General features: G+C 41.8%; 2 protein-coding genes across 3 annotated transcripts; both read left to right on the top strand.

Moving 5' to 3' along the window:
* Positions 1-23,075: 23,075 nt before the first annotated feature.
* c13h1orf52 (chromosome 13 C1orf52 homolog) lies at positions 23,076-30,729 on the top strand. The gene is made up of 3 exons (XM_061737234.1): positions 23,076-23,463; positions 26,314-26,527; positions 29,635-30,729. Exons 1-3 carry the CDS (start codon positions 23,179-23,181, stop codon positions 29,787-29,789), a joined length of 654 nt encoding a protein of 217 aa, XP_061593218.1. The 5' UTR covers positions 23,076-23,178; the 3' UTR covers positions 29,790-30,729.
* A 19,810-nt stretch (positions 30,730-50,539) lies between these two features.
* Positions 50,540-111,940, top strand: syde2 (synapse defective 1, Rho GTPase, homolog 2 (C. elegans)). Of its 2 annotated transcripts, none has more exons than XM_061738669.1 (8): positions 50,540-50,841; positions 62,149-62,441; positions 64,378-64,750; positions 77,462-78,597; positions 88,664-88,790; positions 101,153-101,334; positions 102,536-102,767; positions 108,835-111,940. In XM_061738669.1, the coding sequence occupies exons 1-8, from the start codon at positions 50,724-50,726 to the stop codon at positions 109,515-109,517; spliced, it is 3,144 nt and encodes a 1,047-aa protein (XP_061594653.1). In that variant the 5' UTR covers positions 50,540-50,723; the 3' UTR covers positions 109,518-111,940. The 2 variants fall into 2 exon arrangements, with proteins under 2 accessions (XP_061594653.1, XP_061594652.1); XM_061738668.1 differs by lacking the exon at positions 50,540-50,841 and adding an exon at positions 51,692-52,614.
* The last annotated feature ends 32,239 nt before the right edge of the window (positions 111,941-144,179 follow it).

The following is a 144,179-nucleotide window of genomic DNA, read 5'->3' as shown; positions in this document are numbered from 1 at the left end:
AGCAGAACCAGAACATGATACACAATTGAATATTGGTAGTTTATTTCTTTTCAGATTAAGAGTTTAAGGTTGACATAAGACTTTAAGAGAGATTTGTGAACTTTATTTAAGAGGGCTATGGCCAAACAAGCAGTTCTAGTGTAGTGCATGTTTCATTTACTGTTCACTATTTTTAGGGACCAAGCACTTACAGTGCGAAGGCCCTATTGTATCTGTAGGCGTTTTTGTTTTTGTTATCCTCGTTTCTCTTCCGACGAAATGAGGGCCTTTTTGCCCCCCTAAACGTGCCCCAAAAGTCACCAAATTTTGCATGCAAGTCAGGCCTTTTTGCTAAATAAATTAGAAATTCAGCCTCTGAGCCATGTCTTTATAATTCCTGTTTCTAACCTCATTCTCTATGCGGGATTCTGAGTAGCCCCGCCCCTTAATCTGATTGGTCGATATTTGATAGTTCCTACTTTCTGCCATAACTTTTGAATGGTTTGGTATAGAGAGTCGTGGGTGGTGTCATCCGCCGTTCATCGCTGCTTGCAGCTTTAATTTAGGTCTTTTTTTTCCTTTTCTGCTGCTGCCTTTTCCTTGCGTTGGATTGGGTATTGCATTTAAATGAAGAGTCAGTCAATCTGTCGGGTTCTCCAGCTAGACTGGTTTCATGAATCAGCATGATATGAACTATCAATCTAGACTTTGTTGGAAATAAATGGATCAAATGCATCAAAAAAATTACCTGGATTGAATTGGAGTATAATTGAGTTTGACTGTCTTTGGTTGAACTCTTTAGGCTTTTTTTTCTTTTCTTAAGTCCTTTTAGATACATATTCAAGACTCATTTTCAATATTCACATAAGTTATAAAATGAACAATTTTCTTCCTGGAATATATGTGACCAGTCGAAGGGTTTCCAGAAGTTCTTTCCTGTGAGATGCTCAGATGTGTTACTTTATAATAAGAAAGTTTAGATTGTATGGAAGATGTAACTTAGGTGTCATACACCGATGGAAAAGAAGAAAAAAAAGAAGAAGGGTTGCATATATTCCTTAAAGCATTGAACCTGTCAGGCATCCTGAAGAGATCGTGTGAGAAGAAGACACCGCACGCACGTTTTGTGGTTCTGTAAGACGCCTCATCGCGTTTCTTGGACTAACATACAAGTGAAGCAGTTCTTCAGTCTAAAATAGACATAAAGAATAAAATGGATATTTTCTGGGAACACCCCCCCATCCAAAGCAGAATGCTACATTTGTGCAGGCGGTGCAGACGGGAGTCGAGGCCACCAGCATCATGACTTCCAGACCGCCGAGCTGACTGGCTCTGCTGGTCACAGGAGACCACGGAAACCCAAACATTAACGAGCCAAGACAGTGGCGACGTCAGACGTTGATATATTATGTAATGAGAGCTACAAAGAAACTGAATGAATGTCCCTCAAAGCAAAGTCTGATGGCTTTAAATAGTTTATTTACGGTACTTTCACCACTTTACAAACAATTTGCACTTCGGAGTCCGTCTAGTTTTATTGAGTGAAGCACAATGTTGTAAATTTGGGAGTGAAAATCCTTTCCTCGAGTTAAAGGAGCATGAGGCTCCTTTTAAGAAATGAGACTCTCTAGCGCCACCCTTCGCCACGACGGCCGTTGGGGGTACTGCAGCCAACAGTGAAGCCGGCACGGGAGAACGGGGAGAACTCGCATGCAGCGTCATGTGACTTCACATCCACAGGACAGCGCGGGAAATTCCGGTCATCATTGCAGCACATTTTGCAGCACACAGCCTGTTCAAGGCAACGGAGAGATACGCTAGAGGGCTCATTATTTTTGGTTTGGAACGCTTCATCTGACGTTATTACTAGAAAACTTAAAACGTATATGAATTTTTTTCATAAATCCTGCCTCAATCCTGCCTCATGCTCCTTTAAGGTAACATCATTTTGAAATGTTGCAGTTTTATTTCATTTTTCATTTCATTTAATCTATTGATTCATTCCAGTCATTTCAAAACCATTGTATAACAACGTTAACTTTAGTATTAATCTATGAATCTATATACAAATAGATATACATATACACACATGCATACACACACATTTTGAACATTCAGAATCCCTTGTAAATACATTTATATGAATAACTTAACTTATTTAATCCAACCCCTTCTCCAATATTCCATAATTACACTGATATCTATCCGGTTTTCTGAGTCTTATGAATTTATAAAAAAATAAATTAAAGAAAAACCACAAAAAAATAAACATACATATCTACATATAAAGTAATGCAGAAAGTGATCTAATATAATTTTTAACTTTGTAAATTGCCATTCAGACATTTACATGGAACTACACACTGATACATTCACACCCACATGTACATTGTTCCCTGAGAGCACCCAGATCCCCCCCTCATCCCACCATGCTGCATTCCATCACCACCCAAGTCCAGTCTCCTCCACCAGCCCCCACCCAGCACCCTAATATGACTCAGGAGGTCCCCGACCCGGTTGGCAGGCACAAGACACCACACCAACACAAGCACCCAGACCCCTGACAGCCCACCCAGGCACCACCCACCCACCTCTCCAGCCCCCGAGACCTCTCCACCACACAATGGAAGCACCCCTGCGACCCCTGGGGCAGGTTGGGCGGGTGCCAACACATCCCCTATTCCCTAATTATCAGAATGTGTGGTTCATTTAAAGGGGACCTATTATGAAAAACATGTTTTTCTTGCTTTAACATATATAAAGTGGTCTCCCCTCAGCCTGCCAACTCAGAGAAGGAGGAAAGCAACCAAATTCTGCAGATCAGCCGTTCCTCATCATGACTGTTTCCTACAGCGCTTTCAACCGGCTTTCAACGCGAGCGACGCATGCAGTTAGGACACGGTAACTCCGCCGGCCGGAACTTTTTTCGTAGCGGTGTAACGCGTTATTCAGGCAGCCAATCAGCACAGTGCCTCATCATCACAGCCTCCCCGCCCACTCAGAATCCCTCATAGAGAAAGAGGTTAGAGAATGGGATGATAAAGACATGGCTCAGAGGCTGAATTTCTAATTTATTACGCAAAAACAATCAAAAGCTTGTTTTTAAGACATCCAAGGCCTGTTTTAAATAGATATTAGATGCCATAACAGGTCCCCTTTAAATAATCAGTTGGACAGATTGATTTACATCAATTTATTTTTTAATTTTTTATTTTTTTTCAAGAGGAAAGTAAATGTGACCGACAGACCTAAAATGCATCAATACAATCTTCGGATCAGTTTTAATCATTCTTCTAGTGGTTTTTCCTTGCTGTTGGGAAGCCTTTTATCACCTTTTTTTTAATCAATGCTTGTGTAAGAATTGTAAAGTTGCAAAGAAATCTGACTTAAATGAACCGACTCAACAAGCATACACCCGCCAGGCAGAGCAGACATCCCGGAAGCGATGAAGAGCAACGGGAGGCATAACATTTCCATGTTGACAATGTAGGAGAAGCCCTCAGTCTGTGAGCCAGACTCATAATTTAGAAAGACAAAAGCCAAGTTTGACTGTTCAAAGGCAGGACACAACATATGGAGCTATACTGAAGACAAATCTCAGTTATCCTATCTCAGCAAGACCCCACTTAGAGGAAATCAACTTGACGTAATTGACAAAGTCCGAAAGTGAGGCTAAAAAAAACCCTTTTGTTCGCTGAGACAGCGATCTGTGAATAATTTCCTTTAAATGAGCCGCCTGTGGCCATGAAGGCATCCAGCTATTATCTGTGCTCGGCATGTTGCATAGTGCCTGCTGGTGGTTTAACACACTGACTGCATTCTCTTCTGGAGAACACACTGGAAAATAAACCCTAAATTGAAGGGAATGCACCTAAATGAAACAAGATGTCTTTAAAGATCTTATGGGCAACAAATGGGTTTGAAAGTTGAAAAGAACTGTCATGGTCTTGATGCCTGATGTTAGCATTGTTTCTCACACGTGGTTTTTCAAAGGTAACAGCAATATCTGGTGTCCTTGCAGATACTGCTTTCACACTGATCCCCCCCGCCCCTCCTTCCCCAAGACAAAGCAGAAATTGGTAAAAACAATGCAGGGAACGGGCAAGTTTTCCCATGAGCTGGGAGTATCCATCCATACATCCGTCCATTTTCTTCCGCTCATCCGTTACCGGGTCGCGGGGGCACCAGTCTTAGCAGAGATGCCCTGACTTCCCTAACCCCAGACTCTTCCTTCAGCTCTTCCGAGGGGAGTCCGAGACGTTCCCAGGCCAGCCGAGAGTCTCTCCAGCGTCTCCTGGGTCTTCCCCGGGGTCTCCTCCCATGCCTGGAACCCCTCCCTAGGGAGGCATCCAATACAGATGCCCAAGCCACCTCAGCTAGACTCCCCTCAATGTGAAGGAGCAGCGGAGCTCAGAGTCGAGCTGGGAGTAATTAAACCTTTTCGGCCTTTTTACTTTAATCGCTGCTGGCATCTGATCTGATTTAGATACAGAAAATGTAGCCAAAGTGGAAAAGTTCAACTAATTAAGTGGTGAATTTTATGTGTAGCACATCAGTCCAATTCACAGAGGCTGTTGTTCTAACTCGCCAGCTCCTTCATCCCTAATGTGCTGTCTGAACGACAGCTCAACATTTGGTTCTGTGGCTCTTACATTTCTTTTCTGCTTTTGGGGGATCCTGGAGGACTATCCTGCAGCCACAGTGGCTGCGCGAATGCCGTCATCGACTGGGAAACTGAGGCCAGCTCTACTGGATTCTGCGCATCCTGCAGAAAAGTAAAAAAAGAAAAGTTTTCTTTAAACGCCCATTAATTCAATGCCAAGTTTTCTTCAGTCCAGACTGAATATTGAGATTTCTGTGAATGCACAGCTGGAGAGTGGATGAGGACTGAAGAGGGGATCTATAGTGTGTCCTTATACCCTGATCGTTGTGTGAGCGCAGTGATACATATTTGCTCTTATGCAAATGCTAGTTGTCGGTCCAAGCAACCCACTGAAACACAAACCCGTCTTTCCTGTATAATTCACTATTCACAGAAGATAAACATAAATGTATGATGTACCATGTTATGGATCATAAAGGGGGGCCACAGATCCAATAAGGCTTTGACAAAACCACAAAGGCTCTCTGACATTGATTGTAGGAGCAGTTTAATTTATTGTTGGCATATTATGTTATTTTTGCTTGTTTTAGATCACACTATTATTTTGGACACATGGTGGCACTAACTGGATGCACGGGGTATACTGGGGATAAGGGAGAGGAGGAGGGAGGAATAGGGAGGGGAGGGGCATATAAGCGTTCAGGTGTGTTGGAATGCTTATACAAAAAAAAAAAAAAAAAAAAAAAACTTCTATACAGACAAAGTCTTCTATGTTAAACCCTTTCTGCATTAATAAATAAAAATACAACAAAACCTGCTAGGATCAACTGGACCTTCCATCTATTGGTTTTGCGTTAAGAAAAAAAGATCACTACAACTCCTCCTGTGCATGTAGAGGCAAGAGTGGGAAGTTTGGATGTGGAACTGTTAAAAAAAGTGAAAATTGCCACTACATTGATTATATCTTAATAACGTTCACATGTGTTATGGAACTAAATCCAGGGCGTCATGCTTTCATCCACATACCGGACTGTTTTGTTCAATATGCAGTAAAAGAAAACAAAACAAGTTTTTGACTTTAAAGGGGACCTATTATGAAAAACACGTTTTTTCTTGTTTTAACATATATAAAGTGGTCTCCCCTCACCCTGCCAGCACAGGGGAGACACAATACCATGAATTTATGCAAGCTCTCTGACCCCCGCCGGACAGAGTCCCCCAGTGTCACATGGTTTTTTTTGAGCCGATTAGAATCTGCTCCCGTCGTTACTCCATAGGTTCAGCCGCTGCTGAAACCACGCCCACAACCAGCTCTCTCCGCAGGCTGGAGCGGTCCTTCCTTCAGCCAGTCGGACGCGGCGCCGCGGCGGAGCAGATCCGGGTTAAATCATCCAGGTTCCCGGGTGGTTTGGGAGCTGGGTCCTCGGGGGTCTGTCCCAGGCTGGACCAGCTTCACTCTCCGAGATTTTCAGCCAAATCTGTCGGTTTGATCACCGGTAACGGGCGATGCGCCGCAGATGCGCCCCGGAGCCGATCTGTGCGCCCGCCGTGGGGTTGCAGCGCCCGTCGCACAGCATCCGCCGGGCAGATCCGGCTGAAATTCCGCTGGTCGGTCCCCGGGAGTCCCTGCCACCAGCCCAGGCGGGTTCCTCCGGTCCCGGCCGTTCGGAACCGGTCAGATTCCCTGGTTAAAGCCGCGGTGATGCGAGCTGCTCCAACCTACTTCCTGGTTTCCAAAGCGGGGTCCGTCCGACTAAATTGTCCAGGTTCCCAGCCGCTTTGGGAGCAGGGATTTCTGGGGTACGTCCCAGGCTGGACCAGCTTCACCCTCCGAGATTTTCAGCGAAATCTGTTAGTTTGATCACCGGTAACGGGGCCAGCGTTCAGCATCCGCCGGGCAGATCCGGCTGAAATAGTGCATAAATGTTATTTATATACAACTCATATTTTATTTTTTTAACAATAAAGTTGCCATTTGTGAAAATTCAGTGTTGTGACTTATTTACAGGCTCGGAGCAAGGTTTATTCTCCTCCCCTGCTACACGTCATTCAGGGAGCCAATCAGCACAGAGCCTCATTATCATACATCCCCCCCCCCCCCCCCCCCCTTAGAATGGAGCACAGAAAAAGCTGTTAGAAGCGTAAAACTAGTGACAGGGCCCACAGGCTGGATTTCTGATTTATGTAGAAAAAACAAGCTTTAGATTGTTTTTAAGACATTCAAGGCCTGTTTAAAATATACATTAAATGCCATAATATGTCCCCTTTAAGAAAACAATTTAATTAAGATTAATTAAGAAAATCCATCAAATTAATTTCCAAAACCAGTGATAAGTTTACACATCTACAGTACAGAAACGTGTAAGAGTCATTAATTTTCAATTTCAGTTCTTTTTCCTTAGAGAATTAAGTGGGCCCTAGCAATGGAAACAAAACCCGCATCTGCAGCATCATAGCGCCACCAGCCTTCCTCACTCAGTACATACTGTACATGTGTCAGGGTGCGGTTGGAGTAGGACCCAGATGCAGGAGGCCAGAAGGCAGGAGTTCCAAAAAGTAGTGATTTATGCGCTGCCGAGCAGGATACAAAAACCAGAATATATGAACGTGACAAAGTAAAACTACCAAAACCTGACGTGGAAAACACGGAGGGAGGGAACAGTACAGACCAGCAGGGAGCAGAGGAAAGACAAGACCAGATATACACGAGGGTTATCGAGACACAGGCGCACACGATCAGGGCCGATGGGAAACAGGAAAGTCAAACCAGAACTCAAACACAAAGACATGGGCTTCAAAATAAAACAGGAAGTATCAAACCATGACAACATGCACTAACAGAATGTCGAATTGTTGCCTTAATCCGACCAATATCAAATTTTTAAAAGCCATGTATACACCTTAGCCGGGCTGTAGTCGAACCGAACTGAAGCTCTTGAGATCGAGCTATTAGTGCCAGATAATGGTCTTAATTCAATCCAGAATATCAACATTAGTTGAAGAAGAAGAAGAAGACGAACAACAAAGAAGCAACTCAACGTCAACGCAAAAAGTGCGTGTGGCGCCACCTAGCATTGCTGAGTCGGACGCACATCAACCAATAATCGATTGTCTTCTCACACATGTATACTGGGATTTCTCAGATTCTCAGATTGATTTAGATGTGCGTGTAACTGCACTGACTGTTGGGTCGAGCATTCAGGTCTTGCCTTTCTTTTGTCACCATCTGAGTCCTTACGGACAGGAATGCTCCGGCTGCTCCGGCCCTGCCCGGAATGATGGCAGTGTTGTTTGTTTGCTTGCATGCATAAATCAATCTATGTTTAGATTTCTTGACAGGAAACTGTTGTGGATGTATGATTTATGGGTTTTGGGGTGTTTTGGCTGTTCTGTACGGGCAAAACCTCTTTAAACCAGATGATTGGGTGAGCATTACATGGAAGAGCAAGCTTCATGACATTTTGTCACTTGTTCCACTGTGGAATAATGTAAAGATGTTTTTCCTGCTGTTGTGAAAAGGTCCAAGAGAGAATGATAAGGTACAGCATGTCATGACAGCACCATTTTAAGGGGTTGTAACCATTGTTACAGTTACCCAAGTAAAGAAAGGCACCAGTCACCAGGTGTTTCATCTAAAATATTGGTCATGAAGATCAAATTAGAAAGATATGTAGAGGGAAAAGGCAAGAGAGAGAGACCCTACCATGACAAATTCAACTGTAATGTTAAGAACAATGTATTGGGACAAAACAAAGGGATTATTGTTCCTGAAATACTATACTTCCACTTTACAACTTGACTAAGTCAATGCGCTTTACAGATGTTTGAATAACAAATTATTGGCAGCTTGGGGACAACTTCCCATGATCCACATGTAAGATGTCCATCCATCCTTTTTCTATACCTGATTTATCCTGTGCAGGGTCATGGGGGTCTGCTGGAGCCTCTCCCAGCTCATCACAGGCGAAAGGCAGGGGAACATCCCGGACGGATCACGGTTCTACATACAGACAGACTACCATGCATACTCACACTCACACCTACGGGCAATTTCGAATCATCAATTCACCTACTATGCATGTTTTTGGACTGAAGGAGGAAGCCGGAGTATGTGCCAGTATGAAATATTGTGATTATATTGTGTTTTTGTCATATTCCCATCTTTAGCTGAAATAACCTTGTTTTACTCTGTACTGACTCTGTACATCACTTACACGTAAGTGGACTAATCTTGGCGCAAAATTGCTATTTATTCTAATTGAAGTCTGTTGCCTCTAGTGCTAACATTAATTGTCATTTTATGGTAAACTCTCACTCACATCATTGTGGTCCCTAACGAAAGTTTACACACCTTACCTTAATAATAATAATAATAACAATGATTACACGATTAATTCAAAATGGCCGACTTCCTGTTCGGTTTCGGCCATGGCGCCAAGAGACTTTTCTTTAAGTTGTGACATGATACCGGTGTGTACCGATTTTCGTGCATGTACGTCAAACCGTATTGTGGGGCTTGAGGCACAAAGTTTTCTAGGGGGCGCTGTTGAGCCATTAGGCCACGCCCATTAATGAAACCCATTAAATATCAAATTTTTTGTTTTTTGTTTTGTTTAGTGTAAATTTGAAATGTATTTTTAAACTTTTCTACAGGATTCTGTGGACCTTTTCTTCCTGACCCCTTTTCACAAACCAGTTTTCAGTCACTGATTGGCACATTAAAATTCGTCATCACTTTACACAGGATACAAATATAACGTCACCCTCTTCAAATAATTGGGGGGAAAGTATTTTTCCCCCCAAGTTTTTCAAAAAGGAATTGAACTGAATATTTGATTGAGTTGTTTTTCTGTTTTCCTAAAAACTTAAGAAAAAGATGACCTCGGCCATTATTTGAAGAGGGTGACGTCTTTTGGTTTTTCCGCCGCAGCGGATCATCCATGTCCATCTCACTCTGTTTTCTGCATCTCCATGTGCCTCACCACTAATCACATCCTCCTGCACATCCAGAAATCACGCTGATCCATGCTTGTGATTTCATGCTTTCATGCAAAGCCACGTTTTGTTCCTCTCATTTCTCTGTTATTTGTCATTTTATGATTTTGAGCATTCTGTTACATCAGTGCTTTTGTTTTGTCAAATGTTCGAGTCGAAGGCCTGAGAGTCGTTCATTAGAGACAAGGCAACTGGTATGAGAGGAACTGCCCGACAAGAATAACCTCCCTTTCAGATATTTCTGTTTTTCTTCCTCCTTTTAAACTTTGTTATAGTTTGGTACATTCGAAGCACCAATGAGCATCACCATTGTCTTCTAAACAGTTTGGGTCAGCAGTAGGTTACCAACCGTCCCTTGAAAAATGGAATCGTCCCGTCTTTATAAACTAAAGTATGCGTCCCATATTGAGCTGAAAAGGGACGCACTTTTTCCCGTATTACTGTGAAAGTCAAAAAATAGTCATAAAATCCCAATGGAAAATGGCATTGAGCTGTTGAGTTCATATGTTATTGTTTTCTGTTTTACTACAACTGTAGCCTACAGTCATGGCCTTTGAGGCACAAATATGTTTACAAGTTTTCTAGAGACTTTCTGTTATTGCACTTTTGTTATTGCAGCAAAAATGTGCAGTATTACAAAATGGATGTTCTGCTTGCTTTCTATTGTTTTATATTAATGTATACAATTTTAAGTTAAGCAGGACAGGTTTCTGTTTAAGAAAGATACTTATTTTATTCAGTTCATTTTGTTATTTTGTAATAAAGTGAATTGCTGGATAATAATTTGTTTTCCATGTCATTCCATGCCATGTTCCATGGCATTCAAAAATATGCATCTAATTCAATTTAGGTTCAAGTCAAATAGTTAAAAAATCATTTCCCTCACAAAAAAAGAAGCAAAAAAAATTCACCACGCCAGGAATGGTGAAGGCTGCTGATGAGGTGTCCCTTATTTATTTTTCAGGGATTTGGCAACCCTAGTCAGCAGTGGACGTTATGAAAATGTTGGTTTTTAAATGCTTTTCCTTTCCTGTCCTTGATCATGTTCCTTCAAACGGTTGGGGTCAACAGGACGCGGTCTGTACGTGAGACCGGGGTCAAACAGGCACCTGTTGCAAAGACGAGCAGCCGAGTAACTGACAGGCGTTAACACTCCTGTAACTACATAGCTAAGCTGTGTTAAATACGCTGCACTGCTTAAGGGTGCGGCGCTATCCTGCTGCCCAAATCCAATCGCATCCCAACTCAATCCCCCCCTTGATCAGCAGTCCCATCTTCTGCCCACCTGCTCCTCTTCGTTCCCCTCCTCCTCATCTAATTTCACACTAAACAACGTCACAGCGGGGTCTAATGGCTGGAACCTCCTTTCTCTTATCGCTTCGCAGTTGGAGCCACTGACTAGTTTGATGAACTTGGCTGGAAGGAATCTGCAGGCTGCTCCGCTTGAATGAGCAGAGCTAATGAGTCGGAAAATCCCACAGTCAAAGCTTCAGGGTTCACCATGGGCACCAGGGGAAACAGGTAGTTCAAGCGTACCTATAGGTGCAAAGGTGAGGAGTTCTTCGTGGAGAGCACTTTGCAAACTGCCAAGCATCAGGCAGGAGAAGAGAAACACTCCGAGGACTTCAAGGAGGAGAGGGCGTAGGAGGAGGAGGAGGGTGTGATTGGATATAGCAGGGATTACTGCTTTGATCTGTAAACCGTGACTTTTCCAGGGAGGCTGGGAGACCTCATTTCTCAGCCAGGTGCACACGCTCATCAAACTACCGCCAACCCCCCACCAAGATGCCCCAAAGGTGTGAAATGTGCCCCAAATCCTTTTTGTACATGCCCCATCACACAGAAGACCTACAGCAGGACAACACTGGCAAAAGGCTGGTATTTGACCGTCACAGAAGCAGAAACTGTCTGAGTAATGACTGAGAGAATAGTTTGACATTCTGGGAACACACCGACTCAGTATCTGGTTGAATGTTTGATGATAAGAATGATCATTCCTATCTGTCACCTGGAAGTCCAAACCAAAGATAATGTGTTTTCCCCCTTACAGTGGTTTTTTACTGAATTATGCAAGAGCTTCAGTCTCCATCACCTGTGAAGAATAACTACACCTAACCATTATTGTTGGCACAGCAGCCCATTGCTGAGTAAAATGAATGAAAGGGGTAATTTTGTGTCTACTCTATTTAACTATTTGTAGGATTACAACCAGTACTCAAGTTGTAAAAAAAAAATAGAAATACTGCAGGAATGACATAGCAGCAGTTAAATGCAGTCTTCTTTAAGCTTTAAATATCCACTGGGCTTACATCAAATACATCAAAACACAACAATAAAAAACCGTTTTCTGAACTTATCAATATGACTCTGTCCTTCACAGGATAAGTAAAATGGATCACTGCAAAAACTCAAAATCTTAACAAAAATATTTGTCTTATTTCTAGTTAAAATGTCTCATTTTAGTAAAAAAATCTCATTACACTTAAAACAACACTCATCACTGGAAAAAACAACAATTTTCCCCTGTTTGAAGTACATTTTCACTTAAAATAAGTAGAAAAATCTGCATGTGGAACAAGATTTTATTGCTTGTAATGAGAAGATAAATCTTGTCCCATTTGCAGATTTTTCCAACTTATTTCAAGTGAAAATTTACTTGAAACAGGTGAAAATTGTCATATAAGTTATTTTTCTGTTGTTATTTTTCTGGTGATGACTCTAAATGTTGAAATAGCAGTAAAACCACAATCATTGATGAAATGACATAAGGGATGGAAAGGGGGGATGGCAGTTTTACAGTGGGGATGATTTTGACCGTCTTTATTTCAGGGGGAATGCCATCCCCCCTCATCCCCCCTCAACTCCAGTACTGATTACAACTAGCATAAACATATTACAAAATATTACAACTAAAACACGTGAAATTAACACTTGTCTGCCCATATTTTCAGAGTTGAACATTTCTTTTGTTATTTTTTAAACATTTTCGAAATGATTTGAAATCAAAAACTTGACTTGACTCTATCACAACTTGCTGTAACTTCCTGCTGTTTTTCTGCAAATCACATCAAAAAACATTTTCACACGAGAATTAAAAAAAAACTTTGGCTCAGTCTGACCTGGACAACCGTCAACTGATTGGTCCGGTTACGCTTTGAGGAACAGTCATTTTTGTTGAGGTACAAAGTCAGAAAATCAGTTCCATATGAGTTAAAACGCTAGGGTCCCTACAGCCCATGGAAATCTAAACTTTTACCTTATACATATTGGTGATATGAATGCCCACGGTTGTCATGATCCTAGGATGTGGCTGTGGTTTTGGAAACAGCACAGATCACATCTCTCAACTTAATTTGTCTTAATTGCCTAACTAAAACATCAAGAATAGAAGGTAAAGTAATCTTTCACAGTTAAAGCCTGTGATAAGTGTAATAACAAACTCCTTACATACTCATATCATCTGAGCCGAGTACTTTGGTACCTGACCGTAGAATCACTTGTCTTTCCTGGATTTCCATCTGGGAGGTCAGATATCAGGCCCCTCTTCTGTTAAACTTTACCTTCAGCATAAGGTTTTCCTATTATGTTGTAGGTAGTGCAGTCTAGGTGACCTTGAACTCCCCCTAAAAGCCCAGACGGCTGGGAGACATTCAAACATCCATGTCATTAACTCTGTCTGTCTTCTGTCTGGACTTTTTCCATCTTCCTGTTTCCTTTCTTTAGCTATCGAGCGGCGTGTTTCTGATCTTCGGTTACTAACCCGACCAATCTGCTCAGTGTTTATTGTCTGTTGTTCCTCAGTGCTCATCTTTTCTCCCTCTGCTCCTTCCCCTCCTCAGACTAGACAGATGGTCACCCTCCTCGAGGCTGGTTCTGTGCCGAGTTTGTTCCCTAAAACTTCTCTCTAATCTCCTCCGAGGGAATAACCAGACTTCTCTCTGTTGTGTTAAGATCTTGGATGTACACAGTTAACATGAATGAGAGTAAAATTACATTATGTGGATGAAAATCTGAGAAATCTCTCTTGACTGTGCTGTGGTGGCTGTTTCTTAAGGCAAGCCTTTTAATGATGTCTTGAGGCATACATATATCCTCATAGTTGTGAAAATGTATCATATTTGTCTAGCAAGTAACATTCCCGAGATTTACAATAATGTGAAACAAATGTGATGCATTTCTTTTTTTTCACAAATGCACATAAAAAAGCCAGTTGGAACCATATACAGTATTGACAAAAAACAAGGAAGTGATAGTGGCCTACCATTGGCTAAAGCTGGGCATATACTGTGCGATTATCGGCTCGTTTTGAGCCGATCTGATGTCACGTCAAAAACTATTATTTGTAGTTTAAAGCGTTGCAAATTGACATTACAAATCATGTTTTAATAGCAGAAAAAAAAAAAGACCGCATTTCCCACGTCTGCCCAGCCAATTCCTTGTCCAATCACGACGTTGTTTAATCTTTTTTTATTTATTGCCACAGAGAATAGCACAAATTGCTAAAGGCTGATTTATGGTTCCACTTTACGGTGGGCGTCGCCGCGTACCCTACGCCGTAGGCTCTGCGTTGGTGTAATGCGGAACCATGAATCAGCCTTTAGTGTGCGCTCTGTGCGCTGTTCTGAACACTGTTCATTTTTGTGTCTAAAAATGATGCGCAGTGCCCACCCAATCAGAAACGGTACAGATATTTTGTGATTTTTTTTTATATATATAAAAAAAATAAAATTATAAAAAGATAAAGGATCCCCATAACCTTTGATCGGGTGGGCAGGACGCACGTTTGGGTGGTGGGCACAGCCCACCCCTGCCCTCGCCTGCCCTAAAACCGGCTTCGAGTTCCAGTACACAGAACGGGAGGATTATGAACGTGTAGTGTGAGCAGACGGGTCGCATCAGAGCATCGGGTCGTACAGTGTGAGACCGTAAATTGTGGGCTGTGAACTTTTGAACTCAGCGATCTAGTCGTGCAGCGTGAGATGGGGCTGAATCAAACGATTTAAAATATCGCACAGTGTATGCCCAGCTTTAGCCAACTGCCAATCAATCTTCTTAGAAATAAGCAGTGTTGGGGTAGTTACTCAAAAAAAGTAATCCATTACATATTACTAGTTACTTTTAAAAAAGTAATCCCTTACACTACTTAGTTACTGGTTGCTGAAAGTAACTAGTTACATTACTAGTTACATTACTTTTGGATTACTCCGCAATATCACCTGAGCTGCACCATAACTCGATTGCCAATGAACAACATGTACAGGACTGTCTCAGAAAATTAGAATATTGTGATTTTCTGTAATGCAATTACAAAAACAAAAATGTCATACATTCTGGATTCATTACAAATCAACTGAAATATTGCAAGCCTTTTATTATTTTAATATTGCTGATCATGGCTTACAACTTAAGAAAACTCAAATATCCTATCTCAAAAAATTAGAATATTCTTGGAATCTTAATCTTAAACTGTAAGCCATAATCAGCAATATTAAAATAATAAAAGGGTTGCAATATTTCAGTTGATTTGTAATGAATCCAGAATGGATGATATTTTTGTTTTTTTTAATTGCATAACAGAAAATAAAGAACTTTATCACAATATTCTAATTTTCTGAGACAGTCCTGTAGTTGGAACTTTATTACTGCAGTGCCCAGATCAGCACCAGAAGTCCCGTAAAATCCCGTAAAATCCCGTAAGATCACGTTAAAGGCTGATTTATGGTTCCGTGTTACACCAACGCAGAACTTACGGCGTAGGGTACGCAGCGACGCGCACCGTACGGGTGCGTCGCCGCGTACCTACGCCGTAGGTACTGCGTCGATTTAACGCGGAACCATAAATCAGCCTCAAGTCAGACAAGCGTTGCAGCGCAACGCATGAAGACGCATGAAAGGCAAGTTTGATTTTCTTTTCTGTTCTCCCGTTCTACATGTAGTTGAAAAGCTTAAAGTAACTAAAGTAACGTATTTTTTCTTGTCTTAGAGTAACTATAACGGGATTACCCAAATTACAACTGTAACCCGTTACATTACTGCGTTACTGGCGAATGTAATCTCGTTACAGTAACGCGTTACTTTGTAACGCGTTACACCCAACACTGGAAATAAGTATTACATCATATAAACTACTGGGGTGGTACAACATTTTTACCCCACACAGAGTTGTCATGGATGTGAAATCAAATAAAGGAGACCAAAGCGGTTGTTTTTTTTTAACCAGGCTGTAAATATGAAGTCAATGCTTCCGAGTTGAGGATAATTCAGAACTAAGATTCATTGCAGTTCCTTGACTGGACGCTGGAGGCTGGATTCAGGAGTGAGTCAATCTCCATCGACTCCCATGTTTAATATTTCCAACTTTAAAGGAGAAATAAATGTATTATAACAGCCACCGTTGATTCCTCATCGGTAATCGCCATGCTACCGCCCTTAGCGGTCAGGTCGGGTCAGCATGTTAAATGACATATTCTTTTCCAAACATCTGCCGGCAGCTTTGCAGATATTCCGTTGGGAATCTGCTGAAGGAGCTGGGAGCCAAAGCTAACTTTGATTGACATTCAGCGGGCGTGTTCCCGGCGGCTTCCTGAGCAAGGTGGCTCAACCCCATACGAAGAAAAAGAAGCTTCAAAACAATGGATGACGTATTCTTGTCCAATCCATGTTGCTCTGGGAACTGGGAATACATGTCAATCAAAGTTAACTTTGGCTACCAGCTCCTTTTGCTGATCCCCACCGAAATATCTCCGGAGCTGCCGTCAGACATTTACAGCAAATTATATCATTTAACATGTTCTCTGGAGTCCAATCAAAAGTTACTGTCACTTTTAATCAACGCTGGGTCAAAGAAAATTGCTTTTTTGCTTCCATAAGCGCCGGAGCATGAAGATTACAGGTGAGGAAGTGATTGAAGCGACTGTCAATCAATCATATTAGAAATACATTTATTGTTTTCTATAAAATCTGCTGGTGTGGAACAAAAAAATGCACTCCCTTCAGAGATGCTATCGGTGAGAAATCAAATAACTGAGACCAAAGCAGTTTTCTGAACCTGGCTGTAAATATGTTTATTGCTGCTCTAAAGTTTTTGCAGCCGGCGTCTATGGGTCAGTTGAGGAACTGTAACCAATCCTACTTCAGTCTGAGCCTCAACCTGGAAGTGAGAGACGGTTGGCGCTTGATCAACACTGCTCTTCAGAGACCGATGGGCCTCATGATTTACAGCCTTGTCTATTGTTCTTTCACACCCTATTGTTGGAACTAACCACTAAGCCGGAAGTCATCATTTCTGGCACGCAGCCCTCCTGTCTTGGTACAGTGAAACTCAAATTCGCTTCAAACATGACTCACCAGGCATCTTCTGAACAGTTCTAAGCATTTTAAGACCTGCCATCGGATCCTCTTAGAGAAACAAAATGTATTTGCACAGTGGGCTGCTGTTTACCCTCGATGCCTTCTCCTGTTTGCAGGTTTGAGTAGTGCACACAACTGAATGGGACCATCTGAATTGTGCATTTGAAAAGTAGACATTGCTGGCTTCGGCTCAAAGCATTCCTCTGTGACATGTGCAGAACATGCAGACACGGACGCTTTCCCATGCGGTGACCAGTGTGCTCCGCAGACAACTTTGAATTTAAATTGTAAAATCATAGAAACCTTCTGGCCAGTTTCTTTTTATCCATTTTACTTGCCATTTAAGTGTCTTATCCATGATTATACAAATTGATGAAGTGCTGAATGATTATTAGACTACAGACCAAGCCAAATCATCACTCTTTTTACTGAAAAAGCCAAATATTCGACACAACTTAAAGGGGACCTATTATGAAAAACACATTTTCTCTTGCTTTAACGTATATAAAGTGGTCTCCCCTCAGCCTGCCAACTCAGAGAAGGAGGAAAGCAACCAAATTCTGCAATGTCTGTACAGCCGCCCAGATGAGCCATGCAGTGTGATGTGGTTTCTACGAGCCACTCAGAATCCTGCATAGATAATGATGTTAGAGAATGGGATGATAAAGACATGGCTCAGAGGCTGAATTTCTAATTTATTTAGCAAAAAAAAATCAAAAGCTTGTTTTTAAAGACATTCAAGGCCTGTTTAAAATAGGTATTAGATGCCATAATAGATCCCCTTTAAGATATTTCAGCTCTGCTTTAAAAGACATAGACATATGTTATGAACATTTATTAAATCTAAAAAGGAAGCTGCACAGACGAGAGCCACATGATGCAAATGTGGAGCTCTCCAGCCTACAGACAGACCACCTGACAGTGCAGATTTAAATCTGGCGCAGCTCTGACGGCAATCCTCTGAAGGTTAATAGGACGCGAATGCAGCTCAGATGATGAATATGTGACGTTCAACTTTTTCCTCCTGTGTTTTGAAGTAGCTAAACACGGAGACAATAAATAAAAACTGCGGTTACCTCATACAGTAACATTTATCATTTCGACATCCGACCCAAGATTCAAAGCGGTGAAGAAAGACGAAGTGACGCTCACAATCATGACAGAATCGCTTACTCAGACTTGCATGTTTGTATGAATGAAACACCTCACAGTCGAGCAGAGGACGTGCATGCACACGTGTGTGTGTGTGTGTGTGTGTGTGTGTGTGTGTGTGTGTGTGTGTGTGTGTGTGTGTGTGTGGTGTCTGCATGGGCTTGTTCTGGAGGTTACAGGGTTTTAGAGGAGGGAGAGCAGAGAAAATCAAAGCATCAGGAAGAGCACAGGGTTGAATGTGCTGTTAAGTCCGAAGCCGTGCCCCAGCTGGACTCCGTGGAACATGTGATGGGGATGATCACCCCCAACACCCACCCCACTCACCCGCTGACTGTCCTTTTGACCCAGATCTCCCACACCTTCTCTCAACAAGACTCTTGTCTCCTTTCCTCTCTTCTCTTCTTTTTTTTTCCTCCTCTCCCCCTCTCACTTTTTCTCCCTTTCCCTGCCACATCGGTTGGATCCTGTTCCGGCCTCCAGCCACGAGCCCTGACAGGCCGCGGTGCAAACAGAGCCTGGAGTTAATGTAATGAGCCAAAGAATGCCACCTCTCCGGTTTGAAAATTGCACTGAGTGTTAAGTGACCAGTGAAAGCACAACTGGGGTGTCTGATACAAAAACGGGAATCCAGGTAAGGAATTAAAAGAAAAGAAATCTGAAGGGAGGGAAGAGAAAGGCAAACAGACACGTGTTGAAGGTGGAGAAAGGCAGTACACGTACAGTTTTCTGCACAAACGGGGATGCACTCAGCATGCATAAATGTAAAAAAAGCATGTTTTAACATGATCGTCTCGTCATGGCATCCAGCTAAAACAGATGCGCTTTCACTTTTTTTCCTTTCCGCTCCAGATAAAAAGAGGAACCATCTGCACCAAATATAGGTCTAAATTGAAGTATCTGCTCTTTGCATTAACCTTTTTTAAGGTCACAGCTCCAGCACCTATGTCATCCCTTTACATCAATAGCGCCTAATGTCAAAAGGTCAGTGGCATCCACCAGATGCTGCCACAACTCTGACAGTCTTTTTAAAGTCTCTGAATTCGAGTAAGTGTGATTGAAGAGCGCCAGCGGCAATCAAGACTACAAATATTTTAGAGATTTACTCTGCAAATTCCGTTTTCCGAAGCTGCAACCACTTATTAATGCAGATGGAGAGCAACATCTGTTTTTTATGGGCACATCACCCAAACCACAAAGCATCCTCCTGGAGTAGTTAATCAACAGCATGGTGACCCTGGGCTTATTTATCTGTAATGTAAACAGGATTACTACGACTGAAATCCCTCCGAATCCCTCAGTCTTTCATTTAAAAACACTTGCATGTGATGCAGCGAAACATTAAAGTAAATCCCCCAGAATACACGAATGCCTTTTGTCACATAATTACTTTTCATGGGGGGAAAAAGAAAGTCTTGGTCATGATTAAAAGGTTAAGGAGAAACTTAGAGAAGCCCCTTCCAGCGCTCTGTTTGTTAAGCTTGAGTAAACCACCCACTGCTGCAGTGAGATAGATGTGTTCTGGCCTGAGCTAAGCCTTGGAATTATAAAAAGACACATCCAAGATGTTATGGATAGGTAGATTAAACAGAGATGTGGAGAGGTGTGGCTTTTCAGCCCCGTGTGGAATTTCTCACATCGTGGTCAGGCAAGGTGGAGGGGGGAAAAACATGCAGAAAAGAAGAAGAAAAAAGAAGAAGGGCAGCTTGTGCCAGCTACAGAACAGCATCCCTCCTGCTGATCAGCTTTTTGTTTCACCTCTGTCCTAAAGATGATCAGAGGCAAGGAGCTTATTTCAAAAAAGAAGTCTGCAAACATGCATGCTTCAGAAAGCTTTCCAAAGAAATTCACACAACTCTAGTATGGGCTTGATTATGTCATTTTTATTTCTACTTCTTGCACAAAGATGAACACCGTCAATTTTTTGTCACAGAGCAATGCTCAAGTCTGAAAGTTTCATTCAGAACTTTTTTACTCAAGTTTATGGAAGCTTTCAGAAAGTATTAGTGTTCAATGAAGCTTCATTCTGTCAGACAAAAGACAGACTTGTGGGGAGTAGCTATCACAGCTAAAAATATAGCACCGATTTAGATTTGGACAGAAGATGTAAAAGTCCCTGTATAAGTTAAAACAAGTTCAGGAGTCTCCAAGTTCCTAAAGATTGTGGCTGTCTCCTCGGGCTAGGTCTTCCCATCAAAAACAAAAATTCAAAAAACTTCCTTTACATGGACTTTTACCAATAGGTTATGTTAGGACTTGACTTTCAGTAAATCTCTTTGCAGATCCAAACCCTGAAGCACCTAAAAATACAAACTAACTCATTCAAAGCATCTGCATTGTCGTTATTTAGCAAAGAGAGTGGGAAAGACAGTGAGGGAAGACAGGGGAAAGAAATTGCAAGCACTCTATCTGGTAGATTTATGTTCCCATGTCTATTATGAGCACTGCAGTAGGTGTTTGACCCGCGCACAAGGGCAGAGCCTGGCACCTCTCAGTCTAGCTGACTTCAGAAAACCCTAAACAGACTCGAGGTTCCCCAAATACCTCTTAATCATCAGAGGCAAGACTCAGAAGGAGGAGGGGGGGTCTTGACCTTTTAGAATTAGCAGGTGGTTGAAGTTATAGTTGGGTGGTTTGGGGGGATATGGTGAGCTTGAGTTACAGTTAATGATATACTCAACATTTTAAGCCGTTTCATTTTGCCCATTATAAAGCATTTTCAAGGAAGATCATTTAATGGTGCCATAACTAAGCCTTTATGCAGCTTTATGACTTAAGTGTTGCTGCTTTTAAATGACTTCTTCGTTTCTGCCGTGGGGGCAGCTCGTTGTTTCTTTGGTGTGCCTGCACTGCCCTCTAGTGGTCGGAAATAGAAGTGACTGGTTTTCCTTCAGAAACGGTCCCTTCTGTTTCTCTGCTCAGGTCGCCTGGCGGCAGTAACAAGAATGATCACTTTTTTTTGTTTGTTTATAATTGGATGCTAGTGCCTTAATTAGTTCCCCAAATCCCATGAACACCACAACCTTGCACAGGGATTCAAGATTTTACAGAAAAATTAAAGGTGTGTTTATTAAACAAAAACAAAACTGGCATGTTCAAAATTTTAATGATGGCATAAGTGAATAATTCAGTTTAAATCACTACAAAGGTAACAAATGTAATGTGATTTAATCTTTTTAAAAAAAATCTTAATATGATCATTTTAAATTTTATGCAAGAATATATTTTTAAAAAGTTCAGTCCTTTTACATGATGGGGAAAAAATAGCATTTCACAGACAATGGAGCCTTTTATAAATGAAAATGGAAAACGGTTTAACTTTCACTGAGGGACTGTGTGGGGAATATTTTCCACATCCTAAGAAATTTTATTTGGTTTTGACATTTTTTTCCATTTATAATTGTTAAGACTTTTAAAATCTGGGCAGGACAGTGGCTTGGTGGTTAGCACTGCGGCCTCACAGAAGGAGGTTCCTGGTTCCACTCCTGATTGGAGTCTTTCTCTGTGTGCGGTTTCCATGTCCTCCTCGTGCTTTCACAGGTTTTCTTTGGGTACTACAGCTTCCTCCTGCAGTCCAAAATCATGCATGTATGTTATTATAAAATGTCCATGGGTATGAATGGTTGTGTGTGTCTCCTGTGGTTGCAGGGTTGAGGTAGGAAGGGCTTCTGGCGTAGCACCAGAATAGATATCTAACAAAGGATTCAGGAATGTTGCTGACAGAAAAAACAATCAAATTGGACATGATTAACTCCCTGGATAAGAGGTGAACGTGGGTGAAATAATATCTTTTGGGATGAAATTATGGACTCTGCATCGTGGGGGGTGCATCATATTACAGGGGGAATCCTAATTTTTTATCAATGCAGAGTTCTGACTGATCTGACTGGCCTCTTTGTTCGTTAATATAATACTGTCAATGTGCAACCACAGCAACATCTAAAACATGCAGGACAGTGGGCCCTAAAGACTAGGTACTCCGGCTTCCTCCCACAGTCCAAAAACATGCATAGTAGGTTAACTGATGATTATAAATATCCCGTAGGTGTGAGTGTGTCTGGTTGTCTGTTTATCTAATTTTCTGAGACAGTCCTGTATAATATAATATAATATAATATAATATAATATAATATAATATAATATAATATAATATCATATCATATCATATCATATCATATCATATCATATCATATCATATCATATCATATCATATAATCTTGATCCATGCTGCAACACAAAAAAACCCCACAAAAATGACAAATCAAAGTCGAGTTCTTCAAGTGTGAATTAACTCAACTGAATTGTAGATTTTCCTGGAATAGTGATCAAACAGCACAATGAGAAAAACACTGAATTTAAAGTCTAACCTAAAAAATAGTACATATGGAGTCACGTAAAACATACAAATGACTTAAAGCTCAGGGTCTCATAATAAAAATATCTGCTTATATATACGTGATTTTTCCCCTGACCAAATTGGGCCCTAAGCGAAATGTTATTTGGAGGCCCCCACAAAATGCACTTAGTGTAATACAAAAACAATGTACAGGACTGTCTCAGAAAATTAGAATATTGTGATAAAGTTCTTTATTTTCTGTAATGCAATTAAAAAAACTAAAATGTCATACATTCTGGATTCATTACAAATCAACTGAAATATTGCAAGCCTTTTATTATTTTAATATTGCTGATTATGGTTTACAGTTTAAGATTAAGATTCCCAGAATATTCTATTTTTTTGAGATAGGATATTTGAGTTTTCTTAAGCTGTAAGCCATGATCAGCAATATTAAAATAATAAAAGGCTTGCAATATTTCAGTTGATTTGTAATGAACCCAGAATGTATGACATTTTTGTTTTTGTAATTGCATTACAGAAAATCACAATACTCTAATTTTCTGAGACAGTCCTGTATATTTACATTTTTAGTCAGCCTGCTCCTTTAATGAAACGACTTTGCGACAGTCACGCACGACACCATGTGACCGTTTACGACTGTTTTGGAGGCTGATTCAAAATGGAGTAGTCGCCTTTCTTCTCGGATTAATTTCTCTTTCTTTTTTTAAAGTTTGCTGCTTATTATCAAACCAATAACTTCATAATGACAGAGGAGAAGACCCCGGGCTCGCTGGGGTTCTTCTCGAGCTACGACGACCTGAGCGACAGCAGCAGCGACTCGGAGGGGGAGGCGGACGGCCGACCGAAGGGAGCCGGCGCAGCGCCCGCGGGGGAGCGCGGCTCCCAGGCGGCCAAGCGCTCCGCCGCCGCGGCCGCTCTGCCCAGACCCGACGAGGTGTTCGGCTCCGTGTCCAAGCCCACCTTCCTCTACAACCCCCTCAACAAGCAGATAGACTGGGACACTCTGACGGTCAAACCTCCAGAAGAGGTGAGGATTAAGAAGCAGACGTAGAACTAAACCACGATTTGGGATTTAAGCCTGAATTATGGTTCTGCGTTAAATCGACGCAGAGTTACGCCGTAGGGTACGGCGTAGCCTACGGCGTAGGGTCTGCGTTGGTGTAACGCGGAACCATAAATCAGCCTTTACAGTATGGCTGCTCATCTTCAAACATGCACATCTGCTGTTTTCATGCAGTTGGTGGTATAATCAGTACTCGAGTTGAGGGGGGATGAGGGGGGATGGCATCCCCCCCTGAAATAAAAACAGTCCAAATCATCCCCCCAGTAAAACTGCCATCCTGCCTTTCCATCCCTTATGTAATTTCATCAATGAATGTGGTTTTACTGCTATTTCAACATTTAGAGTCATCACCAGAAAAACAACTTATTTGACAATTTTCACCTGTTTCAAGTAAAGTTTTTCAATTGAAATAAATAGGAAAAATCTGCCAATGGGACAAAATGTATCTTCTCATTACAAGCAATACAATCTTGTTACACATACAGAATTTTCTACTTATTTCAAGTGAAAATCTACTTGAAACAGGTGAAAATTGTTGTTATTTCCAATGATGAGTCTTGTTTTAAGTGTAATAAGATTTCTTTTACTAAAATGAGACATTTTAACTAGAAATAAGACAAATATTCTTGTTAAGATTTTGAGTTTTTGCAGTGATCCCTTTTACTTATCCTGTGAAGTAAAGAGGCATATTGATAAGTTCAGAAAACTGTTTTTTATTGTTGTGTTTTGATGTATTTTATGTAATATTTAAAGCTTACAGAAGGCTGCATTTAACTGCTGCTATGTCATTCCTGCAGTATTTCTGCAGGTGTTTTGGTCAGTGCTATTATTTGTAATATATTATATTATTTGTAATCAGCACAAATTATCTGTCCCCATATGATAAAATCCACCATCCCCCCTGATTTCTTTTTTTTACAACTCGAGTACTGGGTATAATTCCAGATGTTCGTTGATTGTATGACTATTTTTGCACTGTTTGATTCAAATAATTTTTCTGCTCATCTTCAGATTCAGACAACTTTATTAATCCCTTTGGGAGGTTCCCTCGGGGAAATTGACATCTCCATCTCACTCACAAAGCACTGTCATTTACAAATCAAACACCCCAAAAGCCAAACACTCATATAAAGATAAAAATGTAAGAAAATTAAAAATAAAGATAAAAGTAAAAGGTAAAAATAAAAATAGAAAGTGCGGTGCCATAAAAACCAAATAATTCAAACGTGCACATCTACTGCAGTTGCAGTTGGTGGTATATTTACAGATGTTTGTTGATTGCAGTCATTCTTGCCCTGTTTGATTCAAATAATTAGTCTGCTGATCTTCAAACGTGCACATCTACTGTTATCATGCAGTTGGTGCTATAATTACAGATGTTTGTTGATTGTATGACCAGACACAGTAATTTTGTTTGATTCAAATAATTAGTCTGCTTTCTGTGGATTTAACATTGGTTTCCCTGAAGCACTACCTGGAAGATGCAGAAGAAAAAAAAATAGTTATTTTTTAATTTTAATTTAACCTTTATTTACTCAAGCAAGCAATTTAAGAACAAAATAAATTCGTATTTACAAATGCATCCTCAACAAAGATAATAAGCACGGTGAGGGGAGAAGGGAAGGGGAGTGCTAGAAATAAAAAACAACGTTATGACCAGCCACAGTAATTCTTGCCCTGTTTGATTCAAATAATTAGTCTGCTCGTCTTCAAACATGCACATCTACTGTTATCATGCAGTTGGTGGTATAATTACAGATGTTTGTTGATTTTATAACCAGATACAGTCATTCTTGCCCTGATTGATTCAAATAATTAGTCTGCTTTCTGAGGATTTAACATTGATTTCCCTGAAGCACTATGGACAGATACCTGGAAGATGCAGAAGAAAAAAAAAAGTTATTTTTTATTTTTATTTAACCTTTATTTACCCAGGCAAGCAATTTAAGAACACATTCTTATTTACAAATGCAGCCTGAACAAAGAGCATAAGCACATTGAGGGGAGAGGGGAGTACTAGAAATAAAAAACGACGTTATGTAAAATTGCATAAAATAAGTATATAAATATGTACAATAAATATAAATACAATAACATTGAAAAACCTTAAGACAAAGGGATGTGGCAAGTCGGCCTTGGATTGATGTATAATCAATCAGAGGTGAAGTATGTGAACCAGCCTAGTATCTACACAAGTTTTGTGATTATTGGAACTACCAAGCACCAATAATCATAACTTCTTGGTTGATGTAACAGAAACTGCAGTTCATTAACCGACCACTAGGGGCGACTTCCAAAAGCAAGTCCATGTTAAAATTAGCTGCAGAAATATAAGTATTTACAGCCTGCTTCAAAGGGCAGTTTTTGTTCTTGATAGCTAATATGGGGCGTAACTTTTTGATTGACAGTCGTATGCATCATACATCACGAAGCTTAGTGAAGCAATTACCAGTTTACCCTAACAGAGCGTCAACCACATGCAGTGTGACCCAGGAGAAGGAGGGAGGGGGATGTGTGACCTGCGAGGGCTTAGGTTCGGATAAAAGCGTCTGCTAAATGACAGTAGTAGTACACTGATACAAATATTGTGCTTGATCTACTTAAAAAGAATAAGTCAACTTAATTGTGTTAAGTTTACTTTATCAAAATTAAGTTGACTTTACTTGCAAATTAATTTTGTACATACTCTCATACAGAGATGAGTTGTGGCTAGAGTATGATACATGTATCAGGTCGTGTCTGGCCATTTCTTCTCATGTGGTATTAAAAGCATTTGAAGTGTTTGATGCAGCAGTTTTCTTGTTTTTCTTCTAGACTCCGAGAGAATTTAAGCCATGGAAGACGAATGCTGTACCTCCTCCTCAAAGTTACACTGCTGAGCCAGAGAAGAAGAAAGGACCTCCTCCAGGCATGGACATGGCCATAAAGTGGTCCAACGTGTACGAGGACAACGGGGACGACGCTCCGCAAGCGCACACTGGCAAAGCCCGGTTTTTACCCAAAGAGGAAGAAGAACCCTCTGACTCAGGTGAGCCCTGCATGGCAGCCAGAGGCTTTTTAATACAGATGTATTTATTGTGGCTAAACAACTTCAGTGCACCTTTTACTAGGGCTGGAGATCGATTCAAATGTCAAGAATCGGTTTCGATTCCGATTCTTAAGATTCAGAATTGATTATCAAGATTTGATTCAATCCGATTCCGATATTGATTTGGGTTAGTGTTATTAAAACTGTTTTTTGAGCTGTTGCATGAATTATATGACTGTAGTTATGCAAAATATTACTACTAGTATCATATTGAGATTCAACAGCAAGTATTGCAGCTAATGATGCTGTAAGGACCAATCAGCTCCCAGAATGCTGATAGAACTGCTTTCAGAAACATCATGTGGGTCAGAATTACCAAACAGATCCAGGGAGGAAACAGAGATGGATGAAATCGGTTTTATTTTTTCCCACATTCCGTTTTTATTTGTTCCATTTTCGGTCTATTTTGGTTTGTAATTTTTGAGCATTTGGTTTTTAGAATTTTTTGCAAATGTAACCCCAAGACAGTATATAAAGTAATGAAATATAGACAATTTATGCAAATATAACCTAACACTTTAATGTTTTCATACCTTTAAACATATTTAAAGGAAAAAACATGGCACCAGTTATTCTCGTGTCCAACAAAATATTTGGGGATAAACAAAAAAAATTGTAAAAAAAAAAATACATAAATAAATAAAAGAAAATTAGAAAAAAAATCAAACCGCCTCAGCTGGCTCCTCCTGGTGTGGAGGAGCTCATCTCATCGGGCTTTTCCACCAACTCAAAATCGTGGCTGGTGCTGGCGATAGAGCCAGTTCCAGACAGGTTCTACAAAGAACTGGTTCGCTTTTCCACTGGCTGGAGAGCACCGGAGAGCCAGGACCCTACGTCGTTTGTTACATCACCTGAGGGCAAGCAGGAAATACGTTAAAGGTGCTTGAAACCTACATATCTCAAAGAAAAGCCTTTAGTGGAAATGTCTAATTAAAAATACAACAACTGCCAAACATCGCAAAAACTGGTTTTCGATTATCCAGTTCAGCACACAAGTGTAATGTATCTTTTTACGCATTTGCACATCTGGCTATGACTTAGTCGGTGAATCTAAAGTAATCAGAATCTAGTTTCCAGCTGTTTTTGACCTCATTTATATGATTTGGTTGAGCTATAACGCTGCTTAATCATCATCCATTACTTCATTACATAAAGGTCTTGCCTCTGAATAATCATCTGCTGCTTCGTCTTCTGTTAACTATTTTCAAAATTTGAGCAGTTAAGCCCGGTTTATTCTTCTCCATCAATGCAACACCAAGGTTACGCCATTTCTTCAACACTCTTGTGTACATTTTTAAAGTTCTGCGGTGAGTGTGATGCGAAGTGCTGCAAAACAATTAACCGCCAGAGTGCTGGGGGGGTGTCGAGTTTCAGAGGAATCTCTTGTGAAATCACGTGAAACTCATTCCTGTTTCCTTTTATGAGAGGATGTTTCAGAGTTTGAGTTGATGGATATGGAAAAGCAAATGCTTTTATTGCAAATGTCGCTTTGCAAGTGAAAGAGAAGTCGTGCGACGAAGCGGTCTGTACGCCCCCTCGAACGATTCTAGCACAATGGAGAAAGCAAAAAAGCAAACTTCTGGAAATGATGCCATATAGTGAATCATTGATGCATAGTCAGTATAATTTAGGAGGCGCATGTTGGTTGGCGCAGAGGCTCTGCGGAGGAGCGTTCATATCGACGCAGCAATGCAGTCGATTCAGCTCTCTATTCACCAGAACAGACCGGCACAGAGAACATTCTGCCCATGTTAGTGAATAACCACCACCAACCTGTACAAGAAATTCCACCCTTTTCCAGCTGAGAACCATGTGGAGGTGGAGATTGTCATCCCTGCCACATCACACTGCTGTGAACCTCCTCAGTAGCAGATAAAGACCTCGGTTCAGTGACGCCAACAGGACCACATATTCTATTCTTGAACCTTATGTGCATGTCAGTGGCAAAACATATTGCAGCGCAGGCATAAGCCAAACACAAGCCAATCGAAAGAAACAGCCCCTCTTTCAACGCCTTCAAAAAATCCAGAAAAAAAAAAACAAAGAAAAGAGGAAAAAAAACTGTTGGTGAAGCCGTATATTAGTATCCAGGATGGGTTTTCCTTTCTTCCGCTTATTATTATTCCGCACATTTGTTCATTTGTTAATGCAGCTCGACCCGTAACTTGCACAACCAGAATAACCTCAGACAGAACCAGAAAGAACCATCCTGAAACACAAGCACCAGCAAGAGGCAACAAATGGGCAGCAAGCAGGCGTCCACACACACGAGCAGGGAGAGAATCACAACAGTCAAAGATCAAAAAAGGCGCAATCAATTTTAATGCTTTCCAAAGAGATTTATTTGACTTGAACATAGATTATTAAAAAAATGTAGTTTTTATTTTAAACATTATAAACAGACTTGCAAAGCAGGAAAAATGTCTATATCATCAACTGTTTTGTTTGATCAGGATATATATAGTAAAGCTAGGGTCTATGATTTTACATATTGTACATTTTTATCAAAATCATTTATAAGGTGGTTATGGCCCAATAGTGTTAGCTATGAAATATGATTAGCAAAAAGAACCAAAAGAAAATATTTCTTCTAGCTGCTGTAATCCTGCAAAGAAGTCAACCAATAGGCGCCATTCGGCCTGAACGGCGCCTATTGGTCAATCTGCTTGAATGTCAGTGATTGGACAGTCCTCACCCTACTCCCCGCCTCCCAAAGTAAGGCAACACGAAGGACATATGAGAGAGTATTTGCCGAAGCACCGCTTCGGCAAAGGCGCCGCTTGTTTTTGTTCCTGCTGGCTCCCGTACCAGAGGGGGTGTATCGGAGGCGGGAGCTTCATGTGAGGCAGAGCACAGGGGGGAGGGAGTTTGTGTGGGGAGTAGGTGTCTTTTTAAAAAAAAAAACTCAAGATCGTAGACCCTAGCTTTAAGTAGCGCTGCTGCATCACCACAAACATTAACACGTTCAAACTTAGTATTTGAAGTTATTTTTCTACTTTGCACATTTGCTGAGTGTTTTTGATCAAAACATGGTCTCTTCCTCTCAGACGACGAATCAAAGACACCCGCCGGGTCTTCAAAGAAACGCCGCGTGGAGACCTTCCAGCAGAAGGAGAAGAGGAAGAGAGAGTTGGGACAAGCCACCTCTGACAAGAACTTTGTGGAGGAGGAGAAAAGGATCCTCAGGCATCAGATTGACTGAAGCGCAGGCGGATCATGATTTCAGTATTTGTACATCAGCAGAGATGTCGGCATGTTGGCGCAGCAGGTCATTTTGTGAGTAACGGTGACATAATGTAATTTGTAATTGAATAGATTTTTTTTTTTGTTTTGTTTTGATTTCATAATCATTGTGTTTTATCTCAGAAACATTGGTTTGAAAAACAAAATATACTCTAAAAATGCACCTATGTTAAGTCACTTGACACAGCTTTATGAAATACAAACGTGTTTAAAGGCTTTTTTTTAATATCTATATGTATATACAATTCGGCGTTGCTCTTCTTTGTGTTTGTGGGACTTTGTAAAGAAGCCGGTGAAAAAACTGTCATCCAATAAGGCCATATATATATATATATATATATATATATATATATATATATATATATATATATATATATATATATACATACCATCACAATTGTATTAATTCAGTGCAACATTTGGCTATCATTTGTCCTTATTTTTCAGTGACTGTGTTTTAATTTCATGACTGTTCAACCTGTGATAAAATATGCTAATCATTTAAAAGCCACTTGTACTTCCTGCCGATGGCCACTAGATGTCGTACTTGAGGTTCACTAGAACTCCCTCCACCCGTGTTTGCTCCTAATTACAATAATTGTTGATTTTTGTCAAAAAGGAAGCGTTGATCTTCAATTCAGAAGTTTTTCTCTGACTTCTTTCCAAATACTTGAGAAAAGCAGATAAATGCTAGGAAAAGAAAGAGAATAATCCTCTTATTTAAGAAAGCGCTATTTGCTGTTCATACTGTTTGATGGTATTTTAATTTGTCTTTGCAGTTTTATGGATTTAGTGGAAGAGCTTGTATGAAGAATTTTGTTGTATTTTGTTGTTTTTTTTTAGTGAATGTTTCATTATAAATCACTGATGCAATAAATATGTTTTAGTGGAAAATGTTATTTTTGTATTTTTTTGAGTCACAAGTTAAAAATCACCTACAACTTGAACAACAAAGAAACCAAGCCTGCTGAAAACCGCATCTTATAAATTATTAACCCATTATTATTCAGATATGCACTATCCAATCCCATTTTCATTCTTAAGATTTTTGTAGCCACTGCAGGACATATAATGGTTTTAAAAGCATTGAAAAAGTTTCCACCGTGCAACAGTTAAGTGATCAGAGGAATTCCTGGCCGATCTGTCATTGTGGGCTGACATGAAGCGGTGGTAAATATGGTTTTGATAAAATTCCAGCCTCCGGGAATGTGCCTGGCCTTGTCTGAAATGTGTACCTGTTCCTGCAAAACAGCCGCAGTGGGACTGATTTTTATCAGCAGCCATATTTACGAACAAATAACTCGTCTCTCTGGACAGTGTGAGCAAACACCAGCAAGGTCTGTGTGAGAATCGATCACCCCACTGTGAAATTGGATTTTTACAATCTTCTTCTTATTTTTATTTTAAAAAGTGTCTGCATATATATATATTAACGGTTAGTGCCATGATTTGGCAAAAACCTTTTCCCAGTGAGATATTTGAATCTTGCAGCAGATCTTAGTTTTCGTAAGGGGCGTGGGTGGGGGCGAGAGTGACTGGAAATTTACAGATGTTTTGCAACGTCCTGCTCCTCGAAATGAGTTTTGGAGGTGTTGAACTGTTGTTGACTTTGATATGTTATCTGCTGCATTCTTTTAATGTAATCTCTGTGGAAAAAGAGATCGCGTTATCAGAAAAAAGTTGTTGTTTTCCATCCTGCTGGATGTTGCACACGGCTGGCCTTATCTTTTTTTTTGTTTTGTTTTTTTTAAACGGCATACAAGTACACTTTGTACAATCGGAATCAAATTCTCTTTGTAAATAAGATTATAACGACACACAAACACATAATTTTTGTGTCTTGCAGGATTAAAACAAAAAACAAACAAACAGAAAAATAGAATCAACTGATTTCAAGACATTTCCAGTAACCTTTTTCTTTGAAAGTGTCGACCCCAGTCACCTTTTACTACAACGGATCCACAGGAAGGTCACGACCTCGCGATGGCCGTTGAGCTGCTGAGCTGCTCGTCTTATTGTCGTTCAGTCAGCACCGTGTTGCAGCTTCCATCTAAATTTCCTTCTGACACCTAGAGCAATAACGCCGGCTATTTTTCTTTTCTTCTTTTATTCTAACGTCTTCGAACTTCATGGTTTCGGCCACAGTTGCTACTCTTTTGAATTCTTATTGTAGTCAAGTAATAAAAGTTGAAAAGAAGAAAAAGTGACGCTTCAACAAAGAAATCGTCATTCAAGGGATGTATCCCAAATCCAATGTGATCTCCAAATGGTGAAACTAAGGAGCAATGGTTCTCACATTTCCCTCCTTTAATCAGCTCACATAGAGGAAGTAGTTTTGGGGACAACTTCCTTCAGTGTTTTGAGGTAAACTAATTCAGTCCGGCAATACAAAACCATAGATGCGGCACACATGGGTGATTGACACAAGTAGTAATTCATAACATTTCTATGATCCTCTGCTGGCAAACATCTCATCATCCCAGAAAAAAAGGTATTTATCTTTTTTTTTTCATTTCTACACTCGCCGGCCACTTTATTAGGTAGACCTTGCTAGTACCGGGTTGGACCCCTTTTCCTTCAGAACTGCCTCATCCTTCGTGGCATAGATCCAACAAGGTATTGGAAACATTCCTCAGAGAGTTTGGTCCATGTTGACATGATAGCATCATGCAGTTGCTGCAGATTTGTCGGCTGCATATCCATGATGCCAATCTCTCGTTCCACCGTTTGAGGCCATTTGAGTACAGTACAATGCTCAATCGGTACTAATGGGCCCAAAGTGTGCCAGGAAAATATCCCCCACACCATTACACCACCACCACCTGCCTGAACTGTAGATACAAGGCAGGATGCATCTATGCTTTCATGTTATTGCCGCCAAATTCTGACCCTACCATCCAAATGTCGCAGCAGAAATCGAGATTCATCAGACCAGGCAACGTTTTTCCAATCTTCTGTTGTCCTGTTCTGGTGAGCCTGTGTGAATTGTAGCCTCAGTTTCCTGTTCTTAGCTGACAGGAGTGGCACCCGGTGTGGTTTTTTATGCTGCTGTAGCCCATCCGCCTCAAGGTTGCACGTCTTGTGCATTCAGAGATGCTCTTCTGCATACCTCGGTTGTAACGAGTGGTTATTTGAGTTACTGTTGCCTTTCTATCATCTCCAAACAGTCTGACCATTCTCCTCTGACCTCTGGCATCAACAAGGCATTTGCACCCACAGAAATGCCGCTCACCGGATATTTTCTATTTTTTAGATCGTTCTCTGTAAACTCTAGAGATGCTTGTGCGTGAAAATCCAAGTAGATCAGCAGTTTCTGAAATACTCAGACCAGCCCATCTGGCACCAAAAACCATGCCACGTCACCACATCACCTTTCTTCCCCCTCTGATGCTCGGTTTGAACCACAGCAGATCGTCTTGACCATAGACATTATATACATAGACGCCCCATCGAGTGGTCTTGCCCGCTGCTGCGATGCGTCAACGTCGCCGCCATATTGGATGTGGCAGGACTGCGCTGTAAACTGATACAAGTAAATGGACTTATTTTCATAAAGCGCCTTTCTACAAAGAAATTTACGTTTTACGTCTCATTTATTCATTCACACACGCACTAATATACTTGGGAAACAGTTAGGAACCAAATATAATATATTTAATTTTCTCAGATGGCAAAAATAAGAACTTTATTGATGCCACATATAGGTAATTCATGTTATATCAGCTATAGAGAAGGTAGTGCCGAAAAACAATATATATCCCCACAATATATACTGTATCTCACAAAAATAAGAATGTTATTTGTTGTCTGAAAAATGGTTCAAATGTTATTTTATTGTTTGAAAAATGGTTCAAATATGTTATTTTGTTAAAAAATAAGAAAAATTCAAGGCACTCTTCTTCAAATATAAAAAGCCTTTATTTGAAATGGCTATTTCATGTAGAAGATGACTTTTTAAAATCTTATACATGAAATAGCCATTTCAAATAAAGGCTTTTTATATTTTGAAGAAGAGTGCCTTGAATTTTTCTTATTTTTTGACATCCTTTTTCCCACCAAAGCGCACCTTCGTCACATGATTTAGATGAACCTTCTGAGCACTCTGGACTTTCTTTTTTATGTTATTTTGTTACTTGAAAATTTTAAAATATGTTTTGTTGATGCGAAAATATGTTTCTCTATTTTTCTTATTTTTGTGAGGGGGGATATATATTGTTTTTCGGCACTACCTTGTTCTCTATAGCTGATATAACATGAATTACCTATATGTGGGATCAATAAAGTTCTTATTTTTGCCATCTGAGAAAATTAAATATATTATATTTGGTGCCTAACTGTTTCCCAAGTATATTAGTGCGTGTGTGAATGAATAAAAGAGACTTAAAACGTAAATGTCTTTGTAGAAAGGCGCTTTATGAAAATAAGTCCATTTACTTGTATTAGTTTACAGCGCAGTCTTGCCACATCCAATATGGCGGCGACGTTGACGTATCGCAGCAGCGGACAAAACCACTCGATGGGGCGTCTACGTATATATGTCTATGGGTGTACCCAACAAAGTGGCAGGTGAGTGTATATTCAATATGGCTGGGCTAAAAGACAAAAAGAAATGTGGAAAAGTCACAACCTGACTGGATGCGATTAATCCTTTCTTTCCTTTCATCTTTTGCTTTTGAAGCAGCGGAGACTCATTTTTCTAAGGGTCGGTCCAGTTGTTTGGTCCGCACCGAGGTTCACACATGCTAAAAGGCACCACACCAACAACACAAACTGCTCCAGAATTCACTTTGACTGAACAAACATACCAAGTGTGAGTGCACTCATGTATACTGTAACAGAGTTCAGAAAAATTGATTGTATTTGAACAAATCTATGTAGCGTCTACGGCTTTTGTATTTATCCTTGAACTGAGCTCAAGACTTCCTTAGGAAGGCTCTGAGCGGAAACACAAAAGCCTATTTCCACTGTGATGCGAGGTGAATGAACGAGTGAAATGTGAGGACTTTTGTCCTCCTTATCTTTGAAATTGAGAAGCGCTGGCCTTTTTCTCACCTGTTGCAAAGTAGTATTAATCAGGCCTGCTTTCCTCGAGCGGGATTGTAATAATTGCAGAAGCAAAGAAGTGCAGCCGATCAAAATTCACTTTGTTTTGATATACATTGAAGTGATTGAGACTTTGACCTGATGGGAGTGAACAAAGTCAATACAGTGCATTCGTCGTAACAGACACTGTGAAAAAGGTTTCTGGGTGAAACGACAACCTAATCAAAAATCAGATAAAAATAGTTTATTGCTCTCCAAAAGGAAGTTCATTATTTCTGTCGTTTTCCTGATTTAAGTCTCTTCAAAGCTTCATGTCAGGTGTTTATCTCTCTCAGCAGGAATGATCGGTGTATATATAGCTGAATAGCTGTGTTGTGAAGAGGATGCTCAGAGTTGTCCATGATGTTCTTCAGTTTATGAAGTATCCTCCTTCGCACAATCAGCTCCAGAGGCTCCAGAACAGAGCCAGCCCTCTTTATCAGTTTGTTTCCTTGAGTCACTGGCTCTGACGCTGCTCCCCTGTTCAGGTGAACACAGAGGTATTTATACTCCTCCATCACCTCCACTTTTTCTCCCATGGCAGAAAAACAGTTTGACCTAATCCTGGCTCTCCTAAAACTACAGTCATCTTCTTTGTCTTTCTCACATTCAACATGAGATTTTGTCCTCACACCATGCCACAAAGCGGTCCACCAGTTCTCTGTTCTCAGTCTCTTGTCCACCGCTGATAAACCCCACAACTGCACAGTCATGACAGGACTCGGACCTGTACTGGAGGTCTGAGGTGTACAGCGTGAAGAGGAGTGGGGAGAGTACAGTCCCCTGTGGTGCTCCTGTGCTGGTGACCACCAGGTCGCACAACCTTTCAATCTCACAACCTGTGGTCTGTTTGTCAGGTCATCAGAAATGCAGGGGGTTGTGGAGGAATCCACCAGTGTCCTCTGGAGTTTCTCATGTAGTAATGCATGCTGGGAGGTGTTACACGCACTGGAGAAATCAAAGAACATGATCCTCACCAGAGGTGTCAAAAGTATTCACATTCATTATTCAGGTAGAAGTATAGATACTAGAGTTTAAAAATACTCCTGTAGAAGTTGAAGTATCAACTCAAGTTTTTTACTCAAGTAAAAGTATAAAAGTACTGGTTTCCAAACTACTTAAAGTATAAAAGTAAAAGTAATGTAAGGGGGGAAAAAGCCATTAAGGACAAAAGCCATTGAAAATGAATGCATCTTAGTATAATGCAAATATATTAAAGAACCATATATGTGTACTATTGAGCATTAACATGTGTTTCAGAGAGCAGAAGATATGATGACTAGTTGCCTATAAGTATTGGTGCAAAAAGTCAAACTTCAGAGGCATGTTATCATTTATCCTAACCTTTATTGGAATGTACATCCAAGTTTAGTTGCAGGAATCTGAGGGAACGGATGTAAGAACAAAACTGGACAAGAACATCTGAAACAACCACAACCAAATTCACTCTATCCGGATGGAACAATTTAACTGGATAGTTTTTTTTAAGGCCCGAAATGAAAGAGAGTAACGAGGCTGTTTTTAAAATGTAAGGAGTAAAAAGTACAGATAATTGCGTGAAAATGTAAGGAGTAAAAGTAAAAAGTCGTCTGAAAAATAATTACTCCAGTGAAGTATAGATAACCAAAATTTCTACTTAAGTAAGGTAACGAAGTATTTGTACTTCGTTACTTGACACCTCTGATCCTCACAGTGCTGCCTGCTTAGAGTGATATCCTCTAGTATCCCCATTTTTATTTCTGCCTTGAAGATACACATGTTTTTGTACTCTATGTGATATTTTGACTAAGTAATGTAACAGACATTTCATGAAGACCTCAAGAAACTGTGCCGACATCTCAGAAAAGGGTAGAATATGCATCCTTTGAGTACGTGTTAAGTTTCACAATCAATCAGGGTAGGGATTATAAATAAATCCAGATATACTTGTAGTTCCTCTGATATGTCAGCGGGGACACAGTGATATTCTTTTCAATCAATCAAGCCTATATATTTGAGTTTTGAAGTTTATTTAAATCCTCCACGATGTGGTTTCCACACCAGCAAACTGTGTGAGCCAGACGTTCAGTAGACGAGAGAACCTCTCTGAAAAACTGGGAGAATAACAGATTCCCCAATACCATTATTTGTGTTTTTATTTCAAATCAGAATTTCATGTTCAGGATATTTTAAATAAATGCTGTATTGTTGGAGTCAAGCCTTTATGTTTCGGGCTCAGAACTGGCCTGGTTCTGCTCTCTTCCTCTCATAGAGTGGAATTTTCCAAACCTCGGTCAGACGGAAACATGATATTGGAAGTTACAGTAACATTGCGGTGAAAGCCGCTGATTGCTACTGAATATTTCCAAACATTCGCTTTCCTTTGAGGTTGACACAGGAGCTCCATTCCTCCGTACCACCCAAGAGCGTCCGTGACGTACGTCAAGCTTTAAGCTCAGACAAAATAATCATTGTACAGTAGCCACAAAAAGTAATGAAGACAAATTCCTAAACGATTTACCCTTTACATCATACATACGCTATTTATGTTTAGTTTAAATATTAACGGTGAATTGCGGATTTGCCTGCAGCGGTGGAAACTTTCAGGAGCTTTCATTTGAATGCATTTGATGGTTAAGAACCACAAAAATGTCAACGTAAATGAAATATAATACACGGGAACTGGATTTTTGGAGTCTAGTTGTGATCATGTGGCTATAAAAGGAAAGGACTGTACTCGTTGGGTTCTCAGACGATAGAGAACAGTAGCGCGCGACATGAAGTCTGACCTTTTGTCACAATAAACATGTCAGAGGCGGTTTCTTGATAAGGATACGCGGAAGACACAAAGACAACACAGACTCGGCTCGGATATCTAAATCAGCCCGTAGAGCTGCAGTTAACCGGTCAGGAACGGGGGGAGATGGGATCCCTGTGAATTCTGTTACTTCCACCCCCGTTCTGTACTTCACCCGGTAAAGTTACTCAGGTTGGGTTGCAAGTTCAAGTGCAACATCTCTATCAAATAACTTGTCTGATTAATATTCTGCTAATTTCCCCTCGTGCAGACTGTCAAAGTTTGAACTTTACTTGTTGCAACATTTCACCTAAAAGCAAATCATATGACCTCCTTTTCCAGTAATAAAAAGCGTCATTACGTGCGACTGGAACCCGCTGTGCTTATCACAATAATGACCGTGATCGCTCCCTTTCCTGGCGTCGCTGACCATATACTGTACTTGATTTATCAGATGTTTGTTTTCCTTTTATTTCGGTTTATTGCTTCCGCTGAAATGGATTCAGGACATATGTAAAGATGTGTGTGTGTGTGCTTTTATTCCAGACGCTGCAGACACAGCTCCCCTTACTTGCTTTAGTTATTTATATCATATTTCTGGACAATTTCACAAAAATGAGCACTGAACCCATTATTTCTTAAGTATTGATGGAGAAGTTTCATTTATGAAGTGAGGAAAAAATCTGATGAGGGTTCTGGATATGTGAAGTCACTGAAAACGGATGTTTATTGATGACTGGTGCTTATCACAGTTGGCCGTTGTCCTGTTTATGATAGTGGGCTGATTTTCGTCTAAATGACAGTAAAATAAAGTAATTGTGCTCTAGCTGATAACAAAATACATTTTCTGGAGTTTTGAAATGACAATCACAGAAAAGTAAGTGAAGTCGTAGGCTAATTAAACAGTTCACACAACTGGAGTCTAATTTATCTAGTTAGCTTACAGTTAGAGGTGTAGTTTAGAGCTTCTTTGATTTGTAAAGGATACCTCAACATTTGAAGTATGATGCTTATAAGAAGTATTTGCTGATGTATTAAAAGTCTTGCAAAAACGTATCCCCCTAAAGACTTGTAAATAAGAGTAATTGATCTGCATCAGGATGGGAATGGGTGCAGTATTCTCAAAGGGCCTGATTTACTAAAGGTTTGCGTGCGTAAAAACGTGTGCAAACTTGACATCACCCGCAAACCAATGTGCCAGCTGATCTACTAACAGCGTGCAAAGAGGACTGCGCCTCTCAAATGAGCAAAATAGCACACGCTGTTCATTTAGTACTTTTGCCCTGATGAATAATCAATATGGGGCGTACCCGCCAGAAATCGCTAAATACTGGGAGGGGAAAATGCAAATAGGTTCATTTACCACACGCAATGAGATTTACCAAGCCTGAAAGTTTTTGCGGGGATTGTGATTGCATCTGTATTTAATACATTCAAAAGGAAGGTGCTAATCTGCCCAGCATTACGCAGGGATGCTTGTTGGTGCCTGATTTGAGGACTGGGGTGGGGATGGCTCAACTGTTAAATCGAGTATTATTCAGCAAAAGGTTGCCACAGGAGGCACATTAATTTTTTTATTTGTGATTGTGAATAAATCACGTGTTTTCATGGAGAAAAAAGTGTTTCTCATTGTGCGCCTGTTCTGCAGTTGTCATACCCCGGTGTTGTGCCGTATTCAGGACCCCTGCCGTGAAAAGCACCCCCTCGTCTGACAAAAATTATATTCTCATTCTGTGTCATGTTCTGTTTAGCGTCCAGTTTTGTGTTAATGATTCATGTTGAAATGCGCTCATGGATTCCACAATAGTCATACTTTCCCACAATCACAGTCACAGATAACAAAAATCGGGTAAATGGTTATTGATGTCATTAATTAATAGCCTGCTTACTGTGTTGTCTTCCATTATATTTGTAAATATATATAATATAAAAGTATGTGTTTGTGTGAGTGTGTATATATAAATATATTGAAGTGTCAGTGTGTTGTTTTTTTTCTTGGTCTACTTATCATTGAATATACGAGGGGGTGCTTTTCACGGCAGGGGTGCTGAATACGGCAAAACAATTTGCCTCTTCCACTAATATCTCTAACTCCAACTCGTCAAATTTCATTTTCACCCGCAAAACACACAACAACAGCACGTGCAAACTTTTTCAGTGCACACGCAATTTAGTACTCTTTATTTAGGATCTTAGTAAATCGGGCCCAAAGTGTTTCAACGTCCGTCAGTCCACAGATTGGAAAATTAAGGGGGTTTAGTTCCTCTTGGAAGTATGCGTTCAAAAAAAGATAGCTTTAAAGGCCCAAGACAGCCTCATCAATCGAATAGGCGAGTGTCCATGGGAGGAGACCGTTGGGGAATGTGCCGCTGTCCAAAAAAAAAAAGATGAAAGAAATAAAAGCAATGCTGTGTGCCTGAAGGGGACTTTGGAGATGTTGAGGGGAGCATCATTTGGGCTTGCTTCACTCCCTCAGGGTCTGAACCAATTACTGTGATTGAGAGGAAAATGGCTTTCCAAATGTCAGGGAGGGCTATCTGCAGGATGGAGCCTACTGGACGTTTGGTGACGCAGCCGGACAATGACCCCGATCATTACAATATATCCACCATTTGGACTGGTCTAGTCAAAGCCCAGACCCTATCCCTATGGCATCCCATGACCTCACCAGACATCCTACAAATGTGTCTGAGCTGAGCCAGCTCCGGAAAGTAGAAATAGTCACAAATTCCTCGTCAGCGTTGTGGAGATCTGATCCAGTTATTAAAAGGTGTTCAGTTGAAGTCATTGCTTCCAAAAGAAGTTTAAACAGCTATTAACTCTAATGTTTCCCTTCCTTTTGCAGCTAGGGTCCGTATTTACTGGGTTTGTTCATAATTGTCAGCTTAAAAGTGCACTTTTTCTTTCTTATTATGACTCATATCAGATTTTATGGCACATTCATGCAGAAAAGCTCAATTTCAAGTCATTTGCATTCTTTTTACTTCCTATATGGCTGTCAGCATTAAACTTTCAAACGTTCAGCTTATCAACTCATACAACACTTCATAATTACCACGATTTATTTTACTCATTTGATCTACAAAAGGTGAAAGTGATTCTTGCCAGAGGAAATCATGGGTAAATGTAAGAACATATTAATTTAATACATCTTTGAGATCTTTCATGAAAGCGTTTTAGTGCCTACAAGTTGTACAAATCCTGAGATTAATTAACTCGTGGGCACTAAGCTGATTAGCTTTTGACACAAACTGTATGGAGGAGGTCATATGTAAGGATGTTTTAGCTCTAAAAAGAGTCACAGCTACACTTTAGGAGACAGGGCCGTGCGTATACTGTACACGGGGCTCGTCAGGAACTCCTTCTTGACTTTTCTTTCGGTAGTAAAATACAAGTGAATGACAAGAATGTCACTGGAAGTTTGGAGCGGCAGACTCTTGGCAAAGCTGCTCTGTCAAGGATCCTCCAGGCTAATTTATACCCTGAGAAAGGCTTGTGTCCACAGGCATAAATTTAGTTGCGGTGTGCACTGGAAAAAAGAAAAGGGAAGGCCCATAAACAGGCCGGGACAGAGAGAGGGAACAATGGGCAGCCATCGGGAGGAGAGCCCCAACAGCTGCAAAGCCCTGAATCCCATCACACACTCACATGCTCGACGCAAAAAACGTGCACGCAACGTACACACGCGCACACTGAATCCTTTTCTTTTCCTCTTTCTCTCTCCCACTCGCACGCTCTCAGTGTTGTTTTTCTGGTACGCTCCCGGACCAAGCCATCTGAAAAGAGGCCAGCCAAGCAGATGTTCTGCTACTGCCCTCACAAAGACCACGAGTGACTGATGGAGGAATGAAAAAAGGAGACAAGCCTCCTCCGTTTCTTTTGCGGCCGGCCGTTTCTCACAACACGGACGTGAGCTGGAAGCGTGGTTGCCAAGTCGTAATTGATTGAGTCCTCTGTAGATTTTCTCGTCATCATTAAATACTGTAAACAAACCGATGTGTTTGTTTCTTTCCACTTTCCCTTTCCGTCTGTGGTGGCGTGTTTGCTTTATATCCTTTCCTAAGGCAACTGGAAACTGTAGTTTTTAATAAATGTTACACAAAATACAGCATTCATTGGGGACTATCTTTGACAGAACACTTCTATTGGATATTTGTTGTTGTTGGGGAGTTTTTGTAGCAGCAGGAGGATGCCTGAGGTGCAGACTTTAAATTAAATGCTGTGTATGGTCATAATGATGAACACAAGCCTCACTTCAGGGTACCAGGGTCCCTCAAGCATAGATTTTTTATTTGTTTATAGACCACAGCGGAGCTTTATAAATGTTATCAAACCCCTGGATCAGCTCCTGTTATGGTTTATTTACTACATCCTTGGATGATTTTCATCAAGGCATTACTAGTGAGTATTTTGCTCTTTTTTTTTGGTGGAGCTTGTTTTCTTGTGTAACCTGAATACCAATTAAAATGATGGTCAGCAACAGGCTTTTTCAGAAGCTATTTTTTAAAAGAAACAAATGAACTCTTCCAACAATTTTTACTTTTAGAGACAAAGAAAGTGATGTTCTTTATTTCATATTTTTTAAGCAAGTCACTGATGTCCCCATTATTGTGGACATAATGCTTGTCGTTATTATTATGTGACTAATTACAACAGCCAGCTGAAACACACTTCCCCTTGAGTGTATTTTTCTACAATACTCCTTCTTTGACAGAATAAAAATGTTCAACAGTTGTTCAATAAACCAGTATAACACATTTAGTTTGAGGTTTAATGTTCAGGAGGGCAGACAGGAAGGTTTTAAGTTTTATTCCACCTATCAAGTCCTGTTGATCCAGATGGGGCTGCGGTCCGGGCTTTCCTCTCCCCGGCGACCTCCTCCAGCTGAGGCATTCCCAAGTCAGTCTAGAGATATAATCTCTCCAGGGTGTCCCGCGCTTGCCCCAGGGTCTCCATCTGGACAGACATGCCTGAAACACCCCCCCCTCCTTGAACTGCATCCTAATTGTTGTCGAAGGGGATGAAGTTGAGTACCTAAATGATCCTAGGAGCTGTCTCCTCTACGATCACTTGGAGAGTGAGTACTCGCCCTACATGAACATGGGTTCAAAAAGGTCTTCTGTGATTTGGATCCTCCATTACTAAAAAACTATAGCTCTTAACGTTTTATTGGGAAAAAAATCTTTAGATGGCCGTTTTTGTTAGTGTAATGCCTACAATCGATGTGGGATGACCTCTGGAGTCCACCTAAAGTGATTGTTCCAGACTTAATACATCCTTAGGTCTATTACTAGATAACAAAGAGTATAAACTCCATTTAAGGATGAAAACGGCGTGAATCAAAGCCATTTTGAATAGAACAGATTTGTGTTTCCAACAAAATGGCAAATGATAAGACTTCTGGCAGCGGAGCTACGCCTGATTAAGTCGCTATTTAAAGCCTCAGACGAGACTCAGAAATGCCATTCTAGCGAAGAGATACTGCAGATAGGGTCACTGCAGACTAACCAACTCATTTTAACTAAGTATGTGTACAAAATGTGCTGGCACAGGCCTCTCCGTCCAGTTGCTGCCATCGTGTGAATCAAACCCTGTTCAAGTCCGATGTAGATATCACACAAACTACTGTCTAAAGATGCAAAGTACTTGTATGTTCTATGGAAGCAGAGTACTACTCAGAGGTGTCAAGTAACGAAGTACAAATACTTCGTTACCTTACTTAAATAGAAATGTTGGTTATCTATACTTCACTGGAGTTATTATTTTTCACAACTTTTTACTTTTACTCCTTACATTTTCATGCAATTATCTGTACTTTTTACTCCTTACATTTTAAAAACAGCCTCGTTACTCTATTTCATTTCGGCCTTTAAAAAAAAAACTATCCAGTTAAATTGCTCCATCCGGATAGAGTGAATTTGGTTGTGGTTGTTCCAGATGTTCTTGTCCAGTTTTGTTCTTACATCCGTTGCTCTCAGATTCCTGCAACTAAACTTGGATGTACATTCCAATAAAGGTTAGGATAAAAGATAACATGCCTCTGAAGTTTGACTTTTTGCACCATTATAATACTTATAGGCAACTAGTCATCATATCTCCTGCTCTCTGAAACACATGTTAATGCTCAATAGTACACATAAATGGTTCTTTAATATATTTGCATTATACTAAGATGCATTCATTTTCAATGGCTTTTGTCCTTAATGTCTTTTTCCCCCCTCACATTACTTTTACTTTTATACTTTAAGTAGTTTTGAAACCAGTACTTTTATACTTATACTTGAGTAAAAAACTTGAGTTGATACTTCAACTTCTACAGGAGTATTTTTAAACTCTAGTATCTATACTTCTACCTGAGTAATGAATGTGAATACTTTTGACACCTCTGGTACTACTTTTAAATAGCTATTCAATGTGGGGGCCACTGTGAAAGGGTTGAAATGAATGAGTTTTGGACAACAAATGATAGAAACTGAGAAATTTTACCGGCCACTTTCTATAATTATCCGCCGCAACATTTAAAAGGACGAGTTATAATTCATCGTGTCTTACGAGCCCGTCTCATGTTGCTGCAGGTATGCTGACTGTGTATTGACATTTTAAAGAATGCAAGACATCTTCAGAGTGAAAACTGCATTAGCAGCCCTGCTGCCCAGGATTTTGGAATTCTTCCCTTCGCATCAAGCGTCTCATCCCCCCACACCCCCCTCTTCTCCCTCCCGCTTTCCCTTTTTCCTCTTTTTCACACACAAACACGCACCATGCCGCCTGCAGGTTTTGACCTGTGAATAACTGCCCAGACAGGGTCTAGTCAGTCAGTCGGGGAGGCAGGACAAGGCGTCAGGGCCTACATGGCTCCTGCAGGGCAATAACAGATGCACAGATGCTTATCGTGTTTTACTGAGGGTGGTAGTGGTGGACGGGTGGGTGGGAGGGAGAGAGGGAGGGAGGTGAGCGCAGGGGCCCTGTCCATGAATGGCTCCGACAATAAATGCCCTTAATCAGGGGTAGACATTGTACCTTTGAAAAATAGAGGCACAGTTATGCCAGGAGACTCATAATGGATTCAGATCCAGTCGGAGCGTGTGTGAAGGTATTTGAGTGTGCGTGTGTGTGTGTTTTTCAGGGTGTGCACTCAAACACTCGCTGCAACTTTTCAGCAGCTCATCCTCTAGCACATTCCAAGCAGAGGCAACGGCAAACAAATAGCTTAGGGTTCAAGTGAAGCATGTTTCATTAGTTTCCTCCGCTGTCTGGGATGCTCTTAAGCCTCCGGTCGCGCTGCGAGCGGGGACAGGGGTTACATGCAAGGTCAAAAGAGAAAGGATAAGTAAAGATACACTGCAGATAAAAGTGTCACTGCGGTAATGGACAGAGATACATCACGAGGCCGGGTCATGCTTTTTCATGTTAGCGTTCTCACTGAAGCCGGTAAAAGATGCCTAAAACTGGAAGATAAACCCATTAAAAGACTAATTCCTCGTGACAGAAAAAAAAAATCATTTGGGAAGAATAAATGATGAAGTAGAGTGGGTAGTTAATCACCACACTTCTTGTTGCTGCCTGCTGAGACGGACATTTTTCTCCCCCTCTCTCTTAGCGGAGGGCTTTCCCTGCTGAGAGGAGGATTGTTCTCTCTGCTGTTTGCTGAAATGTATTCACGCTTACCAGCTCATTTGTTCTTTCAAAAGAAAAAATGTAATTCACTTTTCAGGGACAAGTAGCTCTTGGATTTCAGTGGAGTAACTTGATCTGCACTTCTCATGCCATTAACCACACCTCAGCTTTATTCTGTATGTAACGCTTAAAACGTCATAATTACATCTCTTAGGAAGATGAAGGTGAGACGGATGTCAACCCCCCCGAGCCTGGTCTTCCTAAGGGGCTCTTCCTGTTTAAAGAAAGGTTTTCCTTCCTACTGTTGCCCTGTGCATGCTCTGAACTGAAGTGTAAAGAATATTTGATGCAACCTGCTAGGACCTAAGCTGTAGCCTATTCATGATTATCTTTCACAAATTGGTGTTATATGAATATGAATTCTTTTTTAAATTGAATATAATTGATATTGAATTGAATAAGTAGCGGACTGTATTTGACTGAGTAGCTCAACAAAGAGCTACTCAGAATGAGAGCCATCTTCACCGTCTACAACAGGGGTCGGCAACCCAAAATGTTGAAAGAGCCATATTGGACCAAAAACACAAAAAACAAATATGTCTGGAGCCGCAAAAAAATGAAAAGTCTTGTATAGCGAAAGGCGAAATGTCGAGAAAAAGTCAAAATGTTGAGAAAAAAATGTCGAAATATTGAGAAAAAAGTCGAAATTACGAGAAAAAAGTCGAAATGTTGAGAAAAAAGTCGAAATGTCGAGAAAAAGGTAGAAATGTCGAGATTAACGTTGAGTACAATCTCGAGAAAAAAGTCGAAATGTTGAGAAAAAAGTTGAAATGTCGAGAAAAAAGCCGAAATGTCGAGAAAAAAGTCAAAATTTCAAGAAAATAGTCGAAATGTCGAGATTAATGTTGAAGTACAATTTTGAGAAAAAAGTCGAACTGTCGAGAAAAAAGTCGAAATGTCGAGGACAAAAGTCGAAATGTCGAGATTAAAAAGGAAAGGAAGAAAAAAAGAGAAAAAAGAAGAAAAAAATATGAACTTGTTTGTATTTTTCATTTTATTCCTCTCCTGGGTCTTCAGTCCTCAGATTGAGGTACTGGTTGGGGTTTAGACCAAGTGACAACAAACCCAAAGGCCTGCTGTCCGTGTCCTCATCTGGATCCTTGGACGAGATGCTGAACCTCACGTTTGCCTCAGGTGCCTTCTTTCTGCATAGACACGTAGTGTGCTGTATAAATACGAGCGTGGGTGAATGTGACTGCTGTTATCTAAAAAGGTACCATAAAAAATCACCATACTTCTCTGAACTAATGCTGCAGTCACGGAGGAGTAACTCGCCTTTGCCAAGGGCGCTGATGCAACCTCTTACAATCTCACAGCCTGGCTTTTGGACAGACAAGCACATTGCCAAGCCCGGCTTTATAGAGTCCTGCTCAAGTCATCACGGGCTGATGATTAACAGGAATTACAGGAAACACCAAAACAGTAAGTCGGACCTCCCATATGTTTTTTTAATTCTGTTTGTCCACACTTTATTGAGTCATTTTGTTGGCATGAGGACAAAAGTTATATAGGCCTATTGATGTTCACCACGAGTTGCAGGATGCATTTTATAGGATTACAATAAGAGGTAGGATTTCTTTTCAATGACGCCATTATATTATAGGTGCTTTTTTCGATTCGCCAGCAGAGCGCCAAACATCGTCATCTATTCAACCTGCCGGAGCCGGAGCTACACGGCCGCTAACGCCAGGACCAACAGGCTTTTTTTCCCCAGAGTCATCAGCACTTTAAATAAGTGTAAAATAAATAAAAACACACACCAATCCATAAGAACAATCCTGGTGAAATCATACGACAAGGAATACAGACACTGTAAATGTAATTCTACTCTGCCTTGCTTTTATTAGGGCCCAAGCACTTACACTGCGAAGGCCCTATTGTATCTGTAGGAATTGTTTTCCTCGTTTTTATTTTCCTCGTTTTTCTTCCGACGAAATGAGGGCCTTTTTGCCCCCCTAAACGTGCCCCAAAAGTCACCAAATTTTGCACGCAAGCCAGGCCTGGCGAAAAATTTGATATTTAATGATTTGCATTAATGGGCGTGGCCTAATGGCTCAACATCGCCCCCTAGAAAACTTTGTGCCTCAAGCCCCACAATACGGTTTGACGTACATGCACGAAAATTGGTACACACCTGTATCATGTCGCAACTTAAAGAAAAGTTTCTTGGCGCCATGGCCGAAACCGAAAAGGAAGTCGGACATTTTGAATTAATCGTGTAATTTTGGCGCAATTTATGCCATTTCTTCGGCCGTTAATGCGGCCCGAACCGTAACGTGCACCCAGGTGTGTTATACATCAGAATGTGCGTCTCGATCCTGCGACGATGTGCGTTACTTTTCTCAGTCAAAAGCGTTACCGTGGCGACGATAGACGCCAAAAGGCGCGCCCCCCCCCTTCATCTGATTGGTCCATATTTGATAGTTCCTACTTTCTGCCATAACTTTTGAATGGTTTGACATAGAGAGTCTTGAGTGGTGTCATCGGACTTAGTTTTGAGTCCTTGAACATAATTGGTGCAAATTAGCCCCGCCCCTTATTCTGATTGGTCGATATTTGATAGTCCCTATTTTCTGCCATAACTTTTGAATGGTTTGACATAGAGTCGTGGGTGGTGTCATCGGACTTAGTTTTCAGTCCTTGACCTTACCTGCATGAAGCTGGCCCCCCACCCCACGCAAAACTCAGTGAAAATTTTTTTCAATCGTTTGCTCGTTCATCGCTGCTTGCAGCTTTAATTTCTATTTTTAATTTATTCTATTCTATTTATGGCATTTTATTTATTGTGGCACAAAATGGAGAAGCGCTCCAAATTTCATTTAATGTCTGACATCTAATGACAATAAAGTCTTTCTTTCTAAACTGATAATAAAGGTGATTCTGGTGCTCATATCTTGTAAGTTAAAAACCATACACAGTTAAGTGGTATACAGTCAAGATTGCATGCAGTTTTCTTTGAAAAAGCCTGTGTTGGAGATCTGTGAACTTTGAACCAAGGAAATATTCCAAACATCTGAGCTGCAAACACGGGGAGAGGTGAGGCGCTAGAGAGGAGGGGAGAGCGGGGGAAGAGGGAGGGAGGAGAAGTGTGTGAGTGTCAGTGTGTGTGGAGCAGAGAGAGAGTGAGAGAGAGGGAGAGGGAGAGGGAGAGGGAGGGAGGAGAAGTGTGTGAGTGTGTGTGGCAGGGGCGAAAATCCCGGGGGGGACAGGGGGGACAAGTCCCCCCCATTAGTAAAGCTGTCCCCCCCTAGAATAATTTGAGACGGAATTAATAATTTTGGAACAATGCAGTAGTATAGTATATTATATAGTATAGTATACAGTAGTATATTGATGCACCAAAATGAAAATTTGTGGCCGAAACCGAAATCGAAAATAATAATAAACAGTAAAATCTCATTACACTTAAAACAAGAGTCATCACCAGAAAAATAACTTGTTATTTGACAATTTTCACCTGTTTCAAGTAAATTTTCACTTGAAATAAGTAGAAAAATCTGCCGGTGTGACAAGATTTATCTTATAAGCAAAACAATCTTGTTCCACTGGCAGATTTTTCTACTTATTTTAAGTGAAAATCTACTTGAAACAGGTGAAACTTGTTTTTTTTTTTCCAGTGATGAGTCTTGTTTTAAGTGTAATGAGATTTTTTTAACTAAAAATGAGACATTTTAACTAGAAATAAGACAAATATCCTTTTGGATTTTGGGTTTTTGCAGTGTATTATGTCAGATGGCGGGGACGGCAGTAGCTCAGGTGGCAGAGCGGGTCGTCCAATGATCGGAAGGTCGGCGGTTCGAATCCCGCTCTGTCCCAGTTTGCTGTCGTAGTGTCCTTGGGCAAGACACCTTACCCACCTTGCCCCGTGTGAATGTGTATGAATGTGTGTGAATGTTGGTGGTGGTCGGAGGGGCCGTTAGGCGCGATATGGCAGCCACGCTTCTGTCAGTCTGCCCCAGGGCAGCTGTGGCTACAAATGTAGTTTACCACCACCGGAGAGAATGTGTATGAATGAATAATGATTTCTGTAAAGCGCTCTGGGTGCCTAGAAGGGCGCTATATAAATCCAAGTCATTATTATTATTATTATGTGCTGTATTATTGCCACCTTCCACCTAATACCATTGTTTTGTATTACTCTAAGAAAGGTCTTCTGCCTGTTTGCGAGATAGAGTTGAAAATGTCAAAATGCTGTATTAAAGGAAGGCTAAAACTTTTATTCCTTGTCCCCCCCTGGATTTATTCTCTAAGATTTTACTGTTTATTGTACAACGGAGTATTAGGGCCAAACTAAGACAAAAAAAAAATTGGAAATTACGAGAATAAAGTCATAATATAATGAGAATAAAGTCGTAAAATTACGAGAATAAAGTCGTAATGTTGTGAGAATAAAGTCGTAATAGAATAAAGTCATAATATTATGAGAATAAAGTCGTAATATTATGAGAATAAAGTCGTAATATTACGAGAATAAAGTCGTAAAATTACGAGAATAAAGTCGTAACATTACGAGAATAAAGTCGTAACATTACGAGAATAAAGTCGTAATATTATCGAGAATAAAGTCGTAATATTACGAGAATAAAGTCGTAATTTATGAGAATAAAGTCGTAATATTATGAAAATAAAATGGTAATTTATGAGAATTCTAACAGGAAGAGCAGTCTTGTGTTAAAATTAGGAATATTGAGCAGCATCTTGTGAAGTTATATATATAATATATTTAATATTACGACTTTATTCTCGTAATATTAAGACTTTATTCTCAAAATATTACGACTTTATTCTCAAAATATTACGACTTTATTCTCGTAATATTATGACTTTATTCTCGTAATTTTACGACTTTATTCTCAAAATATTAAGACTTTATTCTCAAAATATTGCGACTTTATTCTCGTAATATTATGACTTTATTCTCGTAATTTTACGACTTTATTATCGTAATATTATGACTTTATTCTCGTAATTTTTTTTGTCTTAGTTTGGCCCTAATACTCCGTCGTAATTGTCCCCCCCAACTATGAAACGGGATTTTCGCCCCTGGTGTGTGGAGCAGAGAGAGAGTGAGAGAGAGGGAGACAGAGAGAGGGAGAGGGAGAGGGAGACAGAGAGAGAGAGGGAGAGGGAGGGAGGGAGGGAGAGGTGGTGCAGTGAGCAGAGTGAACGAGGAGGTTCCAGTGCCGGTGGCAGAAGCGGAGGTGACAGCGGAGAATGGAGAGCAGCGCGTCCGCGCGGCGAGCTTTGGCCGAGGACAACCCGCTCGCTGCTTCCCTGTCTCTGGAGCCAGTCTGCTGAGAGACACCGGCGGGGTGGGCTCGGGCTGGACTGGAGAGAGAGAGGCACACGCGGAAAGGAATGGCTGATCCTCTGCGGAGGACTTTACTAGCGAAACTCCGGGGGAAGAAATCCAAGAAGGGAGCGACGCTCGGCGGTGGATGCGGCTCCGCTGCCGCCGCCGCCGCGGCGCACGAAGGTAACGCAAAAGTTTCACAGACGCGCCGAGACTCGCCAGAGCCTCGGCCCCTGGTTCTGCTGCCGGCAGGTCCGGACCTCCTCATGGCGGGGAGAATGAGCACGTACGAGAACTGCTGCGTGGTGCAGCAGACGGGGGGACAGTCACAGGGGACGGGGACAGGGGGGGGCGCGTCGGGCGCGTCGGAGCCGTTGGAGGCGGCCGGCGCACGTCCGCAGCGGCCGGGCGGCGGGGACAGGGTGGTGGATAGGAGCGACCATGACGGGCTCCTGGGGGCCCCGCTGCAAGGAGGTGGTGGGAGGGCGCTCAGGGGGGAGGACGGGGGTCCCCGGGGGCCCCGGGCCCCTGGTCGGACCGGCGCGGGGCCCCCGGGAGCAGGAGCGCACGTCCGGAGGCTGCAGCAGTGCAGCGTCGCCGGGGACTCCATCGGGTTTGGTGGGGACAATCACGTCTCGCCCCGACCAGAGGCGCATTCGGGGGCCACCAGGGCCCCGGCTCCTGCTGCTGATAGTGAGAGGACAGAGGCCAGGGATGGAGGAGACCCCCGGTGCGCTCCTCGCTGCGCGTCAGCCAGCACGGAAGAGCAGGTTTTAATCAGAGATATCGAGAGCTATGGGCCTGACATAGGGGACATCAGGGGCCCGGGAGCAGCTTTGCAGAGCCCCACTTTTTTCCCTACAGAGTTACACATTGACCTTAAAATGGCATCCCTTACCAGCATCCCACCACTTAGGTATCCGTTAGACAGTGAAGATGAGGACTACTATGATAATGAAATTCTGCCCTTTTACGAAGCAGTTAGACACACGTCGGATGGTGACAGGGTGGAGGTTTCAGAGGGCCCGGGTCAGGACAGAGGGAAAGGTGAGGAAGGTAACAGCGCAGAGGAGACAGACAGACTTAGGAATCAGCTGCATGAGGCTTATTATCTCCTCATCAATGCCATGAATGATATCAACATGGACGTGCAACAGATTGGTGGTGGTTTGGGCGAGCAACAGGCCTGCTCTTCCAGCAGTAGCCAGTCCAGGGACAGCCTGTCCTCCAGGCTGTCCGTCAAAAACATGGACAGCGATTCCTGGTCCTCGGGAGGCGACCAGAGTCCTCAGCAGGTTTCTGATACAGACTCACTCCTGCTCTGCCTCGCCGGGAACCTGGAGTCAGAGGCCAGGCTCAGCAGTAAGAGCATGGCCGACCTGTCGTTGGCTGTAAGGCCCACTTTACTGCGATCTGCCAGTGATGGAGCTATCAGGTATCAGGGGAGACCTTTGGGCTGCGGTCAGGCAGCTGGGAGTCCAGACGTCTGCGATGAGAAAGAAGGTGGAGAAAGGAAACGGGGAGAAGCGGCAGGCGAGCTGTCGGAACCTCGGGTGCATCGTAGTGCCATCGACGGAGCGGAGGACCACAGTGAGCAGTTCAACGAGAGCAGCGGCTCCGTCAACAGCCTCACCGGTTCCTCGGACAGCAACGCGCATCTGGGTCAGGACGGCCGGCAGGAGCTGGCCGAAGTCCGAGCGCAGGTCAACAAAGGCCACGGCGTCACCGTCAACAAGATGCAAGAGTGGATGCACAAGGGTCGCCTCTTGTCGTCTGAGATGAAGCAACGGATCGAGGGCTCGTCCTCGGCCGGCGCCGGAGGCCCGAGCCAGGATCGTCCCTGTCCTCAGACGACCCCCGGCGGCTGTAAGCAAGCGGCCCCGACGTCCGGCCGAGGCGGTAAACCCGTCAAGGCCAAGTCGCCTACACTCAAGCCACCGCAACAGCAGCAGCCAGGTAGGGAGGCTACACGGCATGGTCTCGACTCCAGGGGATCCTCTAAATCAGAGAGCTCTCCCCCTTCTTCCTCCCATCTGATTATTACCATCCTCCTCCACCTGTTAGTAAAACTCCGTCTGGTGGCGGTCCGCCCTCCAATCCTCCTCCTCTGGATGCAAAGCAAAGGGACGAGACACCTCAGACCTCTTGCTTTCCTTTTAAGACTCTCTAACCGGTGGTGGGTTCTCTCCTTCACACTAATGTAGGTGCATTTTAACACACGACTCATAGCACATCTGGTCTTAGGTCACATCACTCACAGTGTAGTTCAGTAACAACTAACTCTCTCTCCCGGTAGAGCGTTCTTTTGCTGTGTTGGTGGCGGGCTTTGGGTGTGTGTGTAAAGAAATAATATCTGACTATAAATGATATGTCACATGATCTTCTGGTTGCCTTTTGATATTGTCCCTGTAATCAAGTGTAACAACCTGAAAACATCTGTATCATGAAACCATACGCAGTGACATGTTCTGAATGATTCTCCACAACATTGTTAGTATATTGTGGTGGATAAAGATGCACACAGCAGGCAATGAGTCAATGCAGAGTGAATTTGGTGCCTGTTTTGGAGCTGTCACCGAAGTCACGCTGCCGAGCATCTTATCTCAGCAGACTGGGCTTCCTCACATCGCTGTGTAAACGTGAAAGATGAAAATCGGGGGGGATTCTGATGGGTTTCTGACTGCAGTCAGACTAACATCAATACGCCTTACTGTGTATTTTCTTTTCATCCGGTCTAAATTAACAGCAGCAAGATTCAGAAACCATGTGGCAAAGTTTACTCTGACTTTCATTGCAGAGGATGTGGAAATGGATCAACAAACATCTCCGTCCGTTTTAATACCCTGGTGTTCCTGCGTTCGGGTGGTATAGTAGCGGTGCCAGCGTGTTCGTGAGTGCACCCAACGTAATGGTGTGTTTACCAGAGTGGGAAGACACTGCTGTGCAGCGTGTAGTTGGCGGTCGGTGTGTTTCACTGGTGGATGCGGAGCTCTGCGGCGTTGCCAGGCAGCGGGCCTCTCCGTTTGACTCCTGGCTACTGTCGGCTCATCGCAGCCGTTTCCTCCTCCCGGCTTTGATTCGGAATGAGGACAGAATTTGCTGGAGATTAGTTTCCATGCGTCCCCCAATTCTCATCCTCATATTTTCCCCCATTTCTTGCTTAGTTTTCCCTCCTTCCCCCCTGTCCCCGCTGAACTTTTCCACAGCTGCAGCCAGAGGAATCCAGAGCAGGAGAGACGCCACTGCGGTCATTTTTGGTGGTCCTGGTGTGTGTGTGTGTGTGTGTTTGTGTGTTTGAGAGTGGGGGGGGTTGAGGGGGTGCTGTCATGTTCCTCCCCAGTCATTTGCTCTTGACACCCCCGTGGTAGCTTGCATTTTTAAAGAGACATTTGATGGAATTTTTCAGATGCCATTCCCGTTGTTTAACGCGTTTGCGTCGTGTCACTTATTTCCTCACCATGACGGAACAAAATGAAGGGTGATTAAGTATTTATTAAGGTCAACCCCAGGCTTATCTTACCACTGTGGGCCTCTCGGCATCTTACAAAGAAGCATTTAAAAAGAGAAAAAAAAGAAGAAGAAAGAAAACAAAACAAAAGGCCGGAGCTTTCAGAGGCCCGAGTCATCTGCTCGGCTTGGGTCAAACCTCCTCGCTGAGCGTTTCGGTCGCTCATGATTGAAGCAGATATCTAGATATTTCCAGTCCCCTAAAAATAGACCCGCTCTTCCCTCCGGGTGTTGATTTTAATAATTCAATTTCACCGTAAAGTCATAGGAGAACATATTGGATTCATTACTGGGAGCTCATTTGTTTCTGCCCTGACTTATCCTTTAATCACGGTGTTTAAAGCCTTTCCTCCTCGCGTGTGTGTATCTGTGGCTTTGGGATACTGGGCACATCATTTCTCCACTCTGCGTATCCAGTTGGAGTGTTTTTTATTTGTGTGTGTGCGTGTGTGCTGGAACAGCCGGCATGCCGGCAGGCACGCATTACCCAGGTGTCGTATTTTGGCCAGACTTGGAGCGCGCAGGGGGGCGCGCACGTCAAACCTCGTGTTGAGTCTGAGCCATAGACAACACAAATAGAAGCGATCCTGTCTGTTCCAGAAATCTGGTACAAACTGAGAGGACATTGACCTGTCCTCATGTTCGGTCTAAAGGTTAAAAATACTGGAATACAAAAAAAAAAAGAAAGAAAAAAATCACTTTTTGAATGAGAGTAAGATGAAAATAATCATTCCGTCCTGATAAGTTTGAATAATATTTGAAACTACTGCCAGCAGCTACTTATCTCAGGATATCTTATCTTTGACTTACCTGAGCTTATCTTAACTTAAATTAGAGAAAAGAATGATATAAGGCTGAATGCCTTGTCTGGTTCTTGTTAAGTGGTTAGAAAATGGGTTTATAAATGGAGAGCAAGAAGGGAACATTTAAATGCCACATTATTGCTTACTGTAATCGATGCAGGAAGTGACGATATATGTACAGTTCCTTGAATGACCACTAGGGGCTGATGCCCAATGTGAGTCAACCAACTGCTTTTTAAAGGAGCATGAGGCAGGATTGAGGCAGGATTTATGAAAAAAATTCGTAAACGTTTTAAGTTTTCTAGTAATAATGTCAGATGAAGCGTTCCAAACCAAAACGAATGAGCCCTCTAGTGTATCTCTCCATTGCCTTGAACAGGCTGTGTGCTGCAAAATGTGCTGCAATTGTGACCGGAATTTCCCGCACTGTCCTACGGATGTGCCGTCACATGACGCTGCATGCGCGTTCTCCTCGTTCTCCCGTGCCGGCTTCGCTGTTGGCTGCAGTACCCCCGACGCCCGTCGTGGCGAAGGGTGGCGCTAATGAGTCTCATTTCTTAAAAGGAGCCTCATGCTCCTTTAAGTGACAGCAGCATTGTGACTGATGGTCTAAAATGGTTAGTTGTCATCTCTTTCGCTACTTAGCCCTCCAGATATGTGGGGAACCTGTGAGCTGTGACAGCGGAGAGAGAATAGTCACTATTCTTTTAAAGATAATGTCTTATTGTGCCGTTCAAAGAGCTCACAGACCACCAGGACCAGCTCTTGGTTGGGCTGGGGGAGTCCAGGGGTGACGGTGGTTCACCTGGAGGTCATAAACCCCTGGTGCCGGAGAGGGACGGCTACTGATTGGCAGCCAAAGTGGCATTTGGCCAGTGTTAGCCACCTAGCTGCACTGTGGCTATACTTGGCCCCGTGGCTGGTAACGGACGGCCACGGTAAATCTGGCAGTCCTAGTTTTGGCTCTGCTATGTTGTTTTTGTAGCAACGTCTGAAACAAGGATGGACGGACAGATTTGATCAGAATGAATTTAATTAACGTTAGTTAACATGAGCTAAAATAGCTAAAACAAATGATTGTGTGACTCTGATGAAGGCGGAAGTCATCGCCGAAACATGTCAGATATTTAAAAACCTAAATATTCATATCCGACGAAAAGAATCAGCAAGTTAAATTGTAAGCTAAAACAGCTAGGATGTGGAAACAGTGTAAAGGCATGTTCCAGTTTCCTGTCAGGCTGGTTCATACCACCCGTTTGCCCATTTTTGGGATTAGCCACAGTTGGGCAGAGTCGGCTCTCATGAAGATGTGCCATGTGTACTTGTGTTGTTGTGTACTTGTGAACGTCATCATCTTCTGCAGCCAAAGTCCTTGTTCCAGCACTCAAGTCCCTTTCTCGTTACATCTGGTCCAAATCCCTGGACGTGTACTTTATCTGTCCATTTTATCAAGGCTGGGTTCGGTGGAGACTTGTGCAGACTTGGAGTAATGCATCCCACAATGCATTTCACACCAACAAGCAAAAACAATAGAAGAGAGAAGTGGCTTTTGTTTGAAAGAATGTAGTTTTTAGATATTTTCATGTGAGAGTATAGTTGTTATAACCTAATAGTTAAAGCAGCACTATGTAACTTTTCCACCTTAATATAATATTTCCAGAGTCATTGTGATGGTACATCAGCTTCCAACAGGTTTAATGACACCTCTGTCATGGTCTGAGGGGTCTGTATCGCCTTCACTGGTACTATGTAACTTCGAGGAGCATGGTAGGAACCCTTCCACACTACTGGTAAAGCACTACCGCTTTTGTCCAAAGGAGCCGCCAAACTCAACAAAAGCTGAAAGTTACGTTGTGCTGCTTTAAGGTAAATTAAATTATAAAACGGGAGCATACTTTCACAAATTTCCTCCATTCCCAGTTTTGTCTTTTGACTTTCATCGAACTTTATAACATACAAAAACATAAAACCCATTTAAAAACATATTGAAGCTTTAGCAAATGCACAGCCCATTCTCAGGTGTATTAATGTTTAGTGCATTTCTTTTTGTACCAGATTAATGTGTAGACGTTTTTCAACAGCTGAGCTATGACGTTATCAAGTACACAAGTACACTCCTGTTCCAACTGCAGGAAGAGAGACGTGCCTGCCTGCGTGCTTCGATGTGCATTCTGCTGAGTCGTCCTCGTAGTACACAAGTCCAGACTAGGTGTACTCGCAGTGGAGAAGCGGACATGGCATTTCCCCCGACAGTCAGATAAACTCTTGAGAAACCCTCTGATGACATCACAGAGGGGTTGTCCAGTTTTTTTTTTTTTTGCACAGTCTGTACATTATGCTGTAACTGAGCTTCGGCGGGCACGAAGCTTATGTTTCAACAACAAGACGGTTAGTCTGGCATCGACGGTTACAAAATCTACCCAGCAGCAACCGTGAAGCTAAGTTACTACTATAGTGAATATGAGAACAGAAGATTTAGCATTTCCTTAGCGTTTCCTTTGAATTAACTGGCAGCTGACTGTAGCTTTTGGATATAGATGCTCTTCTTTTTAATGCTTAACCGCAACCAGAAATTCCCCAAATCGCTAAGCTAATCCTTTAAAAAACACATCAACACTGAGGGTTGTGTTTTTACAGTATTGCTCAACCTTTTTCTTTTTTCTTTTTTGATTATTAAAGGAACATTAATTCTCGCTGGCGCTGTGGTTTCAAGCTTGGGATGCAGGTGCAGGTGTAACGTAATCCTCCTGGACTGCTGTCAAATCCTCTCAAGGATTGTGGCATCTGCTTTTCTGGATGATGCCAGAAACCTCGTTACTTAGCTGCAGAGCTTTTTGTTTGTTCTTTTGTTTTTGTTTTTCTCCTCAATGCATGACAGGGGGCGGCGTTGCAATGATTTGTCTTGTCTTTTGCGCCTGGACAGATTTATGGACCTTCTGAAAACAGATGAGATGATTGAGGAGTAAGTTGAGGCGTCAGGGTTCATATCAGGATGATTTTACAAGAACTATGACTCACATGAGGGGGAGCACAAAGGTGAGGGATGATTTCAGACCGTTATGGTTCTGCAGACCCCAATGGAGCGTTTTTTTTCAGGCGCTGCAGGGATTTATTTCAATTTTTTTATAGTTCATTTTCTCTTTGTTTTGCTTATTCGGGCTACTACTCAAATCTTATGTTTAAGGCAACTATTAGACAGGACAAGCAGCGACAGAAAGAGCTGCAACATAGAAAGGGGTTTGGGTTGAGGCCAGTACTGAGGAGGAAGTGGCGGCAGCATCGTAGGCAGCGCTGCCAGGACGCCTCTGTGGGATGCAGGCGTTGACATGTGATGTAACCCCGAGCGATCCCAGAGCTGCCCTGGTGTAAAAAAGAAAAATCTACACTGAGAATCCTCATTAGCATATGAATGGGTGTCAACAGGAATGTATGGCACATGGCAAAAGATTCCCCCTTGAAGGGGCTCAAAAACTCTGTATACACAACAAAGTTCTGTCTGTGTGGAGAAGAAAAGTGGCTGGTATGTTGTTTTACTCTTATCAAAATAAAAAGGGGGCCTTTAGGACGAGGAGGGGACTGCAGGAAAGAAATGAAAAACCTATGGGAAAGTGGATCAAGTGCTTTGTCTTAGAGGAGAAAGAAGATTCAGCCACTCAAAGGATTTAGAGGAGAATATACTTACTTATGGGCTCAAATGGCGCAGGTCCATGGCAGCGGATCCAGAAATTTTTTCCTGATAGCTTTCACAACCCACAGCAGTCCTCCTCCTCATCCATCCATCCACCACCTCTCTCTCTCTCTTTTCTTTCTGCGTGTTCTCACAGAGAGGGACGCGGCCTTGTGTTTTGTGCCCCGGCCATCTGTTACCTTCAGGTCAGGGGTGTGAGTTGTCCGTGCACGGGGCGCATTGTCTCTCACGCCGTGATGGCACAGACGAGAGAGGCTGCTCCGGCTCCTGTATGGAAATTTTAAAATCGACCTCTCTTGCACGTAGCTTTGTGTTTGCATCTACAGAACAGTTGCTGGTGGAAGTTATTACCCCGTCTTTGCTTTTACTTCCTTTTCTGCGCTAATTTTCTGCATGAGGTAACATGCCACATGGGGGGTGGCGGGGTGTTGACTGGCAGTAAGTTGCGCTATCAAGTCATGTGCATCCCCTGCAGAAGATCGTGGGATTGATATCAAGTCCGATAACGTGAAAACTGCACATCAGCATTACATGAAGCCTCAAGGTGAAGACTTTAAAGTCGTGTTTGTGTTCACTCATGCCGCCCGTTTTATTTTGCCATCAGGCAACAAAAAGCAAAACATGGAAGCAGGGAGTGCCAAAAATAAATACCTCTAAGAATTTTTTTGAAATATAGCCTACTAGAGGGCCTCGATGACATAAAGAAAACTCTATAAAAGCGTTTATATTTTAGTACTTTCTGGCCACAGTAAACTTTTTATAGCTCTTAGAGGCAGTTCCCCTTTTTCCCTTTTTTTTACCCCCCTTTTAAAAAAAATCTGCATTGCAGTAACTGCAGTCGCTTGTAATTCAAACAGCTGTTTTCATGGAGTTTTAGTTCCTACACTCAGATTATGAGTCCTCCGCACCCGCTGTCAACAGGAAGTTTTCAATCTGTCCAAGTTTATTGAAGTCTGATAAAGATAATCTGTTTGTGGTTCTTTTCTCGAGTGTTGTTGGTGGTCTGATTCTGTGGTTGAAATAGTGACTATGTCTTTTCATGTTTTCCTTTTTTTTGCATTTCGTGATTCTGCTTTTGTCGCCTGTGAGCTCGTTGGCTTATTTACTTCAGGCGTTTTCAATTATCCCGTATTTGGGGAGGGCTGCTGTGATGAATGCTTTGGTTCAACACAAAAATGACATCATGTACGACTTTAGAGTTTTCTTTTGGAAGTAGGCATGATCTGAATAAATGCTTTTAAGTGCAACAGGGCCCTTTTGAATCTGACTTTTGGTTTGTGAAGGAAAAGCAAAAACGCCTAGATCTGATGACAGAACTGACCAACCAAACGGTGAAAACACTGACTTGTTTTAAAAGGCTAAAAAGAGAACGAGATCACCTGCTGTTCCTGCGGAGGAGTGCGACGGTGGAAGGAGACGGCAGCGAAGCTGTGGTCTGGAATGCTGTTCGTGTCAGAACATGCTTTCTCTTCCAGTTATGAAAGACCCCTTCAAGAAGACGGCATGCTGACAGCAGCGCCGTGTGCTGCCATCATGACTCTCTCTGGCCTAGTTGCACGTTACCGGGCCGAAGGGAATTACTCGGCAGAAGGGGCTGCGGTTGTGGAGTTGCCATTAGTCTCCATAACAGATCCTCTCAGCAGATATCCTACCTCTATTAATAATGATTTTTATATATATATATATATATATATATATATATATATATATATATATATATATATATATATATATATATATATATATATATATATATATATATATATATATGTATATATATATATATATATATATATATATATATATATATATATAAAGATATATATATCTTTATAGATGGGTCAGAACGTCTCATGATGTCTAAAAAAGTTATGAAAATACAAGGCTGCTGTGGATTTATGTCCAAAAAAACAAAACCCTTTCCCGTTCCACTTTACTTTCTCTCCTCACTGATTTTCAAGTATATCAAAAGGTAAAAACAAAACTGCTTAGCAACAATGTTTGAAGAACCCTTCAGGCCTGGATAAACAAAAATGAACCACGCCGATGAGCAGATCTTGGCGGCTCCAGTCCACACAGAAACTCACAGGGCTCAGGAGCCCACCAGAAACACGAGCCGGGCTTCTCTTTTCTCCTGACAGTCTGCATACCCTGAAGCTGCCAGGCTGCAGACCTTCAAAACAACCTTCAAAGAGCTCTAACCCAGATGAATGCAGCATGTGGCTGCTCAGATCATGCAAACATGAAAGATTACCTTCAAACTTTGTTGTGATGCTTTGTTATTTAAGTGAAACACGATGGATCGGCTGTGGTAGTTTGTAAAACCTGAGATGAGGAATGCCGTTTCCAGCAAGTGAAAGCTGAATTATGCAGCATCTTGTACAATCAGCAGGAACCAAAGGGAGTGGCATCCCACTAACAGAATGCATTCATCAACAACATTTGTGTTGTTGTTACGGTGGAAAAATGTTCAACTTTGCTTCTGTTGTGGGGCGAGAGACCAACAGCAGCGTTGTACTTTAGATGACATGAAATGTTCTGAGTCACGGTTGAGAAGATCTTTACTTCAGTTCAGTCTCCTCCAAACTTTTCTAATGGCTCAGTCGCACATTCAGATGGCACAGCGCCCCTGTTTGAGCATCGAGCTTTGCAAAGTGAAAATACCCACAGATCTATAATTTGCTAGATATCTTGGCGTGCGTGAAAATGCGTTTCCTTCAAGGAGAGGAGAAGTTGTCATTATAGCATGTGAAGAGGCCCATCTGAAAGCTGGTGAGGATCAAAACAGTCTTTTATTCCAGCCTGCCGTACAAGTCGGAGCAAGACGCTGCCCTCAACCACCACGCTTCCCCTGTCACACACATGGACGCACGCGCTTGTTTTTCTCGCCCGGCATCTGCTCTAGTACAGTTTGAATTCTCCATATCTTTTTAGAAGAGCTTTTTGGGGACACTAAATGGCCGCACACCTCTATTATTTGGCCTTTTCTTCCTTTGCCCACATCGCTTCTTTTCTCATCCTTTTCTCTCAGATCTACTTTCTCAACTGTAATGTCAGCAGTTTTTTCTCTACCTTTTAAAAAAAAATCGTCCACGAAATTCCTTTGAGCCCACATATTCCTGAACCTGAAACGAAATGAAGGTATACCGGAAGGGGAAAGTGTCGGTTGGATAAGACAAATGAGAAATGCAGCTTTTTTGTGACTTAAAAAAAATAGATTTTGGAGGAAAATTTGATCAAACTGGACGGCTTTATCCAGCTTATCCAGATGTGGGTTTTGTGATACAGATGTATTCTTCAGCTTGTCCCAACATGAAGAGCCTGAGATTAAATATCAGTTTCTGTAGCTCAGTGCACATCAGTGCTCACTTTAATGGTGATGATGACAATGATGGCTAATTGTTTTATATTTTCACATCAAACAGTTCTGTTGTCCCTTGGCGCCCTGCCCTCAACCCTCACAGTCTCTCCGTCTCTCTGCCGTTCCTTCAGTCTTCATTGAGAACGTCCAAACCGCGTGCCCTAACGGCCGGGAGGTGGGCAGGTCACACAACGAGCCCTCGTCATGGAGGCCGCAGCTCACCACCATCACCGTCTCCAAGAAGCGCAACTGGCTGCAGCAGAGCTCCCAGGGGAGGAACCCGAGCGCCAGGGACGGGATGCTGGGAGCTGAGGAGGACGCCGTCCTCGGCTCCCAGCAGCCGCCTCCCCCCAGTCCCTCCCCAGACCACCTGAGGCCCGCGACGGGCGCTCCGGCACGGCCAGCCAACCCGCAGCCGCCTCAGGTGAGCTTCTCCCGTGCAAGCGAGAGTTTAAGGGTGCAGTTGGGAGGATCTGATTTAATCGTCACGTGTAATTAAAGAAGCAGCCACTTACTAGGGCTGGGCGATATGGACCAAAAGTCATATCTCGATATTTTCTAGCTGAATGGCGATACTCGATATATATCGATATTTTTTCTGTGCCATAATTAGGGTTTCCCCCCAAAGCATTATAGCATAGCATCTCTGTTAGCTTCATTTTTTTCTGAGGCAAACCCTTAAAAAAAAACAGTCAGTTTTAATACAAAGCCTCGTGCCAAATGTCACACAGGTACCTTTATTAACAGAGGTCTGCACAATATCAAAATGTATAAAACAAATGAAATAAAAATAAACTGCCTGCATATATAGAATAGAAATGCTTCTTAAATAAAATAAAACAAATATCCCTTTCCTGCATAACAATTAAATTAAAATACACTGTGCAATTAATACAATGTAGATGGTAACAGGCAGACTTTTCCACTGAGGTTGACAGTTGTGCAAATAACAAAACATTTGTGCGAATCTCAAATAAAACATTCAAGTCAATTTGTCACAAAATAATCTATATCAAAATAAAAAAAAATATATATATATTTTTTTTTAATTGATATAAACGATATTGTCTCGTACCATATCGCATTTGAAAATATATCGATAAATATTAAAATCTCAATATATCGCCCAGCCCTACCACTTACCGTACTCACTTGAAGAATGAAAACAGAATAAATGGGATGGAAGTTCTTGCACTGTAAAGTTGCTTTCGTCAATGAAAATTATGACTAAATATCGTCAAACCTTTATCACCTAAGGAAATCGAGACGAGACAACGAAAATGCAGATCATGTGACGATAACGATTCATTAAATATATAATGCAATATCGTAGACGAATAAAAACTCTGTTGTAACAAAGATCCTCAATGTCCATGTTTTCAGTAGTTTCCTCTGGTTTAGTTCTGCTGGGTGACGTTAGTCCTCAATCCCAGTCGCTGCAGCGGGGAATCAGATCCAGAAGATGCAGCTGCAGCGTTAGAGGCTGATGCCGTTAACGCAGAGCTCTAGGTTCACGTCAATTAAAAACAAAGTTAAATAGAGGAAGGGACAGATGGCCGGCCGCGCGGGGATCTTCTCTGGGGCTGGGAGAAGAAGAAGAGACCATCTTTGGATACACTTTCCTACATAGACGTGGAAAAGAAAACCCAATGTGTCGTCGAAAAAGAAAAAGATGGGGAGAAATGTGGAAAAATAAATATGTTGTAAACTCAAATGAGAGTCTTCTGTATCTGGAATGAATGTATTCTTGAGTCAATAAGGCAACAATAATATAATAATAAGATAACCTTCTTTGAATTGTAAAATGGGTTTGGCTAAATACAATCTTTGGCTTAAACAAGACTAAAATAGTCGTGGACAATTCTGACTAAAATGCTCAGACTTTTAGTCGACTGAAACTTGATTATGAACGTGACTAAAACTAATAAAAACTAAAATGATAGCTTTAGTCTAGACTAAAACTGAAATTGAAACAGGCTGCCAAAAACAACCCTACCTGATAGTGAGCAGTTCCTGTGTGTCACGACCGGTGTGGTGAGGACCCAGATGCAGGAGAGCGAGAGGCAGGAGTTCAACAAAAAAGGGTTTATTCCACAAAAAGGCAAGGACCAAAAACCAAAGCGCTGCTTAGCAGGATCAATAACACAGAAACAGGGATCAAAAAACTGGAGGAAAAACTTGGCAGGACACATGGAGGAAAGCACAGTACGGAACCACAAGGAGCAAGGGAATGACAAGACCAGATATACACAGGGGATAACGAGACACAGGAGCAGACAATCAGGGCAGATGGGACACAGGCGGGGCAAAACAGAAACAAACTGGGGGAAATGTCAACCACTGACACTGTGTTGTTTTAGGCGAAGGTGACCCCTCACCCTCGGAGCGTGGACCCGGCCGAGGAGAACGACGCGGACGACGAGGGGGAGATTTGGTACAACCCCATCCCGGAGGACGACGAGCCCAAGGTTTCCCGCCGGCCCTCCGTCTGGCTGCTGGTCCCGCCCCGCGCCGAGCTGCAGAGACGGCCCAGCAGGGCGGGGGACGCGGCCCAGAGCGGCCGGACCCCCGACGGACCTGCCGGGCTGGAGGACGGCCTCGGCCTCGGCGGCGGACCGGGAGATGGGATTCAGGGGAATGCTGCACATTCCACAGAGACGGCACATCTGCACAGACAGATGCTCGCGTGCAAACCTCAGGAGGAGGGAGGGCCGTCCGTGAGCAGGCCGGCAGGTGAGTCTGAACGAGGAAAAGCAAGCACCGAAGCTTCTTCCTGCTTTTTGTCGACGTCGTCTTTCACTCTGGCCCATCTGTTTTATTGGACTGATGCTCCAGGGGGCAATTATTCTATTATGTCGCCGGCAGAACCTCACTGTAGATTTGTATCGTTTGGCAGACCTCGGGAACAATGTTCCCAATCAGCAGACTTGTTCAGCTCTACCCACAAGTATGTGAAATATTCACTGTTATAGTTGACGATAAACCCCCAAAAGACTTCCTCCTGAAAACAAAAAGCAGAGTCAACTTTATTCGTTTTGGATGAAGTCCAATATTACTCATTTTTCTTGGGGGGGTGGGTTTATCAGTACACTCTTTATCCAAGCCACTTTTAGCTTAGGAAAAAAGTGAAATACACATAAGGGATGGGAGAGGATGGGAGAATCTGGAGGATCAGGGGAAGATGGGAGAATCGGGACGATCCAGGAGAGGATCAGTCAACTTCCTCGAGCAGGAAAGCAAAAGTACTCCGACTAACAGCTCCAGTGTTTTATTCTTGTGTTCTTCTTGATGGGAGCAGACAGAGGTCACGCCTGTCTAATCATATCCCTCCATATCAGTGTCCCTCATTAGTTCAGCTCAGACAGACATCAGACAGGAGGAATTCAGAACCGGCATTCCTGAGAGGAAACAATATCTGTTAACTTGCGACTGCAGCTCACGCCGACGACTGGGATCTTTCTAAAGGAATCGCTCCAAAGTTTGTTATTTATGTTTTTGCTGGATGAATCCTGCCCTTTTTTGTCCACTTTGTTTTTCTTTTTTCTCCCGACGGTCCTGATAAAGCAGCGAGAGAGGAGATCCACACTTTGTTCTATTTTTTTATTTTTACTCCTAACTTCCGAGTTTTTGTTGCCGCTCATGTAGCAACGTGGTACTTTGAACTATTTGGCCCGTCTTCGGCTGAGTCTATAATTACAACACTTCTCACAGCCATTTTCGGGGTTGTTTGAGCACAAAGCCAGTCCCAAATAGTTTGCTTAATACTTGAGCTCGTACGTTCACGGCGGTGCATTTACAGCAGGAATGAAGGCTGGGGAATGAAGAAATAGCTTCCCTCCTGCAAAACCTTGAGTCTTTACGATTCAAAAACGCATTTAGTGAGCCGTTAAACTCCTTCCGACTGCAGTTTTAATCTTTACTTCTAATGGCATTATGTTACCCTCCAAATGTTTCCTAGACGAAGAGGACGCGCTTTTTAATGGGCGGCTGATACACTCCTCCATCCTCATTGACTGGCTTCCAACTCTTGGCTCTCTGTGGCATCACGTGTGGTTCAACAAAAGAGCCCGACCTGAGAGAGAGGGAGCGAGAAAGAGACTTTCCATGTGGGATTAGGATTAAACCAGTCCCAAAAGAGTCTCTGTACCGGCCCAGGACAGGCACTAATCACGCATCAAGCTAATTAAACTCATACTATTTCAAGGTGCACCTTCTTAAGAGCCTGTGGACCTGTTTTGCCGTCTGGATGACTTGGCTGGTTGTGGTCGGGTGTTTCCTGCTGGCTAAGCAGATGACTGAGTATGACTGGAGGCCTTTAGAGGGGTTTGTTCAGCAGGTTTGACATCCAGGACGTTTCTTTCTCAGCTATCCTGAGCCCAAAAGTCCTCCAAAGTGTGCGGCTATTTCACGAGCGATTAGCTTTCTCCGAACCGGCTGTTATTTGTGGATGCGTGAGAGGTTTATGCGCCGTAATAAAAGTCGGTTGACATTGGCGGTCAGTAGCAGGTCTTGTGAAGTTGCAGTTTACTCAAGTGAGAGGAGGGAGGTGCAGTGTTTCTTTTTTGATTTGTTTTTGTTTTTTTCTCTCTTCCCTCCGCCCTCCTGGTCCGGAACTGCCTCCCTCCCTGTCGCATGTTGACACTGCAATTGATTGCTGTGGGTTCGGTGACGCCATCCCACACTTCAGTGCTACAGAAAGGAGCAACATGCCCGGTTTGCATGTTATCAACACTCATTACTGGATGGGAGTTGTGGATCCAGTGGGCACTGTGGTTTCCTTTTTTTTTTTTTTTTTTTGCTTTTTCTTCCTCTTTCTGCCTTTATTTAAAGTTATAAAGCACCTCTGCTTGCAGAATTTCCTGTGAGCGTTTTGGCTGCTGTTAGCAGCGTTTGTATTAACTGCAGAATGACTCCTCCTCCTCTCCGGGCTGCCGGGGGAGCGTTGGGGGATGGCGGATGGCGGTGAAAGAGACAGCAGCCGGCTGCGATGTGGCAGTCGCCCCCTCAGAGTCGACAACGTCCCCTCCGTTATGAGATCAGTCAAGGTCCGAGCGGCCTCAGAAAGTTGACTTTTTGCCTCCGTTTTGCTGATTTGTCATATAAAGTGACAAACTCCTTTCATGGATCTGTGAGCTGTTTGCTCACCGACAGCAAAACAAGTTATGGATTAGTTTAGATTTTATATGAGTGTGCTATTTTGATTGTTTGAAAATGCATCAGAATTAATTTGTGTAAAGGACACATTCAGTAATTACTTGCCGCTATTCCACGTAGGGCTGTGCGATTAATCGATTTTAAATCTAAATCGGATTTATTAATCAAGACGATGTTAAAAAAAGGAAAATCGGAAAATTGATTTTCCTTTTTTGCAGCTGGCTGCATTACAGACAGAGCTCGTCTAGTCATCTTTGTTTGGTCAAGAAAATTGTAAATGTTGTCACTTTACTAAACTCAAGGAGGATTTACAGTATCTTTCAATTGCACTTCATTCCCAATAGGGAAATTTGTTTGCTATTTTTCTTTAAAAATAAAGATAAAATATTTGAAACAATTTATTCCATTGTCTTTTGTAGTTTTACCAAAAAAATCGAAATCCAAAATCGGGTTTTCAGAGAAAAAAATTGGGATTTTATTTTTGTCCAAAATCGCCCAGCCCTAATTCCACGTTTTACCATCGCTCATATTTACAGGTTCTTTACATCTGAAGCCGTCAGAGCACCTGGTGACTGATTTATGATGCTAAGTCTTTAACAGGACTAACTGTCTCTCCCTGTTTCCATTCCCTATGTCACGATAACATAAGACGACCCTTCCTGTGTTGCCTATTTCATCATAAATATCCAAGTATGGGCCATGGGCTGCTCTTGTTGTGAGTATTGACGGTTGTTTCCATGACATTCAGTTGCCGACTTGTACAGACTTATAGTACGTCATGGTTGCGGCACCTCCAGGGAGATGCCTGTAAAAAAAGTACTTTTTATATACTTACAAAGTTTAAATGCCCGTGGAGAGAGAGCTGCATGATATTTGGAAAATATGTGATGCTGTCATAGAGCATAAAGAAATGCTTCATTACACAGAGTTAAGAGTCTTTCAGCTTTGCAGCTGATATTTACTGATGACTGATTATTATTAAAGAAAGTGTTATTTGTGTTCCAGCAAAAGCAACAATTGTTATTTTGCCAAAGAATCGATTAAATGGTGCAAGGATACAGGAAGGACATCTAATGCTCCCATAAAAGATTCTTTCCTGTCCTTTTTTTAGCCGCCACTTCTTCTTTACCCACGCTTTTGTCGCTCCTCTTTTTTCACAGCGCTCACGGCACTCTCTTCGTCTAAATTCACATCTAAATCAGCATCCGGAGCAGAAAGCATCCATCCATCCATCTGATATGTCAGTTTTATTACAGACATTCAGAGTGTAAATTAATGGCACTTTTTTGCAGTAGTTTTGTTTGTTTTGGGGATACTGATATTGCGATAACGACCCTGTCTGCACTACTGCTTTGGCAGAATGACACTTATAGGTCGTGTCAGAGGCTTAAAATAACCGTTTATTAGAGGGATGAATCTGTTTTATGTTTATTTAGGGTGCCACATGACGGGACCGCCTCGCCATATTCTGAAAGAACACCACCACCAATTACGGGTTAACAACTCTTAATCCAAACTTTGGCAGAGTCTTAAAAGTGCCGCAGCGGCTTCGCGTTTCATCCTTCCTGCGCTCTGTTCGCTGATTCGGCTTGAAAACGAGCTCATACAGAGTCCACTTCATCTCCAGGACAAAAACATTTGACAGGGCTCTCGTTGATTGAGCATGAATAAGAGCGCCTGCTGAATTAATGACACTGTGTGGATGTAGATGACTCCGTGACCATAGATTTGCTCTGTCCAGCTGGCTGCCTCTTTTCCCTCACCGGATACACTCCAGACTCCTCGTGTGCTGCCTATTGACTGACTTTGTGTCCATTTGAATGCTCTATTTGTATGGATGATAATGATTGATGGACTTTGTGGGGGCTGAGCTGAGCTCAGCAGCGCGTTTCCCGGTCTCTTGTTCCATTTCAAGCTTGTTTGGGGACTCTTGAGCTATTTCTGGGGGTTGTTTTGGTCACATTGGTGGAGGCGTTTCAGAAACCCCCCCCTTCCTGGGCTGATAAAGTTACAGAGAGTTCATGCCTCTGGATTCAAACCCGGGAAGCTAATCTGGGCTGATGATTGCGTGGTCGGGTCTGGAAGGAGTCAACAACTCTGAGCAGCAGCGCCGTGCGAGCGGGACGTCAAAACCAGAACGGATTCCTCAGCTCGGCGTTAGATGTGAAGTTCAGGTCACACAGCTTTCCCACTGATTATTTTTCCCCCCCAGGTTTGTTCGACACTTCATCACCAGAACAGCTGAAGAAAGCTGTTCCCGGTTAGGAATTTTATCTATTCACACTGAGGCTTAAGCTTTCCATATCGTTACATGACATAAGGATGTTAGGAGAGTGTAATGATGATATAGGAGTCTATCACAGCTGTCTAACGCCGATCATCCATATTCCACCAAAATGCTTGCTGAGCCATGGCCTCAGATTCGGAGGTGCTTACTCTCATCCCCGCAGCTTCACACTTGGCTACGAAGCCCTCCAGTGACAGCTGCAGATCCTCCCAGACGACTCCAGCAGGACCACAGCATCCACAGGGATGAGGTCCAGCTCTGTCCCCGAGCCGTCAGCAGCTATCACTGAAAGACGTGCAATAACGCAGCTTCGTAAAGACTCTGTAAAGTTCATGGAAAAGTGAAAAGCTGCACCAGCTCTGAACTGGCTCCAGCACTGGTCCGAAGGTCGACTTGAAAAGGTCTCAACAAGATGTCTTCATACGTCCAAACAGCCAAGAATCCAAAACCTAAACTTATTAGTAGGGATGGGCGGTATGGACTAAAAGATGTATCGCGATAATTTCTGGCATTTATCCTGATAACGATAAAAATGACGATAAAAAAAATACCAATTCAACTCCACCTTTTTAACTATAAATCTATCACCACATTCAGTCTTTGGAGCCTCAAAATCACTGCTCTAAAAGAAACTAAATGCTACTAAACTACACCAATTAAATTGAATTGATAAAAATCAATTAAATGAGTCCACCTGTACTGCAAAACTGTAATGACTCAGATCCGCCATGTTTGTTACACAAACACGTATCAATGGGAATTTATCCTTTTTTTCTTTCTTTCAGTCTCATTTCTTTCTTTCTTTCTTTCTTTCTTTCTTTCTTTCTTTCTTTCTTTCTTTCTTTCTTTCTTTCTTTCTTTCTTTCTTTCTTTCTTTCTTTCTTTCTTTCTTTCTTTCTTTCTTTCTTTCTTTCTTTCTTTTAGGCTGATTTCTTTCTGGCTCATTTCCTTCCTTCCTTCCTTCCTTCCTTCCTTCCTTCCTTCCTTCCTTCCTTCCTTCCTTCCTTCCTTCCTTCCTTCCTTCCTTCCTTCCTTCCTTCCTTCCTTCCTTCCTTTCTTCCTTCCTTCCTTCCTTCCTTCCTTCCTTCCTTCCTTCCTTCCTTCCTTCCTTCCTTCTTTCCTTCCTTCCTTCCTTCCTTCCTTCCTTCCTTCCTTCCTTCCTTCCTTCCTTCCTTCCTTGTGCGTGGATTTAATGCAGAACCATAAATCCGGCTTTACACAAAAACGTCATCAACGGGAATTTATTGTTTTTACCGCAAGATGACAAATTCTTACTGTGGGGAATTTTTTTGACGGTATATCGTGAACGGTAAAATATCGCCTATTCATACTTGATGATGAGAAACCAACAAAAAACTGAACTGACAAAAAAAACATCTGTTTTCTCCTAAACCTACTCCTTAACCTCAGTGGAAAATATCACAAGACTTAGGAGGGACTATAGGCCGAATGACGCACTTTGTTTTCCTATCTTCTTGTTTAATGGAGGATATTCATTTGATATAATCTGACTTTGCTGGCAGTGCTTTTATCGCCTTTCGTATTGTAAAGGATGTGCTTTCTCTGCAGTTGTTTACTTAATAATCTGACTTGGTCCTTCCGCGACCTTCTATCGGGATAACTCGGAGTTATTTTGTTGAGTTATGGACCTTTCCCACACAAACCAGGTTTTCCATCCTGGAGCCACCGACAGCAATACTGAAAGTGTGCATGCAGTTCTTCTTTTTACACCCCGGTACCTGCTCGCCTGTTATCTCTTCACTGCAATAAAATCTCCATGCACCTTTTTTTTGCTGCAGACAGTGATATTCATTGATCCCAGTGAGTAGGTCATCTGCCGTTGGCACATGTCCAGTCCACCCTTGCGTTTAGAGTGTCATTGTTATCACGTAGCAGTGTTTCTTTTTTGGTGGCAGGGCCGTGTCTGTGTGAGGCCGCGGGCCGATCCCGGTTTTCTGCCGCTCCGCCGGCCTGGGTTGCAGCAGAGCGGGAACGCCGGCGGGAGCAGCCGTGTGAGGCTACGCGAGGAGCATTTTTTGGCAGGGGGCCACGTTGTGCCAGCGAGACGGACTGCGTGCCTGGATATACTAGCAGGGGATCCGAAGCCTTTTGTGACGAGACGGCTGGACTCCTGCAGCCCCTGAAGGGCCCGGACAATTTAGAGGCGAGAGGAGAGGAAGCAGCTCAAGGCTAAGTCCCAGAAAGGGAGGACAATCGCGCCATTCACACTTTTATTTACACTCGCCCTTGTTTGTCAGCTCGCCCCGGTCCTTTCTATTTCTACATTTGGCGCACACACATTTGGCTGACAAGCTTGTGCACGAACATACAAGTGAATACGAGTGGTTTTACAGGGGTAATCAGGAACAGCAGATTATTGTCTGCCTCTGAGGCTTATCAGAGTTTGCTCAGCCTCATTTCTCTCTCTCTTTTGCACACACACACACACACACATACCCAAACGCACACAACCTCTTATTCTTTTACACTACACTCCTAATAACAGTTTAATTAGTCAATGGCTTAGATTATTAATATTTTGGTGTTGGGAGGGATAATCTGACGCCTGATAAAGGCTCATGGGAAGAAATAATATGATGAGGATCATTTTTTAGGCCTGACGTGAAAGCGGAGCCTACACACCCCTGATTGTGCACCTGCGGCGGTGCCAGCGGCGTGAAAAGCCCGGGTGATAAATTCCTGGCCTTTGTGTGGAGTTGTCAGTGACCGGGTGCCTTGGGGGTGGGGGTGGGGGCAGCGGGGTCGGGGGGTGGCCGTCGCCTTTGTGAGTGCATATTTACATGCACTCTCTCTTTGTGTTACAGTAGTAACGGTGACTTAGTGATGGGGGGGGCACAGTTACCAGGTTCAGGTGTCACCCGGAGGAATGCAGGACTTTTTGCCCTTTTGACCCCCGAACACGGCCCTGGAGGGTTGGGTGTCAAAGCTGCAGCCCTGAACCTCAGCCGGCGCGGTGTCGCATTACTCTGTGTTACGAGGCCAAAGGCTAGAGCAGGGTCCCCGTGCACGCCTGTGTGTGTGTGTGTGTGTGTGTGTGTGTGTGTGCTTGTGTGGAGCCGCAGTCATTAACAATGCAACGGTCATTAATTTTGTCCGAGGCAGAGCCGCCTCAAGGGTTGGTGGACGGTGGCCCAGGTCAATAAATCCAATAAATGGGACAACAGCAGCAGCATGAATGAGCTTTAATGTAGATCCAATAACCCGGCTGGCAGAGCGCGTTTCCTTATGTCGTTCAGCGATAATGGAAAAGTTCTTTTCACTGCGTCGACGGGTGATATCTGTGTTGAGATTTGATCCTAAACGGTTTTAATGTTCCCTGTTGAAAATGTGCCAGAGTGAGCCGGGATGGTTCCTCCCAGCTCGACCCATTAATCCTCCAATGGGTTCTCAGTCTTTATAGCATTTTGTGCTGCAATCAGCTGTTTAGAAAGTACCTTTCACATAAAGTTTGATCGTTCGGTCGCTTGATTGACCGTCTAACAAATGTTTGTAGAAATGAGCCGTGTCTTGGTTGCCGTTAAAGTATTTCTTACAGCTGATGTGATGTTTGTAATGTGTATCACGGTAATTAGCTCTCCGTCACTTATAGATGCAAGATAATATTCAAATTCTGATTCTATCTACTTGGTTCATGACTTTGTATTTTACTTTTTTTTTTTTTTTTGGAAATTCTTTTTATTTAGAACAGCAGTATTCCATCTTACACGTTTTTACATTCAATCTTTAACTTAAATGATTTTGTCCCTACTGTCCTCCAGGCATTTTTTTATGAACAGTAATCAAAAACACTAACAAAAAAATAAAAAATAAATTAAAAAAAATTAAAAACCAGGGAGCGCACCCATGTTTACAATCATTACATCACATAAAAAAATAGTTAACATTAAATCAGATGTGATGAGTTTCACATACTCAGTCCATTTGGACCAGATCTTATAAAAGTTTTATTTCTCAACCTTGAGGGAGGAAGAGATCTTCTCCATAACATAGATCTCGTAGATGATCCCAATCCAGTCGTCGATAGTGGGAGGTTCCACTTTTAACCATTTCCTTGTAACTCATTTCTTACTGGCTGCCAACAGTATAGTCAGCAGTTTTTTGTCTGTTACATTCCATGTTTTGAACATTATGTCTCCCAAAAATAACGTTTCACAATTCAATGGCATGTTCACATTAAATATATTTTCCACATGCATCTGTATCTCCTTCCAAAAAGGTCTTATTGCTTGGCAGTTCCAGAAAATATGGAAGAGGTTAGCTCCTTGAGACCCACATAGTCTCCAACAGGCATCCCCGCTGCCCTGATATCTTTTTTGAATGGGTGTGTGATAGGGATGGGCGGTATGGTCTAAAAAATGTATCACGATAATTTCCGGCATTTATCCCGATAACGATTAAAAAATACCAATTCAACTCCACCTTTTCAACTATAAATCTATCTCGCTCTCAGATCCGCCATGTTTGTTACACAAATCGTCATCAACGGGAATTTATCCTTTTTTCTTTCTTTCTTTCTTTCTTTCTTTCTTTCTTTCTTTCTTTCTTTCTTTCTTTCTTTCTTTCTTTCTTTCTTTCTTTCTTTCTTTCTTTCTTTCTTTCTTTCTTTCTTTCTTTCTTTCTTTCAGGCTCATTTCCTTCCTTCCTTCCTACCTTCTTTCCTCCTGCTCTCTCCTTCCCTCTTCCCTTCCTCTTTTCTCCCTTCCTTCTCTCCTTCCTTCTTTTTTCCCTTCCTTCCTTCTTTCCTCCTGCTCTCTTTCCTCCTGCTCTCCTTCCTTCTTTTCTCCCTTCCTTCCTTCCTTCCTTCCTTCCTTCCTTCCTTCCTTCCTTCCTTCCTTCCTTCCTTCCTTCCTTCCTTCCTTCCTTCCTTCCTTCCTTCCTTCCTTCCTTCCTTCCTTCCTTCCTTCCTTCCTTCCTTCCCGTACGTTGTGGATTTAACGCAGAACCATAAATCATTTTTACACAAAAACTTTATCAAAGGGAATTTATCGTTTTTACCGCGAGATGACAAATTCTTATTGTGATGAATTTTTTGGACGGTATATCGTGAACGGTAAAATATCGCCCATTCCTAGTGTGTGATAAAAAATCTTATACTTTTCCAGCAGAACTCCCTCCAAGTATTTGAGTTTTTTAAATGGGTTGAAACGTTGGTGCTCTTGCTTTAAGTCTTTTCAGGAATCGGTCTTAAAAAACCTTGTTTCAGACTGGGCCGGCGCCCTCCGTGTACCCCACCCCTCCCCAGATGTTGCTTTGGTGAATTTACACCTCCGCTGTCCTCCACCCGTTTTTTCTCACTTCTCAGAGCGCCTCTGTGTCCACGGCTGGCAGGAAGCCACGACTCGGCCCGGCTAATAGAGGCCCAAACATGGTTTTGATGAGGAATGCGAGAGAACGGCCGCGTTTGTACGTTCACCGGCCAGCTTCGCCAGCCTTCCAGTCGAGCGTCCAGACCTCTGAGATCCCGGACAAGGGGTGCCTTTGTGCCTCATCTGCAGGCTACACCCTGCCCTGTTCCACTCACCCCCATCCTACCCTTCACTCCACCCTGCCGAACCTGCTCAGCCTCCGTCTTTTCCCCTCTCCAGCAGCTCGCTCCAGAATAGCACGGCAGGTCCCCTCTGTAAATAGAGCCGAGGATGTTGGCAGCGCCTCTCTCTCTCTCTATGTACAGTACATATATTTGTTTTTTGTCTAACAAGATAACAGTTTTGAGTTCCATACCAGAACTTCGTTTGCCAAAAAATGTCAATTTGAACTCGAAACGTGGAAATGAAGAATCGACAGAATTGTGTGTTGGAACTTGGTGTCTCGTGTAATACCAGGCTCAGATCCAGAGATATCTCCTTCTCACTAACGCACATCGTGTCAGGACGCATCCCATCTATAGTGTAAAAAAGACTTTCTCTGGAGGAAGTCTGTGGAAAAGCGAGAATGCAATAAATAGTTGAGAAATGCTGACGCTCCCCATCAGGGAAATGGCAGGATGCCCTTAATTTAATGAGTTCTGCTGTAATAAATCTAGATTTGGCCTGATTTTTTTATGTCTTTTTAAGATTTTTTTTCTTTTTAAATATGAACAATCCCAGAAAGTATCTTTTTCTGCTGTACGTGAGTGATCAGGCCTTTGAAAGAGTCTCTATCTGTGTTCAGAACGCGTGTTTTTGATGTTTATCTGCTGTTGGGGAGCGTTGGTGGTGGTGGCATAGCAGAAGATACAGTTCTAAGAATGCTTCACAGTGCAGTAGCTGGCTTTGAAAACTGATATAATCAATGTTTTCTGTGATCAATGAATCGAGTGATCAGATGTATTAGAGAAGAGCAGCAGTGGCTAACGATTTCACTTTGATTCGTACAGCATCGTCTCCAGATGTACACATCCTCAAAAAGCACAGACAGACAGACAGAGCAGCTAATCTTTATGGATCAATTAGTTTCTGTAGAGCAAGACATTCCCCTGCGGAGGCGAAACAGATCTACGAGAGGATTGGACTGATCTCTGCCAGATGTTCCTCACAAACAGACATGTCCGTTAACACGTTAGCCTTATCGGCTTTGGGGGATGAGAATGCATCGGTGCTGGGGGGGCATTCAGTTTCAAAGTAGCAAAAAAAAACTCAGAAAAACAGCCATAAAAGGATTAAACGTCCCGTGGATGACATGCTGAAAACTGTACGGATGCAGCAAATGATGTGAAGGAACCGCAGATGCTGAAATTTCAAGTTCACGGGGATATCTGATCCAGTTACGAGAGCGCGGTATAGGGATATTTTCCAGTTTGAATAATGAATGAGTAACTCTAGCCGAGGCCTGTATTACCCCCCCCGCTTACAGACTTCTCTTAATGCTGAAATTTCAGTTTCTTGCTGCTGATCTTTGAATAAATTCAGCTTCGAGCCAAAAGAGCTTCAACATCTCTCATCTCCATTTAAACTGTTGATTATCTTAAATACCACATGGGGTTTTATATATAGACTGTAGCTGTTGTGTACAGCGTTGGAGTGTTTACGCGAGGCGTTGCAGGATTACCGGGTTGTGCGTAAACCTAATCACTTGATGATGTGCCATTAAGGTGTTGCACTTTTTGGAGGCTGTAAATTATGGTTCCTGCACACCTTTTCTGTGGGTTTTAATCTCCTTTTTCCTGTCTGTCTTCGCTGGACATATGAGTAGTTTGTAATCACAGGCGCAAAGCTGATGATACCAGTGATTATAGTCAATTCAGAAATTCTGTGACAGGTGGCACCCATCTGTTTTCACCTGTTTGCTTTGCTGCTCAACAGCTTCGTGAGAATGTTTAGATCGTTCCTCCAGGAGAGAAGCGAGAGAAAATTGAAGATGCCATGATCTTAGGGCTGGCCGATATGGACCAAAAGTCATATCTCGATATTTTCTAGCTGAATGGTGATACTCGATATATATCGATATTTTTTCTGTGCCATAATTGGGGTTTCCCCCAAAGCATTATAGCATAGCATCTCTGTTAGCTTCATTTTTTTCTGAGGCAAACCCTTTAAAAAAACAGTCTTAGTTTGGCCTCGTGCCAAATGTCACACAGGTACATTTATTAACAGAGGTCTGCACAATATCAAAATGTATAAAACAAGTGAAATAAAAATAAACTGCCTGCATATATAGAATAAAAATGCTTCTTGAATAAAATAAAACAAATATCCCTTTCCTGCATAACAATTAAATTAAAATACACTGCAATTAATACAATGTAGACAGTAACAGGCAGACTTTTCCACTGAGGTTGACAGTTGTGCAAATAACAAAACATTTGTGCAAATCTCAAATAAAACATTCAAGTCAATTTGTCACAAAATAAGCTACATCAAAATCATAAAAAAATGTAATCGATATAAACGATATTATCTCGTACCATATCGCGTTTGAAAATATATTGATATATATTAAAATCTCGATATATCGCCCAGCCCTTAATGCTCTTTTCAACTCTTGTTTCGTTATTTCCCCTCTAGATGTTCTGGACTTGCCCAACGTCGTGGGCTTCTCGCCTCCCTCCAGCCCCAACCCCACCAAGAAGAGCAGCTCCATCAACTGGTCCTTCCCCGACAAGATCAAGTCCCCACGCACCGTCAGAAAGATCTCCATGAAGATGAAGAAGCTCCCCGAGCTGAGCCGCAAGCTCAGCGTGAAGGGGACCCAGAGCAGCAGCAGCAGCAACGGCGGCGGTCAGCCCGAGCCCCGGGCCCACTCCCCTCGGACCAACGGCGCCGCACCCGAGGCCTTCCCTCAGACTTCAGGCCCCCCTCGATTAGGATCGTCCGGGGGCGGCCAGGCGAGATGCAACGTCATCTCGCGCTATCACCTGGATAGTAGCGTGTCGACGCTGCAGAGCTGCAGTAAGAAGAAAAGTAACGGCAGCTCAAAGTCGGCTAGTAAAGGTGGATACCTCAGTGATGGCGACTCGCCGGAGCTGGTGGCCAAATCTGGGAAGCACGGCCCTGCGGAAGGGAAGGGAGGGAAGGGCAAGGAGGCGGACGGAGGAGGTGGAGGCTCCAGGCTCAACGGCACAGAGCTGGACATCGACGCTTTCCGCCACTACAGCTTTACGGAGCAGCCGAAGTGTACCCAGTACATCTCCGGACTGATGAGTCTGCACTTTTACGGCGCCGAGGACCTCAAACCGCCGCGCGTCGACTCCCGAGACGTCTACTGCGCCATCCAGGTGGACTCGGTCAACAAGGCGCGGACCGCTCTCCTCACCTGTCGCACGGCGTTCCTGGGCATGGACCACACCTTCAACATCGAGCTGGAGAACGCCCAGCACCTCAAGCTAGTGGTGTTCAGCTGGGAGCCCACGCCCAAGCGCAACCGGGTCTGCTGCCACGGCACGGTGGCGCTGCCCGGCCTCTTCCGCGTCACGCGCTCCCACCAGCTGGCGGTGAAGCTGGAGCCGCGCGGGCTGATCTACGTCAAGCTGAGCCTCATGGAGCAGTGGCAGAACTCGCTGGACGGCGGGCCGGACCGAGACAGGGAGCCGCAGGTGTTCGGCGTGGAGGCGTGGCGGGTGGTGGAGCGGGAGAGCTGTGGGCTGATGCTGCCGCTGCTCATAAGCAAGTGCATCAATGAGATCGAGAAGCGAGGCTGCCAGGTGAGTTTTCTGTGCTATGATTTGCGCTGATTTGGGCTCAAGTTTGTCTCATTTATTCCACTTCATGATAGGGCTGGGCGATATATCGAGATTTTAATATATATCGATATATTTTCAAATGCGATATGGTAAGAGACAAAAACATTTATATTGATTTAAAAAAAATATATATATATATATATTTTTTTTTTTTTAATTTTGATATAGCTTGTTTTGTGACAAATTGACTTGAATGTTTTATTTGAGATTTGCACAAAATTTTTGTTATTTGCGCAACTGTCAACCTCAGTGGAAAAGTCTGCATGTTACTGTCTACATTGTATTAATTGCACAGTGTATTTTAATTTAATTGTTATGCAGGAAAGGGATATTTGTTTTATTTTATTCAAGAAGCATTTTTAGAAGCATTTTTATTCTATATATGCGGGCAGTATTTTGTTTTATACATTTTGATATTGTGCAGACCTCTGTTGATAAAGGAACCTGTGTGACATTTGGCACGAGGCTTTGTATTAAAACTGACTGTTTTTTTAAGGGTTTGCCTCAGAAAAAAATGAAGCTAACAGAGATGCTATGCTATAATGCTTTGGGGGAAACCCCAATTATGGCACAGAAAAAATATCGATATATATCGAGTATCGCCATTCAGCTAGAAAATATCAAGATATGACTTTTGGTCCATATCGCCCAGCCCTACTTCATGGTGAAAACATTGGGGGAATGAATATTTGTGGATAAGCTCCCAGACTTCAGACTTAATGGTGTCTGTTAGGGGTTTCACTTTGATATAATCCTACCTTCTTGAATTACTTTAAAGGACAAGTGGGTGCGGTGGAGCACATCCTGAACACAGAACACATCTCGAGTAATCCTGTTTTCTCGTTCAGATCCATCCTTCCACACCTCATCCGCCTCTGAACACCCCAGGTGGTGACAGCCAAATGACACGCTGCAGCCTCAAAACAGTATTCCACCTACCGACACAATGGTTACACTCCCTATTTTCATCTTTTCGACAGCTTCTAAAATAAAAAAGCTGTCTAATCCTGCTCGGGAAATTGAAAACATCATTTGGAAGGGAGGCCAGTGGGATGTGATTGCATATATTTGGTATGAGAGGGAAATAATAGCTGGAGAAATAATCCCTTATTCACAGCATCCTTTCAACTCTCTGTGCTCGCGCTGGAGTCGGTTATGTTGCCAAATGCAGAGGGGATGTGGCGCACTTCATGGTGATGCAGAACCTTTGTTCTCTGATGTGCAAAGGAGACAGACTTGCAGATTAGTTGTTCTGGCTTCTGCCTTGTCCTGCGCTCTTTGAGCTGCGAGAGGAGTGTGAGCCAGTGGTGTTTTTTTTTACTAATACGTAACAAGAAGTTGTCTGTAAGCGCCGTTCCTGACTGATTAGCGTTGTGGTGGGGCTGTTGAGAGCCGGCTTGCGGGAGCAGTGGGTACCTGGGGCAGGAGGAAAGCGCTGGGCCTCTCTAAAGAGCCTGTCAATCAAACCTGCCCTCTCATACGCTGCAAAAACTCATTTCTACAAAGGTGAAGAAGAAAAAAGCTGTGATTTTAAAGGGAACCTATTATGGCATCTAATGCTTATTTTAAACAGGCCTTGAATGTCTTAAAAACAAGCTTTTGATTGTTTTTGCTAAATAAATTAGAAATTCAGCCTCTAAACCATGTCTTTATCATCACAGTCTCTAACCTTATTATCTATGCAGGATTCTGAGTGGGTGGGGCTATGATAATGAGGCTCTGTGCTGATTGGCTGCCTGAATGACGCGATACACCGCTATGAAAAAATGGCGGAAGCTCCGGCCGGCGGAGTTATTTACACCGTGTCCTAACTGCGTGTGATGCGAGCGAGCGTCAGCGACAAAATCAATTCCATCCATTTGCTTTATTTTCTATTGGACTGTCCTAACTGGACGCAGCGCTGCGCAGTGCGCCGCTTTGAGCTGAACATTTGTCGGACACCCTGCTTCTATTTTCTTCCTGTTGCTCGCGTTGAATAACGGTTGAAAGCGCTGTAGGAAACGGTCACGGATGAGGAACGGCTGATCCAGTTAGTTGAAATGAGAAGTTATCTCTATACCACCATTTCACTACAAAAACCTCAATAAAGTGGCAGCTGCTGGAGGGAGATGGACAGAGAGCGTCCGATGTCACGCAGTGCGATGCGATAGTCGGACGCTCTCATGCAGTTACACGGTTTTATAGTTGTGGGCGTGGTTTGCATTTTGATTACGTAACGAAAATGCGCAGAATTTGAACGGCTCGTAGAAGTCACATCAGACTGGATGGTTCATCCGGGCGGCTGTACAGACACTGCAGAATTTGGTTGCTTTCCTCCTTCTCTGAGTTTATATACTTTATATATGTTAAAGCAAGAAAAATCGTGTTTTTCATAATAGTTCCCCTTTAAGAAAGTTTTTCCTACTTTTTTGTCTTCTGGTGGGACTATCTGGTCAAAAAATGTCTTTTTCACCATTGGTAGAATCATTTTTGCTGAAATGAGTCAATTTGACAGGATTTGTAATTATCAAGCCTGTCTCTATAGGAGTTGTTTTTGCAGCGAACCTGTGCAGTAGAAATTGTAAAAACAAACAAAATAGGGATCTTTTCATTAGTAAAGTCATATTAAAAACGATGCTTTTGTCCAAACAGATTTAAATATATATAAAAAAAAAAATTCTCGGTTTTTCCTTTTATTTAATAGAGACAGATGAGGTGACACAGAAAAAGAGTCAGAAGGTCACTGATGTATTTGGGCCTGAGACCATTCAGAGCTTTATAGATCAGCATCAGAACTTTAAAATGTATCCTCTGATGGACAGGCATCCAGAGAGCAAGTCAAGGTTTTACTTGCTGGAGTCGGTCAGAGCCAACACTTTGGCTGTTAACGTCGACTCAGATGTCCCCTTGAGGACTCTCTGAGTTTAATCTGCATTCTTTACTAATACCTGTCTGAGAGGAGATAACATACCAGATGTGGTGTCTTGTGTCAAGCGCTTGGCTTGCTTTCTTAAGAGAAAACTCTGCGTACCGGATTTGAGTGCTGCTCCAGAGAGGGATGCATAAAACACATTTGAAAGGAAGCAGATCTCCTGCCTCACATTACCCAGCATGCTCCTCATCCAGGCCATGATGCACGAAGTTTTCTGAACATACTGACATGCCACATGTCAAGCTATGAGATGCTCTCAGCTGGGGCCGCCTGTCTCTTAAGGGTTTTAATCTCCGTCATCGTGCGGCCAATTTACTCGTCATGTTCAGTTGTCGCTGAGCCGGTGTTCTTTTCACCTGTCGTCTCAGCGTTTCCCTGTTTTCATTTGCTGCCTTCTGCTTCTCGTTGCTCCGCTGCGATTGTTATCTGTTTGTCTGCACTTCACTCAACCCGGCGTGTTTGTCTTCTGTCCCTCGCAGCCTTTCTTTCTTCCACCCCCACCCGCTGCACCCAGCGCTTCTCTGCTCATGTTGTTTTTCATTACACAGATACAGAACAGACTTTGTTATCAGTCTCGGATCAAGTGTGAGGGCTCCTGCAGGTTGCAGGCAGACAGAGAGGTTAGGACTGAAACGGGGTCCGCAGCGACCCGGGCATGTAGCAATATGAGTTCATGATTGTGTGGATCTTTTATCGAGATGCTCTCCCTCTCTTTCTGAGTCTCTCAGAATTGCGTTTCCTGAGGGCTTTTCCAGGCTTTCAAGACGCTGGATGATTGTGGGTGTTTTGAAAAGACTGCGGCTGATGTTTGTCTCAGAGACTGGAGTTATGTATGTGAGCCTTTTTGTTTTTTTTGTAGAAGAAGAAGAAGAAAAGAATTCCAGTTACAGACATGAATGCGAAGCGTGCACTTAGATTTCTGACTGCTGAAAATAGCTACTTGATGCTGAAAAAAATGTTTTTTTTATTAATTAATTTATTTTCACATATCTATCCCAGCCAGTTTTTACAAGTCTTTTTCACTAAAACAATCACTGCCTCACTTATGATGGTATTCCACACAGAAAAAACAGTAAAGTGGTGAAATATGCACCTGAACTGTCCTCCTCCAGGTTGCATGATTGATTGATTTAAGACACATTTGTCAAACTTGAGAATCACTAAACACATAACGTTCCTATTATAAAGGCTCGGCTTGAAGATCTTATAATTTGTTTATTTTTATTACTTGAAACTGAAACCTTATTAAGACTATTCAGATTTTTTTCATTAAAAGCACATTTAGATATCAGATATGGTGAAAAACTAACACACATTCCAGTTCAACAGTCACTAGACTCTCCAGTAAACCCTCAGCAGGCTTAGAAAGCCTGCTGTCAGCGTTAGGAGACTCTTAAATCATGCACACACCTTGACAGAAGCTGCTCGGAGCCGTCTGCCTCGCCGCGGGCGCTAATTTGCCATCGTACGCGTCTCCTGTGCATGAGCGCTCACGGACCGATCCCTCCTCAAGATAATGATGTCCAGCCCAGTTGTCAGAGTAAGAAAAGAAAGAAGAAGAAAACATAAATGCTGGCATTCTGTCCTGCAAACCTGACACTTTGTCAGGAATGTGCAGAGTTTTTGTAGAGACTGTAATTTAATCCAGACCATGATCTTTTTCAAACGCTAACCAACATCTTTTGATGCTTAAACCGAGGCAAACATCAACCGGGAGAGGAATGACAACAGATTGTCCTTACGGAGGACGACGGGGTCGCGCAGACGTCAAATATTACACTTTGTTTTCCAGCGTCTCTCGCCTCCCCTTTTCTAAACTTCGTTGCACCTGTGCATTAAACATTTGCTGTTTTGTGTCAAATCCAGAGGAAATCTGGTATTTCAGAGCAAATTCTGCAATAATATGAAAATGAAATTATGCTTTTCAGCTCGAGCATTTAGACGTGGTGGCAGATCCACCGGTGGACGGTGGACGGAATAAAGAGTTTATTTTAAGACCTTTGCGCATATCCAAGAACCACATTTATTTATTGAATAATTCTCCAAAATCAGAAAAAAGCTCCGGTCAGGGAGGTTGTAGTAAGGCAAGGCAAGTTTATTTATATAGCACAATTCAACACAAGGTAATTCAAAGTGCTTTACATTGACATTAAAAGCAGCAAGACATAATTAGACAGTAAATAACAAATAAGATTCAATATAATTATGAATAAGATGATAAGAAAAGAAGTAAAATAATGAAAAGCAAAATCTGTTAAAAATAAGGGCAGTAGAGTCCAGCAGGTAAGTATTTAATTTAAGAGTACGCTTCAGTAAACAGTAATATTTTTAACCCTGATTTAAAGGATCTACAGTTGGAGCAGACCTCAGGTCTACAGGAAGTTTGTTCCACCGGTGAGGAGCAGAATAACTGAACGCTGCCTCACCTTGCTTGGTTCTTGTTCTTGGGAACCACAACAAACCAGTAGTAGTAGTAGTAGTAGGTAGTAGTAGGACCCAGATGTAGGAGACCAGAAGCTCCAAAAAATTTGATTTATTTAACTAAAACCAAAACCAAAAACACTGCTAAGCAGGATACAAAAACCAGAGCTTCAACAACAATCAAAAACTACTAAAAAACAGAGCTTGAACATGATTGAAAAGTACAAAAAAACGTGACATGGCATATAGAGGAACAAACAGTAGGCCTACGGACCAGCGGGAGCAAGGGAAAGACAAGACTAGATACACAAGGGTTAACGAGACACAGGTGCAGACGATCAGGGCAGACGGGGAACAGGAAGGTGAAACCAGGACTTAGGGTGCTTTGCTTTCAGACCTGTGGCCCGTTTGTTTTTAGCCGCATCCGAGCGCGATTGCTGTGTTCAGATATAGTACCAAACAAACCGATCTTTAGGGGGAAACGCTCCCTGTTTCGGAACAACTGCTCCAAACGGGACAGGTGTGAAAGCACCCTAAAACACAAAGACATGCGGTGCGTCCGAAATGCCATACTAACTCAAAAAGTATACTTCAATTTGGCACAGTTTTGAGTAAATATCAGTAGTATGCATTAATTCGGACACATCTTTTTGGAAGTTATCTTACTCCATATGCAACCCGATTACTAAATGTCCGACATAGGTCCGAACTAGATGGGGTTCAGGTGTTTGCATGCAGTTTAAAAGTCCGAACGATGTCTTATCAGAAACCCGATTGAACTGCTGCACGTAAACATACTGACTGAGTGCTACGCGCCGACTAGTGGTCTGAAGGCTGTATTGCTACTGTAGCCTGGCGTGAGCCTGTGCGGGCTCAGGGCAAAGGAAATGTCATGGACAAATCGTTTTACTCACGGATCCATTTACAGATTTGCCACGGCAGAAGTGTGTCAAAATCCACGTGTGCAAAGACAGCCAATCGAGAGCTCCCGTCTGATTTTTGCGCGCACATAAATATGAATACAGACACACAAATATTTTTACACACACACAAATGTGAATACGGACACACAAATCTTTTTACGCACACACAGATTGAGATACACACACACAAATAATATTGGAACAATAATACCCCCATACTACTGCCCTTACTTTTTAACAACTTGTGCTTTTTATTATTTTACCTCTTTTCTTATCATTTTATTTGTTATTTACTTTTTAATTGTGTCTTGCCGCTTTTAATGTTGATGTAAAGCACTTTGAATTACCTTGTGTTGAATTGTGCTATACAAATAAACTTGCCTCACCTTGCCTATATGAGGGGGATAGGATGGGGGGTGATATCTGTTGCAAGTCTGAAATGTATTTATTTATCATTGAATTCAATTATTAGTAGGCTATACTAGATAAAAATGGTTCTCATAACGTAAAGCCTGGCTTTTGCTCTTGGCTCCGTGATATTAACATTCTCTCCATTTGTGAGGAGTGCGTGAGGAGTCCGTGAATCCTGCCAGGATCGTTTTGCCATCCAGATGAAAACCCCTCTTCCCCTATTTGGTCAAACAGTGTCGAGCAGCGGCGCATGCTGAAATGCTTTTCTTTATTTCCTTTCCTCTCCTTTTGTTTCCGTTAAGTCTGGCAGCTGATCTCAGGCCAGGAAAATACACTGCATCACCGAACAGCCCTCCACTTCCCCGTTCAGCTCATTTTGCTCGGAGGTCATTGTGCCTGCTTTAGTCCACAAATAGGACTTGGCTGCCGCCGCCTGTTGTGTTGCCCGGCAGCCGCAGTGCATAAGTGCAAGCCCTCGTTCTGCTAACAGCTGTTCCCCGCCTGCACTCAGCTCTCCCTCAAAGAGAGACGCTTCCTTTTTTTTTCTTTTTCTTTTTTGAATGGACTTGTTGTTCATTGTGCCCAGTGACTTCTGTTTACTCGCACACAAAGCCAAATCCCTGCCCAGTCTGCCGTCCTCTCTTCCCCTCGTGTGAGGTGTTTAAGAAAAAAAAGTGATGCTCGGCTCGGCGAGGGCAGACGGCAGCAGCCGACCTGCTGCCGGCCGGCTGGCTGGCCGGCCCGAGGGCCAGGTCACAAGCTCCTACGCCGGGGCCCGGAAAGGCCGCAGGCGTGTGTGTGTTTGTGTGGAACCAGGACCCGACCCGCCATTTACAGCTCACTGACCTAACTTGTTGCCGGGGCAACCACACCAGTCGCGGCTGCTATGCCACATACCAGACAGACACATGTAGTAGAAATGACGGCGTGCAGCCGGGGCCTAATCCCAACGCGGCGAGGAGAGCTGCGGCGCCGAGTCTCAGCTCTCCGGAGGTTTACGTGCAGGGACCAAAATGCTTTATCGCTTTCATTTCTCATGTTCAGCAGCCTCCTGGGTTCCTGGAGGCACTCAGCATTTATCCACTCAACTTCATTATACGTCCCACAATGTTTCAGTTCATTTTTCACAAAAAACGTCTTGAATAAGTACAAATACAGTTTAAACAGCCTGTCTGGGCTTATGGGGCCTGAAGTAAGATAATACCGACATGCTTTAGGAAAGTCTCCTGTCAGTTTGCCGTCTTTAATCGTGATGCTGTTGGGTTTGCTTTTAAGCATTAGCACTTGTTTTCATCAGATATTATCTCTTTGGCATTCATCATAGGAAGGAAATGTCATCATATACAATTATTGTATATGTTAATAAGTCTGGGGTTCTGATGACACGGATGCAGGGAAAGATTGTGAAGGAGAATCCCGCCTCTTCTGCTTTTACAGTAGCTCAGACGTGAAATTTGTTATTAAGAATTCATGAGTAGTTTTATGACGACACGCTACAGTGATGATTCATTTATTGTTTCAGTAGATAACAAATGCACACTTACACGACAAATATTAATGTGTGTTGATGTGCGTCTGCAGTTCGATTCAGTTACATAAAACTATTTGTGTCGTGCAACCAATCAAAAAGTAGTAAACTCCTAGTACAGTAAGCTTTCAGTAAGAGCTCTTATATTTCTGGTTCATTTTTAGCAGATTTCTTGTTTTATAATGCATTTACAGTATATTTACACTATATGGACCATAATAGTTGGACACCTGAGCATTACACTGTAGTGACCCTGAATTCAACTAGGCTGATTTGGAGTAGGAGCCAGTAACGGTGTTTCTCCGGGAAGTTGTGCCCATTTATTCTGTGGGGAGTTTATTAAGACGGTCAGTGATGCTGGACAAGAACACCTGGCTGCTCTCTGGTCCGGATCATCCCAAAGGTGCTGATTAAGCTGCGGTCAGGGCTCTGTGTTCTCCATCAAACCCCGTCTTTATAGTCCTTGCTGTGTGCACCGGGGCAAAGAAAAGGCTCCTCCCCCACCCGGAGAAACAGCATCATACCATCATCCCTATCTGTCAAAGTTCACTGTGGCACGAAGCAGTCACGCATCCAACATGCTCCCAGCATCCACACGCCCACATCTGGCTGCCAAGCAGAGAAACTTGATCCCCCCCCCCCCGTCGGAGTGCGTCTCCACCGCTCCGCAGACGAGTGTCTGTTTGCTTAGCGCCACTCCATCTGACGCTTGGTGATGTGAGGCCTGAGTGCACCTGCTCAGCCATGGAAACCTGTTTCACCAAGCCCCCACTGCACAGATTTACATGGTTTTTGCTCACATTAGCACTTGTGGAAGTTCAGAACACCATGCATCCTACCAGTCACTGACCTCGCTCTGCCATTTATACATCTTCTTCTGCTTCAACAGAAGTCTTCTTCTTCCTGTTCCCAAGCATTTCCACTTTCTAGTAACAGAACTCACAGCTGACTGGAATATTCAGCAGGAATGACATTTCCCAAACAGTCTTATAGCAGAAGTATTGCTGTTGTAATGCAGTACTGTAAATCAGTGTCTCCCAACTTGGGGTCCGCGCCCCCCCTGGGGGGGCGCTCTCTGGGGGGGCGCGAAACTTTGTCTGCTTTGAGGATATGCAGTTGTAAAAATTATATTTGCACATGTTAAATAAATAAAAAAATCACAATAACACACCTAATGGAATACAGTAATCCAAGTCTGTATAAACCCACTTAGATTTATCTATTACTTAGTTATTTATCAGGATAAAAACTTAAAATCGTATTATTATATCATTATTCAACATTTAATTATACTACTACTCCGACAGGTTTTTAAAGGAAAAATATAAAAAAATGTTGCTCTCATATTAAAAGAGACATTTTTCAGAAATATTTCTATGTCCTTGCAATTATTTTTTGTGCGTATTTTATACATTGGTGACACAAAATGAAGGTGAGAAAAACAAAGTACAGGGTAAACCAAAGAGAAATGTATCAAAAAAACATAATTAATGTTAATTTTTTCAATTAAAGGTTTGTAAGGAATCACTTTACTCTTTTCGTGCCAGTGTACGGGTCGGGGGGCCCGGCTGGTCTTAGACACAAGTAGGGGGGGCTCCATGGAAAAAAGGTTGGGAACCACTGCTGTAAATTATGTAGTGTATGTTTATTCTTTTTAACTCTGTTGTAAAAGTCCAGCAGTTTCACGGGAGGTCTTTCTAAAAAGTATTATTCTTTTCCAACGCCTTCTGAGACGACGTTGGAGAAGCTGATCGATGGGGTTGTAAAAGAGTCCAACTTGCTGCCAGGTTGTTTAAACGGCCTCCGTGTGTGTCTCTTCATGTGTGACTCCAGGTGGTGGGTCTGTACCGTCTCTGCGGTTCTGCGGCGGTAAAGAAGGAGCTGCGCGAGGCGTTTGAGAGGGACAGCTACGCCGTGGAGCTGTGTGAAAACACGTATCCTGACATCAACGTCATCACAGGTAACGTGATCTCCTGGATATAGAAAGCTCAGGATCTCCACACGAGCCCCTTATTTAGGTTACATGGTTTCTGCAGAAAGGGGTCCTTTTGTGTGCTTGGGGCAGGGCCGTTCAACATATCCCTTTGCAATTCATTATCTTAACTTTACCTGAAAACACCCTTAAACTTTTAATCATTTTGACCACAAGCCTTGCAAAGAGGTAATTAAATCAAGAAGGAGCACGATGAACTACAAGTGACTGACGAAAGCAAAGCTTGACAGCGCATCCACAGTCTGACACAACAAATTAGGCCTTGTCCTGCTGGACGCCGCGTTCGGTTATTGATCCAGTCCAGTCGTCAGTGTGAACTGATGCGACTGCAAACAGGTAAACTCTTGTGCACGCTGAGGAGAGCGCGTCCTGTTTGTAGTAAAGGCATTCCAGCAGTCAACATATAGATCAGTGCCTGAGGGGCAGGCCCACACACACACACACACACACACACACACACACACACACACACACACACACACACACACACACACACACACACACACACGAATCAGACCATGCTGTACATTCAGGTCATTCTTTCTCCCTCTGGTTTGTGGTTGAGACACGCTCTGCCCCGTCTCCTCCCAGGTCAAGTCAGAGGATTTCTGTTGTCAAACAAGCATCCTGTCAAGAAGCAAATTAAATGTATCAAGATAGTCTGAAATAAGTGAAGTGAAGCGTAGTGGGTTAAGCGGACACACCATATACCGAGGCTGTCGCCCTGGAGCAGGCAGCGCAGGTTCCATTCCCGGCCTGCGTGTCCTTTTACCCACATTTCCTGTCGAGTCACTTTCAAAATAAAGGCTACTGAAGCCACAAAAAGTATATACATTTGAAATTTAATTGTGTTTTCAGCGTCAAAACAAACAATATGTTTCATATTCAAGATTTGCTAGGTTTCACTTATAGAAAAATACATTTCAACATGCACATGACATCTTATTCAAGGTCACAAGCTGTTTATATATATCATAAACAGGCTGAGATGAGATGCTGCTCCAATCTATTAGTCAACAGCAGCTTCTTCATTTAATCAAGTGTCGAGCTTGTACGGCTCACATCAGCTGCAGCAGTCGTTAGGATGCCCCCCGTTCCCGATGCTCCCCGTTCCCAATGCTCCCCGTTCCCGATGCTCCCCGTTCCCGATGCTCCTCGTTCCCGATGCTCCCCGTTCCCGATGCTCCCCGTTCCCAATGCTCCCCGTTCCCGATGCTCCCCGTTCCCGATGCTCCCCGTTCCCCAATGCTCCCCGTTCCCAATGCTCCCCGTTCCCGATGCTCCTCGTTCCCGATGCTCCCCGTTCCCGATGCTCCCCGTTCCCGATGCTCCCCGTTCCCGATGCTCCCCGTTCCCGATGCTCCCCGTTCCCCAATGCTCCCCGTTCCCGATGCTCCCCGTTCCCAATGCTCCCCGTTCCCAATGCTCCCTGTTCCCGATGCTCCCCGTTCCCAAATGCTCCCCGTTCCCAATGCTCCCCGTTCCCGATGCTCCCCGTTCCCAATGCTCCCCGTTCCCAATGCTCCCCGTTCCCCAATGCTCCCCGTTCCCAATGCTCCCCGTTCCCAATGCTCCCCGTTCCCGATGCTCCCCGTTCCCAATGCTCCCCGTTCCCAATGCTCCCCGTTCCCCAATGCTCCCTGTTCCCGATGCTCCCCGTTCCTAATGCTCCCCGTTCCCAATGCTCCCCGTTCCCAATGCTCCCCGTTCCCCAATGCTCCCTGTTCCCGATGCTCCCCGTTCCTAATGCTCCCCGTTCCCGATGCTCCCCGTTCCCAATGCTCCCCGTTCCCAATGCTCCCTGTTCCCGATGCTCCCCGTTCCTAATGCTCCCCGTTCCTGATGCTCCCCGTTCCTGATGCTCCCCGTTCCTAATGCTCCCTGTTCCCAATGCTCCCTGTTCCCGATGCTCCCCGTTCTCAATGCATTGCTTGTTTGATACGTGCTTAAACTCAAATTCAATCAGTGCTGTTCTGCTTATTTCCAGATGTAAATAATTACCCATTTACCTTCACGCACCTCCAATGACTGAAGACTATTTCACACTATTCCCCCCCCCCCCCCCCCAGTGAATTGCAGTTTTCAGTACACTGATACTCATATAGGAAGTGTCCGATCTCTCCATACAAACATGCTAAATCCATGTTTATGCCTCTGCAAGGTTAAGCGTCTTCTGTTCTTTTCCACTTCTTCTGCGATGACCATGACAAACGCTTGCCCCCATATCCTTCCAAGAGGCGAGAGCCGTCTGGAGCGAGATGATGTATCGTATAAATGAATATACTTTCCGCTTTCTTCAATAAGTCCCTCATTCATCGGCTCCATCTCTCTCTCTGTCTCTGTTAAACATAGAAGAAGAAGCTGGATATACACTGAGGGGGATCCGAAGCTATCTAGCGGACCTATTGTGTTTCTCGTGGTTTGCATGGAGGCGACGCGTGGTTACATTTGCAGAGGGGTGCAGGTCGGCCCGCTCCGTCGGATTCAGGCGTACGCCATAGGTCTGACACAGAAGTATAAATCAGGCTTAAGGCTGCTGGGAGTTTCTGCTTCTTTAACATGAAAAGTAGAAAGAATGCGCCACAGCTGGGGCTCAAATCCTGATAAACGACTCAGAACAATCCATGTGATCTTTTAATGCTGCCCCAGAAGTGTGAACATGGTTTTACGGTCCTTTTAACTATATATCTCATACAGTTTAACAAAAAAAAAAAACAAGAAAAACAAATCCCTGTTCTCAAAAAGCGTGACAGATGAGAGAGCAGGTAAAGTGTAACATATGACGTGGGTCATGACTTTTTTTTTTTTTTATTTCCCTGCTACAAAAGGAGGAAGACCATGGAAACCCCTGGGCATTGTAGGGGCTGATGTTGGTTTTGGGGAGAGGCCCCGTATAGGCGTCGTCCCATCGCGCCTGCTTTGATGCACATGCATTTGCTTGGCAGCGCAAAGAACACAGTTAACAGTTGAGCGGGTTAGAAAAAAAGGGCCAGCACCAGCGAGGATTGTTGGTTTTTGCTCGCAGCCCAAATTTGCTCCGCCAAGCGAGTTGCTGGTGCAGATAGGCCCGGGTGGGTCTGAGCCGGGTCTGAGCCGGCCTGGGGCGGGCCCGGGTGGAACAGGAGGTTCCATGCATGTGAGATGCAGGCATGAGTTTGGTCTTAAAACTGGATTTTTGACTATTTCTTGATGGTTGGTTAAAGTCTAAAGGGAGTCTGGAGATATAATTTAGTGTACAATTGACAGAGGTGTCAAGTAACGAAGTACAAATATTTGTTACCTTACTTAAGTAGAAATTTTGGTTATCTATACTTCACTGGAGTAATTATTATTCAGACGACTTTTTACTTTTACTCCTTACATTTTCACGCAATTATCTGTAGTTTTTACTCCTTACATTTTAAAAACAGCCTTGTTACTCTATTTCATTTCGGCCTTTAAAAAAAAACTATCCAGTTAAATTGCTCCATCCGGATAGAGTGAATTTGGTTGTGCTTGTGGCTCAGATGTTCTTGTCCAGTTTTGTTCTTACATCCGTTCCCTCAGATTCCTGCAACTAAACTTGGATGTACATTCCAATAAAGGTTAGGATAAATGATAACATGCCTCTGAAGTTTGACTTTTTGCACCATTACAATACTTATAGACAACTACTCATCATATCTCCTGCTCTCTGAAACACATGTTAATACACAATAATACACATATATGGTTCTTTAATATATTTGCATTATACTAAGATGCATTCATTTTCAATGGCTTTTGTCCTTAATGGCTTTTTTCTCCCTTACATTACTTTTACTTTTATACTTTAAGTAGTTTTGAAACCAGTACTTTCATACTTTTACTTGAGTAAAAAACTTGAGTTGATACTTCAACTTCTACAGGAGTATTTTTAAACTCTAGTATCTATACTTCTACCTGAGTAATGAATGTGAATACTTTTGACACCTCTGAAAATTGAGACAGTGAGCTAAAAGACAGTTTTCCAAGGGATAAAAGGGCAATCGGACAGAAAAAAAGATCTTGTGGTCGCCCTACAAACGGTTTGCTATTCAAAAAAAACAACCTGCATTTTATTCTGACTGAAATCCCAAGTGCGTCGAAAGTGTTGGCTTGGACTAGCCGCTAATAAGTGAGCAGCCAGCGGATGAGCTAAGAGGGATGGCGTGTCACACGGCTAATTTAAAAGCGGAGGCAGTGAAAGGGATTATCCGAGGGGGTCAGAGTTCAACCCAAAGCTTGCAAAACATGCTCGGTGCGGCGAGCTACATTGTTTCTAAACGCAGCCTTTTGTTTGATACCACAGTTTTCTCCCTGCGACTATTTTAAAATAAAAGACAACACTGTCATCCACAAGTGGTCAGCGGTTGCTCATTCTGACGCTTTTTTTTTGGGGTTTATTTCAAAAAAATAAATACATTTTGACCTTATTCATTCTGCAGACGAGTGACTTTCTCGTGAGAGGGAGTTTGGTGCTTTCAGGCATCGGGGCGTCGGTGGATCATCAGGAATATACCAGGGAGGAACGGCCAAAGTGACTCAAATTTACTTTGATATTCATTATAATTGAAATACTCAACGTCTTATTGAGATTATTGTTTGCTTTGAATATTAATTGACCATTTTGTCGTATTTCGATACTTGGATTCTTTTAAGCTTGAGCTTCATTACTGATGCTGATCAAATCTAAGGTGAAATTTGAAGCTTCAGAGGAAAGTTTAGTGTCGTGAACTTGACACTTTAACCCGTAGGTGGGGATGAAGACTTAATGGAGTCACTGATGAGAAACCAGCTCAGTTATTTGAGATGATGCTGATTTCAGATGATGAGACCAGTGCGTCCAGAAGCCTGCTGGTCGAGAGCTCTGCGCAGTTATTGATCTGAGTTTTGCCTGACTCGTCTTTTCCGCAGCCTACTTCCCTACTTTGCCCCCCCCCTGCATACACACACACCTCCCCACCCTCGGCAGTACTCCAGTGAAGACATGGAAAGTCATTAACAAGTGCCCCCTTTGTTGCCGAACAAACACAGATGGTATTTGGCTCACGCATGGGGGATTAGCTGAACCCTGGGCCGGCCAGCGAAGCAGGCAACAGCCTCGCAGAGAGCCGCAGGCCTCCGTGGGCGGTGGTTTTTGTTTCTTACTGGAGGTCAGGAGCTGAAAAGTGCTTGCGGATATTTCTGCGAGGAATCAACACGTAGCACGAGAAGCGCTTTATTTAGAGCCGGGGGGTGGGGGGGCTGCTTGCTCGTTCTGGGCTGCGGAAATGTTGAAGCAGCCACTGTGTGTAGCGTTACGTGCCCACTGCACACGGCATCTCCTCCGCAGCCCCCTCCTTCAGTGTTGTTGGGGGCGCGCCGGACGGAGAACAAACCCCTGTTTGTTCTCCAGACGAAGCACCGACTGCAGCACTGACAAGAGGAGTGACCCTTCTGCTTTGTTTGAACAAGAGGTCAAAGGTAGAGCCGTGCCCCAGTGCATTGTGTGTCTTGTAGTGTTTGGTGGCACATTTGGATTCAGAATAAGGCAAAAAAAGAAAAGAAGATCGTTCCTCTCGCAGCTGTAGCTTTAATTTTGAAGAAGCATTTTAAGGGATCGTTTTTCTATATTTTCGAGATTGTAAATTCGAGACTGCTCCCTCATTTCTAGGCAAATGTGCAGCAGAGAAATTGACTGTATTTATAGTGCAGACATGCGCCAAACAGTTTAAATGTTAGATAAAAGACACGCAGTGGGCGTTGGTCGCCAGCTTGGCTGTGAAAGCAGCCGAAAGCACCTGCAGGGGAGGCACACCTGTTTACCCCAGAGCTGCTGACCTGTGTGTGTGTGTGTGTGTGTGTGTGTGTGTGTGTGTGTGTGTGTGTGTGTGTGTGTGTGTGTGTGTGTGTGTGTGTGTGTGTGGATACACCACCATCAGGGGCACAAAAGTACTCAAAAGTAAACACTGACTCACAGCGGCCTAATGATTTACCTAAATAGCTTCAACCAAACTGCCATACATGTGCACACGCACGTAGACCAACTTGCACTGGCCTTTTCTTTTTTTAAATGTAAATAGTACAGCAGAAAGAGTCCAAATATGGAAAAAATAAATGTGAGTTTAAGCAGCACTAACGTGAAACAGTCCTGGTGTCAGCAGGTCAGAGGGTCCACCACCCGAAGAGGAAAAAAACAAGTCCAGTTGCAGTTTTTTTGATTGCATTTTATCAAGAAAAGCAAGAATATCAGTTGGCAGAGATAAGACTGGAAACATGGGGGCCACTCTTGCTTCCCGTCTTTCTTCCTGCGATGAAACAAGCTGATTACTATTATCTGAAGGAAGTCGCCGTAAACACGGACAGTGGGAAACCGGAGGATTTTCGCACAATCTGGTTTGCACATCAGCGCGTCTTGGGAGACGTGGAGGGACACCGAATGCCTCTTGTGTTTATGCTCTGTTAACGAGAGCTGCTCATCCGTGCCGGAGCTGACTAAGACAGATGATAACAGGGGCATTCATGTGTGCGGATCAGAACTCAAAACAAAAAAAGGGAGAAAATTAGCTTAGCAGCTTCCCCACCTTACGCCAATTTAACTGTGCGGATACATTTTAGTAGCGTTTTTAGTGCTTGTTTGCCTTGAGACTTGCAGGATATGTTAGACGTCTTTTTGCCGGCGTGCCCGGGATGGGTGGGGGGGTTGATGTGATACGTGCTTGTTCGGGTATGAGCAGTTTTTCCACTGACTGCACCAGGAATGCACAATATTTTATGCGTTGGTCTGTTCGTGTCAGGAAGTGCAGAATCTCGAGCTCAGGGAAGAAGCATACGAGCTTTAGTGTGAAAAATATAATGTTTGAATTAAAAATATGAACCATTTTTGTTCAGTTCATGATTTGCCCAACAAATAATTCATAGTTCAGGATGGATCCGGACAGGGCAGCACAGTGGCTCGGTGGTTAGCACTGTTGCCTCACAGCAAGAAGGTTCCTAGTTCAACTCCCAGGCCCGGCGGAGGGCTTTCTGTGTGGAGTTTGCATGTTCTTCCCGTGCCTGCGTGGGTTTCCTCCTGGTACTCCGGCTTCCTCCCACAGTCCAAAAACATGCATAGTAGGTTAATTGGTGATTCTAAATTGCCCGTAGGTGTGAGTGTTATGTATGGTTGTTTGTCTGTACTGTATATGTGGCCCTGCGATGGACTGGCGACCTGTCCAGGGTGAACCCCTGCCTCTCGCTTGTAATAAGCTGGGATAGGCTCCAGCAGACCCCCGTGACCCTGCAAAGGATAAAGCTGGTATAGAAAATGGATGGGTGGATCCAGACATTGATTTTGTACTTATTCCACCACCAGGAGCTGGTTCAGGTAGACGTCTCCAGCAGTGTTTTATACTCGCCTTGACTGATCTGCATGGCGTACTCCAGCTGTGCTCATCTCTTACAGCTCTTCTGTCTCTTACCTACCGAGTCATGCTGCCGCTCGCAGCTTCCACCGGTGGGCCCGATTAGTTATGTTCATCACCTCCCTATAGGTTTTCTGAAAGGGGGCTAATGGGTGAAAACGAGCTGAAAAAACTCACTAGCTTGGTTGGCTTAGCTTACTCCAGATCTGATCAAAATTGGTTCATTTTGATCAGATCTGTCCAAACAGCCTAATTTCTGATGTTTCCACTGAAATAACATCCGAAACAAGATCATCACCCCGCTCACTGGTCCAGAGTGTGCTGCTAGCAAATCTCCACCAGTCCTCATTTTAAATCTTTCAGTACTCGCATTTGATGTCATTATTCAGTCAACTCGAGGGGGATCCTGAAATGACCCAGAGCGAAGGTCGCTTGACCGCTGTTCCAAGCTGTTCCAAGCTGTTCCAAGCTGTTCCAAGCTGTTCCAGGCTGTTCCAAGCTGTCCCAGGCTGTTCCAGGTTGTTCCAAGCTGTTCCAAGCTGTTCCAAGCTGTTCCAGGCTGTTCCAAGCTGTTCCAAGCTGTTCCAGGCTGTTCCAGGCTGTTCCAGGCTTTTCCAAGCTGTTCCAAGCTGTTACAGGCTGTTCCAAGCTATTCCAAGCTGTTCCAAGCTGTTCCAAGCTGTCCCAAGCTGTTCCAAGCTGTTCCAAGCTGTTCCAAGCTGTTCCAAGCTGTTCCAGGCTGTTCCAAGCTGTTCCAAGCTGTTCCAGGCTGTTCCAAGCTGTTCCAAGCTGTTCCAAGCTGTTCCAGGCTGTTCCAAGCTGTTCCAGGCTGTTCCAAGCTGTTCCAAGCTGTTCCAAGCTGTTCCAAGCCGTCCCAGGCTGTTCCAAGCTGTTCCAAGCTATTCCAAGCTGTTCCAAGCTGTTCCAAGCTGTTCCAAGCTGTTCCAGGCTGTTCCAAGCTGTTCCAAGCTGTTCCAAGCTGTTCCAGGCTGTTCCAAGCTGTTCCAAGCTGTTCCAAGCTGTCCCAGGCTGTTCCAAGCTGTTCCAAGCTATTCCAAGCTGTTCCAAGCTGTCCCAGGCTGTTCCAAGCTGTTCCAAGCTGTTCCAAGCTGTTCCAAGCTGTTCCAGGCTGTTCCAAGCTGCTCCAGGCTGTTCCAAGCTGTTCCGCTGCTAAGCTTCACCTCCAAAGTCAAGTCATTAAGAAGACATGTAAAATGTTAAAGACAAGAGTTGACAACCTCAACTGTTATGAGCAGCTTTATCGAGCTGCTTTGCTGCTCACTTAATTATAAAGGAGGAAAAATGGGCAAACATTGAGATAACAGTTGTTTTAAAGGAGTTAAGTTGTACTATATGAGTCCAACTGTGTAGAGACTGATCTTCGTGTGGGAAATGGCTTTCAGCACCTGAGCGGAAGGTGTATTGTGAACACATTGATTTGATCTGTAGATACAATGCTTACTATGACACGTTAAATCATTCTTTGTACGGGTGTGTTTTTGCTCGTGTGTATTGCCACTGTGGAGATGCAATTGTTACCTGAGACTTCTCAGTGTAACTCTGAGCTTCTTTGACTTACTAATCCAATATTCAAAGACCTTTATTCTTGCTGAGCTGTTACATAAAGAAATATAAGCGTGTCATCACTTAAAACTCTGGTGTTGTTCACTAATATTTAAACATGTATTCTCGATACTGTCAGATGATGGGCCCACAATGGAGTCAGAACTAGAGTGAAAAGCATGAAGCCTCGGGGCTCCTTGAGAAACCAGAGCAGGAGACTTAGTCGGGATTAAAAAGTTAGCATGTTAAGGTGTGCCTAAGGAGATGTCGGGGGATTTAGCGTGAATGGCGTTGTAGACGGCTGTAAATAGAAGGCAAAAAAGAAAAACACCAGAGGTTGAAAGGGAAACCAGCAGTGAGGGAGCGACAAAGTCGGAGCTCCTATTTACAGCAACGTAATCACAATCAGTTCTGTCAAAGGATTGTGTCGCCACTTTGGGATTTTCTCTGAACAGGCCGCCGTTGACACGACGACATGTCGTTTTTATGTAACGGTATTTCGGAAAGAGTTTGGACTTTGTTGCAGGGAAATGATATCAAATGCAATGACTTGCAAATAATTTGAGAACAGGTACTGCTGATAAATAGTTTTTCTATTTTGATTTAGATATAGGAAATGTTTTTGGCTTCGTCTTGCTGAAATATGCAAATCCTTCCTTAGGTAGGATTACCTGAAACCTGATAATGTGCAGGTAATTATGGCACCAGTTTACTCGCGTACCATCACGGTTGCTGCTTTAAAACTGACTTGTACAGTGAGGAGGTCCATGATGTCCAAATATAATTTTAATTTCTCTCACCAGAGGACAGTTTTAGGCTACTACTACTACTACTATTGTCATTTAGCAGACACTTTTATCCAAAGTGACTTACATCTGAGAGAACAAATACACCATTTTGCCCGGGGAGCAATTAGGGTTAAGGGCCCTGCTCAGGGGCCCAAGGTGGTTCACCTTAGTTGCCATTTCGGGACTGGGTCCCGACCCAAGACCACCTCTGTAGCCACTAGACTACCAGGCTTCTTTGTTCCATTTAAATCAAAGAAAATATAAAATAAACATGATTCAGAAGCACTGAAGTTCTGACCTCTGTTCCTGAGCCCATGCCGTGACTTCCACCACAGAATCACATATTCACATTTATTTGTGTACAAAAATTACTTTACAACTCTCTAAATTTTACAATTTTCTCCAAATTCTGAGATATTTTAGAAACATTTAAGAAATTAAGGTTTTTGAGAAACATTTACATAGTTGATATTTGCTCTTTCCGTCTGTCACTGAGACCTAAACCTTTCTTCACCCAAGGTTGAAGCAGCCTCTGATGTTCTCCTTTACATCCAGTTACGTTACTGATCTGCTGCCAGTTAGCCCCATTAGATAAAAGCTAGTTTCAAAAAGATGTTTATTTTCTTTTAATGTTTGGTACCATTGTCAGCTTTAATTAGCTTAATTTAAAAAGGTAGGGTAAGGGATTTTTACAGATGATGTCATGTCTGTTAAGACTGCGTGGAGAACTGACGCTGTGCTCACACACGGCTCACAATGCTCCACGGTGAGCCGTGCTCTTTGAAAATTTCCCGACCCCATCTACGATTTCACTGCCTAGCACTTTCTGTGTAGCCACAACTTGACTGGCCGACGCGTGCGTTGAAGTCTTGAAAGCTGAACATTTCCCAGCTGAAGGAAGCAATGCTCCCGCCGCAATGGACGTACCCAACGCTCAGCAATGATCCGTGTCACTTTGTTCCAAGTGTAATTTATTTTAACTTAAGAACCAAAACATCTGCTGAGCAGGATTAACAAAAACACACAAGAGCTAAAACACGACCAAAACTACACAAAGCTGACGTGGCACATTGAGGAAGTAAACAGTACGAACTAGCAGGGAGCAAGTTTGAGACAAGACAAGATATACAGAGAAGGCTTGACGAGATACAGGCGCAAACAATCAGGGCAGATTGGAACAAGAGAAGTCAATACTTAACTTAAACACAAAGACACAGGTTTTCAAAATAAAAGAACAAGAAACCAAAACCGCGACACGTGTGCCCTCAGTTCTTGTCAGCGATTGGCTGGAGCTTTGTTTTACACAGGAAGAAGTATACTAGTATTCTGGAAATGTTAAATACTTACAGCAGGAATAAAATCAATTGGGACAAAAGAAAGTTAAAATTAAAAGCAATAAATAATAGAATCCCAAAGAAAGCAGATTTACACAAAAATAGATAAGTAATGCAGTTTGCAAGCAGTGTTTTCAGTTTAGCTTGAAATGTTTGTTGTTGTCCAAATATGCAGGTGTAGAAGACAATTCACTGCTGTTTGAAACACAGCTCGAACATGTATCTTTAGTGGTAAAATGTTTGTGCAGCGCTTGGCTGAATGTGGAATGTGTGGAGAAAGTGTTTGCCAAATTAACCATGAAGCCAACATTACAGGGTATAATGCATGAGAACAGGTCATGTTTGCAGTTCTCATACAGATAAACAATCACATAATCTGCACGAGATCCCGGTTTGTAGCGATCCAACAGGAGCAGAAAGCAACAAGCTGCTGCACAAAATCCTGTAAACACACGTTGTGCCCTTACGATTTTAATAGCAGCCTTTCCGGGATCCACTTTGTTTTCTCTCTCTCTCAATATTCTTACTGTAAGTCAGCCGAGGTGGGCCGAAAACAACTTAGACGCATTTGAATTTTATTTCTGTCAGCGTCTCGACTTCCATGGAGTTTGGGTTGTCTCTTGTTACTCTTGGTAAACATGAGGTGTGTGTTACTCTGGAGCGCCACCACTGTTGCTAATTACACAGCCCCCAGCCCTCTGAAAACCGATCCAGCCCTCTGCAGAGGGAAAAGAGAGCAGACACTCGGCACAAAGAGCTGTCACACTGAGAGGAACCTTCTTTTTTTTTTTATTCCCCTTTTTTGCCTTTGATGAAAAGACATGCCAGTGATATTCCTGAGGCTTAGTGGAGACAGACGGCTTGGGTTTCATGTTTTTTCCGTGGCTCTTGTCTGAACTCTGTGAGGCCGAGGCCACAGGTGCGAGCGCGCCGTCGCAGACACCACCAGCCAAGCGCGCTCGGCTTCCCCTAGTCGCGCCGGATGCTTGCCGGCGTCTTTGGCAGACGCTGCGAGGTCACCCTGGGAAACAGCGAGACCTCCGTTCACGGCCAAAAGAGCGCAGCAGGCTCTGCGGTTTAAGCAAAACGGCAAACAAAAGCTTCTCATTCCTCGGTGGCAGCACCTCATAAAGATATCTCGTTAGTGATTTGTGGGGAATAACAAACAATAAAAGCAAATGACTTGTAAATGTCCTGACAAACATCCTATTGTAAGGGGGCTTCCCTTTTCACGCCCTGCTGTCTTGGCTCTCCACTCGCAGGGGTGCTGAAGGACTACCTGCGCGAGCTGCCCTACCCTCTGATCAACAAGCCGCTGTACGAGGCCGTGCTGGAGTCCATGGCCGGCCGGCCTCTGAAGATGGGAGCGGCGGGCTGCGAGAACGACCAGGCCGACACGGAGCACACCGTCGGCCTGCTGGACAACCTGCCGGACGTGGAGCGGGTGAGGAAACGAGCTGCACGGGTTCACCCTGGTTCGTCTTCGTGACAGGGTTAATCGTGACATAGATCAGTGTCTCCCAACCTGGGGTCGGGCCCCCCCTGGGGGGGGTGCCAGAGATCTCTGGGGGGGGCACGAAACTTTGCACATGTTAAATAAATAAAAAATCATAAAAACACACCTAATGGAATACAGTAATCCAAGTCTGTATAAACCCACTTAGAAATATTTTGGTCATTTTAAAATACTAAGTTATTTATCAGGATAAAAACGTATTATTATATCATTATTCAACATTTAATCATACTACTACTCCGACAGGTTGTTAAAGGAAAAATGTAAAAAAATTTTGCTCTCATATTAAAAGAGACATTTTTCAGAAATATTTTTATGTCCTTGCAATTATTTTTTGTGCGTATTTTATACATTGGTGACACAAAAGGAAGGTGAGAAAAACAAAGTACAGGGTAAACCAAAGAGAAATGTATGAAAAGAAACATAATTAATGTTCATTTTTTCAATTAATGGTTTGTAACGAATAACTTTACTCTTTTGCTGCTAGTACGTACGGGTCGGGGGGCCCGGCTGGTCTTAGACACGAGTAGGGGGGGCTCCCTGGAAAAAAGGTTGGGAACCGCTGTCATAGATGATGACGGTCAGGGGAATTACGTTAACGCTACAGATTACTACCGTTCAACTGCTTAGGTTTTCACTTTAGGTGATAATAATGGTGCCATACAGTCCGTAAAGCTCGCGTGTGTCATCCTCCCTGACGCAGTGTGAGATTAACTGTTTCAGCTTTACTACAAACTCACATGATGATGACAATAAACAGCACTACAGAGAAGTTTGCACATAAAATAAAACTACTTTAACATAACCAATGTGCCAAACGTGACGGGCTTTTATGCCCTCATGCACCTCTTAACAGGGAAAACTTTAAATCTTAATTGGAATAACATTTATAAAGGTCAAAATGAATAATTCTGCAAACATCACTGCTTAAGGAGCAGTAATGTTTGCAAAACTTACCATCCTTCTTCATTGCCTACACAGAATACAGCTTTTTTTCACCGCCACAGATTAGTTTATTGAAGTTGAGTCCTGCTGTGGTACAAGTGCAGCTACCAATCACAGTAATAACATGTCTTATTCACGCGCACGTGTGTGTGTGTGTGTGTGTGTGTGTGTGTATCTCCACCAGATGACTTTGCGGACGCTTCTTGACCATCTGAAGCTGGTGGCGTCGTATCAGGAGCTGAACAAGATGACGTGCCAGAACCTGGCGGTGTGTTTCGGCCCGGTGCTGCTGAGCCAGCGCCAGGAGGCGTCCTGCCACACCAACCGCGTCTTCATCGACTCCGAGGAGCTGGCCAGCGCGCTGCACTTCAAAAAGCATATAGAGGTCCTGCACTACCTGCTGCAGCTCTGGCCAGGTGAATCTTTACTCTTTTGTGTTTTGTGTTTTTCTTCACGACAGGTCAGTGCAGTTCTTGCATCTTGAAACAGTCTCTCATTTATAGTCGAGTCATGATCGTCTTCTTTAAATACTCGTCTTACAAATCTGTGCCAGCTCTGCGGTTCAGCTCTACAAAGGACTGCTAAGGGTCTGGCTGGCTTTGATCCCTGCGGTAAAAGACTGAAAAAAGTGGTGCTGATAGCCACTGGCCGCCATCTGCTCGCTGCTCGGAGATGAAACCCTCCACAAGTGCTTCATCGCGGCGGGCCGAGCCAATCAGAGCCGGCCCAGTAAGCCTCGGCGTAAACCAAACTTCGGAGGTGTGGTTTGCCTGGTCCGGAGATAAAACACTGAGCGAGGACAGATAATCAGAAGCAGCTCCGCTCCGTGCAGGTCATCTGTCTGTCTGCACAGCTGTGGCTCCCAGCTGCAGCTGTCTGCTCGGCGTGAGATATGAAAGCACTGAAAGATTACTCAGGCGGCAGTCGCGGGGCGACGATGCGAGCTGCGGGCGGTGTAAAATTTACATTGGTCACAGCAACTCATTTGATATGTTTTTATCACGCAGGATTAATTTTAACGAAACTCTAAAGCTGCTCGACGCCTGTGGCTGCAGTGTGGTCCCTTAAAGTCACAGATCCTGTTAAACTTTTAGTAAAAAATGATGGAAATTGGAAATATAGAAGCTCTTTAAAATCAAATGCAACTTTTCTATTTTGCCCATCCTGACCCCAAAAGAGGCAAATTTAATGGATTTGACTCTTTTTCATTATAATCATTAATGATATAAGACTAAAAATTCACAATATGACTATAGCCACGCACACATGCTAAGCTAAGCTTGGTGCTGCAACATACTGGGAATGAAAGGAGGTGGATTTCTCCCGCTGCAGTGACATGCTGATGGATCTTTTCCCATCTTTTCTGCATAAAATCATGCAGACTATCCCTGAATTTTTTTTTTTTTATAACTTTATTTATAAGATTTTTCAACATTTTTAAAGACAAACAACCCTACATATAGCCCACCCTCCCCAGTTCCCACTTACAAAGAAGATAATAGCAGTAAAACATAATATGTAAACAAGGAAGAAAAAAATAAAATAAAATAAAATTTAAAATTTAAAAATTTTAAAAATAGTAAAAAATTAAAAAAGTAAAATAAAGAACACAAGTAAAATAACATTAGTAATAATAACAACAATAATGATGCTAAAATAAATAAATAGATAAATAACACATGGACGGTTAAGGGTTACACATTAGTCCAAACATTTGTTAGTAGTATAATTGAGGGTTTCCACAAATCCGAGTAACACTGTAAACATGACCAAAATAATACTAAGATACATCATCGAAGGACAGCGTAAGGACGAATTCTAAGAAAGGGCACCAGGCCTTTATACATTTTTGGCGAGATTTGAATCTGTTGTATCTGAGCTTTTCCAAAGGTATAAAAGATATCACATCTTTATCCCTGAAAAATTTAGAAATAAAATCGTCAAAGCTCGTCTCTGTAACCTGGAGCCGTAACCAGGTCCTCATGTTTAAAAATTAAATTCATCTTTTGTCTCCCACACTCGAGCAATGCTCAGTAAACCCCCAAAGCAGAGCACTCGCTTTACATCAACCAGAGAAGGAACATAAAAAAAAGGAAACCTCAGTCAGCAAGTGAGCATTTTGATAACTGAAAATAGCCAAGTACAGCAGGAGTGGGATTTTATAAATGTAAGATGAACTTGATCCTGTTGTATAAGACGAGCCTGCGTTGCGAGGCAGGTGGGAAGACTCTCCTCCGCTAAGGTCACCTGTCCGGCTGCCTGTAACGTCATTGGCAGAGTTTTCATTCCAGCTCCAAGCCTTTTGTTTACACCCTCAGCGGCACATCCCTTCTGTCCTCGTCCCCGACGCGGCGCGTAGGACGCCCGGGCTGTAATTAAAGACATTCCAGGATTAACCTTACCCTTCAGCCCCTGGAGCTTCACCCTAACATTTCACAGTCCCTGTGGGATATTTTCAGCTGACACTTCACGCCTCTCATGCACACATACCAGACCCTCCGGAGCATCGTGGCTCAGGCCTCGGCTGCACGTGCCTCGGGGCGACAGCGAGGACGTACCGATGATGATGTTGCTGGAAAACAGTGGACACTGTGCACATGAAGTGTGGGGGTGTGTTGAGGAGGCTTAAGAGGTGATGTGTTCATCAGTGAGTGTGAGAGAGCCGGCGGTCCATCAGTCAGACAGAATGTTTAGTTCTTGTTGAGTAATGCACCGCTGTAAGCGTCCCGTGTCTACGTTTATTAAGGTGATTTGCCCTTTTTGAGCTGACAAAAGTGGGAGACAAAACCTGACATGAGATTTGAAAGCAGTTCAAAGGTCGCCGGGATCTTTGATGGGAGATCTGCGATGGCTCAGTGGGGCATCTGTGTACACGCCGCATGTGACCTGGGAGGGCCCCAGTTGTGCAGAAAAATGTCTGCAGGTGCAACCAGGCCCCCGGTCTCGCACTCAGCAGGCACGCCGATTTTTCCCAGTGGCCAGTCGCGGTACTGCAACAGAAAATCCCATAGGGCCCAAAAAGCTTTTTTCCCATAGACCGCAATAGTAAAAGAGAAGCCTTTAAAACTGTTCACAGGACACCTCCAGCTGTAATCACCGTGAATTACTAATCTTTGTATTCTATATTTTTAAGTCATGGACTTTATATCCGTCAAAAATGTTTTCTAATGGCCAGAAAAGTCAAAGAAAAGTCTCTTTCTGGGCGTGACGTCACGGCTGACGTCACAGCTGTGTCCGTGCACTCCATAGATGTATTATATTAATACATATTATATAATTATATTAATACATTAATAATATATGTAATACTATACTTGTAATAATATACATTAATTAATATATTATATTAATACATATTATATTAATACTCGCGTCATTGCCCCGGGGCATGATGAGGCCCCAGAGCATCATGGGAGGTGACTCAACTGCGCATGCTCTATGGGCCCCATATCGCGGAAGTAAACCCGGAAGTCAGGAACTTTTTACGGCTTATGCGCTAGGTGAGCAATTTACATTGAAATGAACGGCGGCCATTTTCCTGTCTCGCATCCAGTTATTTTAATAGATCCATGGGTGCAACGTATGTGCCAATCCAGACATGTTTTCTAGGCAAGGCCTTGCTTATTTCAGCAAGACATTGTCCACTATTCCAAATATTCTACCATGAAAAGAAGATGTTGGAAGCATTTGGCAGATTATCAAATGAAAATAAAACAAAGGAGGCCCTGAAATAATGATCAGATAAAATCCTGTCTCCAGCAGGAATGGGAAAAAAATCAAGCTTTGGGAAGAAGGGCAGCGCTTGGTCTCAGTTTTCAAACGCTCAAGCTCTAGTCCCGGCTGCTCACCTTCAATTTAAGATGAGTAAATAACTATCAAATCTATCAGTTTCTGCAAACGTGAAGCAAACTGCCATGCTCTTGCGGGAAAGAAAGAACACATATACTGTACAGGCGTCAGACAGGAGACACGCTGAGGATGCTCATCCCAAAGCTCCTGAACCACAAGGCTGACTTGACAGGAAACCAAACCTGTGAGTAAACCGGAAGGTAGAAAGAAATGGTGAGCAAAACTAAACAATATGCACAACATATGCAAGCTCTACAAATTAAAACAGGATGTACAGCTGGCTGAGGTGCACAAGAAAAACTTACACACAAACCTACAAAATAAAACAACCTTTATTTATTAAATACTCATAACAATATTTATATATATATATATATATATATATATATATATATATATATATATATATATATATATATATATATATATATATATATATATATATATATATATATATATATATATATATAATCAGTCATAATTATAAAAAGTAACCAACCTAAATGAAGGAAACAGAATTATGTTCATTTATTTTCCTGTTCTGTGTTCTGTGGGAGCTAATAAGTGCTCATCATCAGTGAGTCACGTCTGAAATTAAATAACTGAATGTCTCTCTCGAAGAAGAAGTGTAATTTCTGTTTGTTTCCAATGATAATTGCTTGAGTCTGCAGCCTAAGGAGTGTTGCAAGGCAGGAAACCGCTGCACATAAACGCGACACCAGCAACAGCCAAAGCAAAGACTGATCCGGAGCCAACGTGTTTTGTAACCCATCAACATTCCTGCATATAAATATTGTGTGTCTAAAGGCCATGAATCCAGGAAGACAAAATTAAATCAGGAATTATTTCTATTTTACTTCTCAAACATTATTCCTAGGCCTGACTTGTGTGTTTTTGCTCCTTTCCCGTCCAGTAAGGCGGAGCTACCGCTGCCAACAAGTGTAGGTACACAGAGGTAAAAGCAGACAGGTAACCGGACCCTGCTGGCTGTGTTGGAATGCTCCCCGCTCCTGTTCCTCGTGCCGTCAGCTGATTCTTCCCCTAACACCCAAACACTGTTACCTTTGGTGCAGTTTGACGTTCGGTGCAGTCAGCAGCCGATAACAAAGAGTCCAGAAGTGTGGCGACGAATGCCAGAGTGTGGTGGTTTGACTTCAGCATGCGTCTGCGTGGGCATGTTGCATCCTTCTGATGAACTTACTGTTCTCACCTTTCTTTTTTTTTAAATAGCAGCCAGTTTCCTAGAACAACGCTTACTGTTTTCAAGGCATGTTTGAGCATGTTTGCTCATGAATTAAAAAGAAAAAAAAAGCATATTTTCCCACTCAACTGAGTTCAAATCTGCAGATCTACTGATAAGACTTTTATGTCCACCGTTATCTCCCTTCGCAGCATTCACACTGGATGAACTGAGATATGTTAATGGCATTCACCACAGCATTGCTGTCGGTTGGAAAAATAATGCCCAAGTTGCATGTTACAATTCATAAACCTATGAAAAGTTTTACTTCTAATTATTTTCCACTAAGGATCATTTTTTTCTCTGAATAGAGACGCTTTTTTGTCTAATGCTGAAGTGTGAAACAGAATGTGAAATCGCTGTCATTGCAGTGGGTGAAAGACACGCTGCACCACACTTACCCGAACATGAAGATGCTAGTTGTGTCATAAACTCTGTGGGAGCTTTGTGCAATTATTAATATTTATTTATTTATTTATTTATTTATTTATTTATTTATTTATTTATTTCGATCATGTGCTCAATATGGTACACTCATTCATAGCATATCGTTTAATCATTTGGATCGAAAAGGAATAGGCTGAAGCTCTGAGCTTATAAATGCCTACCCTTTAACCTTCACATTATTATTATTTACACTTTCTACAACAAATGCTTTCTAGCATTTCCACCCAAAAAAGAAGCAAACACAAAACACAAAAAATATATATGTAACAACAAAGAACCAGTAAGAAAAGAAAAAAGGAAAAATAAATAATAAATAGTCCCGATTAAAACAAGGACAAAAAGATCAGTAAATATTACCTGCATAATTCCATAATTCTCAATCTTGTTGGTATTTACCAATCATGGTCTGTTTTAAACTGTATGATGTTTTTACTTTGTTTAAGATTATCTGGCAAGCTATTCCACAACTTAACCCCTGTAACTGAAATACACATACTTTTAAGTGTTGTTTTAAGTGTTGGTTGTTTGAGATTATGTTCCCCCCTTAACTCATATTGCCCATCTCTATCCTTAAACAGGATAGAGATGGGCAATATGAGTTAATATGATTTGTAAAGTTGTTTCATATGTTCATGATAATATAATACTATCAAGTTGAACATTATTACGTCATCCTCTGGCCCTGTGTCACAAGTCTAACTTCACATGGGGCTCATGTGTTGCATTGTGCTTTCTGAAACAAACCCACAGCTACACAAATCCTGGATCGCCGTGTCCTTCACGCTCTGAACTTAGCATACCCTATAATAGCTGTCACAAAGGATAAATGAGAAAATATGAGAGTCTTTTTTTTTTTTTGTAATAGATCACCTCAGGGTTTCACTGCAATCGTGTTCTTTGCATGTAAATGAAGTTTTCTTTATAGTCTCTTGTCTTTTTTTCCACAGTTGTGGACCCACATGACCAGTCCTCCTCGCAGCCCCCCGCGGCTCCGGCCCCGTCGGACCCGGCTCCTCCTCTGAGACGGAGAAGAGATCGCCCGCAGGTCCTGAACCTCATGGAAGCAGAGATGGCCGGCGTCCTGCGGCCCCGGCCGGGACGCCTGGACAGCCCCAGCAACCGCTACGCCGGGGACTGGAGCGGCTGCGGCGAGAGCTACTTCCCTTCCGAAATGCTGTTGCCCTGCAGCAAAGAGGAGGCGGACTACGACGACGTGCCCTGCGAGGACGCAGCCGAGCACGTCCTGGAGGGGCGGGAGAACGCGGCTGAGGAAGACGGAAAGGAGACCCTCGGGTGTCCCGCGCGTGATCCCGCCGAGCCGGAGCAACCTCAGAGAAAGGAGGAAAAAAGGGAAGAGGGGGAAAACGAAGGAGACAGCGATGGTTCCAATTGTAGGCAGGCGTTGGATGAGGAGGAGGACGAGGAGGTGGAGGAGGACACGGTGTGCAACCACATCCTCCCACCCCGGCTGCCTAAAGAGCACACCTACCAGGCGTACATGAAAATCCAAGACATCAGCCCCGTGCTGAGCAACAGGGTGAACTTGAGAGACCTGCAGGAGAGCATCGACACCCTGATAGGAAACCTGGAGCGAGAACTCAACAAGAACAAGCTCAACGTCGGATACTGACTCTCTCACACACACACACATACACATATCCCCTCATGCACTCGTCAAGATGGATGAGGTTTGGAGTCGACCTTCCTGACCAATCAAGGTGCTCCTGAATAAAGCCACAATGTTTCCATGGAGATGCTCTGATGTCACCATGGCAGCGTAGCGCGTGACGTAGAACGGTGCTGTTGTAAAAAACCGATGCGAGAAGAAATGAAACAGGGCACTTCTGGCGCTTGTACCTTAATCATTGACATTCCATTATGCTTTTTCCATTTTATTGTGTCGATTGTCTTACTACATGTTGTTGTTGATGGTGTCATTCGGTCCAGGTCGGTGTTACACGTTATTCTTGTTGCTTCTCTTCTTATTAGAAGAAACCATTGACCCCTCCGGGGTTTAAAAGGTGCCTTAATTGTGTGAAGGTGGTACGTCAAGAGGAAAATCCACCCGGAAATAAAACGTCACCCTCCTATGAGCTTGATACAAGATAACATTTATTAAGTTATTAAGAGCCACGTCTCCAATCATTTTATTGTTACTTGGTACTTATATGACTGAGGTACTCTGGGCAAAGTGGTGAAGCAGTTTAAAAATGTCGTGGTCAAACACATTGGTGCTCTCAGAACCTACAGGGGAAGTTACTGGCAGGTTTGGACCTGTAGTAAGTAAAGAACATAAAAAAAGATCTCAAATTCAATTCATTTTTTTAAATCTAGAAAAGAAAATGGTGTCCAGCAAAAATATACATATAAGTATTAATTAATGAATAAAAGAATAATAAAAAAAACCTTCTGGCAGCCGCTACCAGGGCTTGTCCAGCAGTACAGATGTGGACACGCTATGGACTGCATGTAAAAACTTGAGTTTAGTATCGATGCGAGACCTCATTTGGTTTCAGGATCTAGATCTAGATCAGGATCAGTTTTCTTTGGGCAGTATTTGGACTATTATTGGGCTGAAGCATTTTCACTGCCAACGAGGCCCTCTAACACTAACATAAAAGATTTTTTTTGACTCCGCTAACTTGAAAACATTTTGAATTCCAAAGCTGCTATATCCCCCCCCGACTGTGTCGATTACAAGAACCCAAGATCATAGGAGGAAGGCGTATTTCCCCTCTTTTGTTTATTTCTTTAATTGTGGATTTCCTCTTTAAGGCAGCAGTGAGATTTTCTATTAAGAGATAAAAAAATATTGTTCAACAATAATGCACTTATTTGGCAGGCAGTGGTTTTAGATTGTGATCATTGTCCATGTAATTAAGATGATTCTGGCAGTTAGGTCTGAACTAAGTGAGAAACAGCCGTATCAGAAACCTCCCGTTGAAGATGAACACGTTCTTTGCACGAGGTTTTGCAACGCGCACAGCTGTGTCACCGTAAACGGAGAGAAGAGGTGTCGCATGTGGCTTTGTTTTTTTGTTTTGGGCCAATTCACTTGTTCGTTTTCTTGTCCAGAGTCGGATGAGATTATTGATGCTGTGCTTCAAGCTCGCATCAGAGGGTTATCTTAGTTGGTTAGCTCATGTTACTTAGCTCAAAGATCAGAGTTGGTCACAAATGTTTAAAGTAAATGATCCTAATGAAAATATAAATTCCTGTATTTCCTGTTGTACCTCGTAAACGCTCTTCGTGCTTTGATGAGGTCATGTATGTGAGCTGTAATCGGACCTTTCATAAGCTGAGGCGAGTTAATGTGGGCGTGTGTTGGTCATTTACAGCAAGAAAACATAAGCTCGAGTTTGGAAACGCCAATGAACCGCCTTTTTCTGTTTCCCCCCCCAACCTTCATTAAAACTGTGAAACAGACAATGTGAAGCACATTTTTTCATCAGCTAAATTAGTGGAGGCCTCACCCGGTTGGTACAAATGAGCTAGCTGCCTAGAACGACAAAGGATGTTTTCAGCAATCCAGGGATTCAGATTGATCAGTATTTAACCGATGTGTATGTACATATAATTATATAAATGTATTTGGAGTATATTATTTTTACAGCTTATATTGCAAAGGTGTATTTAAGTACTTCTGATGACCTCGTAGTGTTGACTTGTAGCAATAGTCGCTTTTCTCCCTTTGAGCTACCTATACACATCTTAATGTGCTGGACTAAAGGTTCAACTTTAGCTGTAAAATATATGATAAAATTGTGCTCTTGCAGAAAAAAGTGATATTGTTATTTTTGTTATTATGTGTATATATTTGGCATTGTTTTGTGTCTCCAATGGACTTATGTTGTGTTTATGAATTCTGGTGTTTTTTTTTTAAGATACTGAACATTGCATGGTCAAAAGCTTTACTGACATAAACAAGGCCCTACTCATCTGCCTTTGTATTTCGTATTTATGTGTAAAATAATAAGACTATTTTGTAATGTGTGCTCATTTGTTCAACGCCCCCTTCCGATCCTTCAATAAACAGATGACTGTATTGTTCAAGCTTTTCCAACAGAGGCAAATAATGGTAATTTGGTTTATAAAGTGTCAATTATTAACACATGGTCAGATTGCTGTGAATCTGTCAGTTGAAACTGAGAGATTTATGCGGACAGCAGGGACAGGTCCAGACCAACAATGTGTTTGGCAGAGCTGTCCAACGATTAACCTTAACCAACTATTATGTCTTCTTATGTCTTCTTCAAGTGAAGGCATATTTTATCCGTGTGCCAGTCTGTAATCTGTAGCTTCCTGTTAGGAGCAGAAGTTCAGAAGAATTCTCACTCACTCTTTTACAGCACAACATAATTATTTTCCAACACTTTTTAATATTTTTTATCACTTAGGCTCCAGAGGAGGCATGTATAGCCCAGGACTGCTGCATGTTTTTGCGAGGTAGCTCCCATTAGCTACTCAAAGGAACACGGAGAACATGCAAACTCCACACAGAAAAGCCCTTTATCCAACCCCACCCAGGTCCTAGCTGTGAGGCGGCTGCACTACCAGCTGCGCCACCTTTTTGCATATGTTATGTATAAGTTGCTCCGAAAATACAAAAACACAATATATTTTTCTCTGCAGACCATAAGAAAGTAAGCTAAGAAATATAAGCCAGTTGCTACAATAATTTGACATGAAAATCTGCTCGTTACCTAAAGAAACCAGCTGTACTTCAGAGACAAAATGTAAATTGTGCTTGTAAAAACATAATGTAGTGATCATTTGCCAGCCCACTCTGGCTTTGGTCATCTCCTTTCAGATACTAACAGTAAACATAACATAAATCAATGTGAGAAAGCTCAAACTCAGCTTAAAAATGTCACAAAACGAGACCAAAACTGCAATTGAAAATAAAATATTATCACCTTTTATGTAAAAAAGACTTAAATTTTTACTCAATTTCTATAAAAACACCATCAAATGAATCAGCCATTACCATCAAGTGGTGAACATGAGGGAAACGATATTAGTTAAACTTACGTCTAAATGTAGTTACAATAGAAAAAGCAGGAGAAACAAGAGTCAACACAATACTTTTCATTCGAGTTCTCGGGTTTTGATCCGCACCCTGCCGTCCTACCTGGCTTTTGTGAGCAACCCTGCTGCTTCCTGATGAAACTGACTGCGCTTAGCAGATCCAGTGGAAGTGAGTTCCTGCAGGGTTCTGTCTCCAACCATCTGTCTGCATAGAGGAGGAAAAAAAGGTCCTTGTGGATGATGAATGATATATCAGCTGTACTTTTAAACCATTTTGGGTCCTTCCTTGTAGAGAGAATAAAAACTGGAACACAAATGCATGAACCCATTCGGTTGTTTTGAATTACAAGGTTACAAGAGTATCTCCCCCCTCTTTGTCTGAGTCCATTAGCAAACATGTGCAGAGTTTTTCTTCTTGATGTTTTAGGTAACGATAATTATTTCCATCTCGTCCGCTTTGTCCTTTGAGGGAAAAAGTTTCACATTGAAAGCAAAACCGAAACAGTGCTCTGTATTGATCTTGAGAAATGTATTGTCATAATAAAGTATATTGTTCTTGACTCACATGTGTTTGCTGGGTATTTTGACCTGGTTTCAACCTCAGATTCTAACTTGCATTTGCTCCTTTTTTCCCACTAGATTTATAGTCAAAGATATTAAAACCTCTTCACAGTCATTTTCAAACATCTTTACCAGTGGAGAACATTTATTAAGAACAAAAGGGAACACATTTAAGGCTATAATTTACTAAAAACACAAGAAAAAGGAGGATAATCTGCAGCGTTGAGAAACTCTACAACCCACAACCACAATACAAATTGTTGCAGATGTGGCTTGAGTTGTTGGCCTGCAAGTCAAAGAAGTAGACTATGTCACGAGAGCGTCAGTTTTAAGGGAAGCGGTGACATTTTTCCAACCCTGGTGCAGTTTGTTTCTCATGCCAAGTGACATGTTGACGCCTTAGACCACAGCAGAATAATTTAAAAGAACAAATGTGCTCGCTATATTCAGGATGCTCTTGGTTGGACGGGATACAAGGGTATTCGTCTCAAGATATGTGCCACTTTATCACCAAAACCCTCCATTTTCCAAATTTTTACTTTTGTATTAGTCTTCTGTGCAGCTTTGAAAAGTGAAGGAAGGAGGACAAAACAACATATAGGATTCTTACACTTTTTCCAAGGTTGTTTTAATAATAATAATGTAAAAATGTATTAAAAAAAATGGAATAGTAGAAAAAATATTAATTTTGAACTTACAGGAACAGTTGTGATGATGATATAGTGTATATAACCTTTTTAGCATAGAGGGGAGTTAACATGTCAGGAATGTGACAGAGCTGAACCACAAAGGGCTTAAAAACAAATCTGTAAGTGTTAAATTCAATCCCACACTTTACTGGTTGACATTGAGTCAGAGCTCGAGTGATCCAGTGACTTCCTTTTCTGAACCAAAGACACATCTTCTGGTATTTATGAGGCAGTGAGATCGTGTTTCTTTTTGCATTGTAAAATTCAGGTGTTAGCATATAGAAATTGTAGCAATTGTAAAAGATTTTACTGAGTTTCTGTAGTTTAGCTGATGGATGATGAAAGAATTACCCCCCCAAGGTGTTCCTATCTTTCATCTTACTATTTTCATGTATTCATTTACTGCTTTTAACTAACTAAGTGAAGTGTCACTACCTCGGCAAGTGGGATTTTGACTGTACAGCTGTCAAAGTAAAAGCCTGGTCCAAAAAACATGAAAATACTATAACATATTTTTCCTGATATGCTGTACAAGGTTGGAATTCATTCATAAAAACCTTAATCTGGTAATTGCTTTTAGACACATTTCTGTGATATCTTACTGACACGTGCTGTTGTCAAAGTGACTCAGGCGTGCGCCCAACCCATGCCAAATTTTCCTGAATGCAATATCTGTTTGACTGGAAAGCAAACGGGAAAAGATAACCTTAATTTCAGGAAACTTTATTTCGATCCAACCCACTGGTGTAGGAGCGCTGCAACCAGCCTCAGCAGAGTAGGGATAAATATGTTGGGGAATTGCCCTAGCTGGTTTGTGGGAATCTCCCGGAATGACTCTCAGCCTCTGGGACATTCCCAGGAAGCAGCTGCATTTAGTAGTCCAGTAAAATCTTTTGCTGGAAGGCATAACCCTCACCAAGTCTTAAAAAAACATTAGTGACTTATGTAGCCTATAGATCACCAGAGACTGCAAAGTACACCTTCGCAGAAAAGTTGGAATGTTTCCTAGAATTCTCCAAAAACTGAGAACGTTTAATGATTTACAAAAAAAAGTACAAAAAACATTATTTTCAGTGTCTCTACTGTATTTGGAAAACTGAAATAAATCTAGGATTTGATGCTAGTAATACTTTATTGTGAAATAAATTGTATCTATTTTAACGTGTATTTCGTACAGAAATCAAGGTATTTTATTTTGTTTTTTTTTGTCTTATCATCTTAATGTCAATTGTTAATATGCACCGGTCCATGGGCAGTTTAATGGGAGAGGTGAAAGAAAAATATATAAACGTAGCACCAAAAGTAGGAACATGTGTGTTTGGTAGATTGTTTTTGTTGTTACAATGCTTCTTGGCAATGAATCTTACACTGTTGGAAAGCCTGTTTATTTCTCTTTTAACTGGTAACACATTTGTAAGGAACTTGCATTTGTGGGATAAGGAGCAGAGCTGAGTATGTGGGTTGTGCTCATGAAATTATATCCACTGTTTATATCCACCAAACACCAAACAAGAGTCAGTTATTTTGCATCGGTGGAGAAGATTTGGCACATTTTTCATGGGCGCAACTTTGTGATTTTTACTTTGAATGCATGAGATAATACTACACATTTAAAAATAATGTTCTTTAAAGAAAGAATGTAAGGGATTTGCATTCTTTTCCACGGAGCATAATATTCTTAAATAAATTATTCAAGGAATTTGAAGGAATTTTGGTGTGTAAAGGGCAAGAGTATAAACCTTAAACCAGACCCCTGGGATCTTAGATCCCTCAAACACTGGATTAAAAGGAGCACAAACCTGATTTTCATGTTAAAATATCAGTTTTAGCTTCATTTGAGGGAATATCAAAACCAAAACCAAAGTAGATTTTAAAAATATCATCCTGGTTGTCCCTTTGGACCATCTGCATATCAGTTCACGGCTTTGTGGTTTTGTGTTTTTTCAATACTAATTTTTATGTACTATTCCATCAACCTGCCCAGGGACTACAGGTGGAAAATAGCAAGCTGTTACAACCTGGCACAATGTATATTCTCTTGTACAAGATTAATGTCTTATTGTGCACTGTCCCTGTTTTGAAATAAATAAATTACAATTACAATGATGACAACAACAATGACGCTATCTCACAAAGCTGCAATGGACATCATTGGCAGCGGCTTCTAATAGACTCTTAAGTCAAGCAATGACTTGAGAAAAAATGACTGAGTGACCAAACACACGAACAAAAGTACATCTCAGATTTAACCTCCATGCCTATAGGCTGACCTTTGGAGGTAAACTATCGGAGTTGCCAGACATATTTTACTGCCCCAGTATTGATCTGCAGTGCCCCAGTATACATTTCATGGCTACTTAATATGGTAATTCCTTCACATGTAGAGAAAGAGAGAAAGAGAGAGAGAGGCGCTGTCTAGCAGCTGAGTGAGGTACATATGTAACATTAGCCCATAACAACTTGCTGAATACTAGTTCTAAAACTACTTCATGCATTTGTATCTTCTAGACTACATTACTGCAATGTGTTATTAGCAGGATGTCCAAGTCATTTTTTTCTCCAGCTGATCCAAAATGCAGCAGCCCGAGTGCTGACAGGAATCAGCAGGACCACGTCTCTCCAGTCTTAGCGTTGCTCCATTGGCTACCCGTAAAATTCAGAATCCAATTTAAAATGTTATTACTTGCATATAAAGCCCAAAACGGCTCAGCTCCGCATTATTTGCAAGACCCGATAGTGCCTTATGTTCCTGGCAGAGCTCTCCGCTCTCAGAGTGCAGGTTTACTCGTAGTTCCTAGAGTATCCAAATGTAGATTTGGAGGGCGGGCGTTCTGCTATCAGGCACCATTACTATGGAACCAACTTCCAATCTGGGTTAAGGAGGCTGACACCACCTCCACCTTTAAAACTAAACTTAAAACCTTTCTGTTTAGTAAAGCCTATAGTTAGTGTTTAGTAAACCTCTAGCTGGTGTTGTTAAATCTCTAGGTAGTGTAAACTCTAGTCTGTTAGAGTCAGTAGTCATAGTTGCAGCTATAGAACAAGACTATAATAGTTAGTCTCAAATATAGCTTTGCGGTAGATATGCTGCTATAGGCCTATGCTGCAGGGGGACACCGACATGATCCACTGGGCAGTGGCTCTCACCTTTCTTCTCCTCTCCTCTTACCTTCCTCTCTTCTCCATTTCTATTTATTTAAGTATCTCATAGCTATCATTTTTGTCCATCGCTCCTGTAGTTCCTTGTGCTGGCCCCCCTTTTCTTTTTTTTTCTTTTTTTCTCTTTTGTACATGGTGCAGCATCCTCTGCTGGTGGCGAAGAGCATCTCTGAATGCACAACACCGGAACCTGCAGCGTGGGAGTGAGAGGGGCAGGGTAACGGCCCGGGCAGGCGGGGGAGAGATTATTCCGTCAAGACACCTCTCCCTGGCCCTGCCCCTTCTCAACCTTTCCCCGACCATGAACCTAACCTGGGACTTGCTGATTGGGCCGGAGCTTCGGGAGCTGCGTGCTGGCCTGCGGTCCCCACCCCTGGTCATCCCGTTGCTGCTTCCACCTGCCTGCTGTGTGCTGCTGACGTCCCCGACCCCCCAGTCTGGCCCTCGGCAGGAGGGTCCCCCCTTATGAGCCTGGTCCTGCTCAAGGTTTCTTCCCTCCTAAAGGGGAGTTTTTCCTTGCCACTGTTTGGCTTAAAGCTTTTCTCCCACTATGGGAGTTTTTACCTGCCATTGTTTATGAAATAATTGCTCGGGGGTCATGTTCTGGGTCTCTGGAAAGCCTCTGGAGACAACTTTTGTTGTATTAGACGCTATATAAATAAAATTGAATTGACTTGAAAATCACTTAAACAGGCAGGAGTGGAAAATGAGTTGTAAAAAATAATTTAATGTCACTACTTATCTCATTTGCCCCTAAGTAAAACATTTCCACAATTAAAACATTTTTTTTTGTATATTTTAGATTTTATGAGTTGTATCTCCCAAGATACATTGCCCTATTAAGGTTAAACTGAGTCAAAATGGTAAACATTTCAATGTTTAATTTGATGAACAGATATTATACATTGTTTTCCCTGGTCATTTACATCGTACATACTCATTTTAAAATTGATTTCATTCAGTTTTACCAATGCAACCTCCAGCATGAACATCTTTCATCACCTTTTGGGGCATAAAAAGTAACGTAAAAACAAAACTGATTTAAAAAGGACAAGACACATACAAATGAACTAAAATGCCTCTCACTTCCTCTCTTTATTCACTTTTTGTGGAATATTTGGAAGCAGTTGTGTGGGCTTTTCCCAGTGACGATGCACAGACGAACACCACATTTCTGACAGTAGATTGTTGTCTGTCCATCTGAGCAAAACCTGCACCTTTCCTTGTCAATAAAAACCGGGAAGTGATCCACTTGATCATATCGGACATCAGCCACAGGTCTTGGGGTTGTTGGTCTTTGGATGCATCTGGTGGGACTGTGCACATCCTCCTCCCTCCCCTTTCCACCGTTGATAAGTGCATCTGCAACCTCCGACCTGAATGTCTTGAGCTTTTTGTGCTTTTGCATACCAAGGCTTTTGGCATCTCGGCGATTGTAATGAAGGCCCTCTTCATTACTTGTTTATCTGTATTTTATAGTATTTATGGTGGTCATCAGTAAATTAAGACACAAACACAAAACATTTAATATTTTTATTGAAGTTGTTTGTTAATTTTGTTGTGTTTTTGTAGATTTTTGTTGCTGGGAGGAATTGAAGGCCAGCCTGTAAAACAGAGACAAACATTTGGTTTGGATAGCTCAACACATGTGCTTATGTGATTGGTTTACCTGTGCCATGCTGTGTAGTTTACTCACCTCTGTTTCTCCTCTGCAGGGTGTTCAGGCTAAAAGTGTCTACAAGGGCTGAGCACCAATTTAAAGACTCAGGAGAAACCAAGTCAGCAATTGGTGGAGGGGTGTTAGGCTCTTTGATTGACTCTTCAGCTTTTGTTTGATTGCTAATTGATTTGTGTAGTTTATCATTAACCTTAGTTAGAGTATTTGAGGTTTAGTTGTAAATATATTTTCATGTATTTGTGTTTTGGGGTATATATTTAAATGTATAGTGAGGATGAGTTCTCCCTTGTGTTGTGGTCATTGTCAGTGGCAGGGTGTATATAAGGCTGCCAGTTTCCATCAATCCCAGTTGCTGCCAGGACCACGTGCTGCTGTGGGACTGCAGCCATTTTTGAGAGAATGTGTTTTTGGAGATGTGTCTTTATGGTGAAATAAACACCGAGTTGGTATACACCTGACCTCTGCCTCAAGCCTCCTCTTGTCTTCAGTCCAGCCGTTACCCGGCCATCCTAACAGCGATACAGCAGCCATCCATTGTTGATGGCTATATCAGCCATTTACCAAAAGAGGCACATGTACCAACGGTGTGATTTTGCAGGGGTGCGGTACAAGGCCACCGTCATGTCAGCAAGGTCAACTCCTCCCATGTGGACATTGTATTGTGACACAATGTTTGGACAGGAACACCAACTCTTCTTCTCTTCTCTCCCTAGCTGTCACCTGAATCCCTTGGCTTTTTTTGGACTTTTGATCCGTCTCCTCCTCCTCCTCCTCCTCCTCCTCAGTAGAACTATCCTCACTTGCTGCCGCTATCTCTTGCTGCCTGAAAATTACTTCCTCATCTTCATCACTCACTGAGTCTGAGTCTGAAGAGCTTGCAGGGATCTCCTCAATCACTCTCATCCTCTCTCTCATTTTTGTACCTGCCTTTATGCCATAAAAAGAGCTAACTGTGATGCCCTGCAGGAAAATATATAGAACAAAATATATGGTTATACTGTCATAATGTACATACATGTACATGATAATATCTGTTTTTGCAGTGAATATTAACACATCTTGCAGTTTTAAACTAAATTTTGAATAATACACATTGACCAACTTTCTACCATTTCTACCCCTAATCTGGCAACATATCTTGTGGGATACATACATTTCAAAAGTTGCTAAATACCACTTCAAACACAGTTAGAACATTTTTTCTTCATTGGCACATAATGACAACAGTCATAATTAGTTGTATGAATTTATATTATTGTTTTTATTGAAAATAACTATGATTAATATGTAATTACTTACCCTCTGGGAAGCAGGTCCTGCACCACTGGCAGCCATGATGATTTCTGATCAAGCTGACTAAACGATGACAGATAACCTGAACCAAATCATGTGACCTACATACTAACACAAGACAAGACTTTTGATAAATGATAACTTCATTGGTGAAAACCTCCAATCAAGCCCCCTACAGGATGTAAAAGACTTATCTCCTGGTGCACGATGCCTGTTTAAGGGTATCATATATTATTTTGATTTTGATTTGAAACAGTATTACTCCTGTAGATGGATATTGGAAAGTTATTTGTTAACGCTACATTGACGTCATAAATGTATCAAACAACCGAATTAACATTTGCAGTACAGATAGTGACTTTTGTTAGAAATAGCTAATGTAATAAGGGTGGAAAACCCAAAGTGGTGATGAGAGAGTTGACTATCAGCGTGAAACAGTGCGTTAACGGTGGGATCCTGCTGGTTCTGGTCAGGTTCTGGTCAGGTTCTATTCCAGACCTCTGCTCAATGATGACAGCTTGTGTTAGTTCATATAGCCCAGGGATGCTGCAGTGGTTCAATCTCAAACGGTCTACCTTCAGGTTTGCAAATGTGGGTACATTTTTCCTTAATCATCAAGCCGTGACCCAAAATTTTAATCCATTCAAATTTATTTAACAGAAAAATGCCACAGTAGGCCTAATATACTTGTCTTGTCAGTCGGTTTGCCTTTATATTTAGCTAAAATACTGGAGTAAAGTGGGCCAAATGCATGAGTTCATTCAGCTGGTAAATAAAATATCCAGTTAACAACATATTCTGATCTGATTGTATAATTTAAAGCCCTATTTATGTTTTTTTTTTTTAAATACAAATAAGGGAAAAAATCTTTTTTCGCACCAGCTGTGCCCCAGTACAGTCTTAAGTCTAGAGATGCCCCTGAGGTAAACATTCAAAAGTTCCTTTTGTGTTTCTTTTACTGTGCAAAAAAAGCTTAATTTCAAATTGTTCAAATGTTGTGTGATGTTGTGATCAATAATAAAAATACATTTTATTTATAGGGGGCTTCAATGGACCCATGGTTAGTGTACAGAGTAAAAGGAGGAAAAGACAACCAGATGATCATTCCATCTGCTCAGAAGTCAAGTGAGCATACATGTAAGTGTCACAGCTTTTTGTAAAGTTACATTTTCATCCTTTTCTGATTTGAGGTTGTAAACTCAAACAACTGCCCCCCCCCATGACTCTGGCCGAGCTGATACTCATCTCTGGCAGATAGCATGAGAAGTCAAAGCAGCCAGGCCCCTTTCAGCACCAAATGGTTTTCAGCCGCGTTTGATGTCACCACGGCACATTCGTATCATGTTCTCCATGGCCACGCGGAGCAGATACGGGGAGGCTTTGAGGCCGGGCTGCAGAATGCGCTCAAACCTGCTCGCAACCACGTTTGTATCCCCACATCTACTTTTCATTCACACAGGAATTTCTGTGAACACGGAGCCAAATATTTCACTGGCAGTTCAAAAATGTATATAATCTTTTACGCTGAGAATAAATTCCCGTCAGCCGTTGAGGTATTTTTGGTCTTTGCATTGCTAAATGGACACAAGAAAAAGATCGTTTCCATATGTAACATTTATTCATAGATTTTTCTTCTTTTCTCTTCTATTTTTTTTTAAGTGCATGTTTCAACATCTGGAAAAAGGGTTTTATATTTAGACTCAGGTGCTGGCTCACTGACCTGTTTTAAACATATTTTGTCCACATTTGACTCACAAAGATGATCGTTCAGCTCCAATAAAAGCAGCAAAAGTGTAATCTCATATGAAGACAAAGACAGACATAATAGTGCAGATCTGTTTGAATTGTCAGGGTCGCCACGTGATATCGAGCTGTCCGATGGAGCGAACTCGCCTGAACTTTTGTTCATTTCTAATTTGAGAGGGTCCACGTATGACTTTCGTTAGGTAAACATCCTTGACAGCCACCTGCATATGAAATCAGACCTTTCCTCACTTCTACTCCTCATCCGCTCCCTTAATCTCTTTTGACCTTTGAATCGGTGTGATGGCTGCAAGTCAACCAGCCAGACACACAACACACTTCTTCTTTGTTTCAGTCTTTTTTTTTTCGTTTTCCAGTTTGAATGTGGCAATAAAAACTGAAAGTTTGGCAGGATGAGACCTTTGAAGATGAGATATCTTAGAAGATGTTTAAAATTACCCATAGAGCACTTTTATTCCTGTAAAACTTTCAGTGTGGCATAAAATCCTTGATATTTAGATTAGATTTTTGGAAAAGTTGTTTTGTTTTTTGTTTAATCTCCAGGTGATGAGGCAACAGTAGGTGTGTGTATGAAAAAGGCTCAGAAAAAACAGGAACCAAAATCAATGCAATGGAAAAAAAAAAAGGTTTCACAGATATTCACTAGTATCAAATCCCCTTTTGGCAGTGTCCCTCCCTTGATCGAGGGGTTGCATATGTTTCATGCCAGATACCCTTCCTTATGCAACACTACAAGCACAGGGAGGTTTTCACGCAGCTGGGAAGTGAACCGGGGATCTTGTGACTGGACAGCCTTTGAGAGGCTCATGCGTGGGTTTTCAATTCAATTTAACTCGAAAAAAAACTTTATTTGGCCCCAGGGGGGGAATTCAAAAGTTTATAATAAGTACGTTTATAATGCATAAGCATTGTATGACCTTGTGGACTCAAATACCTTTTTATGGGCATTTATTTATCAGTTTGGGGCTCATAAACTGAAAAGTAGGTGATTTGGTACAGTGACAAGAGAACGCCCTGTTCCTTTTAGGGCTCACATTAAGCAGATCACACCAAATAACGGTTTACTCCAGCTTTGCATCTTGTTGCTTGGTCAATGCTCCCGTCTCCAAGCCACACAGAAGGGCTGTTCTCATCGCAGAAAACTTGATAACTCTAGGACCCTTCTCCTTCTTCACCTCCCTTCTACACCCCCTGTCACTCTGAACAGTTGATCTGAAAGACTCCAACGCTGTGAGAACCTGAGCTCCCATTTGCCAGTTTTTTAGGATTTACCGGGATCGGGTGGCATCATCTCTTCTCACTATATCAGTGACTGACGTCACTGGGGGATTGTCCAGGTTTTTTTTATACACTCATCTATCCAACCTTTTATTTTCTGCATCCATTCATTCTCCACTCCTCTTTCCACCTTACCTTCACACTCCATCCCAGCTCAATCTCTCTGTCTCACCACCGCATATAAATCCTTCCTTAGTGTTCAGTTATCACAGGAAATCATTCAATAGCCACATGTTTGGGATATAAACCACACAGACACGAAAGTTGTCAAACAAAGTCCCCAAAAATTATATCTGGTTAACATAGAAACTTATTTCCTATCTATTAATTTATTTCCTGAAAAAAATAGGGAAAAATAGGGAAAAATGGTATATTATACTTGCTTAAGATATGTTTAGATATTTATGTGGATATGTATGTAGTATATATTATATGTTGAGAGGAATAGTTATAATTATGTAATATATGTTATTTATATGTTATATGATATGTGTTATATGATATTTATTATGTATGTAGCATATATATATTTATAGGGATATTTATGTCATTTATATAGTGTATATTTATATAGATTTATATAATATTTGTATTTTATATATATTGACATAATATTCATGTAATATTTATATTTTCTATATACTTATATAGATAATTATGTAGTAATAGGCATGTTTACGTAGTATTTATATAGACTATATTTATATGGATATTGTGTAGATATAATAATAGCAATAATGTAAATTCATGGAGTTATAAAGGGGTAGGAAGGAACTAGGAAAAAGTGTATACTTCTTCCTAGTCCTTTTTCGAACCTATGTGCATATGAAGATGTTACTGTTTATTTTTATTTTTATTTTTGATATACATGTTCAAAATAAATAAATTCATTCATTCATTCAATGAAAAGGGCAAAAAAAAAAGCCAAAGAAATATCAATATCAGAATGTGTTATATTGGTCTCGTCAAAGATCCATGCAATTTCAAACGTAGATTGATAGGGCCAAGTATGCCTATGCGCACGCACGCACCCACACACGCACATTGCAATAATTTATTTGTAAATTTGATGGTGTGTTTGTATGTATTTAGCTATTTATTTACATTTATATTTCTACATTTTTTTTTTCTTTTTTTTCTCTCTTCATGTGCTGCTTTTGTAAAGTTTGATTACCTTGTTTACTTATTATTTGTATTTATCTCTGGTGAGAATCCTTCATAACCCCACCTTGGGTTTCTTTTTTCTCACCTGCACTGCACTAATTATTGTATTGTCACTATTTTTTGTATTCTTTTTAATATGTGCGAATAAATAAACTAAACTAAACTAATCCATACGCTGAATGGGAGATTCAGTTAGATTTAAAAGATTTAAAAGATTTACCCACTTTCCATCCACTTTACCAAGTTATACTCAGCACAACAGCATCATCTTAGAAGGTTTCTTTTTGAACAGTACATACAAACATGGACGTGGTAGCTGGGAAACTCAACGCCGATGACCCTGGCTACACATTCCATACATGCAGTGTCCTTCAGTGAGGGGGCCATTAAACACATTTTACCAAGGTCCCAGAATATCTGGTGTGTGTTTTTTTGCGGGGGTCTTTTGTTCGGCTCCTGTACTTGGCAGCTCATCTGAGGGCCCGGGGGCAGATCTCTTGACGTAGCGCTGACAGATTGGCCTGTTCTGGTCCGCGGTGATGATAAGAGAACAGATCATAGAAGAACAGAGAAGATGAAGAGAGGGAGAGAAGTGAAAGTGAAGAATGGAGGGAAGGAGAACACAGGGGAGCGGCGCTTCAGATCCTCAGGGGCCCGGGCCTCACACAACGGAGGCCCTCTCCTCTGTCCTCCTGACCTCTTCCCTCCTTCACCTCCATTGCTCTGTCACTCAGGACTAGACTATTTCATTTTAATAAGGCTAATCCCTTCTAAAGGTAAGCTGCTCATCACCTCGCTCCCTCCCCTCCACAACAGAGCACTCCCCTTTCAGCTCCAGGAAAAGCATGAGGGTTCGCTCTGCTTGATAGGAGGGAAAAATGTGAAAAGTGAGACTGAAAAAGGCCTTGACAGCAGCTGCGCTCAGAGTCAATGAGAAGATCTGAGCCTCCCCGGTTTGATAAAGTCACAGGTGGCCCGCCTTCAGTGGCCGTTCACGCTCAGAGCAGCCGTGAACATCTGCTTGATATGAAGTGTAGAGATCATTTTGACCAAAGCAGAGGAAGTGGATGATACAGCTGGTATTCTCGCGTCTGCCATCGTCTTCCTGCTGTCAACAAAGCACTCTCCAGCTGTCGGCGGTGAACTCATAACTCCCCTGCCGCTGGATGGGATTGGCTCCTTTATTAAAGGAGCAGTTTAGCATTTCAGGATTCAAGCAGCCTCGTTTCAGTCTCAGCACTAGGGTTGCCACCCGTCCCGTAAAATACGGAATTGTCCTTTATTTGAGAAAAAAATGTTGCGTCCCGTATTGAACTAATACGGGACGCGATTTGTACCGTATTTTCATTAACTTTTACACCATATTCTAGTTGAATTATTGAAATAAATTAACTTTTACACCATATTCTAGTTGAATTATTGAAATAAATTAACTTTTACACCATATTCTAGTTGAATTATTGAAATAAATTAACTTTTACACCATATTCTAGTTGAATTATTGAAATAAATTAACCTTTACACCATATTCTAGTTGAATTATTGAAATAAATTAACCTTTACACCATATTCTAGTTGAATTATTGAAATAAGTTAACTTTTACACCATATTCTAGTTGAATTATTGAAATAAGTTAACTTTTACACCATATTCTAGTTGAATTATTGAAATAAGTTAACTTTTACACCATATTCTAGTTGAATTATTGAAATAAGTTAACTTTTACACCATATTCTAGTTGAATTATTGAAATAAGTTAACTTTTACACCATATTCTTCACCTGTATCTATATTATACATCTGGGCTGATGTGGACATACGTAGCATAGGAGGATATTTCAGTTGCTAGTATGGTTGGCTGTCTGTACAGTCATGCAAGTAAACTTTAAATCAAAGCATTTTGTTTTTTCATATAAAATAAACACATTTTTATGCAGTCCCTTATTTCTATTTCTGAAAGGTGGCAACCCTACTCAGCACCCAGACCAATGTACAGTAAGGCCTACTTGACTTTTCATGACCATATTCAAAGTTTCCAGGCCTCGAGGGTTTTCAAGAAATGAGCACCAATCTTATAATTTAGGTGACAGATCCAAGTTTTGAGGAAACCGTATTGACTAAAATCATGTGAAATAACAGACTACAGTGACAGCGCTGGAATGCAACATACAAATATCATCAACATGCTCGAGCAAATACAATCAAATGGAAACATTATTGTTTATGCCGGGAAGTACAGAAAGTAAAAACAGATGGAACCGGCGCCACTTTACAGGAGGATAACTAAAGACTTTCAGTTGAAACATTCAAGAATGTACCTCTGTGATTGAGAGGATTGTGGCTCCTGGAGTTACATCACTCAGGCCTAATCCTGCAACTGCGGCCAAAAGATTTGGCAGTGATACAAACTTTGGTTTATGCAAACCTTGCTTCAGTTATTGTGAAATCACAGTTTTTCTTGGCACTGATAAAGATTTGAGAATTAATTATGTTTCAAAGGCTTTTATTAGCAAATTTAATCAGATTTAATCAAAGACTCCATATTTCCTGTGTGAAGATTTCTTCTTCAAAACATCTGAAACTCGCTCAGACATGCCGGATATTGATTTCTGAGTTGATTCCTATAATAAAGTCAAGTGACTGTTGCATGAATATGTAGGCCTAAAGCACTGAAGACAAAAATGTGATTGTTCAGTGAATTCTTTGATGAATTAAATTGATGGAAAATCACTCAGGCCTTTGAATATTGCTTACTAATAATGTGGTAGTCTTTACAAAATGCTGGTCCAAAGAATGAATGGTGGTGAATGGGACTGAGCTGGTTACAGCTATTTCAAGCCTTATAATAACTTCTCACAAAGAAAAGTATGGTTATATCATACATTTCCTGACTCCTCAAAGTCCATTGGGTATTGTGGTCGTTGTATTTTGGGTCGTTGATATCTCTTGATTCCAGAAGATAAAATTAACTAGATAGTTTAGGTGAAAAATTGTATGGAAATGTGTGTAATTTATGGTTTAAGGAGGCTGTGTGACCTCTATGTTTGTCAGAAAAACACAACCATGGGCTCAGATAAAAGCTTTACATTGATACCAAACAATCATATATCTACTATTGACAAATAGGAAACTGATCACCATTTCTAACTTTAGACGACAAATCAATAATTATGACTAAACGATAACTTTGACAGCTTAGCATACGGCAGAAATGGATTCAGCACAAAAAAATCATACAGAAACAATAGAGAAAGTGCTTTTCCTCAAAAATGCCTACCATGTTGTTTTCTAAGGGGCTTTTTCAATTTTCGGCCCTGACTATAATCAGATGAGGTGTGGAGACGACTTGACCGGAGGAGATCAGGAGGCGGCAGGAGTAACAAACAAGGCCTTTATTGGTTAACCAAACAAGTCGCTGGTGCAGAAAACTAAACAAGCCAAGAGAAAGACTTTCAAACTAAATCTAACTAAAGTCAGAGGTAAAAAATAAACCAAACACTTATGGTAAAAAATAATAAAATCCCCAAAAGAGCATAAAAATGACAAAGACTTGTGGAAGTTACAAAGAAAACCACCGAGGGAAACAAAACCCAGACTCGTTACATTAGTGGAGATCCACTTGCGCTGTAACCGTGTCCCGATTTTTAATCTTCAGCAGGTCCGTTGACTCTTTGAGGATCGATCGCAGGCTTTTGATGGGATTAAGATCAGGGGACTTTCCTGGTCAAGGATCAAACAAATGAAATTCCACAAGCCAGTTTGATATTTGATCACTTTGAGCCACTTTATTATCACTTTTGCCTCACGGCTGCTTCACCATGTTGGAAAATGCACAGATTGTCAGTAACTCGCTCCTGGATTGTTGGGAGAAGTTGCTTCATTTTGACCCCGCTCTTTCTTCATATCAGGGGTTATGGGGTTGAATTTGGATATAATTGTATCTTAACTGTAAGTTTACCCACCTCAGACATGTACGGGCTCCAGATGTGTAACTGTTAAAATTGTTAAATCAGCTGCTACTGTATGTGTTGCAAAAGTTGTGAATGATGATTGAGTCAACCAACGGTTACTACATTTTGTTTTAGTGCACACGCTGATGCATGCATGCACATCCTTACTGATACCATCGCTCACCTTCACCATCATGGTAACAAAATGCTTTTATTTGCCATAAAACCATGCTCTTACCCTCAGAGAACATGTCCAGCTTGTTTAGGACTCAGTACTTTTGTCAACAGAAAAATGCCAGAACCCATAAACTGGTGAAAAGACAAAAGCCCAAACTGTTGAGAGCTTTGAACTAAAAATAAAAAATAAAAATGAGTTAAGACGGAGCTTACACACCAGAATCCTGGTCACCTGATCTTTTACGAAGTCAAAGGTCAGCTGATGAAACCTCACCTCACCTCATTCTGGTTTAGAGAAATAAAAAGAACCTGGACGGTTTAAGTGAGGATCATTTTAGTGACTGGTTGCTTTGAGGCTAGAGGAAGAGCTTATTATTATCTACAGTGAGAAGAGGAAGTGTCTTTTCTTTTGAAATGGTATAATCACGCAGGGGTTGCACTTAAATTGTTTTTTTTCTTTTTGTTTTTTTTTAGTGCTCTCACACTACAAACCACATTCTTTCATTCACCAGTAGCACTTGATAGTCTGTATTTTTAGACCATGTAATCCCAAGGGAAATTTTACTGCTCAAAGCTTGCTCTTCTAAAGCTTGGGAGACAAATTTGAGATTCTCATCTCAGCCTCATTTTAGTTTCTATTTTGTCTAAAATGTTTCTCATATTTTTCGCCTAAAATTAACTAGGAGGAATAGGTGAGAGAATAAATTGAGGGAGTTAGTATGAGATCTATAAACTGAAGCTAGAATGAGAATAGATAGATTGAGTTTATAGAGAGAGCTCTCTGATTTCTCTGCATGAGATCACAAAGAGACACAAAAGTTAAGAAACTCTGAGAATTACATTGAGAGCTCTTCTGAAACTTAAAAGGAGACTAAAATGAGATTTAGTGCATCTTATTGCTCTGGAGAAAAAGATGAGAAACAGGAGAGATAAACCTTAGTCTCAGTTTGGTGTCACATAGATCTCATAGTTGTCTAGGAGAAGTGAATGAAACATTTTTGAGATCTCTTTTCAAATGTTCTTTTCCTCTGGGATGCTTTTTCTCTATCATGCACACATTTTGGTTGCAGGTCCTCCTCCATCTACAAGGTCGGTGCTTCAATCTCCAGTCTGGCCATGTGGGAGTCACTTAGAAACACTGGAGAGACCACAGATCAAAGCACCAACCGCACAACATGCAGGTGAATCCTCTCCCTCTTGAGCTATGGTATAAAAAAGAAACATCCTCTCACTTCCTTATAACTGTTTGTTAAAAATAATATTGTTTTTTAAATGTTTTTAATTGTTATGCAACAGGCTCCTTGTGTGTCATGAATTCCAACTCTGCAGCTGGAGTTCACCTCTAATGATCATGCATGAAATGTGCAGGGTGCCCACATGTTGGGAGATTTGTGGAAGCAAAATCCCCCCATCCAGCAGTCTCCCCTGCAGGAGCTGCCGGGAGGCCAGCCAGAACAATGCCGAGGCACCGGCTTAATTCGCCAAACCAGATTTACAGCCCCTCCTATAAAGCACCTGCTCGCATTGTTTCTCTAGGATTTGGCTGGAAAACGTTGGAGAACTGGCAATAAAATTCAAACAGCGGGCAGACTATTGGGTAGAGGTAACCTCCCCTCAGACACAAATCCCTTTTTATGTTTGGGAAATCTTTTGGACCTGGATGAAGAAGTCGACTGAGGAAAATTTGACATCATGAATACCCTTCATACCAGTGGGAGTCAGCGGGTTTATGGCTGCGCGCTCGTCCATTGTGCTCAACATTAAAGGAGATCTGAGGATGTCAGGGGAACCTCAAAGGCCTTCAGTGTTTTCTCTGTGCATAAACTCACTCAATTACATAACATTCTTGCATCAGGCATTATAATAATAACTAGCCAGCAACTGTGAAGACTATCTTGGTCCTAACGTTGGTTTGCACATTCCTGAGCCGGCCGGGGAGAAAGTGAGAGGCTCTGCAGAGGAGAGAGGGACTGCACAACAGATTTCCCAGAAGGGGATGAAGAGGCCCCTTTTTGTCACCGGGACCTTGTTGGTGCCTCAGGGGCCACATGGACGCCTGTCTCTGTGCGGCCTCACATCAGCCCATTCTCCGCGCTCCTCCGATTCCCTCCACTCTGTGATGGGGCCGTCCGTGAGAATGCGTCATGGCCTGAGTGAAGTTGACCCCATCTACGGTTCAGCAGGGGAGATTCCTCTGTCTTCCATCCTTCTCTACTCACATTCATGTCCATTCTGTTCGTCTATTCTCTCAACCCTCTGCTCTCTTTCTTTTCAAGTCATGTCAGACTGTGAAACCTCGGTAACAGACGTATGTCCATGTATTGTGGAGTATCTGACAGGCAACCCCTCCCCGCCTCCTGGCAGGACACTAAAAAGATTTACAACTTCATATAAAACTAACAGAATGTGTGACATGTCTGATTATCTACTAGAAAAAAACCCCAAAAGATTAATACATATTTACAAGTGCTTTCCGATCCCTTTTTTCATTATTATTACTACTTTTACGACTGCAAGTAGTATACTTCTTTCATTTCTTTTCTTTTTTCTTTTTTTTGGACTTAGGTTTTTCAAATTCAAAAATATTAATCCCCAAAGGCAAATACATTACATGAATTACAATAATCCCACATTTTACAAACCTTGAGACAAGAATGCAATAGTTTGATACTACAATTGAATTTTGCCTCCACACATCCACCCCACTTGATAAAAGAAACAGACACGATTGCTTAATTGTTAGATTCATCAACATGCAAGTGCAGTTTATCTCACACAGCCCTTTCAGATTCAGATTCAGACGACTTTATTGATCCCTTTGGGAGGTTCCCTCTCTTGATCTTCTTGTAGTTTTGTTTTTGCTTACAGCTACCTTCTGTTTCAAATTAAAAACCACACCTCGCCCTTTCTTTCGCAGATTCATCCGTCTTCTCCTTCTGTGTCGCCCAGAGCGCCTCGCTCTTCAAATAAACTTTCAACCATTCTTCCCCCCAGTTCAAAGGATTTTTTTTTTTCATATTGAAGCTCTGCATATGAATACAAGAGAAAAACTTGTTAGATGCTCTCGGGTGTGACGAGATATGAGACACCAGACACGAGACAGTTTCATCTGATATGTACCACGATGCAGCACAACTCAAACAAAATGAATGATAATTCTTTCATAAATGCAATCATGCGATCAACATCCCACAAGAAGTTACAAAGAATCGACAAGAGGAAGCCCACCTGATACACAATCACTCTGGGAGTAATCATTTTCATATTTTTCATATTTTTCTTTGGTTTTCATATCAGATATGTTGCCACATGATTTGCAGACAGAGCAGGTGGCTCATATGGAAAATAAAATGTTAATGATGAGTTAAAACAATCCTAGGTCTGCTTGTATGCACCAAAACATCCCTTAAGTTTAGTTCAGAGGTACTTTAGTCCAATTTACATCAGAATAATTTGCTATCTGAAGCCTCTGACGAAAAAGTACCTGATTTTCTTCAGGGGCTTAGGTGGTATGAATGACAGCACTACAAATACTATGTGGACCACCAATTTATGTAAGCTACTGTCAATAGACCCAAATGGAGGAAAGTTTATGATCTTTGCTTCTATTGGACTGGTGTTTATATATTCATGATAAAATAGAGTTTAGAAGCAGGAGCCATGAAGTTGACAGTCGTTGGCACAATACAAGTGGACTTTTACAAGCTTGCAACAACGTAGCAGCAAATGGACAGATTATTGCACCGTCCTTTTTTTAAAACACTCTTTTATATGCATTGAAAGGCAAACTTTTCACGGTTTGTCTGTAGGGACCTCACTGCTGAAGTGGACTGCCATATTTGTATTTTCTTTCTGGTGTAGCGTTGTTGCCCCGTGTGCTGACATTAATTGCTATTTTTCTGCAAACACATATTCTGCTCGAGCTCAAACAGACTCGGTTCATGTCGTTTTGATCCCAAATAAATATTTACTCCTTTGCCATGTACAATTACAGTTGTTTCAGCTGTAAAATGGTACTTCAATGTGATGTAATGCATGTCTTACACTGCAAAAATGCCTTATTTCAAGAAAATGAGAAGGCTATTTTAGACTAATTTGCTTATTTTTAAGATTTCTTGTCAAGGAAACGTTCTTGTTTTGATTTTTTACCCGATTGTCAGAGATATTTATCTTTAACATAAGTACATTTGGACTAGGTTGTAGGAATATTAGGCATATTCTTTTTAGAGGGGCTGTTTTTACAGTGTAACTAGAGTAAACTAATCAGTTTGAGTGTAGATATAAAGACCTGATTTTGAAATATATGTCTGCTGAAAATGGTGCCTGCAAAACTATCCATAGCCAGCGGTTAAAATGGTGAAGTTTGAGGGAAAGCTAATTTCATAATAATGAAGAAACAGCTGAGTGATGAGTGACTGGAAACATTGTTTGGGGTTGCTTTTATTGGATAAAATGATTTACCTTTGTTCCATAGCAGAACTTGATACTGAGATCTTTCACAGACTTGGATATTCTGGCTGAGCGACTGTAGCCTGCAGTCTCGTTTTTGAAACAAGCTGAAATCTATTATTGCCCTTTGTCAAGAGAGGCAGCATAGTCTGTAAACATGCAGCTACAACAAAGGAAAGCACAAGATGAACGAAGGAACAACAGGTGAAAGTTTCATTACTGCAATGCTTTTTTTTTTAATATAATCATCAATATGAATCAAAGGGCTGTTAATAGCACCAAAATATTAATCACTCAAGGGTTCACTGAAACCTTATTAAGAACTCGCATGAGAAAACAGATTTATTAACCGAGCCAGTGGGCACGTTAATTCTATAACCACCCAGGCACCAAAGCTGTGTTTTTTGGAGGCAGACCTTCAGCTAGACAAAGACGGGCCTCTTCTTGGCCAGCCAGGACACACACGATCATCCTCCGCTCCTCCAAGAGTCTCAGCAGCATATTGCAAAGAGCTGACAGTCAAGCGAGGCCAGAGCTCTGCAGCAATGAGGGCCTTGTTCTGGAAGTATCACTTAATAGTGTGTTAAGAAACTGAAGGAGAGAAGAGAGGGACCAGAAGAGGAAGAAAGTAGCCAAGGGCCAAGTCAACCCTGCATCACTGATCACTGTGCTTGGCCATCCAAAGCAGGATTAAAGAATGCAATCCAGACCCCTCCACCAGAGCTCGCTGGACGAGGTGCCATATTGGCAAAAATGGCTGCTCAGGCAAAAAAAAAAAAAAACAACCAAAAAACAGCACAATTGTACGGAGCCCCTCTGGTGACATTTGAAAAAAATAAAATAATGCGTGGCCACGCATTAATAACTCGTGGCCACGCATTAATAACTTGTGGCCACGCATTAATAACTTGTGGCCACGAGTTAATAACTCGTGGTCACGAGATAATCAATGCATGACCACGCATTATGTATCTCGTGCCCACGCATTATTGTACTCGTGGATGGCATTATAACCTACTGTCTGGACTTCGTGGATGCAACTTCCTTGGTGGGATGGTTATTCATCATTAATAACGGTAATTATAGTCTATTTATATTAAAGAGCAAGAGTATTGTCATGGCGAGTGTAGTAATAACATGTGACATTTGAAAAAAATAAAATAATGCATGGCCACGCATTAATAATTCGTGGCCACGCATTAATAACTCGTAGCCACGCATTGATTATCTCCTGGCCACGAGTTATTAATGCGTGGCCACGCATTATTTTATTTTTTTCAAATGTCACCAGAGGGGCTCCGTACAATTGTTCTAAAAATACTGAAATTGTTGGCAAATTTGAGGGCCATTTTCGTGCAATTTTATGCTCTGTGCATAAAATCTATTCAAATCTGCAGCATGTTCAATTGAAATCCAGTAGCTTTCATTTCAGCAAGTGATTGAAAAAAAAATGTGGGTCTGCAGACTGAAACAAACGAACCCTCGCAGCCTGGAGGGGGAATTCTCACACCTGAATTCCTACCTGTGTTACCATCAAAGGTGTAATGTTCTAGGCTAAACTTCAAAGGGACATATTCACCACCAGTATTAATCTTTGGCGGGGGGTGGGGGGGCTGACACACGACAGAGAAGAAAAGCTGTTACATCTGAAGAACTGACTTACCGTAGACAAAAATCACACACTGAGCTACACGGACACAAAAACACATTGTGTTCTACTGCAAAAATATTAAAACGCACAAATAAAGCCAAACATACAAATTGTGTACAGAACTTGATTTTTTAAAAGCATGGTGGGCTGTCAGGATCTTCAATCCATATTCTGCTTCTTGTTTGGAAGTGGCTGGGCTCTGAGGTTGTGATGATACAGAACATTAGTCCTTCAGATGGAGACGAAGACACAGACAAACAGTCACATCCTGAAAAGTAGCTCATTTTCTTTTTTTGGAGCTTCATTTTTAAACATGCAAGTCGAGAGTTCTGACAGCTGGAGAGGTGTTGGTTTCTTTAATTATAGCTGTTTTAATAAACTGCAGACTGCAGGCTGTGTTTTGCATCCCTCTTTGGGGTTTAATCTCTTCACTAACAATCTGAAATATAAAACACGAAGTAGTATTCACAGGAATTCTTCATATTTTAATATAATAACACATTTTCTACTCCCATAAGCTGTAAAGTCATTTGATATTTTTACTGAAGCTTACAAAACAAATCAAAAGAACAATTAACAAAAGACATGCTTTCTCACACTTGCTAAAATGCTCATTTACAACCAAAACAGCAATAAACATTAACTTTTATACACAGCAGGCCTTCAGGAAATACAATAGGACTCCTTGTAAACCATCAAGACACAGCGGATCTGGCTGGAACTCTTATCTTTCTAAGAACGGCAGAGAGTAGCCTCACTGATGGCACAGCTGTTAAATATCACACAGGTACAATGTGTTCAGCAGTAAGAACATGAGCTGGATTACTCTGCAGGCATTGGTGTTTTTATTTATACTGCAATAGGCTTCTGATATATGCACATTGTCATGGTGTTTGGAAAGTGATCTGGTCTTTCTTAGTCCTCCTGCTTGGATTTAGCATTGGTTTACTGGTTCTCTGTTGCTTCAAGACTCTAATTTTTAGATCTCCTGTTTTATTTCATACATGTTTTCCCCTAGTCTGTCGTTTCCTGGATTGGTCTGCTCTGTCTTCAGCTGAGTGTGGATGTAAATACTCCTGTGCATCTCTGCTTTCCTCGCCAGTTTGTTTCTCACAAATCCATTTTACATCCAGAGTTGCCAGACTGTCATAACACTCTCGTGTTTTCTTGTCAGTTTTTAGTTTTTTTTTGCAGTGCCTTTAACTCTGTAGCATTTCTTGAAAATTAAATAAGAAAATATTATTAGTATTACTGCGTAGAGGTATCCTGTACTTGTGTCCTCGTCTCCTGACTCTTGACACAAACACGTGTGATCTTAGTTTTGAAAAAGTTCACAGAGGTACTTACGTGATGGAAAGCAACAAAATTAACTGGATAAGATAAGATAAGATAGGATAAGATAATCCTTTATTACTCCCTCAATGGGGAAACTCACATGTTAGCAGCAGTACACTTAACACACAGATGCAGGGAAGGGGGTAAAAAGTAAAAAGTAAAAAATATATATAATTACAAGATATAGACAGTATATAAATTGCGATGGAAATAAAAGTAGTGCGAAGGGGAAAAAAACTGTGCCAAAAAGCAGGTAGAATGAGTGTGAGGTAGACAGACAGATATTGCATAGATATTGCACAAATGGTTATTGCACATCTTGTTATTGTACATGTTATTTATTGTCTGTTAGCTACTGAGAGCAGGCCTGGTTGTACAATCAGGTGCTGAAATAGTTTTTTAAGGCTGTGCTTAAGCAGATTATTTCCCTTTTCTACTTTATTAGAATCCTGGTTATGTCTGAGCTCTCGGACACAATAAATCACTAATAATGTTGTTATTGCTAATAATAATGATAATTATACTGAAAGCGGAGAAGTTTATTCAGCTGCTAATCCGTTTTTTTGCTATGGACACAGACACACAGAGATACAGGCAAAGTTGACAGCATTTCATCAAACACACCTTTTACCAGAGGTGTCAAGTAACGAAGTACAAATACTTCGTTACCTTACTTAAGTAGAAATTTTGGTTATCTATACTTCACTGGAGTAATTATTTTTCAGACGACTTTTTACTTTTACTCCTTACATTTTCACGACTCCTTACATTTTAAAAACAGCCTTGTTACTCTATTTCATTTCGGCCTTTAAAAAAAAACTATCCAGTTAAATTGCTCCATCCGGATAGAGTGAATTTGGTTGTGGTTGTTTCAGATGTTCTTGTCCAGTTTTGTTCTTACATCCGTTCCCTCAGATTCCTGCAACTAAACTTGGATGTACATTCCAATAAAGGTTAGGATAAATGATAACATGCCTCTGAAGTTTGACTTTTTGCACCATTACAATACTTATAGGCAACTAGTCATCATATCTGCTGCTCTCTGAAACACATGTTAATGCTCAATAGTACACATATATGGTTCTTTAATATATTTGCATTATACTAAGATGCATTCATTTTCAATGGCTTTTGTCCTTAATGGCTTTTTTCCCCCTTACATTACTTTTACTTTTATACTTTAAGTAGTTTTGAAACCAGTATTTAATACTTTTACTTGAGTAAAAAACTTGAGTTGATACTTCAATTTCTACAGGAGTATTTTTAAACTCTAGCATCTATTACCTGAGTAATGAATGTGAATACTTTTGACACCTCTGCCTTTACATGCTACTGTTTCTGAGCGAGGGAACTTAGCGGAGCAGGTGACAACCTGAGCAGAAATGTTGAGCTTGTTGTCAGTCCACCTGTCTCTGTCATCTTCTCAGAGAAACGTTATATAATCAGGACAAGTCTACTGTATATCTGGCTCGGCTTTTCAAAGAGCTGATAGGCGTTAACAAGGTCTCTGAACATATATGTGAGCTTAATGCCTCCCCCAGGGCCCTTTGATGGCTGCCTTTTATCATTTACTTTGATGAGTACAGGCGCTTGTAACGATTTATTACAGCTTGTTATGTGGACATCAGAGACAGGCACCAGCAGGGAACCGCGTTTATCCTGTGAACTGAAATAATTGATTGATTGTGTCTTAATTCTTTATGGAAACGTCTATAACTGTTGTTATTGGATTTCTTTGCTCTAGGTCACATGCTATCCGGATGGTACTATATGCCATTTCAGATCAATACGTAGCTAGTTGTACTGACAAAAACAACATTTTATTTTCATTATTTAAGAAATAAGTAATAAAAGTATAAACCAATAACCATTTGAATGTTTGATAGATGAAGTCATCCCCTGTGGCATACGAATGGTGCAGTAACTGGATTGGGTTTGTTTTTTTATCCGACACTATTCAACATTGTCCTCTCTGCCAGTGAACCTTTTAGTTGATTATTATCAATCAATCTTATTGCCAAAGCTCATATGTATCGATTTCATCTCAATATAGAATTTATTTACCTTGCTTTGTCTCCTAATCTCCTACATTCTGAAATATGTGTCTATATTAAATTAACCATTTGGCTTAGTCAGGTTAAAAAATATAATTAAAATAATAGAGAAATTATCAATCTGATTAAATTGGATCTTTCAGTTTCTTTTTAATGTTATATTATTAATTCAAAACATAGATGTGCAAGATCTGAATCTGCCCTTAGAGGCTGTGAGATGTGATGATGATAACTCTAGAAAACAATCATGTGGTCACATACAAAAAGCCCTTTCATCAAATGAATCATCAATGTGTGAGGATCCAATAATCTTGGTCATAAGTTTATTTATAAGATAATTAACAAGGAGGCACTTATTTCAGACCCCTTTTCGTCTTAAAGACCCACCTGTTCAAGCTTCAGCCTGTGGGCTCCAAGTCTTTAGGTTGGGTTTTGAGCTGCGTTCACCAACACCACCAAATTCTCCACATACGTCTAACAAGTCCACCAGACTGGAGCCTAGATGCTGGAACGCAAAGGTTTTATTGTTTAAAAAAAAAGCATTTGAAGTGCTTTTTTACTGGGAGACCTGACTGACGGACTGAAGTGCAGTTGCCAATTCCCCTGAAATCCAGTAGCCCTTCAATCTTTTGTACCTGAAATGATGGCGGCAACATCAGTTATTGGGCCTTTGTGGCTGTCGCTTCAGGCAGATGCTGCTGTAAAGAGGACGGCAGAAGTATTTGTTGTTAAGGTCCTGGAGGGACAGAAGCAGTACTCGAGTTGAGGGGGGATGAGGGGGGATGGCATCCCCCCTGAAATAAAAACGGTCCAAATCATCCCCCCCTGAAATAAAAACGGTCAAAATCATCCCCCCTGTAAAAACTGCCATCCCCCCTTTCCATCCCTTATGTCATTTCATCAATGAATGTGGTTTTACTGCTATTTCAACATCTAGAGTCATCACCAGAAAAATAACACCAGAAAAATAACTTATTTGACAATTTTCACCTGTTTCAAGTAAATTTTCACTTGAAATAAGTAAAAAAATCTGCCAGTGGGACAAGATTTATCTTCTCATTACAAACAAAAAAATATTGTTCCACTGGCAGATTTTTCTACTTATTTCAAGTGAAAATCTACTTGAAACAGGTGAAAATTGTTGTTTTTTCCAGTGATGAGTCTTGTTTTAAGTGTAATGAGATTTTTTACTAAAATGAGACATTTTAACTAGAAATAAGACAAATATTCTTGTTAAGATTTTGAGCTTTTGCAGTGATCCATTTTACTTATCCTGTGAAGGACAGAGTCATATTGATAAGTTCAGAAAACAGTTTTTTATTGTTGTGTTTTGATGTATTTGATGTAAGCCCAGTGGATATTTAAATCTTACAGAAGGCTGCATTTAACTGCTGATATGTCATTCCTGCAGTATTTCTGCAGGTGTTTTGGTCAGTGCTATTATTCGTTATATATTATATTATTTGTAATTAGCACAAATGATCTGTCCCCATATGATAAAATCCACCATCCCCCCTGATTATTTTTTACAACTCGAGTACTGGACAGAAGCCACAGAAGACAACGTATTTATTGTACAAAACAATCAAATTAAAAAGACTGCATACATTTTAGAAAAAAGTGTAAAAAATAACCCAGCAGAATATCAAAATACAACAAGAAATCCTCATGATAAGGGAAACACAGTACACGATATGTGAAGATAACAACTCTGATAACATGAAAAAAAACTATGTTAGATTGTTAGTTTAAAACATCTCCACGGTGTTGCATGAGATACTGGACCCTTGCAGCTGGATTGTTGTCCACTACTAACATGTGTAGGTGGAGCACAACATCCAAATAAGCCATTCAGCAAACAGCAAACTGCTGATGTTTACACTGCAAACAACAGTAACGGCAGTGATCTGATTTGCCTGAGTGTTATCTGCTATACGGGGAGAAAGGATTGTGGCAGATGAGGACTTGTGCAACAGCTGGGTTATGTGTGCTGCTGTTGTTGACTCTGGGCAATTGAGAGCAAACAAGGACAAAGGGAATGGAGGAGGGCACGAAGGGTGGGAGACAGGGAACAAAAGAGAGAGAAGTAGGGAGGACGGGGATGGTACCAGCTGTTCCACTGTAGAGGAAATAAAATAAAACGAAAAAACACACACACAGCGAGCAAACGTGGGCGACATGACGGGGGCACACTATATGTGACTGTTTAAACAAAACAGCAGGGGAAGATTTCAGTTATATCACTGTGAAGGAGATCTTCTTCACGTGTGGAGTACTTTTGTTGAACTAGTTGTGACTGGCTCAAAAAGCATCACTAGACAACTGCATTCCAGCGTAATGAAAGAGTGAGGGTGAGAAGAGAAATCAAGAGGAAACGTATCATCATCATCTCACTCTGCTGTACAAAAACCACGGAAGTATTCAACTTTAGGAGCAAATATGCTGCAAGTTTGATCAACTCAGGAGAAATACAAGCTGACATCAGTACTTCCTAAAGAAATATCGTAACTAATACCATAAAGAAAAACACACATTTTATATATATATATATATATATATATGTATATATATATATATATATATATATATATATATATATATATATATATATATATATATATATATATATATATATATATATATATATATATATATATATATATATATACATGGATTCAAAGCCCCACGTAGAAGAGGTTATGGGCTATGGACATATTGCAAAGATTACAGTACATTTGCAGGATTGTGCTTGAGTAATGATACTTGTGATTGTGACAGCGTTTTGCTTTGGGGCTGGGTTTTCTGTCAGTGTGTGACGTGAGCAAAAATGTCTCATAACACCAAAAGAGACATCAGCAACATAAAATCACATTCTGGAGGGCAACATTAGATAAGCGATAAATGTTAAGGCTGGGCAGAATACCAGTGATAAAAGGTATGTATTGATAAACCGTTTGTCTTATGACAGCAACGTGATACTGATGCACTTTTTATTCCTCTAAGACTGTTTTCTTTTTTTATCCTTCATAGAACTGTTTGCTCCCTTGTCTCCGAGTTTATAGAAAGGGCACAGCAAAGCTCTCCCCTGCTTAACGTTGCCTTTCTTCTGCATTTGCACACACACACACCATTTGAAGAAATAAAAATGAGGGGTATGTAGAATTCCAAGAAAAAAAAATCAGAATCATAACAATCCACAGTTTTTTTATTGTATTTACAGATGAAGTAAGAGCTTTATTGAAAATTAATTTGTCCATCTCTGTTATATCTGTCTGTTCATGTGATATGGTGTTGGGCTTGGACTGTTTTTAAGGCAAAAAGTTTGGTCCCGTGAAAATCCCTGGACTGGCCCTGGCTCTGCTGGAGCCGATCCCAGCTCTCTTTAAAGTCCAGCCTGGACAAGTCGCCAGTCCATTTGCAGAACCACTAAAGATGTTATGTCACATAAACACAGCGTCTATTTAATTTGGAACCTAAATTATTGAGCTTTATTTCGAATATGCATATTAAAAAAGAACAATACAAAAAAGTAAAAAAAATAAAGTACAAATATATATATATATATATATATATATATATATATATATATATATATATATATATATATATATATATATATATATATATATATGTATATATATATAGACCTCGCAGATCCACCAGCATATTCGAAAGGGAGTAGGATTGAAGTATATACTTATCAGGTCCTACCCCTAAATCTTATACATTTTTCCAAATAGCAAGAGAATCAATGAGCTTACTTATAGAACACAAAAAACATAATATAAGTCAACATGAATATACATCCATTTTTCAACATATAACTATATATCCATATATATTAACAGATATACCCATACATAAATACTGTATGTATAATATATCTCTATATATCATCATATATAATAATATAATATAATACTTGTTCCTTGGGGAGGTTAGTAAATGTACATGCACTATCACTTACTACCTACACCAAAAGCAAAACATCAACCTGGGTGGGTAATATCAAATATGAGGTTTGTCTAATAAAGGACAAAACTTTGTGTATCCATTAGACTCCATGTCATCAGCTGTGAGCAGGAAAAAAGATGACATTTTGGGGACACAACAGAGAACTGTTTCAATTTGTAGAAGTTAATTATGTAACGTTTTACTCCTGTCAGAAACGTGTATCTGATCCTTCACTCTATGCTAATTTAAGCACTCCTCAGATTGCATGACACTGAAATAAAGTACGTAATGTACCCCAGTAAAGATATACACCATGCAAGAAAAAAAAAATCGCATTACTTTACTTGAGCAGCTCAGGTTTATTGATTGAGAGTCTGGGTTCAATCAATAAGGACTCTCAAATTTTCCTACAGCAAATAATGTTCCTGAATGACAGCAGATACCAAAGCCTTCTGGCCCTTTCTTACACAAGCTTGTTTCTCATCAGCTTTTCATACCTGAGGATTAAAGATGTGAGAAAAGCTGAAGATGACAATGAAAGGAGGTCTGGGGACCGACTGCATCCCCCTCTGTCGCACAAATATCACCTGCCACATCAAAACAACATTAAACATTTCAACTACAAAGCCGTTTCAAATGAAATATTCATTTTGCTGAAGTCTCTTTGGGAGTTAGTTCCGATGCCTCTTTTACATATCAAATGTAATATAATCATATAGCACTGACCTCCATTTAAAACATACAATATGAATCATTCAAATCTGGTAGAAAAGTTTTTTCCAGAATGAGAAGTACTTTACTACGGATGCCAGGGCACCGTAACGTTGCTGGTTTTGTTGCCCTTCGTGCACTTACGGTCCCTGAAGGTGCAAGGAAGCACCTGACCAGTCACCAAGTTCAGCTCCTTAAATTCTTCTCATCGTCAAAGAGCACATCTACAATCTCCATCTGTTGAAAGACACGCAAGATCCTACAGAATAAACATTTTGGGAAAGCTTTTTGAAATTAAAAATGTACATACTTTCATCTCTATTGGTATTCCTTAAAATTTACAGTTCAAAGAGGTCCATGTGCTCATGCTTATCATGCTTGTTTGCCTCTTATCTGACAGTACAGACCCATAAAATGAATATGTTGAGTCTTTAAACACCTTCTGCATACGTACAGTCCTCACTAGTTGGCATCCTCCCTCTATAACGCTCTAGAACTGTCCCGGCTGAAAACATTCCTCTGACACGTCCTGCACAATGGCTACAAGTGCATAAAACATGCATCTATACAGCATTTAGACACAGATAGGCGAACATACTGCTGGAAGTAATTAAAAAAGGGCACATTATTTATGATTCGAAACAGGTGAAATAAAAGTTTTAGCCCTCCCCTGCTGAACAAAGGCATTTATGTGCACTGGTGTGTCGCCACATCACTGTGTTTGAGCACTGCTGCTCTGCAGCCAAGAAGCAGCCTCTGTCCTGCGGTGCCTTTGCATCTGCTTGATGCTGAATCTGCTGTCTGGATAGGAAGCACTTCCCAGGTAGCTATCCTAAACATCTGCAGCGCTGCAGTCCCAAACTTCCTCTGCAACCAGAGTTTGTAGCTCAGCCGATGAAGGAGGCAGACCAGTCTTGTGTCTATAATTACTCAAGTTCTTTTGTGTTTTTATCTTAGCGTAGGACGTTGCAGTGATTTATTTTCCCCCTCTTATCTCCTTAACAGTTTCTTCATCTGCTTCATTGCATTGCTTTGGCTCTGGGGTCTTATTATCTCTTTTCTTGATAACTTGTAGTGTTTCAGGTTTAATTAGGCTGCATGACACAAGCAGGATTAAAAAACAGCACAGTTCATAGATGAAAAAAAGTGAATAGTTGTTTGGTAGTTAAATGTGAAATCTTCACCAGCAGTTCGTGTTTGTGAGAGCAAGATATTGAAGTAGGAATAAAAGAAACACGGGAATGACTTCTGAAGTGTTGCGCTTACCTAAAGATGACAGCAAAGAAAGTCGGGCAAACTTGTGTAGAGCCGGTGAAAAGCTCTATGCCAGGATGAATATTTTGCCTCTTGAATCTGAGGTTCAACTATCTGAAGAGCCCTCCCAGTATTATATAGA

The sequence above is a fragment of the Cololabis saira genome, chromosome 13 (assembly GCF_033807715.1).
Source record: "Cololabis saira isolate AMF1-May2022 chromosome 13, fColSai1.1, whole genome shotgun sequence".
NCBI classification, from domain to species: Eukaryota; Metazoa; Chordata; class Actinopteri; order Beloniformes; family Belonidae; genus Cololabis; species Cololabis saira.
The sequence above is the reverse complement of the archived record's forward strand: the minus strand, read 5'-3'. Positions and strand labels throughout refer to the sequence as shown.

Bases quoted from the DNA above. Each gene is read 5' to 3' on its own strand.
- c13h1orf52 (XM_061737234.1), top strand. From the start codon at position 23,179: ATGACAGAGGAGAAGACCCCGGGCTCGCTGGGGTTCTTCTCGAGCTAC. The intron at 23,464-26,313 runs GTGAGGATTAAG...TTTTTCTTCTAG, and splicing joins CGGTCAAACCTCCAGAAGAG to ACTCCGAGAGAATTTAAGCC. The intron at 26,528-29,634 runs GTGAGCCCTGCA...TCTTCCTCTCAG, and splicing joins AGAAGAACCCTCTGACTCAG to ACGACGAATCAAAGACACCC.
- syde2 (XM_061738668.1), top strand. From the start codon at position 51,786: ATGAATGATATCAACATGGACGTGCAACAGATTGGTGGTGGTTTGGGC. The intron at 62,442-64,377 runs GTGAGCTTCTCC...GTGTTGTTTTAG, and splicing joins CCAACCCGCAGCCGCCTCAG to GCGAAGGTGACCCCTCACCC. The intron at 102,768-108,834 runs GTGAATCTTTAC...TTTTTTCCACAG, and splicing joins CCTGCTGCAGCTCTGGCCAG to TTGTGGACCCACATGACCAG.